Below are 139,453 nucleotides of genomic sequence, written 5' to 3' on the forward strand. Positions count from 1 at the left end.
TAAGAGCATTAAAGGCCATTTTTTCCCTTTTAAAACTATAACCCACGCACCAAATACCTCCCATTAATCAGAAATACAATTTCCAACACATTAAATATTTAGAAGCCATGCCAAAGTAGAGGGACAATACAGAGCAATAACATTTGGGTGAAGTAAAGAGGTCTCGTTTAATTATTCTGCTGCACAAAAGTGGGGCCAGATCCTGGGAACTGCTCCTTGCCCCGGCCCATCCTCAAATCCTGGGAACTGCTCCTGGCCCCGGCCCATCCTTTCAAGCAGCCCCACTGTCTGTGCCCAGCTGGATTTGTGCATCTCCCTGCTCTGTCAGCACCACTTTGCGTGCCAGGAGGAAGAGCTGGGGCTCTGGCCCAAGTCAAGCCCTGAAGCCCAGGGCTGGCTGGCTCTGCCTGGCTCTGGAGCATCCCAGAGGTGTCCCGGTGATCCCGATGATCCTGGTGATCCCAGAGATGTCCCAGTGATCCCTGGGGTGTCCCGGTGATCCTGATGATCTCTGAGGTGACCCAGTGATCCTGGTGATCTCTGAGGTGTCCCGGTAATCCTGTTGATCCCAGAGGTGTCCCGTGATCCTGGAGGTGTTCCAGTGATCCCAGAGGTGCCCCAATGATCCCAATGATCCCAATGATCCCAGTGATCCCAGGAGGTGTCCCGGGGATCCTGGTGATCCTGGAGCTGTCCTGGGGATCCCGGTGATCTCTGAGGTGTCCCAGGGATCCTGGTGATCCCAGTGATCCCAGAGGTGTCCTGGTGATCCCAGAGGTGTCCCAATGATCCCAGTGATCCCGATGATCCTGGTAATCCCTAGGGTGTCCCCCTGATCCCAGTGATTCCAGTGATCACTGAGGTGTCCCAATGATCCCGGTGATCCTGGTGATCCTGGTGATCCCCAGGGTGTCCCGGTGATCCCGGTGATCCAGCTGCAGTGAGAGTGTGACTCAGCCATGCCGAGGAGCAGAGAGGGAGGCAGAGAGTGGATCCTGCGGTGTTAGAGATGGGATCAAACCTCAGCTGCGTCTGGAAGGGGAGAAATGAAAGATGGGAAGACAAAAGCAGCATTCCTGTGGTCAACTCACCCCACAAAGGTTCACAGTGAGCCCTCTTTGCTCACAGGATTCCTCTTGGAACCCAAACCATCCAAACCTGGTGCAGGAAAAACACCTTGCAGATGAGGGGCAACTTCCCCTGGGAAGTTTCCATCTCTGGGTGTTGTTCTGGAGCACAACAACCACAACTCATGAATGTGGAATATTTTCCAAGTGTCTCTAAAAGGCAGTGCAAGCCCTTGGGAAGGCTCCTGGTGCCAGGGAAAGCAGAGTCCTTTGGGGGAAAAGCCTTTCTCCTCACCGTGCTGAACCCAGGGGCTGGGGCACTTCCAGCTGCCCAAGTGCACACACGAGGTTCATATCCCAAAACCACTAATTTGGAGAGTTTTGTGCATGAGAGAAGCATTCAGTGAGAAAACCCCATGATGTATCTGCAAAATCTCTGCTGAGAGGCCATGGGGTCATCACCATTTCTGACCCTTTCCAAGGAATTTCTTCACCTGGGGACCTGGCTGCAGACACCATGCCCAGCCCTGCTCCACGCAGTCATTTAAGGGTGATAAGCAGAAAACAAAGCCATACCAAGGAGCCCTGGCTGAGCAGGCTGCTTTGAACCCACTGCCTGCAGAAAACTGATCCCAGGGGAGCAAGGAGTTTCCTTAATTGGCAAGGGTGAGTACAGCACAGGACCAGGGCAGGGCTTTTCTCAGGATTTTTATTTAGGTGGCAGAGAAATCTGACCGCAACAGAAAGGAGCTGGAAAAACAAACAGGTGTGTCCGGCAGCAAAGGGGCCGTAGCTATGGCAATGGGACAGGCCCTGTTGACAAAAGGCTGCACAAAGGACCTTCTTGAGAGATTAAAAGGGGTTTATGAGCTGGCAGAGTTTCCCGGGAAGGCGCCGGGGCTGGATCACGGCCGTGAAAGGCAATTGTTGAAAAATCAGAGCACTGAGCACAAACCTGCCTCCCGCAGCATCCCCCAGGACCCAGGCTGGGGTTTCTCAGCAGCTCATGGAAATGTGTGGCTGTGCACAGGGCTGCTCCATGCTCCCAGCAGCACTGCAGGGTCCCAGCTGCAGCAGGCACCCAAAGGGTGGTTTATTATCCCTTAGTTATGGGTTATTCTGGGCATCACCCAGCTCTGCTTGTCAGATGCTGCTTTTCCTGTTGCCCTCTGCAGCTGCAGCTGCTGCCCTCTGGGCTGTAGAGGTGTCCAGGGCTGGGGTGAGAGGTGCAGGCGCCCTGCCCAGTGCTTCAGCTGGACACCACCCTCAAGGTTCCTTGCTCCCAAGCTGAAATAAATGGGCAGGAGATCTTTCTCCTTTTTAATGCCTTTATTAAGAAGAATCAGCTCAGGTGGGGAGAAATCGATGGGTCGTGCCCACGCCGCCGTTGCTCCCAGGCGTGGCACGGAGGAGGAGGGTGATGCAGCTTTGTCCACTGGTCTGCAGACAGAGCTGGGGATTCCGCCCTCACGGGAGAGTAGCAGATTCCACCTTTTTGGTCTAACACCCCGGGGTGTCTCTTTAATCAACATCTTTTGAGGTTAGGGTGAGAAGCAAAAAGGATCCAAGCAGGTACAGGACTACGCTGCCATCCTTAGACGTCACTTAGGTCACTCAGTTCTATGTTGGCTCGTAATTTTAGGGTTTTTCCTGGAAAACTGCAAAATTCGGGGCTCAATGCATTTCTCATCTGCATACCAGCTCTGATGTCACTCCCGTTCTCCTGGTACCTGGAGGGGTCTCGGTGTCCCTCCCTGGCAAGCATCAGGGGGACAATGGTTAATCACCAACCATCAACAGGTAATTGAAGAAGAACTCTTAACAATGAAACTAACTTAACAGCATTGGTTTGACTTGTTTTTAACTCTGCAACCTAAAAAAATAGATAACTTTTTATTCATAACACCATGCCAGGCACCCTCAGTGGGACAGGTGAAATGCTGCTGCTGGGTTCTGCAGCTGTTGCAAGAGCCCTGCTGGCAGCACCTAAAGCAAAACCATGAACAACAGCAGGTCAGCCCAACAGCCATCACAGAGCGTCTGGGGGTTCAGCACCCTTAAACAGCCCCAGGCTCCTGTCTTGCCTTGTTTCTTCTGCAGCCCCTGTAGAAAGTGAGGCTCTGGTGCAGCAAAACCCTCCTGGGAGATCTAGAAGAGGATGTCTGAGGCAGGAGTTTGGCTGTGCCACCAAAGAGAAGCTTGGAGGGTCAAACTGCAGAGCCAGGCTTGGGAGCCAGGGGCTGTTGGGGATGACTGGTGGGACACCACCAGCAGCCTTTGCCCAGAGAGATCCACACTCAGGCTGAGTTCTGCCACAGACAGGGCGGCCTGAATGCCCAAGTGAACCAACTGCTCACTGGCTGGGGCTGAACGGCATTTTAATTTTTTTTCTGGTTTAATTTATCTTTCCAAAGGACTAGTTTGCAATTAAAGCCAAGGATCAGTTGCACTGACAACTGTGTGATCTCATGTACAGCCACTCCACAGCAAGGAGAAAAAGTCTTAAAAGGAAAAAGCCAGAGATTGCCTTGGGCAGATGATGGACACTGGCACTGCCCATGGTGGCATCTCTGCTGTGCCCATCGGGGTTACAAAGGGCTGATGGGTCACTTGTGTGCCAGGAGCCACTTTCTGAGGAGGGAACAAACTGGACACAGACCAGGGAGGTCGGGGCTGCCACACAGAGTTGGTCCAGGTGTAAGGTGAGGGACAGGGTGCTGCTTTCTGTGGGAAATCCAGAATTCCCCGAGGGCATGCAAACTCCTTTCTCGCAGGAGCCCAGGAATGGAACCCGTGCTGCAAAAGGCAGAGCCGGGCCCGCAGTGTCACACACGGGGCTTGCAGCTCGGAGGAGCCTCAGAGCTGCTGTCTGCCAGGGAAGCTCATGCATCTGCAGCTGCCCCGGCCCGCAGAGCCCGGCAGAGCCCGACAGAGACCCCAGAGCCCAGGAGAGCCCAGGAGAGCCCGGGAGAGCCCGGGAGAGCCCCTCAGAGCCCGGGAGAGCCCCTCAGAGCCCAGGAGAGCCCCACAGAGCCCGGGAGAGCCCCTCAGAGCCCGGGAGAGCCCGGGAGAGCCCAGGAGAGCCCCACAGAGCCCGGGAGAACCCGGGAGAGCCCGGGAGAGCCTGGCAGAGCCCGACAGAGACCCCAGAGCCCGGGAGAGCCCAGGAGAGCCCGGGAGAGCACGGGAGAGCCCAGGAGAGCCCCTCAGAGCCCGGGAGAGCCCCTCAGAGCCCAGGAGAGCTCCGCAGAGCCCCACAGAGCCCGGCAGAGTCCCACAGAGCCCAGGAGAGCCCGGCAGCAGCTGCGGGGCCGTGTGTGGCTGTGGCTGTCCCTGTACGAAACAGGCAATGCCGGGTCCGACAACCCCGAGCTCTGTGTGTGGCTGTGGCTGCACAGAACAGGTAATGTGGGCCGGGCAGCCACGGGCCGTGTCCGGCTGTCCCTGTACAGAACAGGCATTCCCAGTCCCAGTCCCGGCCTGGCTGTGGCTGTCCCTGCCCGGAGCAGGCTCCCCCGGCCCCGCTCGCCTCTCGCCGTTCCCCGCTGGCGAAGCTCCGAGCTCGGCTGCCTGGCGAGGGCTCGGGGTGCGCTTGAGGCAACGAGAAGGGAGGAAACGCGATTTTAACGCAGGAAAAACTGTCTAAGAGCAGCAGCTACTCAGCCTGGAGAGCCCCCGCACCACGGCTGCCCTGAGCTTCGCTGCACCCCACAAAGAGGCATCGAGCATTGGAAAAATGCAGGGAAAAACCCAAGGATCTGGAGGGATCTTCCTTGTGCCCGTCTAACACTGGTTTTGGAGGTGAGGAAGCCTCGTGGAGCAGAGGAACTGCTACAGAGCAGGGAAGGCACAAGCACAGGGCACAGGCAGGCAGTGGACATCAGGCCTTGGTCCTCATCCATGGATATTCCCCCTCAATTCTGTGCTGGTTTAATTAAAGACAAGCTATCACTGCCCAGCAGCAGCTCTGCTAGTGCTAAGCAAAGTGAGGCTTTGAGAGAGGTTTGAGTTTCTGGTAAATAAAGCAATTCTTTTCAGCCCCCCAGGTCCTACCACCACAGGATTGCCTTCCTCCACCTAAGGACAGGAGGAGCCAGAGCAGCGAGCACTGAGCACACCCTCCCAGTGCCATCACCTCCGAAGGGGCTGAGCCATCTTCTGCAGAAAAATAAGGTGGCAAAAGATCAAATGCATCACGGCGTATTTTGACACTGGAAATTGAGTGGGGGGAAAAAATGATGTCGTTTAAAATCCAGCAGTGTATCCAACACTGACCCCACAGAGGATGAAATGTTCCTTTTAAATACTAAACCACAGTAGGAAGGAACAAAACCAAAAACCAAAACAAGCAAACAAACAACCTCCTCCTTCACTCCCCCACCAAGAAAAAAACATTGGTGGGGAGAAAAGAGCCCAACCTGCTGCTCAGGGGAATAAAAACCCCAAGGTGGGAGCGGGGAGATCTCTGGGAAACCATTGACGTTTTTGATGAATGAGCTTTCTGTGGGTGGTTGATGTAGAGGAGAAGGGTAAGAAACACAGACATGATTTATTCTCGAGCGAAATGATGAGACTAAAGGTCTCCTGACTCAACACTTCTCCTGACTCAAGAATTCATCTTTTTGTTTTCTGCCTTTGCAGATTGTGCTGGATGCCAGGGAAAGCCACGCGATTTGCGCACTTCCCATCAACAGCACGGTCTGTTTAGGCTCCAAGGCAACAAACCCAATTTAAAGCCTACCTTTAAAAGCTGAACTAGATGTGCTTAAGATTACACCTTAATTCCATATTTAACTTGATCCAAGATAAGCACAGTGATGAACTGGAGCCCCAGTAAATGTCTACCTACATACGCACATGGAAGCGTTATCATAGATGACTTATTGGAGAGGAAAATCTGCACAGGATGCTTTTGCTGATTAGAAAGTATAAAATCCTAAGGGGGAGCATTTCCTGTGATTCCTCAGGTGTTTTGTTGGTTCTTAGTGGTTGAGGAAGTCAAAACCTTTGGGTGTCTGAAAGGGAGTAAGGTCAGAGGTCCTGCCCACAACACAAAGGTGTGTAAAAGATCAGAGAACCATGGAATAGGATTGGAAAGGACCTTAAAGCCCATCCCACCCCTTGCCATGGGCAGGACACCTTCCACTATCCCAGGTTGCTCCAAGCCGTGTCCAGCCTGGCCTCGGGCACTGCCAGGGATGGGGCAGCCACAGCTGCTCTGGGCACCCTGTGCCAGTGTAAGGGGAATGACTCATTACACAGAGCTAAAAGAATTTAGTGTGGCCTTACCAACACCTACTGGGTGTGATGACCCAGCTGTGAGGAGATGCCAACAAAGTGTTTTGGAAATGAGGCTGCAAGAGAAGCTACCAGTGACAAACATTTGCAGGCACTTCACATTTCCTTAGGTTTGATAAAACTGACTTTTTCCATGCAATGCAAGTTTAAATATTTGTTATTTGCACTGCAAATGTTAAGAAAAAAACTCCAAAATGCAATAAGATTTATGCAGTAAGATTATGGAAAGTCAGACAGTAAAGTGGGGAATGGAAAGAAGAAACCAGCTGAAAAAAAAATAAATTCATTGCTGTTGTCAGAAAAGGATTAGAAGGAAAAACTCCCCAGCCAACTTGTAAGGAAAGACCCCATCCTTGACACAGACCAGTTATCTCTTCTCCCCTTCTTTCTCATGCTCCCTAAATCCAAACATTGATTCTTTTTACACTCAAGGAATGGGAATTTCTAAATGCTAAGGGTCACTACAAAACTGCCCAAGATTTCCATCTATTTATCAGGAATGCTTATGGATGTTTCCAGCTGGAGGATAAAAGAGTTTGGGTTTTTTTCCCCAAGTGTTTATTGCTGCATACCCACGTGTGAGGCCCACTGCAGTCTGGGCTGGAGCTGGGTACCAGCTTTTTATTATTTGTTCTTTCTTAGGGAAAAATCAGGAAAGATTTTACTGCAGAATAGACTTGATTACATTAGCCCTGACTATCATGGAAAGAATGAGCTTTAATCTCACTTCCTTCATCTCTTACTTATTCACAGTGGATTTCTCTCTTATTCACTTGAATCAGGGCTGACTGCTTTAAAAGCAGAGGTGAGGTGGGCCAGACTTCAGCTTCCCCCTACAAAACCCTGCTTTTTTCCTGTTTTTCCAGGCAATGTTACCAACAGATATTCTTTGTTCCAGCTTTTATCCAGCTTGGCCTCCTGGTCCAGTGCTGAAAACCAACCTCTTTACATATCCTAATGTGTTTTCCAACATTCTAGAGCTTTCCCTGAAGGCCAGGTCATGCTTTTCAAGGCTCCCACCGTTGTGGTTTTGTCCCCTGGAAACAGGAATGATGCTTGTCCTGGTGCCTCCCCAGCACAATTCACTTCAGGGGGATTCACCACTGAAAAGGGGAAGGAGTAAATCAGATTACTGGGACTTTTTCTGCCCCAGTGTGCCCAGATTTTATAGCAGGGTATTCCAGGGAGTTGCAGACAGCCATTCCAGGTTTAAAATGGAATCAACAGGCAGCTGTTGCCCTCGTGTTTGTGAAGGTAAAAACCCATGGAAACACCAGACCTGAGCTGGGCTGTGAAAACACAGGGATTGGGCCAGGTCTGCTTTCAACACTGCTCTGCTTGCTCCTAAAAGTAGATTTTTAAAAAGTCACCCACCTCTAAGCTAACTTGCAGCCTACTTTTGATCTCTTGGAAGAAAAACAGTCTCAATGAACTCGACCTGAAAAGCAGATCCAAGGTGCTATGGATGTGCCCTGTTACATTCCAGTGCCTGGCCCCACACTACATCTCACAGCAATTACACTGAGTTTTTTCAGGTTTATCAGCTGAAACCTCAAACCTCAGGGAACAATCCTCACTCTCCCACACCCTCACAATCCTATTATTTATTTGTGTTTAATAAAATTACCTAATTAGCCCATTCTCCAAGGAAACAACTTGCTGCTTTAGGCAAATACAGGAAGATGTTGACTTGACACAGCCCTTTCCTCGAGCCAAACCCAAGGCAAACAACCTTTTCAATTAAACCCACTGGAGCAGGTAGGCACAAGCACCTCTGCTGATAAACATCACTAATTACAATCAACACCTACTCATACAAATCTCAGCTTTACAGGAGACATCTGAGGCCTCCAGACGTGTGTTTCAGGTCTCAAAGTAAATATACACAGGCACTGAAACCAATGGATATCCAAGGGAAAACTGGAAAACTGATTTTTTTTAGGGTAAGGCCACTGGAATGTAAACAGCAGGGCTGGAATTTAAGAGATGACTCCAGAAGTCTGGTTCCTGCATAGCTCAATGTAATATCAGATATTTACCAACCACATGAGGACAAGCAGGTTTGCTTACAGGCATGGAAAATGAGGATTCCTAAGAAAAACCCTGGATCTCACTACAAACTCCAGCATTAAACATTCAGTGAGGAGAGGAGAAAAAACAAACAAAAAACAGACACCGTGTTGTACTTTTTTTGATTTTATAGAATTTTTACAATATATTTCTCTTCATTTGCATATTTTACCCACATCTGTAGCTTTCTTTTTACATGTTGAACTGAACTGGAATAAATCTAAAGGTCTGATATATTTTAAACAACTGATAAAAATTGCAAAGTAGTAAACCCGTAAGAAAAGAAATTATAAAACTCTCATTTTTAAGTGTTTAATGAAAGCAAGTCAAATGTATCATTAGGAACAATATGATTTGTTTTAAACACATCATAGGTGATTCAGGCAGGACAACTTTTTTAGTTTTTCTTATATTAGGCACATTTTTTTCAGCATACCTGTTTTCCAGACAGTTTTATACAATTCAATAGCATCATTCACATCCACTTGGAACTTCTGCATAATTTTTAAAATGTGATTGATCATGAATATTCATTATTGGTATTCTATTCCTCTTTCTTTAGAGCTACCAGAAGGAAAAAAAAAATAATCAGTGTTTCTTGTCTGTTAAAAAATCCATAATTAATGATTTGAGTTATAAGGCAGCAACAGATTCAGTGTCAACTCAGGTCACAGTCCTTCAGTTCCATCTAGTGGGTAGAAATTATATTTAGTGGACACTGTTCCGTGACAGTTCCTTCAGGGCAAGACGACTGACTCAGGAGGCCAGTCACTGCTGGTAGAGTAAGTTGAGTGGTAATGCCTAGCAAGGAGTTCTGGCCACTCCTGTGTCATCCTTGCAGCCTCATGTCTTCATCCAGAAAGCAAAAGGACAGTCCAACAGAAAAAAAGTGACTGTGACAGAGCTGTGACAGGTTCTATGAATGGTTTATTTACAGTCTTCAATCCCTGATGTGAGAAAAGAAAAATCCTTCTTTGAGTGACGGGGCAATGTCAGCACAGCAGATCCATGATTCCTCAGCCATGGGTGCCCACAGAGGCAGTGAAGAGGAAGTTCCTCCTGCTCCAGAGAAGCAATTTCCAAGTGCTCACCTGCCCCATCCACGTGACTCCCTACCATCAGTTTAGGAGCATCTCCCCTGCCAGGATCTGTTCCAGCAATGACAAGTGTGAAGCAGTTGGTTCCCAGGATCTCTGACAGCCCTGCAGGGAGGCTGCAAACTCAAACACCTTGTGTGGGAACAGAATGATCTCTGCATTAAAGGTACACCACAATCTTGATAATTCCCTTCCCATCCTGATGTCTTTGAGGAAATCAACTCATGATGCTCAAGGAGGGCTTTCAGAGCAGCATCTCTCTGCTTCCTTTCAGTCTTTCACAAATATTACACTTTTCCTGAATCCTGGCATTCTCATGTGCTAAGAGAGCCACTCCATTCCTGAAAGCATGCTGCTTCTTGGACTTCAGTTTTAAGCCTTTCAAGCAGAATAATCCCATTCTAAATCAGCACTTGCTGTGCATTCACTTGGCTGAACAGAAGTCAAAACAAAACTCTACAGCACAAGAGGCCATCAAAAAAAAAAAACCCAAGGGATGTATTACTGCATGTTTCCCTCTCAGAGGGAGATTGGGCCACCCTTAAACTCCAGCCCCAGCTGAGAAGATCATCAGTTCAGAGGATACTCCCCAAAGCAGGGCGCCTGTGCACTGGTATTTGGGCACCACTCAAATTTTGGACAAGCAGGGTCAATAAATACATTTCCTTCTGACAGAGCCACTGCTTCACACAACTTGCATTAATTTACTATTAGAGCTTTTGGCTGCCTTTTTTTTTTTCCCATTCTCCAGTGTTGGGGTAAAGAAGAAAAGAAGAAAATATTTAGCATTAAAAGTAATCTGAATTTATATTTGACAAGACCAGCTCTACAAACTGTGCAATGGTACACAAAATACACCCCCAAATATTTCTGTGTACTTTTTAACTCTTTGGAAAGGGAATAACCAATATAGGTGTGATAGGTGTGCAGGAAGAAAGCCAATTTATTGCAGCATAGAAGGTCTGCAATTCACTCCATGTTCACTAAGAGAAATGTGGTTATTGCTCTGTAAGATAAGAGTGGATTGATCATTAACCCCACCCTGAGTGCTGGGAGTCTGGGTTCCCAACATTGCCAAGAAGGACCTCCTAAGCCACTAATATCAGAATAACTGAAGGAAAAAAATGTCTTCTCATAATTTCTTGTAAAGATGTGATTTTTCAGAATCATGTAAGTTCTTCAGGCCTTCATATCACCACTGCCTTGTGACTGAAGGCCAGCCTCTGCTCTCTGCACTACAATAATGGGCTATTTGGAATAATACACTGGAGATAAAGCAAGGTAAGAACAGGTGACCCAAAGCACAGGAGAAACATAAAGCTCTTGCACAAGGATGCTGTGAAACTGGAATCCTTCAACTACTTTGCAAATCAACCACAATTTGTTTTACAACCTGTAGTTTAGTAAGAATTGAAATCCTTTTCCTTGGGAAGCAGCCTCCAAAGCAAAAATGACAGGATCCAAGCATGGACCATTGCTGGAGCAGCCACCAGACTCTGGTTTGCCTGTTCCACTCTGCAGATGTACAGCAGACACTGCTGATGGCAGCACCCCAAGTTCAGCACTATTTTCTGAAGCTGACATCTTTCATGGATCAAGTTTCCTCAGGAGCAGATGATACAAACGTGGGGGCCTTCCATTCTCATACTTCAGCTACCTTCTTTCCTTTACTTCCTCTGAATAAAAAACAATATTGTTCTGTTTACTCTAACATGCTACAATATGTGCATACATAACTGTAGGCGACGCATGAGTTACTTCAGGATGTGCTTTTTCATTGAAGTGAGCTGTTACTTTTACAAATTCTACATCAAGGTGGAAGGAAGGAAGGCTGCAGAGTGCTCATACACTGAAGCTGAAGGAACTTCTCCTGAATGGAGTTAAGATGTTTGTTCCCATGTCCTATGGACAAACTACTCTATCCCATGCACTCCGGCCTGAGCCAGTATTAAACATTCCAGAAACTTGTTGATTTGTTTGGATAGTTAATGGCAAGGCTGATAGCAGCAATGTTTTTCAGGGCCTAGAAGAGAAAAGGAAAAACAAAGTCACACCAAATATTCTCCTCAAGGCCAAAGCGTAAAGAAATCATATGAAACTAAACAGAAATAGAAACCTAGAATCATGGACTGGTTTGGGTTCAGAGGGACATTAAAGATCATTTCATTCCACCCCCTGCCATGGTAGGGACACCTTCCATTATCCCATCTCCAAACCCTGTCCAACCTGGCCTTGGACACTGCCAGGGATGGGGCAGCCACAGCTGCTTTGGGAACCCTGTGCCAGGGCCTGCCCACCCTCATGGGAAGAATTTCTTCCCAATATCCTAGAAAAGCATTTGTGCAGAGTTCACTCACAACTTTCAGAGGCCTGGCAAGGTACTGTAATGACCAAGCACATTAATATCTCTTTTATAAACTCCACTGGGCAATGGGAAATGATCCAGTGTCTGCCACAAAGACCCCAGACCCTCCCAGCCCCGGGGCTGTGCAATCCTACCTGTGCTGTGCAGCGATGAAGATGATCTTCAGTATTTAAGGCAAGCAAATACTCCTGTAGAGATCCAAGCTCCTGCAGCCAGAAAACATGCAATGAACACCAATGTTTCTACCAAAGGTGATATTCTACTAATTAACATCAAAATGCTGATCACTAGAGTCCCCAGGAACCAAAGGTCTCAGAACTGCACTCCAGACTCTCCCAAACTAGAGCACAGTTTTGTGATCACAGAAATGAGCTCAAGACATTATTCATATTTAAAGTTCAAAACCAACTCTATGAAAACCACATGCAAATACCTTTAAATTAATTATTAAACCAGAATTGCTCTCAGAATAAACATGACTATCACTTAAAGTCCAGTGATGGATAAGGTAACAGAATTCCCCTCTAATTAGAATTTGTTGCCACACTCTGTAAGTGAAAGTTGTTAATGTTTCTGTAGCTCTGAGGGATAAAGGACAAGTGAATTTAGTGTAAAACTCTGTCATTCCCAGCACTGAGGAAAGGAGGGATAGAAACACAGGAGCTGCTTACAGTAACTCTGTTTTCTGTCACAAAGAAGAGTTCTGCCAGTGCACGATGCAGAGGAAGGAGGATACCAGGCTTGGCCGAGTCGTGACACGAGTTGTTTTCCATGTGGGTGAAGAGCTGCCAAAGTGGCTTCAGTAAGGTGAGGTCACAGTCCCTGAGAAAAAAAAGTAATTTTAATGAAATTGTGATGCAATAGTGAGTAACCACCATGCCCATTTCTGGAAATGGGGAGAGGAAAGCAAACCAAATCAAATTTAAGAGAACAAAACCATACATTTGTGACAGTTAACAATAAAAAATAACCACTTTGCTAAATGTTCTTGCATCTAGAAATACTCATGCCATATATACATAAGCTTAGGGACACATATCTCTTCTAAAACTCAATTACAGGCTTAGTGGTACAACTAAAAAAAATAATTTGGAAGCTATTTACTTTACAGAGAATCAGATCATCACTTTACCAGGTTATTATTTCATCCTTACCTTAATTCTGCAGTATAACTAATACAAAGAAAATAAATTTATTGATAATTAATTGAGATCTACCTTTGTTCTGATTTGTGATGATTTTTTTTTCTTTGCAATAGCATTTGAATTAATTAGATTTCTTTAAAGGCCAAGAAAGAAGAGAGAGTAAAACATTTCTGCTATCAAAGCAGAAATGGATCTCAAAGCTATCAAGCACTGTAAATTGCATCGAAAGACAAATTAAAACCTGCTTCAAATCACAGGGTTTTTTTGGTTAAAACAGTATCAGCTTAGTGCCTTTTTGTCGCCCTGGCCTTGCCACAGTGCAGGGTGTGGAGCAGGGCACTCACCCCTGGCTGCTGCACTGCACGATCTTCAGCAGCAGGTGGATGGCCTTGAGGCGCTGGTGGCCGGTCTGGCGACACGCCACTCCCACCTGCCACTCCCAGATCCTGGCCAGAGGGAGGTGAGGAATTACCCTTTCCTCAGACAGCATCTGCTTCAGAATTTCAAACCCTGGGGCAAAGAAAAAAGGAAATTTAAACAGCTGTTCAGTTTTGTAGGGATGCATTCTGTTCATATAGTCAAGTACTGCAAGCCAGAAATATTGAATTTAAATGCCAAACAAAACTCTGAGATAAATCTAGATTACATCCTGACGTGGCAACTTTTTCCTGAGGTAAAACTTACATAAAAATTGGAAAGAATCATATGCAAAATTAAATTTTTGCCCAAATAAGGCAAACAAAACATGCAGTATATGACATGCAGTAGAGTTTTGCTGATAGCATATAATCCATCAGCCTCAATTTCATTAAAAATATTTAAACTCTGAAATAAACTAACAGAACCTCTTATGCCAAAAATTAGACCCAGAGCCATCCTATTTTAATGGATAACCACTTTGGAAAAATGAAATTACCATTATTTCTGTTTCCAGTTATGGCATCCTGGAGTGTTTACTAAATACTCTGTGTAATTACTACAATATAATGAGATTTTGCATGCAAATTACATCATTTTAATGGCAATCTCCAAGTCTCTGTGAAGATTTTGTGTTTCTACCCCAAAATCACAGGAAATAAGATGCATCAGCTGAGTTTCAATTTGAACAAAACTGATCATATTATTTCTAAGACACTGAATGCAAATTCTAAGTCAAGGAAAAGGGATAACCACAGGTCTCTCAAAGCTCAGCAAAATGACTAAAAAAGGCCCTTTTCAATAGATTCTGAGCATCTCTTACCTGTCTGAAACCTGCCCAGATGACCTGCTGTCACTGTAAACTTATAACCCCACTCAGTGTTGCTCATGTCAGAAGTGAATCGGTAGTAGAGTGTGTCTCCTGTGTGCAGGGAAGGAAGAAAGCCCACATTATTTTCTGAGTTAGTTTTGCCATCTCAAATACAATTTAAATGAAAAGTTAATTAAAAGTAATTAATTAATCCTAGATGTCTTCATTTAAGAGAGGTGGTCTTTTGGTTTTTGGTAACTATGAAACACAAAGAACAGGAGACAAAGAGGAGGCTGAAGCAATACTCACAATAGTTTCCCCTGTCTAAAGATACTGGATAGGAAGGATAATGTCTTTTACAATTTTGATAATTAAATATAGGAAATTAAAGAAATTCCATGTTCTGCACATGTAACTTCACTTTTCCCATTGTGTTACTGGATCAGTTATGATTTATGAAACAAGAACCCTGGTACAGGCAGCCAAGTTTTTTACAACAACACTTGAATTCACTGGACAAAAGGTTTAAAATATTTGAAAGTAAAATTACTACATCTCAGAAAATTAAATTGAATATTTTTACTCCAAGGAAGAAAACAAACTTAATCACTTAAAATAGAAGGACTATCAAAAACATTTGACCACTAACAATCAGGCAAAAAACATTTCAGAGGTTTTTGCCATTGTGGCATCTACACCTTCAGAGATAAATCCTGGTAGTTAGATGTAACACTACACAAAGCATCTTCTGATCTATTGTGTTCTATAATACTACTGCTGTTAAAACTTAAAATAACCTTCTGCCCCATGGAAAAGCCTGTCACCCTGGGACAAGCAGGCTAGATTTCACTGGGAAGCAGAATTTTCAGTTTCATGAACAAGAAAAATTTTGAAAACATTTTTTAGGATTTAAAATGAAATATCTATAAAAGAATTTGCCTTTTTATCATTAAATGGAGCCAGTGTTCTCTCCTACTCTTAGGAGAAAGCACTTCAATCAAATGAAAAGCCAGAAGCCTTCAAAGGTCTGGTTTCAGCTAAAACCTGCTGGAATCAAGAGCCTTAATCCAGACAGCCTTGGTTGGAAATGAATTTCCACAAGGTGAAACTCAAGTTTCACAGCCAAGGCTGCTCTAAACAATGAGCTTCAAAGTTCAGCTCCTTGGCAGACCTTGGCAACTTATTAGGGATGAAAAAGAAGACAGATAGAAGTTCACAAAAATCTAAAATATTTCTACAGAACACACATCTGCTTTTAACCAGCACCTTGTAACCCAAAACCAGCACCTTGTAACCCAAAACCAGCACCTTGTAACCCAAACTGGTTTGCTAAGAAAGTTCCTAAATCTCTTTACAGGTGCTGACAATCCTTGAAGTCAAGAGCTTCCTGCAGTGCCCCAGTGCTCAGTGGGTTCAGCCAGGTTAAAGTCAGAAGCAGGGGACTGTGCAGTCCTGGAGCTCTCTGGCATTTGCTCCTCACTGTGCTCTCACAAATGTGCCTAGAGAATCCTGCTGCAGCTGGCAGCAGGCAGAAAAAACCCTGGGTTTTTTCCAGCTGTGGCACCAGCTGGAGCCGAGGTGCTGGCACTGGCTCTCTTTGCTCAGAGCAGCAGCAGAGCACGGAGACAGAGATAAGCATATCTTTTCTTTTTTTAAATAAAAAAACGTGCTTCCTGTGGAAAGTAAGACAAGGCATAAACAATGTAAGTGAATATCGTGCAGAACAAGGACTGTGCTGGAACAGAACCAAGATCAAATTTGTTTCCAGTAGCTGAGTGCATGCTTTGACTGAGTGGTGGAAAGAAAAGGTCACAGCACAACAACAGATAAGCCACTTTGCAGAAACAAATGCGAGAGCAGCACGTCAGAGCAAACTCAGTGGGACAAGGAAAGGACTGGCTTTTCCCCTACACATCTCAGGAACATCCACATTTAACTCATGAGGAGTTTCTCCCAGGAGTCCCAGCAGTATCCTGCACACCCTTGAGCAGTCCTGCTCACCTGGAAGCTCGAAGTCAGTCCATTTCTGTGGAGACCCACTGAAGCTGTGCCGATCCTGCTGGAAGTCGCTGCTGCTGGACATGAGCAGCTCATCACAGCCCTCCTCTGTGTTACACTGCGAGTCAAACTTGATGGAGAGGTAGATAGCACCAGGAATGTGAACTTTATCCTGAGAAATAAACACAGCAGCTTTGTGTCCTGTCACACTGTACTGCCCATAGCCCACTTAACTTTCACCATACGAACAAGGGAGATATAAAATATATTACAGCATCTCTGTGAGTTTTTCACTTTGATATTTTTACCCTGAGCTAATTTAACAAATGTAAAGCATGGCTTATTGTTCACATTAGCTGTTAAGCATGTAAAATGAATTGCCAGCAATGCTTTCCTTTTTTAAAAGCAGTAATTGTTGCTGATATTGATCTCGCTGCCAGAACCTAAGGCTTATATGCATTTTAAAAATGAAAATCAGAGGAGTCAGAGCAGCAGGGAAATTAAAAATCCCAAGACTGCCCAGAGGCAACAATTACTTCCCAAACTATATCAGAAAAATGCTATCAAACAGTATCAAGAGAAGAAAATCAGAAACTGTTTGTGTCAGGGAAAGAGTCTAAAATGAGAAATACAAGAAAAAAGACACCACTCCTACTTTCACCTAACAGCACAAGGACCAACTGGAATAGGCCAACTGAAACAAATCTTTGGAAGGAAGGGTAGAAACATTTGATCATTAAGGCCTTGAAACCATTTACAAATCTGATCTACTTCAAATACATGCACAGTAAAACCATATAAGTTATGCACTTTTCATATGATTGAATTAGAATTACATTAAAGTGCCTGATTGAACATATTTCTTTGCAGGGCAAGGCCTGAGCTATCAGATTCAGCCTTTTCCAAGGAAAACTGAGCAGATTTCACAGGTGCTTCAAGCACAGAATTCAGTCCCACAGATACCCATGTGGAACTCTGAGAGGCTTCTGCTCCAACCCCTGGGTGATTCCAGCTTCAAGCCATGCCTGCCCTACCTCAAAGTTGGTATTGTTGTTGTAAGGATGCTGAGACTCCCTCATCTGCACAGCCATCCCTGGCTCCTCCATGAACTGACAGGCTGTCAGGGCCATGGTCCCCAGCATGCTCTCCTTGCACCCATGCAGCACTTTCTGCAGAATCTGGGGAGGAGAAATGTCATGGAAATATAATTTGCTGTCAAAAGAACATTTACAATTGTACATTCTGATGGCTGACATGAGTCATGTTAGCCACACAGTATTTTGGAAGAGGGAACCAAGGAACCAGCAAGAAGCAAAATAAATTCAGAAATTATGCCTGCAAGTGTCATCTCCATAAGCACAAAAGATTTCACTCTGTTTTCTGTTCTAGACCTTTCATTCTTTTTTTGACAAAATTATGACAGATATTGGCCATGTCTCTTCACACACTGCTAGAATCAAGGCTAATCCATAAAGTAATTAACAGGAAAATAAAGCTGTAATTAAGTGAGATAAACAACTTTGTTAACATACTAAACAGGCTCCTTTATCTTCTATATCCACAGGTTTTGATTTGAACAGAATATGTCATATATTTCAGCCTTCAAAAACAAAAAAAAAAGTACAACACTGTGCATAAGAAGAAATTATATAGTATCAATGAGATGGCTGAAGATTTGAAAGCAGCAGATGCAAGTCCTGTGTGTTTAAAACTACCCAAAAATGCCCTTTAATCTATCAGGGCAGACTAAAAATAATTCACAACCACCCGAGTCACCCTTTTTCTTATTTTTATAACAGTACAGAAAAGCCCTGAATCCAGGAATTCTGTTACTTGAGGCCCCTCCATGTCAGAGTAACTCATTAAGGCCATGTCTTCACCTACCATCTCCTAACTCCTCCTACAAAATGTCAAACATCAGCTCAGGCCTGCAGGTTCATCTCCAAATCCTGATTTCTTGGGAAAAGGAGTTTAAAAACCTCCTTTTTTAAAGACAGCATGTTCCCTGAATGCACTCTTTGCCCTGCACTTGCAGAACAACCTAAGACAAAGGCTAGTTATTTGCATTTAATATGCCTTAATAGATTTTATTCTATCAGTTCATCCTGCCCTTTTCTGAACCCATTAAAACACCCTGGGGCAACAATTTCCATGACTTACTGTCAAGAGCCTGTTCTTTTGGTTTGTTTTGGACCTGCCACTTATTACCTTAATCTGACACTCCTTTGTTTTCTTACTGGGAGGGCCAGTGAATAATACTTGCTCTTAAGTTTTGCATGCTATTTACTGCTTTAAACCTACAGAGAAAGAGGAACAGACTTTTCCATTACTCCTTCTCCCTCAGTGCCTCACAGGGGAAAGATCCAGAATGAAAAAAACCAGTTGGTTTCTCATACTGAAGTTATTCCATAGCTGTAATAATCCCTGCCATTCTTCTTTAGGCCTCTTCCAGTTGCACTGCACCTTATTTTTATTTTTTAATGGGATGAGGGCAGTCACTGCAGTCCAAAAGAGTGCATAGTATTGGTTCAGTGGCATATCAATGCCTTCTACTTTATTTTTCATTCCCTTTTTGAAGATTCCCAGCACTTGATTTGCTTTGACTGCTGTGAAGCCTTGAGCTGACACTTTCATTACAACATTCTATTGTAATTCCAAGATCACTTCCACCACCAGCTCATCAGTGGAGGAGCAGGTATTACAATACAGACATTGAGATCTAAGAAAAAGCAGCTTTTAAAAGGCACTGCCAATTTTACCAATTTCTCTATATTACCATCTATATTGTCTATTTTCAAACCAGACTGCCTATTTTACCAGTTTCTCTTTCATAACTGAAAGAGTTCTCTCTACACTGCTACTTTTTCCATTTTCTGTTAACAAGATCAGCACATCAAGACACTGACAGCTTCCAACTGTTTTTTCAGAACTAATTTAAATTTTGGAGTTTCAATTTAGTTGAAAAAAGGAACTGCAAGTACTTCTGTTAGTCAGAGTCTCGTGGCATATGGGCACAGGTTTTGTTCACATGTCTAAGTGAAATCCACTTACTTTTTCCCACAGCTGCTTCTCCTCTAGCTGCATCAGCATGTCCAGGATGTATGTCATATGGGCTGGGCCACTGAGATCGAGGATTTCCTCATTTATTGCCACATCATCAGGCCACTCAGCTAACAAGGATGCCAGCACGTGCCTGGCATACAGAACTGCAATGGCCTCATTGACACGATACAGGTAGTCCCTCACAGCCTTTTTGCTCCTGGAGTCCAGCTCCTTGTGCAGGAGAATGGAGCTCTTGGTGCGGCGCTGCTTGGCATAGCTGAGCTGCAGGTCACTCTCTGTATTGGTGATGAGTTTCTGGGCAACAGGATTGGTTTCTTCTGTTGCTTTATCACAGAGTACAGGCTTTGACTGCAAGAAGAGAAATGCAAGTTTGAAAACAGGCTGTCAGTAATTTACTGCCTTATGTTTGGATATCTGACTGGTCAAACTGCAAGCTGAATTTACAAATGAATTTGTCAAAAACCCCACAAAAGTAGGATCTCTCACATAGCTGTAGATTTCCTGAGAAACACTGTTTATGTCTACACACCTCACTATACACTGATGCATTTGTGGAAACAGCAGTCAGAATTCCAACCAGAAGTGTTAACTGAAGCTCACCTACAGAGGTAGCGCTACCAAGTGCCCTGAAATGAGGCAAGCTGGGAGGGTCTTTTGGAGATCACTTACTCCAAATTTGACTCAAGGCTGAGATAACTTCAAAATCAGGGCTTTGTCCAGTTAAGTTTGGACAATTTCCAGGCGTGGGTATTTCACAGCCTCTGTATAAGCTGTTGAAAGGCCTATCTTTTTCTTATAATTTTGTGAAACTGCTTCAGGAAGCTCCTTCTCCTTTGCAATGCAACTGATAAACAGCTGTGCTGACACCCCACGACCAGGAGTGAGCCCTCAAAATAAAGCAGAGCTGTGGGACCCTGCAATTGAATGCAAAACCCAAAGCTTGCAAGTGTAGTGTCTACTTTACAAGATCATTTCATTGCTTCCTTGTTCTGCTGAATGTACTGTAAGATAACAATGATATGCTAAAACAGTAGTAGAGCATAAGCTTACAGCAGTGAGATACAATCTCTTGTGTAAGGGGAGGAAATTACAGCCTGCAATCACAATTTGTTCTCCTGATATGGAAATCAAGTTCTTTCACTTCCTTAAGGAAGGAATAACAAGGAAGAAATACTTGCTTCTTGTACCTGCTCATTCACTCATTCATTTTGACATAAAACATTGATAACAGATTATTTCAGATGTATAAAAAAAAATTCTCAGGCATGAATGCCAAAATTGATTATTTTCCAACTGTTGCTTTTTGTAGAGGTGTCCATACCAAGCAGGGCAAGATGATCATGTCTGTATCCACTGCCTTGGAGCTCTGCTCCTCCAGCCTCAGGCGTTTGCTGGGCTGCCACTTCTGAGCCAGCGTCCGGATCCTCTCGTCCGTTGTGATCACATCCCCATCAAACCTTCACAGAAAATCAAAAATACACAAATGTGTTTCCAAAGTAATGCAAACTCAATTAGGGCAATTAAATGCAAATTAAATCTTCCCACCTTCTGTTTTGGAAAGATTAAGCTATGCCTATTTTTGTCATGTTAACTGTTCCAGTGTTTTAACAAGCCAAAGGATTTTAATGTTACAAAATCACTTATTTCTGTGAGAACATGGTGTCTCTGTGAGATGCTTTGAGTACCAGAAGCCACATGTGAGCTCTTGACTCAGTTCACAGAATTCAGAGCCATAGTGGATCTTCATATGGGAGCTACCACATAGAAAAGAGCATGTGATGTGTTTCAGAAGATGGTGACTTGCTTCCATAAATACAACTTTGCAGGAGTTTATTTCCTTACTTTTTCACACATGAAAACCAAATCTTATCCTTGGAAGAATTTCTATCCAGCACTGAGAGGATTTTAGATTTTCACCCACCACTTTCTCTGCTGGACCCAGAATTTCACATACCTCTTTTGAACTTCCAGGAAAAAAGATTCTGTTCTTTTCATCTGCAGCTCATACATGGCTCGAAGAATGTGGAGAGGTGCATTAAGTGCATCATGTGTCATCTGAGCAAGGAGCAAAAAGAAATTAAAAACCCTCAAAAACACATCAGAGGGGGAAAGGAAAGATTGAATTTCTTTAAGGATGATCTAAGCAATATTTCCCACTTTGTAGGTAGAGAATTAATGAACTTAGTATCTGGATTAATAATAATGAGAAGAATTTAGCAAAACACTGTATAATGATTTTGTAGCATTCATTACTGTAGTTCTATTTTGTTTTCTTTAAAGAATGATGCATTTCAATCATAGACCCATACTCTATAAATTTAGAAGGAAAACAACCATATGAATTACCAAATGTTTTATACAACTAGCAAATGCACATTTACCCAAAAGGAGGTAAACTGATTTAAATACCAAGAAGCATATTTTGGTGGCTTCATCCAGGCCCTCCAGAGGATCAAGTTTGTTCTGCTCTGAGTCAACAGGACCAACAACTGGCTGCTCCACATCCTGATCTTGTTCCCTGTCTTCCAGCTCAGTATCCTCCTGTTCAGCCAGGGAACTGATATCTTGCTTTGAGGAATACAGCATTATTGACAAAATCTACACAGAAAAAAGGTAGCATATGGTGTGACAGCTGTAGGTATTAGTAGATTATTTGCAATCAGCATCTTAGAGGAACATTATCAGACCTGGACAGTGCTTAACATGTTATTTTACAAAGAAGCACACCTAAAAATAAAAAACAACCCCAAAACACAAACAAAAACCATTTCCCACATCACTAATGAGTTACACCTTCCATGCTGCTGCAAAGACAACTTCAGTGATTAGCTGAAAGTGCAAAGGAAGTTGAGAAAGTAATTATTTAACCATTTCAGTACATCAAAGATTTGTAGTTTCCAAGACAAAAACAAAGCAAAGGTGACTATCCCCAGAATGCCAGTGATGCCCCTACACACACTGCTCCCTTGAAAACAGCCCTTTGGCTTCATCACAGTCCTAAAGATGAATTAACACAACTCCTGCTTAAGACAAAACATAAGTAACAGTTGAACCACACTTATCTTTCAGCAATTAACAACCACTGTGAAAGAATATGCCCACGTGTGCATTGATCTCCCCACCTGCACTGCAGCAAAACCTTGTGCAAGTCATGCCTTTCTTTGAGGTTATTTTCTAAATTGAAGAATGGAATTCTCAAGAACAGTCTAAATAAAATCCATAAAACAATCTGAGTAGGTGAGTGATGTCTCACCCTGCAAATTGTTTTCCAAATAAAATCAGATTAGTGAAAATCAGCTCCTGCTTTAAAGAATTTAGTCTATTGTCCACTGGATTATGATGGACAGAAGGAGAGATTCAGGGATACAATTAAGTGACCATTTTTTTTAGAGACTAATTAGAGATAATCTTGAGTCCCCAGGAGGGCAGTGTACTGCCATAACCTTTCATGCCACTGTGTGAAGCCTAACTTTTTACAAAATGTCACTTTTCTTACCTCCAAGTCTCGGAGAAGCCAAGTCTTACTGAAGCCAGTTCCTTTGCTACACTTCTTCACTAGAAGTTTGAGTAAACCAGACTGAAGAAAGGCAGACTGGATCTCCTTAAAGCCATGAATCTGCACACACAGACACACACACACAAATAAATAACTAAAAAAGGAACAATGCACCACAGTGCTTGTGAGGTCTTGTCACACAGCTTTGGGTGAATTTCCTGCCCAGATGAACTACACTGGGAATCTTTTCCTTTCATTTCCCTAAAATAAAAATCCTCACTTCAGATCCTTAAAGATATCATCTATGATGTGCACAGAGTAGTAACTGAGAATCTGTTTTGATCTGACACTCAAAAAAAAATTTAAAAAAAATCCTGTTCAAATACTTCAGGAGTGAGAAAAATGAGCTTCACTCCATAAAATGTTACCTCTAGGAATTTCTTCCTGAGGTCTCCTGAATGGCTGGCCCCCACAGAGGAGAAGCAAAACAACTCTGCAGCTCAACAAAAGCTATTTAAAGCCCAGCAACATTTCCAACCCCCCAGAGAGTGGGAATAAAGGGATCCAGCTGTGACAGAAATGCCCTTGTGGCAATTCCCCAGTGGGCTCAGTCAATACCCTGCAGCACAGGGTAGAACATGAATTTTTATTTCTCTATCATATTCTGTGGCAGGTACCTTCAGAGTTCTGTACAGCCCCTTCAGAGCCAGGGACAAGACCCAGGTTGTTTCCACTGCCTCAGCATAGCTGCTGTCCATGCTGGTCTGCAGGAGGTGGGTGGAGATGAGGACAAAGTGCTGCAGGTACTGCCTCAGCTGGGTCTGGGAATCACTGCCTTCCTGCTCACACTTCTGAATCAACTGATAGTCTTTCACTACAAGAGAGAAAAAACACAATTCACTTGGATCACATCAAAATGTTGTAGAGTCATGTCTTAGTAGATATGAGTAGGCTGAGATATGAGACATCCTTACATCAATCATGTTCTAATAAAGGTCTTATACAGAAATTATCTCAGATTCCCTGAACAGTCAAGAAAGTATTTAATTTTTCAGTACAAGTTCAAAATCCCCAGGTCACTCCTGGCAACAGCACATATTTGCACATTAGCAGTACAGTGTGCAAAGTAGCTCGTGTTGTATTTTACAGTTAAAATGGGGAAAATTCTGACCTGCAATTGATATAATGAAATAAATACTGCTGATCTTACTGTTTAAAATGTCAACAGTTAAACAAAAAGAAAAGCTTTTCTATTCAAATCTTCATTGAATATCAAAAAGTGGTTTAGTCTGTTGATTTTTCCAAATGTCTTTTACACAAATTCAGTAGTCAAATCTTAGGACAACCTTTGCTTTATTAACTTCACTATATGAGGTCATACAAAGAGAAAAGCCCTTGCTTCTAAAAACCCAACTGACTTGCTATATATTAAATATTTCACTTGGTCTCAAATTGTAGGAATATCCAAACTGTTTTTAAATTAGCGATTTTTCTAAAACATTAAGCACAAGTTAGTAAAGGATAAGACACAAGCACTACACAAATCTGAAACAGAAACAACTACTTCATCTTCATCAAAAGCCTGTTTCTGAGATTTTTCAATCAACAGAATGGTCTCAACAGCTTTCTAAATCCTTCTCTTAATAAAAATAATTGAAGTAATTACGGCAGAAGCTTCACAATTTTGCAGTGACCTGCAAGCAGGATCTGGTAACCTATGAGCAGAAAGTCAGAAAACTTACTAACAATGGAATTCAAACTCTGCAGAGCTGCACAGTGGTCTAGTTAACATTTGCTTTTAACAAACTGTAAGGAAATACTCTGTGATTCTCTGATAAAACAAAAATGTTACAGAACCTGTTTTTCTCTTTCGGGTTTTGATGTCTACAACCACTGCCCTGTTTTTCTCAGTGAAGTGCTTCAGGATGATCACATTATGAGGCTCATTAGCATTGTCCATGTACACAGAACGAGTGCCCATACACAGCACCTGGAATGGCAGCACAACTTCAGTTAGGATTTGGAACACTTATTTACAAATACACAGCCATGTCTTATATTGGTTACATTTGCTTATTCTTGCCATTGTATTTTTTAGCTGAACCACTGTTTGATGCCTGGTATTTGCTGGTTTTTAGAAAACAGAAGTTGAATTCTATAAAAGAAATGTCTACAACAACCAACTCAATGTTCCATAGGCAATGTATCAGCTATGAACATCAAGATGGAGAATGGATTGTTTTGCTTGTACAAAAGTCCTTTTAGATACTGAAACAAATAAAGCTGGTTTGCTTGTAGCAGTTATAAGCAACATCCAAAAAAATGCCAGGCAAAACCAGCTCATTATTCTTCATTAGATAAATGTTAATTGTGCACAAGTGGAAAGATGTCAACTCTGACACACATCAGATTTTGAGAGTTTAGAAAGGCTGTCTCCCATTGCTGGAATCTGTAGCATTTAGAAAGGGATACTTAAAAGCTTTTGTTTCCAGTTTTGTTTCTTTTAGGACTGACAGGCTACTTACCTCAGGAAAGCCAACCAGCACCAACAGAGTGAAGATGTTGGTGTGCTTTAGCTGGAAGGGCAGCTGCTTTATGCAGTGGTCAGTGAAAGCAGCAATGACATGGTGCCACTGTGCAGAGGAGTTCAGAGCCCGCAGGATGTCTGCCATGGAGCTCGCCCAGTCCAGCCCCACGCGGCTGCAAAGCAAGAGCAGGCTGCTTTAGGAGGGCTGACTGCACACTGTCCTGAAGCTATTCCTCCTCAAGACAGCAAATCACTGATCATCTGTCACAGCTGCAGCTTTCAAATTGTTACAGAACTGTTTTTGCAAGTACTTGAAACTTTAATCCCAGCTGACACATGAATTCTGCTTTGTTTTCCACAGAGCATAAATACTATTCTGCTTTCTGAAAGGGTCTACTGTCCCAAATCAAAGTGTGCCTGAACATTGCCACTGTTAACTCTGAATTTTAGTTTAGAACTCAGAAGAGGTTTACATCCCATGTACGTGACCACCTGCTCACTCTCTAGATCACACAAATAACCTACAGGGACTGGTCTCCAACACTAAAGTTAGTTTTTGAGAAAATCCTTTCCCTCAGCTTATGCTTTGGATATTCTCAAATTTTGTATGCTTTTCATAAATTTTAAAATAATTAAAACAATTCCATATGCTTTCCTATTTGTTTATGAACTCTCCCAGTAAAACACATCTACAATAAAAAATAAATCACATTTAACAGGCATGACATTAATCTCAGAATGCTTGAGAACTTTCTCAAGATCTTCCAAATCTGTTGTTGTTTATAGTGAAATTGTTGTTTCCAGTGCAATTTCACAATAAAAAACCTCTCTCTCAAGTACTCTTACATAGTAGGGCCAGATCCAGAAGTCAGCACTGGTGATAGTTATGTGACACACCCTCCTCCTTTCCCAAGTTACACAAGGGATTTGTAACAATGTGAGAGAATGAATGGCACACAAAAAGTAAAGGACTGTATTTTTGGCTTTCCTCATAGTTTCCAAACCTCAATTCCTCCTCCATGACATGCTGTGTAGGTAAGCACAGGAAATTAGGCCATTCCTCAGCAGCCAGCCTTCTGGAAGGAAATCAGGATTCCCACTGCAATAAAGGCTGCAGGTGCTAAGCCCCTTCCATGGCCAGGTACATTAATTACCTTTCTATTAAAAAGCCTCTATGTACAAGGCATACATGAAAAAAAAAAATACTGTTCAGCAGAGATTAATTGATTGGGTTAAGGTAAGAAGCACCTGTCTAAACACACAGCTCCCAGACTGAACAGAAGATGAGTTGTCTTCCATCCTTCTGGCACTGTAGATCCATCTCCTGGTACAAACAAATTATGTTTGGCTGAAAGGATTTTAGTCACAGCAGCATCCACTTCTGCAGGCATAAGCCTGAGGATTAACTGGCCCAGGAGTCCCAAGGTTAAATGATAAGTTTCATTCAGGTGGCCAGCATTTGAGATTACAACATGAAACATCAGTGGAAGTATTTGTTCCAGGTTGATCAGAGACATTGTGGAGCCCTGTGGAGAGAGAAAAATCTCAGTGAGGCAGGGAAAGAAAACAAGATTTTTAGTCAAAGTCAGCATATGCAAAAGCTTCTATTCTGAAGGTCTTTCAAATGGACAGAAGTAATGAGAAACTATATTCCTACTTTGGTTATTGGCCCTGGCATGTGAAGCTAAACTGAAGACTTAAACTCTGCTAAACAGTTAAGACTCTACTTCACAGATACATTAAAATTCCCTTCCCTCTCCCTTCACCCAGGAACAAGCCCTTACATTCCTTAGTGATGTCAGTGTCTGAAGACATTCTAATTCACATTTCATAACATGTAAACAACATGGGTCCATATCCCACATTTAATTCCTGTGAATTTTATTCATGTTATTTGAGCACATAGAAAAAAAACCACATGGAAGGAAAAAGAACTAACTGATTTGAAAGGTGGTAACATAGCTGCCAGCAACCCCAAAATCCTCTTCTGAGAGCATTCAGCAAAAACTTGTTCCTGGCTAGGTATTAAAACCTTCTCTGTTGGTTTTGGGGTTGAATCCTCTGAGACAGAGTCACCTGCTTTGTAAATAAAAACAAAATAAGAAAATCCCCTAAGTGACATTAAAAATAAATAAGTGATAGCTTAATTTTTATAATCCAAATCTAAAAATAAATAGAAATTATAAAAAAGAATTATTACAATTTAAAAATAAAATCTTTTTAGAAGTGTATAGAAACAGAAGGTAATGAAATTTATACCATCTAGTAAAACATATAAAGGACAGTGCTAGACAGAACCATTTAACTTTCAAAATTCTTACAATCCCAGATTTAATTTTAACAGGATAAGACACTTATTTTCTGGTTCCAAGTGCATCAGAACACACAAGTGTTGTGTTAGACCAACAGTGACTATTATCTCCATACATGGATAAATACTTGTGGAAATCTACTCTGATTTCCAGACTCCTTTAAACAGACTGCAAGGCATTTGTTCAAAGCAATGTCTGGCAGGTTTTCACAAAGCAGACACAGACATTAGAAAATACGCAAAACTGAATTAGGAATAAAAAAGACAGCTGTTTGCAGATGAGTGGATGTTTCTGTGACAGGGAAAATAAGAAATTATGTTTTACCTGTTGCAGGAACATTCCCATCCACAGACAAGTCTGACTCATGTCTCACAACAGCTTTCTTTGCAGAGACAGGTTTGATTTCAATTTCTTGTTTTCCTACTTTATCTTCTGCAGGAGACTGGATTTCCTTGTGAGTATCTCCTTTCCCCTAAAAATAAAACAGAAGTATTAAAAGATTAAAACAAAATGGAATACCTGCAGGAACAAGCATGGAAAGAATTCAGTCATCTGCACTTTACCAACATTTTTCTTTGAGTATCAAAACCTTCCAGTAAAGAATTTGTTGATGTATTCATGTCTTAAGTTTCTATACAACTAAATTATGTTATTTTATTTTGCTCATATCTCCCTGCATAAAACTATTACACTATAATAGTTTTAAAAACTGTATAAAACTGTAAGAAACTCATAATAATACTCAAGAGTGCTAACAACCAGGGACATAACAGCCCTTTCACAAAGAACAAGACATGCCCCTCTCCTGTAACACTTTTGTGAAAATTCAGAACTTTGTTCAGTTCAGAACAAAAGTTTTTGATCAGCCAGATCTAATGAAAAAAACAACTGTCCCCTTTCCCCCCAGCTTTTACCTACAAATGAAATCATTACTATCCCTTATTTCAGTCCCACATTCAGAATAGGGTGTTTAAGCACCTGAAGATGTTTATTATCAGATCACATGTCTGATATCAGGGGTTCTGGAGATAACAGCTACTTACACTACGATGCACCAAGGAGCCTGTGCTGCGTTTCTCATCTCTTCCCTTCCCTGCTCTATCACCAGGATGACTTTTTGGAGCACTGTCTGTGGGAGGACTGCCTGCAACAGTGTCATTCTCTGAGATGGTCTCATCTTCTGGTAACATGCAGAGGAGAGCTAAATTTTTCAGTCCTGGGAGCAAAAAAGTTATGAAAGTTATTTAGCTGTTGAGTGGCAAGACAGACAAAAAGCAGAACTGAAACACTTTAAAAGAGAACTCCAAACTACTTACAGAATTCTTTTGAACATTAACTTAATCAAAAACATATTTTCTATCAAGCTCATATAATTATGTAGTGTCATTAAATACTAGTGATGGACAGATGGTGACATCTTCCACCTCAAAGATGCCATTAGATAGAGGTCTTAATTTAAGAAAACAGTAGAGTGTAAATTAGGAATAGCAAATGACATATGTCTTATTTTTCAATTTTCTGACCACCTGCACAACAGAACTGTATACTGTAAACAGATTAATTAATGAGTATGTGTAAGTATTTGGTGGTGGTGGTATTTCAGTTGTATTAGAGCTGCTCACAAAAACTACCAGCACCTTATTTGAATTTTAGTCTAGAATTTTTGATACATTCAAAATAGGTCCCTACTGTATAACCCTACTTTCTGTAGTAGGTCTTTGTTCACAGAAACCCCCATTTCCAGACAAATCAACACCACTGCCAGAAATTTATACCACAAACACAGTTTAAAATCTCTTCCCATGAGATGCAGAACAAAAAACTTTTTCCACTAAGTTATTTGCTGTCCTTCAGCTGTCAGTGATACATTACAAAAAGAACATGAAGCTGTATTGACTGATCCCTTTACAACAGCTAAGATGGAAAAAAAAACAACCAGAGACTTGCCAAGTTGTGTCCAATGTTTATGTAAGCATAAAATTAGTTTTCTCAAGCACTCTATTTTCCATGTTCCAACGACCCTGAACGACACTTGTTCTACATTTGCTTTCTACATAAACAGTTATTCTCAGTGAAGTACACAGTAGCTTCCCCTTTCCTTTGGAAACTTTCAAGTCAGTAACCACAGACATTTCTGACACTTGTAGAAGGCATTGTTCAGAGCAGGAGGAGCTGACTCACCTTTTCCGTGCTGTGCTTTCATCAGGCAGTCCCCAATGAGCTGAATGCACTGATGCTGCAGAACTCTGGCATGGCTGAGGATCTGGGGATCCAGCTGCTCTCCTTCTACTTCCTCCCCATTTGCCAGATCTGCACTGTAGAGGGTGAGGGCAGCAAAGAGCAGCCAGGAGTAGTTGTGGACGTAGGGCTGGATGAGGCGCTGGCGGTCACTGATGCGGATGGTCACCATGGGGTACACTGTGATGCTGTGGGTGGGCAGGTGGCTGCAAGGACAAGGGACAGTTTTAGGAATGCAGCTTTTGGTTTTCTGCTAACCAACATAGTCGGTCAACACAAACTATCTTCAGAGGAAACTACTTGAAACCCAACACATTCCAGAGGTTCAAACTGCTGACCAGGGTTTTATGACCTCTGGTGTCAAGCACTGAAAACTGTTTCCACAGTAGGGATTGTCTCTTCTCTCCTGTCATACAGGACTGGTAACTCCTTCTGCAGCTTTCCTAGCCACATCCAGAAAACAATTGCTACCAAGTGACTTCAGAGGCTGAGGCAGCTTTCCAGACATTTTTGCCAAACTGGTCCTTTGTTTCCCCAAAGGACACCAAGGAGATGTCAGACACAGCTTTATAGGAAACACAATGAGAATGACTGATTTTATTTAGGTACTAAATACTGTCTTTCTGCCACATGGGGGAAAGCAAATCACATTTTTAATACCTGTCAGAGTATTTCTTTGCATGATAGCAACCATAGCAAAGGTCAAAGTCATCACAAACATTGCAGTTCATTCTCCGACCTATGATAACTCCTTGGCAGTGATCACAGGCATATTCCATGTTCACCATTTCATGGTCATCCTCATGTCCTTCAGGTTTAACTCCACCTGTAAAGAAAGACTTCCCTGTAAATCTTTTTGACAAAGGACCTTTCCTAACTTCAAGTTCACATTCATACTAGGGAAAGAACACTTAAACATGTCTAAAAAACCCAAGAGAAAAGTGTTTGACTTTATTTTGTGTATAACTGTCCTGGGTTTCAAGATGTGAGTAGGAGTGTGTATTCTATTCCATCTGTTAGAGGTAGGACAGTTATCTTCTGTTCACTGGGCCACCTGTTAAAACCAGGTGGGGCAGTTTTCTTTATCTCTCCCACAGCCAATCCTCCCTCCAGGAGATCTCTGCTCTTCATGGCCACTGAGTGTCCCTGCAGGGCTGATCAAATTCCAGCATCCCATGGGGAGATGCTCCGCCCAGGGCAGGAGCCAAGCATTCCTACCTGGATCCAATCTGAGCCTGGAACAGCACAGCAGCCTTTGCCCACTGCATTCCCAGAGGAGCAGCTTTCTTCTGCCCTGCATTCCCAGAGGGAGAGCAGGCCCATCTCCAGCAGCCCTGGAGCTTCAGAGGAAAACTCCCCCCTTGTGCAGGATCCCTGCTCCAGCAGAAGCACAGCTGGCACTGCAGGAGGGCTGAGCCCCCATGGGATGGGACTGTGCCACCACCCTGACCCACAGGGCTCAGCTCCTGCTCTGACTCTGGCAGTGTTGTTTTGTGTTAGTGCATTTTTCTATTTTTATTTTCTTCCCTAATAAAGAACTGTTATTCCTACTCCCATATCTTTGCCTGAGAGCCCCTTAATTTCAGAATTACAATAATTCAGAGGGAAGGGGTTTGCATTTTCCATTTCAGGGGAGGCTCCTGCCTTCCTTAGCAGACACCTGTCTTTTCAAACCAAGACAATAATTTCCAAGATACTGTTTTGGTTTCAAATACAAGGTTTTGAGGGGTTATTTAGTGGTTCTTACCAAGGAAACAGGTTTTACACAGATCCATGTCATTGCACTGCAGACAGCGGTAGCGATGCCACGGCGCGATTTCGTCACAGCCATCACAGGAGATGTCCACGTTTAACAGGTCACAGTAACGAGCCACAAACATGTGCATCTGCAGCAATAAACCACCACAATTTACTTGAGTGTTATTTCTGACTTTGACAAAGCTTCAGACACGAAGCAGAACATTTCCCCTGCCAAAAATGAATTGGGATATTTTAATCATTTTAGACTCTTGAAAGTCTACAGAGATCCAGCTAATAAAAATTAACAATAAACCAGACTCCTTTCTGCCCTTTAGGCTTTTAAAGGTCTCTTATTTACCCCTTCTGCAGGTAAACATACAAAACATGAGGTCACCTTTCTCTGCTTCTCTGGGTCAGCTTGAGCTATCTTTTCATACCACGTCTCAAACATTACATCCTGACATTCATCCATCCATTCACAGTTTTGCTTGTAGTCTGCAATTTCATCTTCTTCACTCCACTGACTAAAAGAAAAGCAAGCTTAAAATTAAGTTTGAATGCTATCAGGCTTCCCCTTAATAAAGCTTTACTTTTTAATGAAGAACAAAGTGCTATAACATGCTAATAAAAACAGAATTGTGAGAAATCCCATTCACTCAGCTAATAAATGACCATACAGACACCTGGTTCTTGATTCTGTGACATATTCTTAAATACCTGTGGGGACCATAATGCAAAAATTAGGAAAATCTACTCTTACAAAACAGCTTTTGGAATGCTGGCAGATCAGATCAAAAGTTTCAAGTTTTTTTGGCCTTCACATTTGCTCATGTGCAAGTACAACTACTATAAAATTGCCATATGAAGGCGTTAAAAACATTTGACATTAATCAAGGCAATAAACAGTATTATATACCTCCTGCTACACTGCTAAACAAGCAAAGTGTTCCAGTAGCAATCAGGTTAAACATTAAATTCCAATAGTTTTGCAAAAACTATTGAAATACTGAAATTTCGATATTAAAATATTGAAATTTTTTTGCTGAATACAGCAAAAAAAAAATGAAATACTTCAGATAAGCCCTTGGATACTGACCAGAATTATGCCATACTTGTTAATAGTACCCTTACTGCTTGTTCCAGCACGAAGTTCAGGAACCCTCCTGGGTAAAATGGAATCAGTATTTAGCAGCATGTGAAAGCTGCATTCCTCCTGACTCACCAAATGACACTGTCATGGATACTGATGTTCTCCTGTGATGTTGTCATGAGGAGATGTGGCAGCTGGATCTCAACAAAGAAGGAAAGATCACTGGGCTCCCAGCTCATGTCCAAGAGGTGCAGGAGAGCTGTCTGCACACAGGATAAGGCAGGAAGCAACGACCTAAATAAAAACAAAAGACATTAAAACACGACAGCTCTAAAGCTGACCTAAAGTTGACAGACCTAGAGTTGTGTGTGAAGAGGAAGGGTAGAAAAACCCCTACACACTGATTTTCAGGCTTTACTATGCATTAAAGTAACTCTGTGGCAGGAACTCAGGTTTATCAAAGTATTCAACTTACACAATTTATCAAGTACACATTATAGAATTTGAAAGAAAAACAGTTTTCCTTCTGGATTCAGTTAAGATCAAGATAATGTTGTTGTCTGAGCATTAGAAGGAGGGTTTGTCTCTTCTCTACAGTACAGCATTTTCTTGGTATTTGGCAGAATTTATTCTGTTTGAAACCTTTTTGTCATTTTCAATTGAATCTGAACAAAGGACTTGAAAGTTATTGTCAGAGAGACTGCCATTATAGCCATAAAATTCTCATTTCTCTAGGACACCTGGCTATAAATACTCCAAATTCTAACCAGAATGTTGCCAAAACATGAGTTTTAACATTAAAGCATGGCTGCAGAATTGCCATGTTTTTTGTGGCATTACTCTTGACCAAATATTCCATGATAAATTTACTATTTCTAGTATTTTGCTACTAAGTTCAGAGACACACTGCAGAATTGTAACTACAAAATGCAGTAAGTCAAGTTTTTAACACTGATAACTTTTTGTGCTTTTCTTTATTCCTTTAGTAATAAAAAGCCAACTTGGCATTTTTGATCACAAGATCAAGGCTCCTCATTTAGTTCTGTAAAGAATAGAAAGTACAGACAAATCTAATGAAGACATTAAATGACAAATAAAAAATTACAAAGAGGAGGTGCGGAGGAATGCAAAAAATAAAAAAAAATCACATAAATAAAGCAAACAAGGTACTGTACCTGTCATTAATTGTACTAAATCCCTTCACAGAATTTACCAGGAACAAAACAAGCTTATAGTAGGACTCTCGAATCTCCTTGTGTAGCTCAGCCCCACAGCCTTCCAAGTTTCCAAAGTAGCTGCAAATTAAAGAGTTATTTTAGTAGCCTAGTATTCATTGTGATATTTTAGGTAGCATGATGTGTGCAAATTTTACAAACAGGCCCTTTTTAACCCCTCTCCACAAGTGTGAAGGATGTTAGTTTTATTTAAAAATGCAGTCTAGAAGTTTCAAACAAAAATGAAAGAATCCTGTACCAGGAATCAGAAGTGAAGAAATGGAACAGGCAAAGAGAATATTCTCATAGCACTAAGAAGAGAACATTCCTTTAAATTAAAAAGGAATTAAAAGTTGCTTTATGAAAATCTAATCAAGATCTTAAAGGAAGTCAGTGCATTGCAAGGTGACCACAGAAAGCTCCTGACAATTGAGAAGCCAAGAGACAGAGCTGTGACAGCACTGGCCAGACACAACATAGAAATCAGAGCTAAACATGTTCATGGCATGAACAGCTGTGCAGTTAAGTCCCACTTGAAAATAATTATTAATTTCTGGGGGGTTTTTTTAATGAAGAACACAAGATATGCCTAATAGCCTGAAAACTAACCTCAAGTCATATTTTTATTATCCACATGGATTAAAAATCAGAACTTTCTACTCTTGTCAATATACATACTGGAGTAACACAAGAACTAAGACAGTAAATCACATGGCTGAGATTTGCCTAAATAATTACTTACTTTGTAAAATCTTTCTGACAGGCCAGAAGTTCAAGGAGAAAAAGCACACAGGGTGGGTGAAAGCAGTGTGGCTGCCCAAGTGAGTCCAGGCACTGGCGGATGGTCTTGAGCACTTCCAAAATACTCTGCCCTTGGGATTTTCTCAAAGCAAGAACCTTTAAAACACTGAAAGAAAAAAAAATCAGTGAAAACTTCAAAACACTGTGCTTAAAACAACACAAAGAACAATTCAAGAAGTGTTTGACTAGTTACACTATTGCTTTGTATTAGCTGGAGTGAGTAATAAAGCTTCGAACAGAATCCAGCTCTTCCTGCACCACTCCAAAACAGGCAAGCTCAGAATTGGAAATCTCTCTTTTGATTTGTTTTCAGAACACCAGGTAATTTAATAAGAGATGCAACTTGTCTCTATTTGGTACCAAGGATTGGTAATAGTAATACACTATATCCCTGCTTTTGTAGACAAAAAGCAAAACGCCTCTGCAAACACATCTGAGGAAACAAGACAATAAATTGCCAAGTGACTGTTTTTTACATTCTGCTCTATGTGACAGAAGCAAATGAAATGAAATAGTACTGAGTCCTTACATCCCTGTGAATAACTGAAGTTTGATACATAAGCCTGACAACTGTTTGTATACAAAATATTCTGCCATATTATGTTGCTGCTAAAATATTTTATTCCACCTGAAGAGGTGTGAACACAAGCTTCTGTATAACTGACAACATTCTCAATTTTCTTACCTTTCATGTGAAAGTGATTGATCCTTAATAAAGTCTAATATGCTCTTCAAAATAGGATATTTTTCCTTCACAGTGGGCACAGGTCTTGGCTCTTCCATGGACCTGAAGGACAGCAGCCTCAGTCTCCCATGGCCCAGCTGAGACTTGCGGGTAGGAGTGGAAGGAGGTGATGACACATCTTCTTGCTGTGAAACTGTACTTTCAACAGGCTTACTATGAAATGCAGATGCAGCTTCTGCTTGGTGGAGGTCTGGAATTTGTTTAACTTTCAGATCAGACTGTGATGCCTGACCCCCCTCTTTTGAAACAGGGTGAATTCCTGCACTGGACGACACTGATGGGGCTGCCTGGAAGTCCATGTCCACAGCTGACCCTTGTCTTTGGCATTGATCACTCACATACTGCTGGGGATCATCCATGTCTTGGCCTTCCAAACTCTCTGAGGCAGAATCTTTTCTCTTTGCTCTTACGGGCAAAAAATTCAGTAACAAAAGGCTCTTCTGCACACAGAGTTTTGCTGCAGCATAAAAATTGGAAGAGTTAAAATCAAGACAACAGAACAACAAATTTGCTGTCTTATGCTTAGGAAGAAAGTGATTTATCTTATTTCTTATTTGAGACAGCTAGAAAATACTGTTTTTTCTTGTTATATTGATCATGATGGTACCAGTTGCTGAAGTTCAGATTTCCAAATGCTAATTCTGAATAATGACACTGAACCATATGAAGTACAGAGAAGTCAGTGAGAACACATTTTGTTCTAATAACAATCAGCTACTGTTCTAACATCAGTTAAATGGGGTAAGGAGTATCTACAAAAACAGATGAACATAAATTCAAAAGCAGGTGACCCAAGTGAAAGGTCACTCCCTGCAGAATTTTCCTACTGTTTTCTGCAGAGTCTGACAGAACACAATCCCAGACAATTAATCCAATGTACACTAGGTTATCTCTTAAGGTACAAAAAACTAAACCCAGTTGCTAACTTACCTTTCACAGCAAAAATAATGCCTTCAGGTTTACAATGCCTTCCTAAGCTACCTGGAATGCTCAAACATACAAGGCAACACTCACCGAGAGTTTCTGGGTTCACCTCACTTGCTTCTGTGTTCTGCTTCTCTTCAGCATCATTTCCCCTCCCCATCAGAGATTTCTGCTTCATTTCCAACTGCAGACAGGATGTTAATATAGTTAAAATATGATTCTCTCTGTGCCTCTATACAGCAAGGCAGGATGAAGACTGTAATGATTGAAAGGAATTTAATCTCAGGAATAGAAGACTGTAGTTACTATTCCCAGCTTTGCAGAGCAAACCACCCAGGAGCCTAAAGGAGCAGCACCTGAACTGTCAGAGCAGTACCAGCCTCACCCTGAGCTGCTTCAGCTTTGTAGGCTGAGGCCATTCCCTGTCTTGTGAATTGATGTGCACCAGTCCTCCAAGGAAAAGAAGGTTTCTCATTTACCCTCAGCATTTAGGAAAATGTAGACATCTAGTTGTGAGATAAAGTCCTCCAAAAAGATGTCACCCCCCTAGCAAGCTCTGTCAGATGCAAACATCACCTGTCATGCAATGGGTAAAGGCAATTACTCATCTTAACATGCATCTGCACCCACTGTAACTCTAGTACACCAACCTGCCAGGAATTCTGAGGCAGAAAAGAGGAGGGAGAAAGTCACAAGACAATGGATTGATGTCTAAGACACACTTCTTTCTATGTTATACCTCAAAAGAACTCCTACTGCAATGTAAGAATCTTCCTAATTTACAACATAAGGTCTTGCTAAAATATAACACAAATTTAATTGACTTTCAGTCAAATTCAGTCCTAACTACCCATGATGACACATCCGGGGCTGAAGAAAGGAGAGGAGTGTAAGGATGCAATTAAACATTTAAGTCCAAAGTTTCAAAGTTAACATATATTCTTTCCAAGTGAAAATAGTTGATGTAGAATAATTGAAGAAAAAACTGTTCCACCCCACTCCTTAACATTGCATTGTAAAGTACTAAAGTAAATGACATTAATAGAGATCCTCCTGAGTGTTCTTACCATCCATATTCTAATGGAATCAGCCAGGGAATATACTTGTGCAAACTCATCACTCAAAGGCACCTTGCCTCCACTGTTGACTGGAAATGAGAGAAAGAAGAGAGTCCTGTTTATTTACAGCTCCATTTTTATACAACTGCTTAACTAAAATTATACTACAGCCTTCCCTTCATCTCTTAGTCAATACTTGGAATTATACCTGTAAGAAAAATAGAGAATAAACATGCCAACTTTCATATGTCCTAAATACACAAACTACACCTTGACTGATTTATTTACAAAGTTAATTTACGAGTATCTTTCTCTTCTCTTCCCAAAATTGATGCCTGAAGCCATGGAAAATAAAACCCTCCCCTATGCATGCAATAACACTGATGTAAACTTATCACAAAAATCAACAAATGCTTAGCAGGAACTTAAAGCTCTATAGATGTATTGGTTTTCTCTACTGTTTTATACTATGAATTTCTAGAATGGACTTTCAAAATCAATTTGCAAAAATTGAAAACCTGACAAATCAGTTTCTATTCAAACTGCCCTGACAATGACTATGGACAAAGACATTCAGTCTCTCTTTCATTCTCCCTTTCTAATTTTTCTCCTGTATTCTTTTCAGCATCCCTTCTCCAAACTTCCCACAGCACAGGTGAACACAGGTCCTGAAATTAGTCTGCCCCAGCAGGTCCAGCAGATGAAGATACTGACAGAACAGAGGGATGGATTTCTCAAAGACTCATTAATATTTGTCCAGTTCTCAATGTCACTCAGAAAATTAGCTCAATTGTCAGACATAGACAAAATGACTAAAGGCAGTAACCACATTAGTCATCAGATCAGTCTTTGTGTCAGTCATTTTTACTCATAACTTCACAGCTCAAAAAATAGCTCAATCATTCTATGAAAATGTAAAATGTTTAGTCTCAAAATTATGACAAAAAGTGAAAACCTAAAATGAAATCCTTCAAAACCAAGTAACATCTTATTATCCAATACTTCATACATATCAATAAACTTAATGGAAGGATGCTCTAAGTCAAAAAGTTGTTCATTTTACCTACTGAAAAATACATAAATTGCAATACAATGGCCAGTAAAGTTAAAATCAAAACATTATTTTCTATTGAAAAAAAAAATTCTGAGGCTTGCAGGGCTGATTTCCACACAATGGTATTTTGGGAGATAATTCACACCTCCTCCAGCCCCAACAGTTAATAACAGAAGTTGCTGGTGGCTTTTTAGAAAAGGTACAATGTAGAAAATGATCCAAGAACCTCTAATAACTGGAGCCACACTGTTCTGAATTAAAGCCCCAGAGGACATCACGATTCTCTTTAGGTATAGCTTTACAGAATTAGAACTTCTGATGATTATGATTTTGCCAGTGCTCTGAAGACAAAAACATATGTTACTAAAAAAGAAACACTCTACAGAGAAAGCTTACCTAGTCTGCCTAAATGATAACTTTCAACACATCTTCTTTAAATTGCCCCACTGAACTGATTTTTAAATGTTATAAAGTCAGCTGTAAGAGAGCCTTTCACAAACTGTAAGTCTTCATTATTAAGATAATCTAATAATATTAGAGTTACCATATTTTTGAAGCTTCTCAAATAAATCTGGAGTGAGATACACCAAAGCAGCAAATGTTGAGTTCACAGCTTGATCAACAGTAGGACCAGCAACTATATCTGTCTTTGGGGTCTGTTTTTTACATGCCTGTATGAGTCCTTTGAAAAGTTCAGATTTTTGCCCACTGAAGTCCTGGGCAGGATCTGATTTTGCAAAGTCGATAAGAAAGTTACGGCAGACGTCGTGGGGAGAGCTCCGAGCCTGCAGGAAGGGAACAACACAGAACTGCAGTGCTGCCTGAGAGAAAACCATGAGTGCAATCCTAAATCAGCCTGCAGTTTATCCCTGCAGCTGAGCAAAGTGAACAATAAAAGACATCCCTGCACCAGGTGGGGAGTGAATGAGATGATCTTTGAAAGTCTCTCCAAACCATCTCACGATTCCATGAAAATGGAAATTAATAAAGGGCACAGAACAAGAGTTTCTTTCCCCCTTGGTATTTGAATCCAACAGCACAAATGACTCAAGTTCAGCACAGCAGTGTGCTTAAGGACATTCCAGCTCCATAAAGCCAATGAACCTGTGTGATGCACAGGGATTCCATGCCAAGGGGACACAAGCAGTGAGTGGGTACCTCGTTTTTGTCTTGGTGCTTGGCACTGTTTTGCCTGGCTCCCGGGAGTGCCTCAGGACACAGCTGATGCCTGAAGACAGGTTTCCACAGAGGAGAATTAAGAACCGAGGTTACTTTCAAAGGAGGCAAGTCTGCTTCACTACCTAATTCTGCAAGAAATTCAGAACAGACCCTTCAGTTACTAAATAATTTTCTTCATTTTTACAGATTAGTGAAAACAATAAATGTTAACAAACACTAGAGAAAAAAAAAACAAAACTACAACAAAAGTTAATGCAAATAGACTGAGAAAGTAATTTACCAATGTTCTCTATTTTTCTAACATGGTACAGAAAACTGATGTACCCTGTCATTAATGGCAGCATCAATATCTTATAGTGACAATCAGTATCTTATAGTGAAGGACTTTGAATCAAACATTTTCACTATATAACTACAGCAATCTTCTGATTTAAAAGCGTTTTAAAGCTATCTCTCCTACTAAGAATCTAATTTGTTATATCCAAGCATGCATATATTAAAAAAGGAAGAAAATATTCTCAAATACTTCAATTAGTTCCCTGAATTCACACATAAATAGCTGTCTAATTTTCCAAGGTAAATATGGACCACCTGACTGGAGCAAGAACTCTTCAGCCTTATTTAATTTCTCCTAAGTGGTGGATGGATTCAGATTTAGGAAGTTAGAGAGAAGTGTTATTGCTTTCAAATTAAACAATAAATATTTTTTAAAATTATTTATTAAAATTTCATGTACTTATGTTCAAGGTCAAAATCCTAACTGTACTTAACTACTATAATTAACCAAACTTAATTTGTGACTTCAAATTTCATTCAATACCAAATGCTCATGTGAAACTTAGAATCCTTTGTGTCCTAAGCCCTGTAATTTTTTTAGTTTGTTGGCTCCATATTCACACTCCCAGTGTGGGGTGGATGACAGCACCAGGGAACAATTTTAAATGGAAAAAGAAAAAAAAAGAACATACTATTTTATAAATGTAATTTGCTTAGTAGGATTACTTCCACATGTCCATGTCTTCCACGGACTAGCAACACAGCAATGTGGTAATCACATATCCTCTGAACAGAGACATAGCTGTCCCAGGATTTTCCTGGGAAGCTGTGACAAAGCTCAGAGAAAGAATTAAAACAATTATAATCTCAATCTCTGCACCTTCCAGGCAATCTCTGTTTGTCAAAGATGTCTACAAGAAGGAGTTGTCCCTTCTTGACCAATAGGTGAGAAAAGATTCCTAAAGGACAATTAGGTCTTAGGTCCACCATTGTTTCTGTAAAAACTGTGGATTTCTAATAATAAAATGCTTTTCATGCCTTATGATGATGGAGTCTCTGTATCACCTTTGTCTGTCCCTGATACCCCTTCAGTGACACACCGAGCCTTCCATGGGCTTGGAGCACGCCAAGCCTTCCGCGGGCTTGGAGCACGCCAAGCCTTCCGTGGGCTTGGAGCACGCCAAGGCTTCCGCGGGCTTGGAGCACGCCAAGCCTTCCGCGGGCTTGGAACACGCCAAGGCTTCCGCGGGCTTGGAACACGCCAAGGCTTCCGCGGGCTTGGAGCACGCCAAGCCTTCCGCGGGCTTGGAGCACGCCAAGGCTTCCACGTTCACGTGCGCGAAATACAAAAGGAACCCCATTTTCACAGGGGATCCTCAACACCAAGCCCCTGCAGCTCCTCTCTGCGGGGATGGAGCAGTGGAGCACTCACCTCGCAGGGATTTGAGGGCCATGCTCCGGGAAGCCAAGCGCCCCATCAGCCTGGAGACAAGCAGCTGTAAATCCAAGCCCCAAGACACGGCAACGTCTGGGAGGCCGTAAGCAGTGACGGAAAACTTGTAGCCCCACTCATTATTACTGCTGTCAGAGTGAAAGAGAAACTGCAGCCGTGGGCCAGCCTTAAAGGTCACTTTCTACAGAGCAACAAAACAGTCATTTTGCCAAATGTACATGACAGGAAAACGTTTCAGGGTAATGAATTCCCTTCAGCAACTCTGGGGTTTCAGTATTATATCCTGGCCATAACAGATCTAATTTCCCCCACCATCTCAATGAGAAACCCACAATGCTAAGCAGGTAAAATTTCTATGCAAGAGCTTAATGAGCAATTTTATATTAAAAGTCAGAGCCACAAAAACAGAAGAGCAGAATCCCATTTGAGGACAGAGCACAGCCTCAGGAAGGACCACACTTGTCCTGTGATATAAAAACTTGCAAGGGCAGAGCAAGTTTTACCCATCTATTACTGGCAGTTAAACATGATTATTCCTTTTCACTTTGATTGTTCTTTTGATAACAGGAGTAAAGAGGGATTCTTTAGTCATTCACTCCTTTTATTTGCAACATTTTAGACTTTCTTCCCCATCTCCTGCCCCCCACCTAAGAAACCTACTAAACACACCCATGAACAAAAGTACACATCCTTTTACATAATAGCTTTCCACAGGAATCATAGAGACTTCCCAAGACTGGGTAAATAATTTGGTTCATAATTTTAAAGGTGCTCACCTTAGGCCACTTGTCAGTGCCAACCTTTGTATCGTAACGAGTTTTTGCCCCTCTGGCATCAGTAAACTCCAGGTAATCATACCTGTGAAATTCATACACATACAATTCATTACTTCCAAATTTACTTTTTTAAGTTTTGGGGGAGAATGGTTTTGCTTCTGGACTTTCACAAGTGCTGTATCTAAGTGCATCTTGTCACTTCTTTCTGAACCACACCTTCATGTGACTGCTAAGAAATTTATTTCATGTTTCAATGAAGAAGTTTCAGCAAACACAGATCTGTCACCCTGCAGAACTTTGGAACTGATAATGGATGCCAAATCTAACATCTGGCAAATGCTTTAACTAAGCAGTAGCATGATGTGTTACCAAGAGAATGAGGGCAAAATAAATACCACAAGCACAAATTGTGCTGTTCACAGCATTACTGTCAAACAGATCAAGGCCAAAGGAAGCAAAATTCATATGAACAGCATGTCTGTTAATTTGCCAGGAGAGGTAGCTTTCAGCACAAGGTCATTCAAAAATACACATTGTGTACTGCTCTGGACAATGAAGAAATTTAAATGGCACATGTGGAGTGAACACTGAAACATGAATTGCCCCCTCTGAAAAAAGGCACTGGAATTTAACACAGCACAAGATTAAATTACCTCCTTTCAGTTTCACATTTTTCATCAAATTCCACCTCAAAGTAAGTTGCCCCATGACACAGGAAGACTGAGACCTCATGGCAATTATTTTCATAGTTATGAGGTGATTCCATTGTCCAGGTTCTCAATACTACAGGCTGCTCCTGCTGCCAGCTTTCCATGTCTGTCTGTACAACAAAAATGTATTCTTAGATACAAAGCTAAGAAAAACATAAATTACCACACTAGATTCTTGTGTCTATACTTTTAAGTTGCCAGATGTACATACAAATGGCATTTAAAAGCTACAGCATTGATTTACACAGAAATTAGCTCTGAAGACAGCCTTGGTAATCAAAATAAGGAAGCACTTCCAAAGCAAAACCCAGCCAGTCCACTGGAGGAGGAGACCAGGGGAGACTGTCTCACCCACAAGTGACTCCAAGTCTCCAGTCATGACAAAGAGACACTGGGTGACTAATGCACATTTAAACATCTATGCCACAGACATACAGATTTAATTGCATCACCACAAGCAGTGAAGCTAAAAATGTTAAGCTTATACTATTTTTAATTTATTTTCCTCTTCACCCACAGAATCCTCTCCTTCCTATCTACCTTCCAGGCTGCTCATTCCAGTTGCACTTTCTGACCACTCTGCCATATCAGTAGATATATTTCTCATTCTCCACTCAACATTTCATTACACATCCTACACCTTTAGGAGCTTTCTAGCTCTTTTCCAATGCCCACCAACAGAATCACCTGAGTTTTCTGCCTTTCTTGCAATTTTGTTTTTGTTTCAGAATGTTTAATAGTGCCTGTGTCCTTAGTTACCTTATGAGGTTCACTACAAAGGCTTTTCAGTGGTTCTATCAAAGTGCTGAATCCCTGTAGCAGAGTACAGTAGGGAATGTCTAAAGTGCAAAAATCCAACAAGAAGATGACCTAGGAGCAAACACAGGTGTCATGAAATGCAGACTCACAGCCATGCCTCCCAGAGCAGGATAAACCCCACAGGTCACTTACCAGCTGACGAGTTGCCATAGCAAAGACAGAGCTACTTATTTTTTCAACTATTGTTTTGCCACTATATTGAGATAAGAGTGACTGCAAAATTGTTCTGATATTTGACAGGAACTGGCCCACATCTAAAGAGAAAAAAGAAAAAAAAGAATCCTTAATAGCTACCTTAAGGATTTGCTCCCACAATTCACTTTATCAAACATTTAGGTACATGGCGATGTGCACAAGGACAAATACAGCAGGAAAGGATCTGCTGCCCCAAGGCTGCAACATCCAACACTTCAGAGAAGTTTTCTGTGATATTTCTATTGTGGAAACAAGCCATGCTTATCAACAATATCACTGAACAAATGGGGGATGAGCAATTTCATCAAACTCTCCAAGATTGTTCCAACAAGCTCCATGTACTCAGGAGTCTCCATACACTGCTAAGAAATGCAGCTGAAGTGACAAGTGAGGGTAGGAATTTTTAACTACAGCCTTACTCCATTTTTAAATGTAATCCAGGAACACAGCAAATTTATTTATCTACAAATAACATAAATATGATGTAATTTTACATAAAATTATACCTTTGTTAACTATTTGGCCCAATTAACTCAAAGCTGAGCTGCTGCATTATAAAAACCTAACAAACCCCCCACAAAAAAAAATTTAAAAAAAACCCAACAAAACCCCTTAGATGTACCCAGCTTCTTAGCTAACTTCTTGCTATTACAAATATCCAAGAAAGCACATATCACCACCCAGGGGTTTACCAAAATATGGGATGCTATGAAATTAAAATGTTCAAATGAAAGCCTGTAACTATTTGTTGTTTGTTTGGGGTTTTTTTTCAGTGTTTGGCCCCCAAAAGTTCTGAAATGCTTTCTGAAGATTCTCCCAACGTAAGATTATCAGTACAGCTAAAACTCCAAGTTGCTTAATATGCCTACTAATTATTTCCCAGAGAGATTAAAAATGCTATGACAGTTCTGAGTATGCCTCAGGCAACCTTTGGTGATCCTTAATTATACTGCAATTTGCAAAATCACATTTTAAAGTCCTGTATTGCCCCATATTTAATTCTGTATTCAATCCCAGCACTTACAATTTTTAAGTATTTCTACTGCAAGATCCTTGGCTGCATTATCAGTGCCTTTAAGCTGCAGATAGCACCAGGAAAGGAGGCTGCCCTGAACAGACCAGAATAAGGAAGACAAGACTGTGCCACTCTCTTGCTGTGCAACATCCAGCATCATCATTTCACACTGAAAAATAAGGAACATTCATGAATATAATGGAGCATGACACACAGTATGCACCAAGTAAACTGGGATGGACACAATCATCCCACTCACCCCAGAAAAAGATGAAATGCAAATGACAAGCAGCATGTAACACCCTGTAGCAAGTGATGGGCTTTGTTTTGATATATCTCAACTTTAAATAGGAACAGCTACATATGAGTCACTTGATGTTCCCAGCACAGTTTTTCTGCATATGTAAATAACCCTCCTCCATTTCCAGCTCCCTTAGTGACATGCCCAATCCCAGCCTCTCAAAATGGAATGATTCCTTCTGTATCCCAGTGTCTCTCCATAGAGTCTTTTCAATGCCATGGAAAAACACCACATCTTACATATTTCATACTGGAAAAATATTATTCATTTCCTTCTCTACTGTCATGAAATGTCAATGCTTAAAGGAAAACACAACTGATTGGCAAAGCTAATCCTACTGACTTGCACAGCCATGAACAGGGGTATCCAGGACAGGGAAGCTGTTCCACAGTATCCATGGAAGCAGCTTGTGTTTGAGTGCCTACAAAACTCACGGCAAAGAAGCAGGAGCAAAGCCAGTTACCTCTCTTGCTGCCACAAGCAGAAGGGTGTCCATGACTGATAATACTTCACTTATGTCAAAATTTGCAGAAACTCCTTTCTCTGGTAATAATAAGAGTCCACCTGGATCTTGATCACTACAAAAGAAAGATATTCTTACTAACCAACAACAAGGAGTTCCAAACAGTTCTAAAACAGAAATTTCCCATTTTTGTATCAAATCTGTAGAAATCCTACTGTGTAATTACAATGAAAATCAAAAGTTTGTGTTCTGATGACACCAGACTAATTAAATCAATAGCAACCATCAGCACTGACAAACAATTACTTAAAAATTGGAAGACAGCCTAGGAGAAGCCTAAGAACAATATATTGTGATTTCAGCACCAACCTTGGCCAGTGTTTTATAGAGCTATTCAGTTAATTAAAATATTGATTAGTAGCATGTCCTTTCTAAACAACATTAGTTGATTACTTCAGTGAATTATTGTTCAGGGGAATAACATTTCTAAAAAGGATTAAATACAAACTTATTAACAAATGTGGGGTATCACACAAATATTTTCAACTTCAGGACCCCTTACCTGAAGTGGGTACACAAGGATCTAAAGGCAAGATGTACAGATTGCTTATGTTCTTGCTCTGTGATGTTTTTCTAGAAAAGGAAAAACATTTATTTTTATTATACATTCTGTTTTCCTCCTCTGTGACAAAGAATTCTAATTTCTGTGTTCTATTATTCATTTTTAGTAAGAAAGGCAGGGTTAGCTCCTCTTTCTTTGGATAAGCTGCAGAGAGAAAAGGGGCAGGGTAAAAAGAGGCAAAGAAAAAAAATAAGGCTTTTACTTGAATGGGACAAAGTATGTATTATTTGAGAATAACAAGTCAGATTTGTCCTCTTTTCTGCATAAAGAAAGCAGGCACTAAACAAACAATTTCTCATTCAATGTTTACCATCATGGTGAAGAGCTGGTGTCGCCTGGTCTGTCTATCTGGGAAAAAAACTGCTGCTCCACTGAGTAAGGTGTTCTTAACTTCCTCTTTCAGCATTTTCATTGGCATGAAGTTACTGTCCCCCATATCCACTACTGCTCATACAAAAAGGAAACAAAATTACAAGTTCTAATTAATACCTCATCTAATAAGTTAGAGGCATGACTGAATTAAATGTTAGTCTACACAACTTCAAGCCCTTGCAATCCCATGACACACATAGAAAATGAGGGAAAACTTTTTAACTTACAGCAAGAAAGATTTATATTAAGAAAGAATATATCTATTCACCCAGTAAATGAATTCTAGAAAGATTATAACTTGACACCCATCAAAGTTAATACAATTTTCAAGATGTGACAGATTCTATATGAAGTGTTTTCCCTCTAGCTTGCTTCTGCAGAAGAGTCTTCAAATTACACTTGAATAGAGAGCATGCCACCCTACTTCCAATGAAACCTAATGTGTAATTCCCATTCTCTTCACTGGCTCCAGAATCTTCCCTGTGTCCCTGTAAACCTCACAGTCTACTCATGAACTCATACTGATATGCAATATCAGAAATAAATAAACCCCAGTAATGCTGTAGTCAAAGGGTCACATTCCCTGGTGCTACAAGCAGGTGACACATTCAAAAGGAGTTTTCTATTTCAGCTGTTTCCAGACCACATTGTCAGAAAGTCTGACAAAACCATTTCTTTGGGCCAAGGAAAGTTTCTAGTCATAGACTAATTAGCACACACTGACCTGAAGGAGAAACAAAGGAACAGGAGCTGACTTGGCCTCTAGGAATGAGTATCTTTTCCCAAAATTTAACAGACAAAACAGTCAATATATATTGAATAAAAATTACCTTCACACAAATGTCTATAAAGCTCTTCTGCAGCTTCTGTGTGACCAGCTGTTTTGCTCTGAGGAGTTTCTTGAGGTTTAGCAGTTTTATTATCTCCAGTAAGCACAGAGAAGCAGCTCTGGAGAAGCTGCAACAGCAGTGTTTGAGCAAAGATACATTCTTCCCTTGGACTGTAAAAAGATATATAATAAATAAAAGCAAAACTAAAAGCAGCTCTTTTGCACCAAATAAGTATTGCTTTCAAAGTCACCATTTCAGATAGATAAAAACCACTGAGTGGAGAGAAACAGCCAAAGTAAGTGTAGCTACCAGCTCAACTAATCTACAGCTCAAGCTTCTACATAACTTCATAGTTAGAAGTCCATATGGTAGCAGTAGGGAAATGTTATTTATGTAAATGATGTAGTTTAAGAAGAACAAACTGCAGTAACTAAACAAAGCACATTTTATTTATACACACATACACTGATTAGTGCTTCAGCAGACACTAAAAGAAGAAACTTACTTTTGGTGCAGTTTATTGTAAAAATTCCAGAACAGCTGCAAATCAAGGCCTGTGAAATCTAAAAATGACTTGTATTTTAATCCACTCTCCTTCTGCTGAACCTTAAAAAGGCAAAGAAAATGCAGGATTGGAAAGTTAAATCTATACAGAACACACTTATAAAACATAAATCTCTGAGTACTGGGCTTAAAGGAAAGTACAGCCATCTTTCCTATAAATTTGCAGCTAACATGAATTCCAGTTTAAGTTTTTCATGGACATTCTGGTGCCTAAATGTGACAGACCATGCTGAAACCTTCTTATTCACAGAATTCTCCCCCTTTTCTGGATTTCTAGGATCCCATCCCTTTTCTCCACCACCAGAACACTTTATAACCTCTACCTCTCAGTCTAATTTAATTGGAAGTAATAAACCTTCATCAAACACACACAGAATTCTATTTTTCATAAATAATTTTTTCCACAACTTTGTTAAGAGTACCCCAACTCTTCTTTGCCCATTCACAACTGCTGTTCGCACAGCCTTATTCCTTTTAGCCTGACAAACAGAAGCTTAAAAAAACCTTAAGAAGTAAAAATACCAGGTCCTGTGCCAGCTGCTGGATGAAGTGAAGTGTCTTCAGGAGCAGAGTTGTGCCACAAACCGTGTCCTCCTCAGTCCTCCTGCACTGCAGGCAGCTCATGGTCCTGCAGGGCTCGTCGCGCAGGGGCCGCAGATAGCCCAGGACGCTCAGCCCCTGGACCCCGAGCCGCTCTGCTGACTCTTGTCTTGTGCACAAGAACTTTATCATCAAGTACTGGATGGATGGAAAAATAGCACAAGATTTGGGTTTAAAAGCTTGTACAAATTGGGCTTTTAAAAGGATGGAGTGCACATAGGTGAGGATTGAAGAGGGAAGCCTTAGTCCCTTGTCTAACACCTACAGAGGTTTAAAATACTGAGCCTCAGAGTCAGGTTAAGTTCTCCCTGATCTCTCCCTGCTTCCAAAAAGTCACAGGGATGGTTCTATGACCTCTACAGGTGCCTGCAAAGTTTGCTAATTCATTCCCAGCTCCTTCATTCACACTGCTCCTCACTGCCACAGCTGCAGTATTCTTGCAGGTTAAAGAATCATTAGCTGCATTTAAAAGCAAGCAGAGGATCAATATGTAATATTTAGAACATACTTTGATCAGTCTGTTCTCAGTGAGGTACAGAGCACAAAACTGAAGGAACAGCAAGTCCTGCCATCCACATGTACTGGTTACTCTGCAGCAGTCAGAAAAAATCCCAGCTGACACAACAATGTCACCAATTCTCTTAATTCCCACAGTGCAGATGGACTGGGGAACTACAACAGCTGATTCCAGAACCATCTTAAATGCAACATTCCCTATAAATGCACCAAGCACTTAAAATCAAAATCATCTTCTGCCATTCTCAAAATGAAAGAGTCTCCATTCCCCAGGGACAGCAGCCTAACTGATGGAAATGCTTCATAATTGTTTGCCCACTGAAACAAGGATTGAAGAACCTGGCTCTGGAAGAATAAATGCTATGACTACACAGTAGTTAAATGGTCTAGATACTAGAATAAAGCAACAATCATGTTAAACCAGTAATCTGCACATTATCATATAGCTTTGCATTAAATTTGATCATGAAGCACTACTTAACTACATGTGTATATATATATATATATGTATGTGTGTGTGTGCATACAGAGAAAAATAAACTATTTCAGAGGACAAAAGTTCAATTATTCATTTATCTAGAAGCCTATTCATTTTTTTCTCTATACAGCAGAATTCTACCTCACAAAACAGAATATGTTTATTTCAGTTGACACAGAAAGGAGCCCCTGTTCATTGTGACTGGGCCAAGGGGTTTTTGTGGGCTCTTACTTGGGAAACTCTGCATTGCTGCATTTTGACATCAACTTCATCCCATTCTTCTTCTACTTCAAACCAGCCAATAGGATCATCTTCTCCCAAATCATCACATGAACAACTGCTTCTGTGTATAAAAGAATGTAACACACTTTGTAAAGAGAACGTTCAGAGACATTGCAAAGCTGTTCATACCCTACCAAAATACTTAGAGCATATTATGGCTATAAAGATGAAGAAAGACAGCAGAAAGTTTCACAAACCCAAAACTATCAATCACATGCTTAAAAAAAAATCAAGAAAATAATTTTTGGCACAGCCCCTTAACCTCTCCTTACTCCTGAGCAACAGTTCTGAAAACTGATTTAATAAAACTTAATAAAAAAATTTCTGTTATCATTGATTTGCATCCCAAGTAGAAGATTTGTTTTGCTATATCGCTTTTATAACAGGTGTTTAAATCAAGTGGCTGAAAACAACATCTATACACATATTACATTCAACATATCAAATGGAGGCTCATTCAAATCAAACACCTATTAAATGATGCCCCATTTTTAAGTCACCTGGAACAACTCTCAGTAGTTCAAGCAGCATTGCAAAATGATCAAATATAACAGTCACTTTCCATGTATGCATTGCAAAAATCCATTCATACCTGGTTTTTAAAAACTGTTTGAATTCCCTCAGCTTCCACTTGTCGTAGCTCTCGAACCTTTTGAAGTGTTCCTCAGCGTGGAACCTTCCTGAGGCAGCATTGTAGGCAAACACCAGCCCGCACTGCGCCCCGATGGCACCGCGCCGGACCTGAGGGCAAACCAGTGCAGCAAGGAAAGGAAAGAACTATGGAGAGCAACCCCATCCTGACTGTCCTGCTCTCTGGAACTGCACAGGAGCATGAAACACATTTAGAGAAATGTTATGAAAACTTCTGTAACCCCCTGAATTGAGATCATATACACGGTTGTTATTTACTGTATTCATCACCCTGCCAGCATCCTTACATTAACTAGAATTCCACATATTAATTAGATACATTATAGTTCCACATATTAATTCCCATTTTGTTTTCCTTTTACATTTAAAAAAATCAACAAAACTAAAATCATGTTTCCCTATTAATATCATACACTGCAAATCAACTCAGCTGCCTCTCCAGCTCCAGTTAAAATTTACTTGCCAGAAGTCTATTCATGTTTAAATGTCTTTGACATAGAAATATGTATTGTTGCTCTGGGAATTAAATAATATTATTGCTTTGCCTTAAGTAAATAAGTCATTCAGCTGCAGAAACCTCACTGAAGTTTTGTCTTGGCCATGCGATTTAATCACAAGATCTTCCTCTGAAATCAGATAACAGTCACACCAAATTCAAATTACACTGGTGTCTCTAAACAGAACTTGAAATACCTCAATTTAATCTGAACTCACATGCTTTGTATCTTGACACCTGCTATTCACAGAGTCAAAAAATTATTTTAAACATAAGATCAAAGACCTTGCATACAAACCACACACTTCAGAGAGAAACCATAAACCAAAGAGTCTCTGGCTTGAGATATATATTGCAAGATATAGATAAAATCAATATAAAATAAATGTCTTAACTACATGCTTGTGGCTCCCTGGGAAAATTTAAGACCTCCTTTTCCTGAAGTTCCCTGACTTACACTGAAGAAAAACTATAAAATAACAGTATTTCATAATGAATTTAAATTTCAGTTCATATAAAAAATATACAAATTCAATTCCACCACTAGGGGAAAAACGTAAATCCTCTACTTCAAAAGCTCCCAGCAACTACATACCTTTATTCTAATTTGTGTCACTTGAAATGAAGATTCAGTTCCAGTAGAAAGAATGATACTTGCTCTGGTTTTCCCAGTTTCAGTAAGAAAACCTAAAGCAGCAGTGGGAACAGAATGAGTCTGAATCAGTGCCAGTGCAAGGGGTTAGAAAGAAAATACTGGGATTGTGGGCTGAAGGGGGGAAACAAAACCACAAAGCTTTTCCAGTGAAATACTCATTAGCAAACGTTTCCAAATAAAAGGGACTACTTAAAAGATTGCATTTTACACAGCACTCTCCAGGCAGTATCTCTCTGGGCACTGCAATATCTGCAGCAGTTGCAAGAATATTTTCTTATTAAAGTTTATTAATGATTCCCAAATATTGCTTTGGCTTGTGGCTCTATTCACTGAACTCAGTGAACAGTCCCCCAAACTGTGACCCACAAAACAACAGCAGACAAGCCACAAAATAACTAAAGAATAAACTCAAATAATGCACATGAACTAAGAGAGGTGTAAAAGAAGCATTTAGAAAGTGCCTGATTTTCTGCCACAATGGCTTTCATTTACCAGTAGTGCTGCACAAGACAATAAACTATTAAAAAAAAAAAGATTAGGTGGCATTTCACTTAAAAAGGAGGTCAAGAAGCACCAATCTCTTTGTTTAGGTTGTATCCAGTGCATAAAAGCACTGCATTAACAAAGAGAGGTTTCAAGAGAGAATTAGTAGGTATGTGCAGTGAGAATTTCAATGATTTCTACAAACTCTCTCCTATCAATATTTGGGAAACTAACAGTGATTCATGACTTCAACCCACAAAGTGTGCTCTAGAATATTCCCTGTGGCAGCTCTCTGCTGGCTCCCATGTAGAATATTAATAACTCTCTACAAAATCCAATCTTTTTGTTTGGTTGGCTTGTTTTGACAATAAACTGGTTTACGAGAAATCCACAGTGCTGCAAAATCGAATTTATATATTGGTTTTGTTTGGGTTTTTGTTTGTTAGTTTACCTTTTTTTTAATTAAAAATCTTACATAGCAATAAACTATAAAGAATCAAATATATACAATTAAATATGGAACACCACCATAGCATAGTTAACAATCATTATGTTTGGTGGAATCACCTAACTTAAATGATTTTATGATTCTAATATTAAGGATTTTAAGTCCAGGCTCTTACCATCCCCAGTCCATGGCTCTACAAGGAGGTTTTCAGGCCCTGATTTATCCTCTTTTCCCTTTACATCACACGCTTGCAGAGTCAGTCGTAAAGGCTTTCCTAAGTCAAAAAATCAACAGGTTTATCAAATTCATTTAAAATGGTAAAATATATTTTCCAAAGTTCTTTGCTCAGAAAAACATAGGGAAAAAAATTACAATACTATGAGATTTTTACCTTATTTGTCAGACACAAAAAAGGGGAGGAAAACTGGAATATGAGAGATATATTAATCTAAAGTAGTTGGAGTTTTAGATACAGACAGAAGGACAATGAAATTCATGACAATTAATGTTCCTTCAACTGATGCCACACTTTGGAATTCACAGTCTGTGAAAAACCACTTGTCTTACAAAAGGCATTAGCTACTCTGGGGAAAACAAACCAATTTTCAAAATTTTTGAAAGTAAACATCGATAATTATGAAATAATCCACGTGTTCTTTGGTACAAGACAAGAGTACTGAATAAACAGACTAAAAGGCAAATAAAAGGTCTCCATGAATTCTTCATGAGAGACTAATGAGAATCTCAGAAGATGATACCTGAGAAAATACAGATTTATCAAACAAGTCCAGCAAATACAGTAAAATCACCACCTGATTCCAGACCATGAACAGCTCTACACTCATGACATACTCAGATTATAAAAACTTAATTTTAACTCATCTTATAAAAGTGGAAAAAAAAATAACCATAAAGAGATGCTAATGGCATTACATTTAAAATGCATCTCAACTTTGTACATGTCTGCAGGAGAGAGCACTCACAGAGGCTCACTCACTCAAACAAATGTCTTACTGGAAGAAGAAAAATACTTCCTGCCATTTGCCATTTAAGCAACACAAACACCATCATCACCACGCTGATACAGGGGCCATGACCTACAAAGTTCATCTTTTCTCTCTTGAGAAGATTCTACTTGGTTTAACTCTTTAATCACAGAAAGCTGATCAATCACCAACTTTTTGGGCAGCTCATCTGCTAGGTTGTGATTTCAGTGATAGTTTTTAATTAAGAAAATTTGGATCATTTTAAAACCCACCAAGTGGAACAACTCAAAGCTGTATATTTTCTTAAGCCTGTAAAGGATGCAGGATTGTTCCATTACCATATTTATAGAGCAGGTTCTGTCTGACTGCTGCCATGGAAGAGATAAGGGAGGAAGCCTTGTATGGAGTGTCCAGATGATCAGTGATGGCACAAAGGGAACTCAGCACTTTGGCAACACTCCCCCGGGCTAGGGCAAAGGCCAGGAGTGTCAGCTCCACCTCTGGAGTAGTACAACAACTGGGAGGAAAAACAACAACATTGTGAAAAGAAAATATGGGATGTTCTGTTTTTCAATGAAGACAAACTGCCACAGAATCTCTCAGGCGCTGTTTCTTGATGTATTTGTATTTTTCAAGGTACTTAGAAAAGAGCATGTGAGTAAATTTGTAAAAATTTTATTTGGAGACTCTTCCAAACCACCTCCCACTGCATCAGCCACACAAGCTCACCTTGTTATCCTGATAAGGAAGCTATCTACTTCTTCCAAAACATTTGGTGATAAGAAGCTTGAAAAATCTGTGGAGCCTGGTGTTAGGGATAGAGGTGGCATGTGCTGCAGTGCTTTCCTAGGAAAAAGTGAAATGTTATGTCAGGAAACCAGGCAGAATTGGAGAAAAGAGCCTCCTAATGTGAATTAGAGGCTTGAATCTTCATGCTTTGTGTGGGCAGGTCTCTGAAAATTGCTTCTGAGTGCAAAAATTCTATTCACACAGAGATTCTCTTCAAAAGGGAACAACAGTATTGCATTCTAGGCAGGGAAAGTTCAATGACTGCTGGGTAATCTTGAATCTAGTTTCAATCTCAGATTTAATGAGACAAACATATCAAGGAGTTTTAAATTAAATCTGTGACAGCATTAGAAATAGCTTAGCATCCAAGCACTGCTTCATTTTAAATTGGTCCAGAATTGAGCAAGAGCCTGTGAATAAAGGGAAAATTGATTTGAAATTCCCTCAGAAGAATAAGAGAAACAAAGAGAGACACTTGTTAGCTCAAATCAGAATTATTCTGAATTCCTAAAAATATTGTGAAAATCCCTGAAATTAGGAATTCTCAAGCAGTTTCACCAACGTTATTCTACCCAATGCTAAAGTTTTCAATATTACAGTTATTCCATCCAATTCTAAACTTTGGGGTTTTGCTTTATAATTTTAAACAGTGAATCTAATTCCCGAAAACATGATTTTAGTCAGGATTTCTCCATTATAATTTTTCAATGCTTTATTAACTCAACATTCATGTTACATTTCTAAAAAATATCTAAACTTCACCAAAACTGAAGGCCCTCAGTTTCTGCAAAGCCTGCAACTATGGGCCTAAGGCCTGAGCATGTATGAAGTTATCTAAACTTTGAATTCAGAGATTTCACAGCTGACATAAATTAAAAGATAGGCTTAGTGGACTTTAGCCTACAGGACTCATTAACCTAATGACAGCCCTGCTCTTCAGTGTGGTGACATTGTGCTAACTGAGCTCTGTAAAAGCTCATGTGGGTGTGGAGAGGTTTTATTGGGATTCCAATCCTTCAAGTCATCCAGCAGAAGTGTTTGGCAATCTAACAAGGAAATGTTACACAGAAAATGGTCAATCACCACAAGCAAACATTTGCATGGAGATGGTGCATATACTCAACTATACCCCCACAAAATGCATGACAAGGCATTACATAAGTAGAAATCTGCAGAAAATTAAGCTAAATTAAGCTTGAGTCCTAAGGGGAAGATGTAGATTTTATTGACTATTAATACCAGACAAGAAAAATGAATTAATTTTAGGCTGCTCAAAGTCATTACAAGTAAATGGATCAGTAAAAAATGTATTTTTCAGTGTCCATTAAGTCATGGTTTAACAACTAGATTAGATGAAACAGCCAGGAGGATTACACTTGTTCTAGTATGTGCAAATGGATAGAAGAAAACCATCAAAAATCTGAACGAGACAGAAAAAGCTTTTTAAACACCTGAATGGAGTAGAAACCAGTCACATACAACAGATTGCCTCCTAAAGCCAGAAGTATTTAAAAAAAAAAAAAAAAAAAAAGTAGCTGCTAAAATCACACCCCATGCAAGTTTGGTGCTTACTGAGTATTCTGTAAAATGGTGTGAACAAATGCTGGGTTGGTTTCCATGGAAGCTGTCACCAGAGAGGTCAGCAGGGACCAGTACCAGATGGCCGAGGCGTCGCACACGGACACTCCCACCTTCTTCACGCGCTGGTAGCCCACGGCCCGCAGCCCGTGGATCCTGGTGTCACAGCCATCACTGAGGCAACGCTTGATGTTTATCTGTACATCTGTCAAAACACAAATTGCAATTTTTCTTCCCCCATTTCTTCTGCTAGATTAGTTAGAAGAATCCAGCTAGTCCAAATAATAAATTAGTGTGGGAATTTTTGGAAAAGTAATGGCAGATATGGAACAGCGCTGCCTGATATGGATAACCACACACACTGTGCACCCTCTGATATGAAAAATTTAGCCTTTGCATCAATAGCCTGTGGACCCATTACAGATTCTATGCCTATTTCCTAGAAACTAGGAAAAATTAAAATATCCTCAAAGTGGAAAATAGATTATTTCACTGTACCTTCCTACCTAGATACATAGGAAGTGTCTTGGAAGCAAGTGGTTGTGGAGATAATAGGGAAAAGGAGCAAAGCCCAAAGGCAAAGTTTAAAGTTACATAAAAATTTTCACACAAGTTCTTGACCATTTTGCACAGATGGCATAACTGATTACTTTTGAGGAACAACATCCTTGCTGTCCACTTCTGTGGCACTGAAAGCTCCTCTCAGGGAAAAGCATCTTTTGGAACTGAAGGGACAGAATTCCTGAAGCTGCAGAAACCATCTTAGGAAGGAGCAGCTTTTCTTGATTGATTCCAATATAGCACCCACAGAGCTACCAGACTCAAAAATAACATATTTAAAAGCATAAAACCTGCCTTACATTGGACCAATTTCAGAGTTTCAGTACCAAAAAAAAAAAAAGCAGATTTTTTGCTAGATACTATCAGCCAACATATGCTTTCACTCTGCAAGCAAGGATATTTTGAAGCTGCCCCATGTCTTCACATTGGAAGACTAAAACTGCATCTTTAGTAATTTTTCTCTTCAACCCTTAGCCCACTTTACAGAGACCACAAGAAAGGCTTGGAAGACTCTCTTACAGGCTAGAAATTAAACCAGAATTAAAACAATTTCTCCGACCCAAGAACAAGGCCCAAAGTGTCACCCCTGGTGACTGACACTTCACCACATCTCTCCATGATCTACCCAACCTTTCACCTTGCAAAAAGCAGCAAAGCAGTATCCCAATGGTATCTTTATTGACTCACACATCTGACTAATGTTAGCGTTTTCCAACAGTGTTACGTAGCCAGTGATATTGCTTGGAATGTGAACATCTCGGACCTCCTGGAGACTGCTGGCATTCCTTCCCACTGCCACCGTGACCTGCTGTGGCATGTAACTCTGGTCATTAGCTGCCACTGCAATGGACAGGTGTCTCAAAACCACATCTGGTTTCATCTTTAAACTGCAAAGCAAAGAAGAGAAAACGGTTCTTGCAAAGAGAAGGTAAGTCAAGCACCATGCTTTTATTGTTCTATATCATAACATTACACATGTGTATATATAATAGATATTATGTTATTATTCATTTTCCTCCTCCTCCTTCTTCTTCTTATCATTATTATTAATTTTCCTCCTTATTATTATTCATTTCCTCCTCTACAAACACAAATAAATGCTCTGACATTTACCTAATGCTTCACAGGTGTTTTTAACACCATACCATGGTGAACAAGTTTAAAAAGTTGATTTAGAAAACAGTTGCCTCTGAGAGACTGTAGAATTTTCTATTTATATTTTCAATTGAGAATTCATTCCTCAAGAATAAAAATGCAATGTTAATAATGACCAAAATGAGTTTGGGTTTTTTTTTTTTGCTTTGAAGCACACATTCATAGATCTACCACTAAAAACAGCACTAAACATTTCTGTTTCATTGAGCATTTCTGTTTCATGGAACATCCTGGATAGTGGCAAAGTGTTTCTATTCAAGTACCAACTACTGCATCTGTATTACAGCTTGGAAAGCTTCACTATACAACAAGGCTTTGTGTCACAACAGCAGATACAGGCAGTTTACAGCTGACCTTTTATTTGGCAGTCAGGGTTTTAAATTTTATGCAGAGATCAATGACTTCTGCTTTTGTCTGTATTCACCTGTCACTCATTAATTCCAGCTGTTTTCAATTACACCTGTATTGGGTTTGTGTGACAAGGTTTTAGCAGACAGGGGCTACAGGGTGTGAGAAGTTGCTGGAAGCTGGACCTTTGTCCCCATGGGGAGAGCAGTGTGCACTGGAGGAGGCTTGCTGGCAGGATTTGTGATCCCATGGGGGACCCATGCTGCCTCTTCCTGAAGGACTGATCCCTATGGAGGCCATTCACATAAGATCTGGACTCGACAATCCTTGGGGGTCCCTTCCAACTCAATATTCTGTGATTCTACAACTGCACCCCATGGGAAGGATCCACACTGGAGCAATTGGAGGGAGCTCCACGGAAGGGACCCCACACTGGTGCAGGGAAGCATGTGAAGAGTCCTGCCCCTGAAGAGGAAGGAGTGGCAGAGCCAGCATGTGATGCACTGAGTGCAGCCCACACTCCCCATCCCCCTGCACCTCTGGAGGGGAGGAGATCATTTCCCTTCCGTTTTTCTCTAAGCCTGGGAAGAAGAGGGAGAAGATTTGGTTTTGTTTCTCCTAACCCCACCCTCATTTAATAAACTGAACTAAATTCCCTGAATCAGGTCTGTTTTGTCTGTGATGGCAGTTGGTGACAGAGCTCTCCCTGTCCTTGACCCAAGAGCCTTTTGTCACATTTTCTCTCCCCTGCCCAGCTGAGGAGGGGAGTCCTGGAGCAGCCTCGGGGGGCCCTGGCATCCAGGCAGGATGAATCCAGCACAACCCCCGTGGCTGCCAGCCCAGGGCCCCCAGCCCCAGCCCTGAGCTCACCGTATCCAGTGGGATCGAGCGCTCCCGTCCGACTGCCAGAAGGAGGAAGTTTCTCCGTTTGTCATCTTGTCGATATCGGCGGAATTGGAGGAGGTTTCGATGTGTGTGTAGCACTTTGTGACAGACTTCAGCTTGTCTGACTCCTGATTGCCATTCAGATCACTGGGGTATTCTGCAAAGAAACCACACAGAATATTTTTCTTTGGCTGTTTGGAGTATCGTTATACCTTTGTAAGAACTGTCTCACACAAATGAACTTGCTGGCACAGAACACAGCCCTGAAGGACTGTTTCTGACAGGAACTAGGAGACAGCAAAGTCTCATTTCAGATGAAATTGCAATAATCTCCATCTACCATTCTGAGTATGAAAACATCTCCACTCCCTGGAGTTCAATAGCCTTATCTATCCCTTTCATTACTGGCCTCAATGCTGCTTTATTATTTTTGTACCCAAATACAAACAGATGAAAGGCAAAAGTAAATTACAACAGAGAAAACTGCAATTCATGTATTTTAGGGAAAGGACAAAGCACTCTCTTTCCCATGTAACTTGATCTATTTCAATAGAAGTGCAGAAATCTGAAAATTTCTAGTCAAGCCATAAAGAAAAGGAGCCCTCCCCGCAGGGAACAGGCCAGTCCCATCAGAGATGCAGTATAATATTCATCACCTCCAGTCCAAAATAATAAAGTATCTTTTAATACTGAACAGTCAACTTCATAAAACATCCACCTTCACATGGAAACTAAGTTTCTAGCAACTAATAGAGATATTTGACTGAATACAGAATACCACAAATGAGTAACTATCGATTCTGGAACAGGCCAGGAGAAAGATAAGAACATTTCAGAGTGTTACTCAGATTGCTGGGTAGTTCAGAAAACAATTTATGTGCTTCAAAAAACCAACAAAAATCCCCAGAAGCATGCAGAGTAACTTCATAAAACATGAGGCCTTTTAGAGGTGCCATAGTCAAGAAAGCTTTTCATTTTATCTGCAGTCTCTTTTCCAAAGCCATGGCCACACCCTGAAAAAGAAGGGAAGACATTGCCCACCTCTCTCCTTGAGGAGGAGCCGGTCCAAAGAATCCTTGAGCACGGAGGAGCGCATGGTGCAGATGTTGTTGAAGTACTCCAGCACTGGGTAGGGGATGGCAGTGCTGGAGATGCGGTTCCGGTGCAGGAATCTCAGGATCATCGAGGCGTGGAGGCCCAGGCGCTCTTTGGACTCAGAAAATATATCAATAAACCCTAGAAAGAGACATCATTTCCTTTGGCACCACAATGTGAGAAGGATGTAAAACTATTAGAGGATGTAGCTCATGTCTGCAACCTCTACAGCAGGGAAAAGTGCAGGAAAATATTTTTGCCAGTGATTTGAATGCCTGAAGGAGTTCAAAACAACTACCAAAAATCTTATTTTTATTTTGCTGCCCCAAACCCTTACCTTCAAAATCTAAGTTGTAGATTGTTAACCAAAATCTAGTTGTAGATTGTTAACCAAGTAGCAGTTGCTACTTGGTTAACAATCACTCACTCTGAGCTACACTGAGCTTTTCCCTTTGCAATTGTGGATTATTCCTAATGCTTTCCACCAACTTGGTCAGAAATGTCAGCTCCTGAGCACTGGCACCTGGATCCCAGTGCATTTACATGCAGAGAGCAGTACTCTCCAAGTCCTCTCCTCTGAATGCTCTGCAGCAAATTCTAGTTTCTTTTCTGATCCTTTAAGGCAAATCCCCTTTAGCTACTTATCATCAAATGCTTGGAAGGAAAGCCAGTAACTGACACTTATCCCAGAAATCAAATTCTGAAACTGATACTTTCTGAACTATAAACCATAAAACCTGAATTATGTTTTATCAGGATTTCAGATGCTGAATAACAATATAAATTATGTGACTCATCCCTGGAACAGACTCCATGGAGGATTTATTCCTCCAGTTACCAAGTGCAAGACTGCATTAGCTGGGCACTCACCAAAATTCTGCAAGGTACATTTTCTGTCTGTGAGATGAACCAAACAGGGGGAAGACACTCCCCAGTCACACAGAGAAGGGAACGGTGGTTATTTGTGAAAGGAAGTTCTGCATGCAATTCTGGGAAATGTTTAATTTACAACAACTCCACTTGCCTGACACTAAAGAACCAAGAACCTTCTGGAGAGTGGTTTTGATAAGATTAGGACAAGCAATGCTATTAAAGCAATTTATTGAGGCAGCACCTCCTCTCTGGGGCAGGGCTTGGGAAACCCTTCCTTCCAACACTCTGCTCTCATACCTGGCACCAGTGAACAAGCTTGCAGTTGCCTGATTACATGGCTCAGCTCCCCCTGAAGATTTGCTCCACTAGAATTCTTGAGAGCCTCCAGCATATTCTCCACATCAACAGTGCCATCTCCTTCAGCATCAAACTGTGCAAAGGCCTGAAGAGTAACAAAAAAAAATTCAGCATATTTCCTTAAAGCAAGATATTTCATAGAAACCATAGCAACAAATGTTGTAACACTATTAAAACAAAATCAAAAGAATCCATTCCCCAGAGTATTGGATTCGTGGTAACAGGAAGCAGGCTGGCTGGAAATCTGCAGTGTTTAGCAAGTTTGAAGGTATTTGCACTGCCTTCCCATAAAAGTCAGCTGGAGTCATGCTTAGGTGGAGACAGCCCATCATAAACACCAGTGAATCAGCAGGATCCATCCATGGGTAGCTGGGACTGTGAGGAAGGTGCTTAGCAAAAAGCTCCTCAGCTGAAGGGTGCTCTGGTTCCAAAAACCACACCTTCAATTACTCATCACTGCCCATCCCTCTCTCACTGCATCCACTCAAATTCCTTCAGGGTTTACATATTTTCTTTATTTAAGAAATTGTCCTAAGAACAGTAATATTTTTTCGTTTGATTTTTCCTTCCATAAACTGTCCTCCTACACCAAAAATCAATTTAATACAGTTTGTCTAAGTATTTTTGAAAACAGTGGAGAGAGTAAGAAAAGGGTTGGGATTTTTTTTTTATTGAAGAGAACCACTAGCAGCTTTATTAACTTTGACCTTAACAAAATTTTTAATATAAAAAGTTGTGTTGAGCATGTACAGAAGTAACTCATATTTCACAACTTTGAACTAACAAATGTACAAGGTATTTTTATTCAGCTGAGCCTATAAATCAGAACTAAGCTCATAAATGTAACTTACTTTAACTATCTATTTCAGAGAACTCATGATTCATTGACACTATATTGACTGGCTATATTTTCACAATGAGATTTAATTTTGAAACAAACTTCTGTTTAACTGCTAAAAAATGGAACTTGTTCCAAAAGAGAAATGCAGTATTTCAGGAGCATCCAGCTTTTTCATCTAAACTGGGAATGCACTTCCAAAAGAATGCACTTCTTTACAAGCAAGACTTGAGTCTCCCTGCCCTGAACTTTGTATTCCAAGCTCAGCCACACAAAGCAAGCAAATCTGGTCTCTAAGGACAGGTGATCTCACAGGTGTCTGAGTCAAGGGGTTGCTGCTGCTCAGGAGAAAACTCCTGCTTCCCTCTCTTGGTTTGTTATCAGATTGATGCACCATTAACAGTGCTATCCTAGAGAGTAGCAGCCTGAAATGATTAGCTCAAAATAACCTGCCAATTAACCATGACATAATTACCCCAGTAAAACGAGAGCAAAGTCCTCAGAAGACAACAGAATTGAAACACGGTGTTTCAGCTGACTAAAGCTCTCATGGCACCTCTGTGGCACAGAGCTGGATTTGAGCTTGGAAACTTTATAGTGTCTTATTATACACACAGCTGAACCCAAGCTAATAATGATCACCTTAAAAAAATTAATTTGAGCAGCAAAGCTGGTGCTGAGCACCAGTAGGCACCAGGGCCAGTCCAGCCCAGGCACTGGGCAGGTCCCAAGACAAAAACCCAACACCTTTGCTTGAGGACAACAAGACAGAGGGAATTAATTCTAACAGACATAACTCAGTTGTCAAAACAACTCAATGTACAGTTTCACACCACATCATTCTCACCATTTTTCCTCATATCTGAAGTGAAACTGCACAATTACTGAACTACAAATTGATCCAGTTTTGTGATGTTACTGGTGACAATAAAACACAAGGCAGCAAGGCTGAATCTGCTGACACCTACCTTAAACAAATTTTTTACTCTCACATAAGGAGGGATTACTGCATATATGCTTTTCTGCACAGCTTAATGCAGTAATTTGTTATCTTATTTTTAAACTATTCCTCTGATCTCGGGAGATTGCACCAAATTTAGAAATCTAAAATTATTTTTTGACTGTTCTGTATAACTTAAACTCTGTATTTAACAAAAAACATACAAAATTTCCACTGCTGTCCTGTGTAATTGGGAGGAAAAAAAGTGGCGGGGGGGGAAGAGAGTGTCAGCCTGTACTCAAAGGATTTTTGAGCTGTGTGCAGGACTGGGACATGATACAACTCAGCAGCATCCTATTCCTAAATAAATGCAGGAACTCCAGACAGTTCAACCCTGAACATGAAGAATCATGTGAGAAACATCTTTCATGGGAAATGATGGGTGAGAGGGTTGCTTGGAAATATGGCACATGGAAAAATCAGCCCCTCATCTCACAGCTCAGGAGCTGGATGGCACAACAAGGTATCTCAAAAGTGACCTGGGAGAACTCTGCATTTCACCCTCTGCTCGCAGAAGAATGCAGCATTAATGTTGCCAGCCAAAGCTGGATACATGACATGACAACTGCTGAAGCAGTATCAAGAAGGATTCAGAGGTTCAGTTCATATAGAAAACAGATTTTGCATTTAAACGTTGTTCATAAAACATTTGAAGTCTGTGCTCAAAGCCCTGCACTGAGAACAGAGAAACTGAAAGAGCAGATCAAGCCTGGGCTGTGCCAGACAGGACTCTACAGACATTAAAAAGTGAAACCTATTGATGGCCCCCCCTAAATTGACTTCTCCTCAGAGTGAAAGCTCAAACACCACAGCTCGTGGGCTAGTGCCAGAAATGATGACATCAAGGTTTTCCACAGAGCCCTCAAGATCTCGATTTGCAGGGCAGAGCAGATGTGACGCTGAATCCTGTGACAAGCTTTTTCCCCACTCCCTAGAGCAGGAAATGAAACCAAAACAAATAGATTCCTCATGCAAAGGAGGACGTGAAATACAGACAATCCTCAAAATATTTCTGCAGCCCACAAAGCTCAGCTGTTTGTGCCAACAGGAAGAACCCCACTGGACTCATTTCACCCTTGCTGCTGTTACAGATGAAGATGTGCTTCTTACTGCTCTTCTTGTGAAGGAACTGCAAGTGGAGGCAGCATTTCACCAAGCTACTTAAACCAGTCTGGTAAAAAACACACCTATCTGGCCATGAAAATGAATCTCCTTCCAGTTTCCAGGAGCCTTGCTCACCTGTCAGCACTGACTTGAGGCGTGTGTGTGTGATCTAACAGTTTACACAGTTGTTCTGCTCCAAAACAAAGACAGCAGGAAGTGACTGCTGAGCCTCAGGAACTGCTTGCACTAAGGAATTTAGGCACAGCCACTTTCTCAAGGGAGTGTGGAATTCCCAACAGGGTATTCTGCTGCATTTTGGATTGCTACAGAGCAAAGCTAAAGTGTTCTAGACATTAAATTCTCCATATCCTTTCCCACAGAAGGGGAAAACTGGAAATCCCAGCAGAAAGCAAACTACTCTCTTCTACCATTAAAAGCTGACCATAACATCTTCTAGCTGTGGAAGGGGACCTCTGTTACCACTACTTTCTCACAAGTTTTCCAGAAGTCCTACTTTACAATAAAACAAATGCTTAACAATATCATTGCTGCTTTAAAAAAGCTACAATGAAACCCAGTGTGGTAAACTTTGACTTGCTGATAACGCTAGTAAGTATCTAGAGGAATTACTGAGGCAGGATTTCCTACCCGTGTTCCCACCACACCGGAGCTCTCAGCAGCACCAGCAGCAGCAGAAATATTGCTCTAAACACCCATTTTATAAAGCGGCTGCTGAGCACGATTACAGATAACCGACATGAGTTTTTAAAAAGGGATATCTGGAAGCTGGCAGGCTGTCTATCAACAGCAGCCGCCGCTTTTCCAGCCTTGCAGAACCCTCTGGCCTGGCCCTCCCCGCGTACCAGGACGCGTGTCCGGGCTCTCCGGGGTCGTGTGGACGGCCACGGCGCCGGTGCCAGCGAGGGCTCGGGGACACTCGGGGACACTCAACCACCCCCGGCCCGGACAGCGGATCCCCGCAGGGACCCCCATCCCCGGCAGCGCCCGAGGCCAGGCTGGACTCTGCTGGAAGGGGCTGCAAGGAGAGGATCCCCGCGGTTCCCCCCTGCCCGAGCTGCCCCGGCCCCTGCGGACGCCGCTTCCCGCCGGCCTCACCTCCTCGCTCTCGCCGCGGGAGCCGGCCGCCAGCCGGGACACGCTCTCCAGCACCTCGCAGAACTGCTCCAGGCTCACGGCCTCGTCGCCGCGGCTCAGCCGCTCCTCCAGCCAGCGCACCAGCGCGCTGTGGTGCCGCGACACGAGCGGCTCGGGCAGGGCCGCCTCCCGCAGCCGCGCCGTGGCCTCCCGCAGCCGGGCCTGCTCCAGCAGCACCTCGGCCGGCGGCAGCGCCGGGGCGGCCGCGCCGGCTTGGGGCGCGCCCCCCGCCCCCTCCATGCCCTCTTCGGCGCCCTCCTCCTCCTCCTCGCTGCTGTGGCTCGCCGCCGTCCCCATGAGCCGCTCGGGAGCCCCTCGCAGCCGCCGCCGCCGCTGCCGCCGGTCCCCGCCCGGCCCGGCCCGCCTTAGTCAGCAACTTCCCGCCCGCCGCACCTGTCAGCGCGGGGCCGCCACACCGCCGCAAAGCGCCGCCGCGCCACACCGCCGTAAAGCGGCACGGCGCCGCCAGGCGGCACGGCACTGCCGCAAAGGCCGGGCCGAGCCGTGCCGTGCCGGGACAGGACACAGCCCGGGACACACCGGGAACGGGAACGGGGACAGGGATCCCTTAATTCATACACGTGTCTCCAAGGGTGAAAAATATGTACTTTATGATTGGCTTTTCGCAAGTGTTGAAATAATTATTGTATTATGTTAGTGTGAAAAATGTGTATTTTGTGATTGGCTTTTCGCAATAATTAACTAATTATTATTGAAATAATTATTGCATTATGTTAGTGTGAAAAATGTGTATTTTGTGATTGGCTTTTCGCAAGTATTGAAATAATTGTTGTATTATGCTAGAAAGTTATGCTGTATTAATTTTCTTAAGTAGTGTATTATAGTTTTAGGTTATAACATAATGTTAAAATAGAAACTATGCTATGCAAGGTATTTTTTTAAGAAAGGACTCGCAGCAGATAGCAGCCACAGGGCACCCAAATCTTTCAGAGAAAGAGAATTTATTGCTCCCTTATCAGCAGAAAATTAACTTCTTCCCACCTTGCTCAGACATGAAGACGGCATGAGGAGTAAGAGGAAGAAGTTGACAGTGACCAGACAAATCCTGTGTTTGAATGGAATTTATGCATCATGTCTGAGGTGTATGAGTATGCAACAGGTGATTGTTTTTAAGGGTTAATCCTCTGTTAAGAGGGGTCCTTTTTCAGGCTTGTGTTGCCCAGAAAAAGGTACCTGGATGTCCGTATCTCTTTGTTTTAGTGTCTCATATTGTCCTAACCGCAAATGTTCAAATGTTATTACTCTAATTCTATTACTATTTTTATAACCATTTTATTACTATTAAACTGTTAAAATTCCAAAGCCAAGTGGCTGGCGATTTTCACACCAGGGCCCGTGAGGGGATGAAGAGCAGTGGCCGTGGGCAAAACCAGACAAATTCCAGCTCAGCGTGAGGAAAACTGCTTGACGTGAGTGTGGCAGAGCACATGAAATAAATGGGCAGGAGATCTTTCTCCTTTTTTAATGCCTTTATTAAGAAGAATCAGCTCAGGTGGGGAGAAATCGATGGGTTGCGCCCACACCGCCGTTGCTCCCAGGCATGGCACGAAGAAGGAGGATGATGCAGCTTTGTCCACTGGTCTGCAGACAGAGCTGGGGACTCTGTCCTCACAGGAGAGTCATGGAGTCCTTCACTTGTTTGTTTAAAAACCCAGGGTGTCTCTTTAATCAGTATCTTTTCAGGTTAGGGTGAGAAACAAAAAGGTCCAAGCAGGTATGGGACAATGCTCCCATCCTTAGATGTCACTTAGGTCACTCAGTTCTATGTTGGCTCGTGATTTTAGGGTTTTTCCTGGAAAGCTGCAAAATCTGGTTGCAATGCATTTCTCCTCTGCATACCAGCTCTGATGCCACTCCCGTTCTCCTGGTACCTGCAGGGTCCCTGGCAAGCATCGGGGGGACAATGGTTAATCACCGACCATTGACAGGTAATGGAAGAAGAACTCTTAACACTGAAGTTAAATTAACAGCACTTGTCTAGCTTGTTTTAACTCCGCAACCTTAAAAAATAGGTAAGTTTTTATTCATAACAGGACAGACCGGTGCAGGGAGGGCGCGCAGAAAACAAACCCCCTTGGCCCTCGCTGTGTCACCGGCTGCAGGTGGCGCTGCCCTGGCAGGGCTCACACTGGGCGATCTCCACTAAAAACAAGAGATTCTGTGCCTGTCCTTATGGACAACCTCATACTCAGAGGGCGGTGCGGGCACAGAGCAGCTGTGGCCGGCCCGTTCGAGGCACGGCTGGACGGGTTCCCAGCGGCCCGGGCGGGTGCCAGCGGTGATTTTTCCGCTGCCAGCGGTGATTTTTCCGCTGCCAGCGATGATTTTTCCGGTGCCAGCGATGATTTATTTTCCGCCGCCCTCAGCCCACAGCGCTCCGCGCCCCGCCGCCACGCTGCCGTAAAGCGCGCCCTGGGGCCGGCCGTGCGGCGGCCGTGCGGCGGGGAGAGTGTCGCGCAGGCGGCGCGATGTGGCGGGGCGCGGCCGCGGCGCTGCTGGGCCTGGCCGCCGCCTGCCTGCTGCGCCGCGGGTTCGAGCCCCGCGCCCGCCTGCTCAGCGCCGCCGAGCTGCGCCGCTACCGCGGGGCGCCGGGCGAGCCCGGGCTCTACCTCGCCCTGCTCGGACGGGTCTTCGATGTGGAGCGGGGCCGCAAGCACTATGGGCCCGGCGGCGCGTACAGCGGGTTCGCAGGTACCGGCAATGAGCGGGCAGGGGGCTGGGTGTGGGCCGGGCTGAGGAGGGATAGCCCCCGGCTGGGGAGGGAATAATCACCTGGGGTGCGTGTCACCGGTGTCACCCTGGCCGGGGAATGCACCCCTGGCTGGGAGGAGGGAGAGCTCAGGCCTTGTTTAGCCACCCCGTGGCTGTGCTGTATTCCAGGGCTGGGGTTGCACCCCTGGCTGAGGGGTTCACTCCATGGCTGGGGGATTCTCTCCTTGGCTGGGGGATTCTCTCCTTGGCTGGGGGATTCTCTCCTTGGCTGAGGGGTTCATCCATGGCTGGGGGTCCATGGCTGAGGGGTTCACTCCTTGGCTGAGGGTTCACTCCATGGCTGAGGGATTCTATCCTTGGCTGAGGGATTCTATCCTTGGCTGAGGGGTTCACTCCTTGGCTGAGGGGTTCACTCCTTGGCTGGGGGATTCATCCGTGGCTGAGGGGTTCACTCCATGGCTAAGGGATTCATCTGTGGCTGACGGATTCTCTCCTTGGCCGAGGGGTTCACTCCTTGGCTGAGGGGTTCACTCCTTGGCTGAGGGGTTCACTCCATGGCTGGGGGATTCATCCGTGGCTGGGGGATTCATCCGTGGCTGAGGGGTTCACTCCATGGCTGAGGGGTTCACTCCATGGCTGAGGGGTTCATCCATGGCTGGGGGTCCATGGCTGAGGGGTTCACTCCTTGGCTGGAGTGTTCATCCATGGCTGAGGGATTCATCCTTGGCTGAGGGATTCATCCTTGGCTGAGGGGTTCACTCCATGGCTGAGGGGTTCACTCCTTGGCTGGAGTGTTCATCCATGGCTGAGGGATTCATCCTTGGCTGAGGGATTCATCCTTGGCTGAGGGGTTCACTCCATGGCTGAGGGGTTCATCCATGGCTGGGGCATTCACCCTTGGCTGAGGGGTTCACTCCATAGTTGGGGAGTTCACTCCATGGCCGAGGGGTTCATTCTTTGGCTGAGGGATTCATTCCATGGCTGGGCTCTCCCCGCTGTTGGTCTCTCACTCCCCTGAGCTCTCCCCCCTGTGCTCCCCCTGCCCTCAGGCAGAGATGCCACCCGAGCGTTTGCCAGCGGCGACTTCAGCGCGGCGGGGCTGGTGGACACGGTGTCGGGGCTGTCCCCCGCAGAGCTGCTCTCCATCCACAGCTGGCTGAGCTTCTACAGCAACAACTACGAGCCCGTGGGTACGTGTGGGGCTGGGTGGGCTCACACAGGGGTGGGCTGCAGGTCCCTGTGTGGGACCAGCTGCAGCCAAGCCAGGTCTCCAGGGTCTGCTTCCCTCCAAGGGAAAGCTGAATCGTTTTCCCACCTGAATTCTGTCCTGCTTGGATTGTCTCTGCTGACCACTGAGCATGGAGCCAGCCTGAAATCACCAGGATTCAGGAGAATGTAGGGGCAGCAGTGCAGGGAAACTGTTTTGGGGAATGGCTTCTGGGTTGTGCAGCTGAAACTGGCTTTGGTTTTCAGCTCTGTAATGAGTCTGGGCCTAAGCTTGTCCTGCATGGGTTTATTGAAATGGGTAAATTGCTGTGTGATCCAAGCACTGAAGGGATGTAAGCTCAGTTCAGTTCTAAAATTGGGCCATGGTAACATCTCCTTTTATTTTTGTCTTTAAGTAGCAAATTAAAAATAAAACCCCACCAGAACTATGCATTTTCCTTGCCTGGAAACAGGTCTGTGGTCAGGAAACTGTGGTCCTAATTGATCTCCTCTCCCAGGGAAGCTGGTGGGCAGATTCTATGATGAAAATGGGGCACCGACAGCAGCCCTGAGGGAGGTGGAGGCTGCCATTGAGGAAGCTCTCAAACTGCAAGCAGAAAGTGACCAGAAGAAGCAGCAGTTCCCACCCTGCAACTCTGAATGGAGCTCTGCTAAAGGGACCCGCTTCTGGTGCTCCAGAGAGAGGTAAGCCTGTCCCCTCTGGAGCAGAGGCTTTTTTTGGGTGCCCTGTGCTTTGTTCCTGCCTCTCCTGGCAGGAGGGATGTAGGAAGATGTCCTGGCTCCTGCAGCCACCACACTCCGTGGGTAGCTGAGCTCTGGGACTGGCAGTGGGGCTGGCAGGGCTGGAATAAGCCAGGCATGGGCTCTGTCCCTGCCTGAATTCCCAGGGCTGTTCAGGTGGGAAAAGCCCTGTGAGACCACCCAGTCCAAGCATTCCCCCAGCACTGCCAAGGCCAGCACTGACCTGTGCCCCCAGGTGCCACATCCACACAGCTTTTAAATCCCTGCAGGCATGGGGCCTCCACCACTGCCCTGGCCACCCTTTCCATAAAGAAATTTTCCTCAGTATCCAACCTAAACCTCCCGTGGCACAACTTGAGGCTGTTTCCTCTTACCCTGTCCCTTGTTCCCTGGGAGCAGAGCCTGACCTTCACCTGGCTCCACCCTCCTCTCAGGGAGTTGTAGAGAGTGAGAAGATTCCCCCTGAGCCCCCTTTTCTCCAGGCTGAGTCTCTTCTGTCACACTGGAATCAAAGAATTTACCACATGTGCATGTGGTCACCTGTTCTCAGCAAAACAGGACAGAAATCCCTGCAGGACTGGCATTCAAGCAGGTTCTGTCACCTGTCAGGAATACAAGCATTGACCTGTGTTTTCAGACAGTTTCACAGCCTGGCTCACAAGCTGACACCACAACATTTTCACTTAAACCACATAAAAATGAGGTTAAGCTTTGAATAATCATTTCCTACTTTCCTGTTAGTAGCTATCTCTCAGCTTAGGGACTGTTTTATTTGAAGATGAAATCATTTCACAGACCACACTGCAAAATGCTTGGGCTTCATGTCAGCCCAGCAGCAGCTCTGTGTGCCCCAGGGATCTGCTCCTGTGTGTCACTGAGCTTGGGGACAGCCTTGGGACCAGGTGTGGTGTGGCAGTGGCTTGTGTTAGAGCCTTAACAGCTGCAGTGGTTGGGGAAGAGGCAGGATCTGGCCCATAAAGAGACACTTAGACATGAAGAGACATGATGAATTATCTGGGGAAGTACTTTTTCTTCTGCCCCAGTTCTCAAAATCATTGTTTAGTCAAGGCACAGAAGGCCTGGAAGAGCCTGGTCTCTTGGAAGGTGGCCCTGCCCATAGCAGGGGCTGGACTGGATGATCTTTAATGTCCCTTCCAACCCAAGCCACTGTGGTTCTCTGAAGATGTGTGGTCACCTGTGAGCATTTAGGAACCTCCAGAAAAGGCATTTTGCTGTGCTCCAGAAGGCTGTGATTCCTCTTCCAGCAATGGAAGCACGGAGTGCAGGAGTTGGTCACTCAGGAGGGTAGAGCCTGCAGGAGCAGTGATGAAACCAGGTCCAGGCCACAGATTTCTGAAGCACAGCCAATAAAAAGGCAAAGGCTGTGGGATTGTGGCTGTTTAAACAAAGCCTGCATGTGGCACTGGGTGCCAGGGTTCAGTTGAGGTGGTGTTAGGACATGGGTTGGACTCGACGATCTTTCAGGTCTCTTCCAACCCAGTCATTCTGTGAATTCTGTGGAAGCAAAGCCTACCTCAGTGTTAGTTCTAGTTTCCCCAGATTATCTCAGTTTTTTTCCTAAGGATTCTCTGTTGACTGGAAGCATTTTCCCGGGTGTGAGTTGTAAGTGCTTTTCATTTCCCATTCCCAGCGGGGGCGTGCCCCGAGCCTGGGCCGGGGTCCCGCGGCGGCTGCACCGGCCCGGCTCGCAGGGCTCTCACTGCGTGTGCGTGAGGAGCTCGGGGCCGCCCTGGGGCCAGCCTGCCTCCGCCCAGCACAGCGACAGAGGCGACCTGGATCACCCGCAGCTGCAGCAGTACGAGGGCTGCCATCCCCTGGCCGAGCAGTGTGTCCTCCTCACGGGCTGAGCCAGGGCAGGAGAGCCCTGCAGTGAAACCCTGCACTGTGGGCGGGCAGCTCCAGCTCCATCCCTTCCACCCGTCCATGCAAAGGCAGCAGTAACACTCTCATGGTATTTGTGATGCTTTGTAACATATGGAGATGGAGGAAACACTTCAGCCAGGTTAGTGGCTAAAAAATTAAGTAACAAGATGCTTTCTTTATTTCTGTGGGAAATATTTTTGTATCTGGGAACAAACTGTAAGATGCAGAGCCTGAATTGTGTTTGAGAACTGCTTCTTGTGCACTCAGGAACTGGATGTTAGTGTGCTGTGGTGTAAGGCAGCGAGGTCAGTGAGCACAGGAACTGCTGCAGCCTCACTGCCACAGGTCGTGCAGTCCCCAGGTCCTGCTGAGGTCAGGCACTGCTGATGCTCCTTCCCAGGCACCTGACTCACTCCCCAGAGTTTAAAGGTAGCAGGGAGAACCCTGAATTTCTTCTGCAATTAAGGTCCACAGTATCAGGAACTAAACACAATTTAGTTACACACAAGCTTTATCAAATTCTTGGAGAAGGCAAAGGCCAGAGCTGCATTTCCTCACTCAGTGTTTGCATTAGATACTGTGCCCAGATATGGAAGCCACCGCTGAGGATTGTTTGATATTAACCTCACTGTCCTGGTCTGTGATTCACCACTTTCAAACTGTTCTGATCAGGAAGGAGGAGTTTTAAATAGCTTTCTTTTTGTTGCCTGGGTGGCAACAGAACCATCCTACTGTAATCTGCCTCCTGTTTCCATTCTGGTATAAGACTTCCTTCCCATCTGGTCTGTGCTATCAGACTATAACCTGAGCTAGATGTGCCCTTAAAAGACCCAGCACTCTTAAAATCCATATTTACTGTGTCACAGCTGGCAGAATTCAGCAGTGTGAGTGGCTCCCAGAAATGCAGGGCAGGTCATTACCCTCTCTGGGTGGGGTTAAAAGGGAGGAAACAATACCTGCACTGCAAACCTCAGGCTGCAGTTGCTGGTTTTAGTGGAATCTGCTGTTAAAATCAGTTTTGGTGGAGCTGGGCTTTGAGAGAGACATGCAGATCAGGGTCCAGTGGTAGCACAGGTTGTGGTCAGTTCTCCTTCAGGCAGCTGCTATCTATGTGTAAGCAGCTGGAAAGTGTTTATAAACTGATTTTTACTACCACCACCTCCAAAGAGAGGCCCAAAAGCTAAGTGATGAGTTAGTTAATTAGTAAGTTTACAGGAAGCACCATTCCCTCCCTTGCAGCAGGACACATTACAGCACTTCTCCCTGATAACAGCTCAGAGGATGCTACAGCTGCCAGGGATGGAGCCACACAAACTTCAACATGCACATGCTTCTAACAGGGGTGGGGCACAGGGGCTGTGGTTTTACTTTTGGGGTTTTTTTGTCTGTCATCATCCTGAAGAGTAGCCCTTGCAGGCAGTGCCCTGCTGTGCCAGCTCGTGTCACTCAGGGGGCACCAGGATGTGTGGCAGAGCCAAACCTCAGTCCTGGGCTTGAGCCAGCTCTGGGGGTGGAGTGAGAACTCATTTCACACAGTGCTGAAGATCAGGCTGTGTAAAAGGAGCAGGAAAGAGCTGCAGAGCAGCACTGCACTGCCTCCACAACTGTGGCCTTTGCCACATTTAGACACCACCACTTTAAAAAGAAATTGAATTTAAAGTAGTGAAACCATCCCCCCGCAGTGATTGGCAAGTGCCTTTAAAAGAGCTTTTTAAAGCTATTTAAAAGTTGCAGCAAATTCCAGACTAATAAATGCTGTAAGAAGTAGTTTGTGTGGGCAAACCAGTCGTAGTGAAGGTGGACCAGCTTGAACTTCTAAGCAAGTTTCATCTTGCTGGAACACTCAATCACTATGCAAACAGTGCTGAGGGGATGGCTTTGATTGCAAGAGCTACACAAAAATCAAATAAACTGCTGCAAAAAGGCAGGGCAGGAAGGTGTTGGTTTAAGTTAAAGTTGGTTGAAAACCAGTTCACAGCTTATTCCTCAGTTTAGGCTTTGGAAACACTGGGGAGGAAGTTTGCCTGGCACTAGGAATAAGTCATCTATTAAAGCAAACAAGGAGACACCCTCACTGACCTGAAGTGCTCCAAGACTGTCCTGTGCCTGGATCTCCAACTGAGCAGCTCAGCTGGATTCTCCCAGGGTGGAAAAGGGTGGGAAGAAAACAGTGATAGCCCCAGAGGGCTCAAGTCACCACAGACAGTGCTCTAATAAAGCTCACCATTCATCTGTACTTCAGTAAGTTTTATTAATAAAAGACTAATGCATCACAATCTCACCCAGAAGTCTTGCCTGGGTTTGCTATTGCACTGAAGTTTTCCTTTTCCTGAAGTGAAGCTGCAGCAGCTCTCTGCTCTCCCAGGGGGCTGAGCTGCCTCCAGCACACAGCTGAGTGCACCCAGGGTGAGGAACTGGGAGTGCTGAAATCCAGGAAGCAGCTCTGGCCCGTGGGGAGCTCGGCTTTGTTTCACAAGACTGATTATAGGTAAGTCTAGTATAAGGCATTCAAGATGACTACATGGTACAAACTAGAACACCAGACCTTGACAGCCAAAAGAACAGTTGTAGCAGTTCCACAACATGAAAATGAATACCTGGACTAATTTCAGAACGAAGAATAAAGTTGTTGTGCCCAATTGGGTGTTGTATCCCTGGTTTTCTTCGTGGTTTGTCAGGATGAGCTTGTAGAGGGGCAGCTGTCTCTACAGGAGCAGATACTTCCTTAGCAAGGTCTCACCTCACAATGCATCATCTAGTTCTGCATTTTATTACAAGTAGAATCATTACACAACGAAGTAATGCATATTGGAAAAATACATTTTTACAACAACTCCAGACAAACATTGCAGATAAAATGCCATTGTTCTAAGACTTCCTTTTCTATTTCACAGAGGGTATTAGAAGATTCAGTTATTTCTGTCACTCATACAAGCTTTGATTTTTCTAGAGATGAGTTTGCTGCAGTGACCACCTCTGCTGGTTACAGAAAAAAGAGGACTTGCCTATTAACATTTAATCTACAAAACCATCCAGCCTTGGCCTCCCATACTGTTACATGTTAGTTTATAAGCACTACATGAGCAGTTGGACAAGCTGTTATCTCCAGCACAGGAAGTCATTAAGGCATCTGTCAGCTTTTAGCCAGCAACTTAACTCTGCTCTGTCAGTGCCTTCAACAGCAACATTCTCACTCCACTCAGTGGTGTGAAACAGTGACTGCACCTTTTACAGACAAAATATTTCAGCCAGACCACGGTTTGCTTGTGTAAGAGTGCTGGACCATGGCATTTGCTTGTGTAAGTGCTGGGTGACTGCAACCAAAAGGAATCCAGTCTCAGAACAAAAAGCTACAGCATGAACCACCCGACTTTCCACAACCCTGCTGAAGTGCCTGAAGCCTCGAAGTGTGACAGCACTTCCAGGGACACAAACTGATGTTCCACCTAACCTTTTGTTCAATGCTTGGCAGACTTGAGTTAATACAGACCACTAAAAGCAGGGGTAAGAGGGGTGGGGGGTTTGGTAACAACTGTATTATGCTACAAAAAGGGAAGAGCAGTTGTTTAGAGTTAGAAATGTGTTGACCACCACTACATTACCAAGTGCCTCATTCACATTTGTACCCTGTAGTGGAGCATTGCCAGCAAAACTCCCAAAAAATGTCAGTGGTCTGAGAGCTCAGACCAACACTAGGCAGAGTGTGTGAGGGATTGAGCCCCACCAGTTGTCTGGTGGGGTCAACTCCTCAGCTGAACTAGAAAAGAACTAACGTGGGTTTTGGTTCAAGTTGTGAGCTTTCCCTCTTTAGCTCTGGCAGAAAGCTATTTAGAGTTGGCTGGAAGGAAACTATCTCAAAGGCACTTCAAAAGGATCAAATTTGCTGAATTTAGTTACTTTAACAAACACCTCAGGCTGTACATTTAACAATAACCTACTTTCCTTTCAGACTTCAGTAAGCTGGGACAGTACTGGCTGTAAACAGCAAACCAGGAGCACTACAGATGGTTTCCCAGATCTTTCCCACTGTTTTACAGTTATAATCAATATCCTGTTTTTTAGAAGAGCAACTACCCAGCCTTAATTTGCCATTCAGTTAGGCTGAATTTTCACCAGATCCACATTTTCCATCGGTGAAAAGCTGACTTAATCTGTTAGCACTGAGCTCCCTGCTCCCTTGCCCTTACATCAGAGAAGCCACTGGTAAAGTGATGTTTAAATGCTTTGGCAATTACATGCTGAGCAGTTCTCCCATCAGGCTGAAGCCCATAGGCTGTGGCCTTGGAAAACCCCTCCCCTGCACTGTCTTTCAGCATTCTGAACCCACCCTTACCCTTCCACTTCACTTCAGCTCCAAACCAAGAAGGAAAACAACATGCTGCCATGGGATTACAGCCAAGACTTCTTTCACCAAATGCACTTTCTCTGCATCATTCTTTCACTGCTAGAGATCTGCAATCAGTGGCACCCTGAAGTACCAGTAGTATAAGGTTTTCCATCATCTCTTTCACTCAAAACCCCCAAACTGTAGATTGTAGTTAACTGACACCAACAATTACTGCAGCTAACATTAACTGACACCACTATTTTCCCTCATTCACCTACAATGTTATGCCAGAGGTGCACCATTTGCATTAGGAACTGTGTTAGAGACCAGCTGTGCTACCCAGAGCAATCTGTTGAAACATGTCAGCAGCAGACATCAAACAGTGAGGCAAGTTTGTATTTCATCCATTGTTCCTCCCTAGTGGTACAGGGGTGATTCCAGTTACAATATAGGCATATTGGAAGATCAAAGTGCAGAGCAAGTGAGACTTGATGTGAAATTAATCATACAAATGTCAGCAATTACAGCCTCTCCTACCATCTCCTTGTACAAGCTTGAGAAAAACTGAGAAAGTTTCCTGTAACAGGAGCAGCCTAGTTCATCATCTCATCTTGCTCTTTAAGACCAACAAGTCACTGCTCCAAACAGGGCAACACAGCATCACTGTCCATACTGTTCACTGGAGATAACAGTCATTAAAAAATGCACACCAATTCATGGAGTAAAGATGAGGAATGATGAATTGAGTCTATACTAGCTTTATCTCTTGAAATAAAAACAGCCTTAACATGGCATGTAGTTTTGCTTAACAACCCATTTATTTCTAACTGAAGCCTTTGCCCACCAAATCACAAGCTGTCTACCAGTCAAGTACTTTCCTGTTTACCTAGACTATGTGGTGGTAGGTTTCCACAGATTCAGCATGTTTAAGAGAGTACAACCAGCCCAGATGAAAACACTGCAGCTTACTCCTAATAGGAAGCCTCCACATACACTCCCACTCCCCAGCAATCCTGCTGAAAATGGGCCCAGGTTTAGTGTCTAGAGGTGCAGCACATTCTACACTTGGCAGGGTTACTGACTCTCCCACAGCAGTTACCAGGCCCCTTAAGCACCAGGAAAGTTTCTCTCCCTCCTGGGATTCCTAAAGCACTTCAGCATTTATTGCTGTACTGTGAGTTAGACTCCACCAATTTTAGTGTTTCTCCTTTAGCACATGCTCAGGCCTTTCAGCAAACTCATGGTCATTTATACGAGTGCCATGGACTGGAAGGACCAGCAACATAAATATGAAAGTGCAACAAAGACTGACAGTTCCAGCAGGTATGAGCAAGAGCATTTTCCTAAAGCAATCTTGCACTTCTCTTGAACATGCTAAAGCTAACGAGTCATTTGCTGAGGAGGTATCAAGATGTGGATCTGCCATTCTGACTGCTTTGCATCAGATGTTGTAAAGCTTTCTGTTGTAAGGCCACAATTCTTGAGCTATACTTGAAACTACCCCCAGGTCTGAAGAGTTTCTTGAACAGTGGTTGCAACAGCTCAGTTTAGCTTCACAAAAAGTCTTCTCTGGAGAAGGGGAACGTTTATCTTTAAGACAAAGCAAAGAAAGATACCTGGTTACCCTGAAACTTAATACCACCTCTACTAAGCAGCCTGAAAGCCACAGGACTTAATAGAGTTGCTCAGTGCAAAGCACCATATTGAGGACAGACCTGTTTTATGCCGATTCAATCAGTACAAATTTCAGCTTCCTTACCCACTGCAACTAGAAGAGGGTCTCAATTCTTTTGTCACTTGGTTTCAACAATCCACTCTGATTCCTAGTGAAGTCTATCGCAGCCCGATACATTTACAGTCATACAAAATCATTTATACCAGAGTATATCATAACAGGGTCCTTAATTAGTTCAGTCTATTGCAGAAGACATGTGTAAGCCTCCTCTTCCCTATCCAGAGGGCTTGTAAGCAGAGCTGCTGTCAGGAGCACTGACTGGGAATCCCTTTACTTCCACAGCATACTAGGACACTCCTCCCAGAGTCAGGACATCAAAGCAGATGTTGCAAACTCGAACTGGCTTGTTCAGATCAAATTTTATGATAGGAATCTCCTTTGTTGAGCACTTATGGCAGAGCAGGCGTCCACAGTGTCGGCTGTTGACAGAAAAGGAGTGGGAGAAAAGTGAATTCCCTCCTGTGAACACCAGGATGTTACTGTTTGACTTTCTTTATCAATGATAGCATTGCATGCACACCAGCAGTTGAAAAGCTATGATTATCTTGTCTCTTCTGATATTTGTCTTGTACCTTTCTGATATTTTGGAATAACTAACTAATGCCAACAGGTGCTGGTTCTGTGCCAGTGAGTCACATGGTACAGCTTGAACTGCTACACATGTAGTTTCTCTAGCATACTGAGCTAAGAAAAATCTTAGTTTAACATCTTTCCAACCCAGCATGTTCTGTACAAGTTCAGACTATTTTAAAAAGGCAACTCCTATCTACACAAGAGCAGCTCATGTTCATCTTCAGCCATTTCCACACTGCAAACAGGATCCCAAACCTAAGTTGTCAACACCTGCCCAAACCTGCCACCTCTTTTGGAGGAGGTCATCCTACCACTGTGGTGGTGGTGTGCTCCCTCCTGTCTTTCCTGTGTAAGCCACAGCCCCAGTGCTGCTCTCTCTAAACCTCCTGTGGAGGCTCTCCCTGACCCCAACCTCTATGCAGGAAATAATCAAGTCCTGTTAAACTACTGCCATGTTTATCATTGAACTTCTATTAACTCACTCTCTTAATAAAATATATTGTTGCTCCTCTGTGAAGTGCATCACTCTCTGACAACTGGGTATTTAAATCCTGTTCCACTACTGGAACTTAGACATGATTTCTCGTTTATAACTTATCAGAATATTAAATGCACAAGCTACTTAAAACATTATTTCAGTCAGACTACAAGTTTCTGATCTAAGACAGGATGGAATGTTTCAGCTGGATTAGTGATCATACACCTATGTTAACATGGAGGTTTCCTAAGCTACTAGCAGGAGCAAGCCCAGCTACATTTGGGGAGGAATCCATTTCCTTGTCAGCACAGCAAGGGGGCTCATATTACCAGTGATGCTTTCTTGTCGTGACTCCAAATTTGGCAGCACATTCATAGCAGTTGGAGCCATCACACCAAGGAGGTTCTTTTGTCAGCATATCTGTTAAGAGGTAAAAATGTGAAGGCAAAATGGGCTCAGACACCTTCTGAGTACACTAAACTTGAAGGCTTTTTTCCAGTTCTAGGCTGCATTCCAGTATAATGGATTTAACTACTGTTGCAGGAGCTGGAGTCTCCTTTGTAGATAATCTATAGTTGATTTCCATCACATTGTCCCCAGCAACTGTACATTACATACTGTACAGCACCATTAAAAAGCAGTGTCTGTGTTTTAAGCTACATTGGACTACAAACCAGCCAAGAGTTTCCATGTCTATCCTTCCACAAAAAGTAGTATCTAGCAGTCTGCATTGTACAGCTTTTCAGCTAATCACCAGAAAAACTAGTATTTCTACTCTGCACTGTTAGTAGTATAAAATTCACAAGTTCTGCCTCTCTGGAATTTCTGTCATCTAAGTCAAAAGTCCAGAGATTTTTCCTATGAAGTATCCTGGAAGCATAAGGCAGAAATACTTTCCCACCACAGCAAGTGGTACTTACCCAGCAATCTGAAGAGAAGCTGTTTTGTAGCAACCTGATAGTTGAAGATATTGACTCCTTGGTTATTGTTGACTCCCAGGCGAGCCCCAGCTCTCACTATTGCACGACACAAGTTAGCATTTCCCTTCATGTAAGCCAAGAGGAGCACTGAAAAATAAAAGCCAGACAGTTGCTTGCTAACTGAATGGTAGATTGTGTTACATTCAGTCCAGACAGGATCTTTAGTTTTTAAGTTGCCATGTATTGTGTGCCTCCTACTCTATTTAACATACTACTGCCAATTATTCCAGCTTTAAAAGTGACACACCACGAATACAATTCAAGTACTTTCAAGTTTAGTAGTTGCTGAGTCTCACTTACCTGTGTTTCCTTCAGCATCAGGTTTGTCTAGAGGGTATTCTGGCATACACTCCAAGAAGAGGTCACAGATGGCTGCTGCATTATCTTTCCCATATTGTCCCAAAATATGCATTGGTGACTGGCCTCTGGGGAAAAGAGTTTGTTATCTTGATCAAAGTCTGCTTGCTACTGCAGTTACTCATCCAGCTCTCCTTGCTTCCAAGTTTTGTTCACACTTGAACAATGCCACATCTCAGTACCTCAGTACATCACACACAACTGTCTACTAAACTTTTCTTCTTTGGTGTATACATACAATTTGCACAGAATTTAGACACATCATCATCTGCACACTTCCAAACGTGTTTATAAATAATACAATACAAAGCAAACATATATTTTGAAGCAGCATGTCAGCACATATTTTAAAATACAAAGTGGTTCTTTTAGTCTAAGACTATAAATGATTACCTGATATTAAAGGCCTCTGCATCTACATTGCACTCTGTGAGGAGGACCCGGATGTTGTTCAGACGGCCGTGCATCACTGCCAGATGCAGAGCTGAGCAGTAAAGAAAAACAAAGAAAAAGAGAAAAACAAGGTTCAAGACTCTGAGTACCAGCAATAATTACAGCCTAATAACTAAACAAAACCACCTCCTCCCACTTTCCCAGCCCTCCTTCCCAAACAACTGCTTCCATCTGCTTTGATTTCCTGGACTTTCATTCTTTCACCTTTGCAGTGCAAGGCCATTCACAGTGAGCTCTAGGAGACATCATTAACAGACCTACTGAAGTGTTTTGCATTTACGTGTGTAACTTGAAGTTTACCATTATTTCCATTTTCATCTACAGCTGCAAAGTCTACTCCATTCTCCAGAAGGACTGAACAAATGGTGGACAGGTCTTGCTGGGCTGCTAAGTGAAGAGCAGTCTGCCGGTGCTTGGTCAGTTCATTCACCTGGGCACCTGCAAGCAGCTGTCAGGAGGCAAGAAGGAATATGTTCAAAGATGGCTTCAGGGCTATTTTAGCCAAGTTTATTTCTGTGAATGAAGCACACAAGACTCTACTGTACAGAGATACTTCTAGGCTTCCAGAGTGTATAAAATTATATCATTACTGAGCTGCCACAACTTATGCTTGTGTTCAAATGTGCAGAAAGGGCAAAGAAAGATTCTTTACACAGAACCAAACCTAGTGATTGCTGCAAACCCAACATGCTCGTGTGAAGGCTGCTGTGGCAGCTGAGCTAACAGTCCAAGCTAAGGGGACTGTGTGTTTCAGGAGGAGTGGTGTCGCTTTGCAGTGAGGCTCAGCCTGCAGGAGGGTGCAGCTCACAGAGCAGGGCTGCCCCAGCACGCACCAGGTTGCGCACGATGATCTCGGAGCCAGCCTGCACTGCCAGGTGCAGGGGGGTCAGCTTGGAGGCGTCCTGCACGCGCGAGTTGACGTTGGCCTGCACGCTGATCAGGAACAGCACGCTCTCGATGTCCGAGTTCTGAACGGCCACGTGCAGGAAATTCCGACCCTTGTTGTCAACCTGAGGCACAAAGGGCACCTGGAATTAGTTTGTTGTTCCTGTAGAACAAGGTGGTTTGTGTAGTAGGACGTGTTTTCACTAGCAGACACTTGCTCCCTCTGCTTGAGCTGTAGAATCTTGTTCCTTTCACTGGCTGACATGAGAGACTTATCTGATAGATGTGACTACTGAATAACTGAACTGAGAAATTTTCTGCTGCAACTGCTCAGTCCAGTCTGCCTCACACTATTCTACTTCTATTTTATAACCTTGTCCTTTCTTGACCACACACTGGACAGCATTTTTAGAGAGACAAAAATTTAACAGCTGTTGTGGTGAAGTACTGAGCAGCAGTTAATGATAAACTCAGTTAAATGAAACAAGCTTGAGTCTATCTGGCAGTTAATCCAGGAGAAGGAAGCAACATGAGATCCTGCCACAATGATGCAAAATGTATTCACAGAACCTCAGATTGGTTTGGGTTGGAAGGGACCTTCAAGGTGATCCAGTCCACCCCCTACCATGGGCAGAGACACCTTCCCCTATCCCAGCTTGCTCCAAGCTCTGTCCAACCTGGCCTTGGACACTTCCAGGGATGGGGCAGTCACAGCTGCTCTGGGCAACCTGAGAACTCGTTTTTTTGGCTTAATACCAAGTACATGTTGCTCAACTTTGCCTTGAATCTGATGTTAAAGCATATTTATAACCATGCTTTAGATAGAACACAAGAGCTCGCTAAGCACTCAAATATTTTACTAGTAATTAAACTTACACAGGATAGGAAGAATCTCCTGAACAGCTGCCTGAAGAGTCACTCCAGAAGTCTGAAGATACAGTTGGAGGTTTTATAGTTCAATGGGGCAGAATAGCATCTATTATTCAATTATTTTAGGTCAGGTTTTCTGTTGTGGATAGCTTTAGGAGAGCTGGGTAGCAGATTATTTCTGTACTAGTCCAGCACAAGACAACAGTGTACTTAGCATCTTCTCCTTATACACACATATGCCTGTTTCTCAGTTTAGTATTAACAAGATAAGAAGAATTGACAAGACAATAACCCTTAATGTCCTTACACATATCACATACACACCTACAGTTTCCTAATAAATCCTGCTTAAGAGAACTGGCATCTGGCAAACGGATTGCATGTAAAGCCACAAAAGGATAAAACAGAACTGGCTTGTGGAACAGCTGTTACCACAAACTAGTGCAGTAACAAAACCAGCATGGTTTGAACTCTCCCAGCTTACCTGTTCTGCAGCTCCTGGTTCCCTCTTCAAAATTGCTTCAGCTGCTTTGTTGTTTTTATATGTCATGGCACAAGCAAAGGGAGTCATTCCCTGCCTGTCACGTACATTCAGCTTAATGTCTGGATGTGAAATCATCAACTGAATGATAACATTGTGTTGGTTGCTAATGGCAACATGGATTGGAGTTCTTCCTTCTGCATCCTGGAAGGAAACCAGAAAGTTTGTTATATATAGACTCAGGAGTACATAAATCCTTCCCTAATTCTGAAGTTTAGCAGTTTGTGCTGTGACCTACCCAGCTTCCTTCAGCATGGACACCAAACAGCTGCAGGGCAAGCTCAAACCCCGTGTAAGAAAAGCAAATTAAGATTTGTTTCTCCCAACAGGTTGACCTCAATCCTGTGCTATACAACCTTTTAAATAGCTCACCATAACATCTCCCATTTAGTCAGTCATTTTGGGGGCAGAGATTAGCATTCAAATTTCATAGCAAAGTCAGCTGAGGTGTTTAAACATTTGTTTGCATCAAGCAGCAGTTTACAGCCAAGGCTGCTTTGTGACTGTGATCTGTGATTCATTTGAATGTCACTTTCAACAGCATCAGGACCTAGAAATGTTATCCATTCATTTCTTTTGTTGTTATTTAGAAAGCTTCTGTTTAAGGATTACTGTGTAATCAAAAATGAAGTGTAGCTCATACTTACATCACCTCAGTTTACTCAATAACAGAAGACATTTCCCAAACATACTAACAAAGCAGAGTATTCTGGAGTTTTACACTGTAGCTGGTTTAATGATTAATTGCAGCTGTGCTCCTGCCTTTAATTCACAGCAGGGACAGGAGACACTGTATCCCACTGTCCCACCAGAAAACTAACACTGCAGTAAGTTTTCTGTATCATCTTCCTTCAGCACAGCTTCCTAAATTAACCAGCATATGGGCAGATAAGCACCAGGTGTGGTAAAAAGGGACAGGAGAGAAAGCAGAGCTGCATCCAGTCATTGCACTGGCTCAGCTCTAACAGCAAGATTTTCTTTTCTCTCTCATGCAAAATACACAGATGAGAGTAAAGTTTGTTTTCAGTACGTTGGAGGAAAAGAATTTACTTTTAAAAATTGCATGATTTGTCCACATACCTGAGCATTGACATTGGCACCAAACTCCAGAAGGCACTGGACCACCTCCTCTAGTCCCCAGCAGGCTGCCAAGTGTAGGGGTGTCTGTCCATCATGGGCTTCCTCCTCTCCTTCTCCATTTGGGCCTGGCTTTCTGGGACTATTCACATCACACCCACTACAACAAACACAGTGCAGTCAATTCATTATGTTTAATCCAGATTCAAACTGCTTCAATAAAGGTCACAGAAAAGAAAAGGAGCTGATCCAGCAACTGCTGACACATTCCACAAAAGCACAAGTTCCTGGTTTTGGTTTGACTCTTGTCATCAAGAACATGATGCTATTACAGATAAAAGAATGTGTCTTTAGGATTGGTCAGAAATCCCTAAATGTCACCCAGCCAGCAAAAGCCTAAGGAAGCACACAGTTGTTACTGATTTAAGAGAGCATTCATTAATTTATGCCAGAGCACCCTACATGCATGTTAGAAGGTTTGCATTTGGGAAGGGCTCTGACCTGCGGATCAGGAAGCAAGCAATCTGTTCACTGTTCTCATCAATAGCTCTGTGGAGAAGGGTTTGTGAGCAGCCACTTGGTCCTGACCCCCAACACGTTGCATCACAGCCATGCCTGACCTGCAAAGAGAAGCCCAATGACACAATGAAGGTTTTTTTCCAACAGGCTCCCACTATAGTCCCTGACTAATGTTTCTGGAACATTATCCCCTAGAGGTAAAACTTGAGACTTGAGCTTTAAAACTTGAAACTTGAGCCTTGTCTATTCTTGTGACAGTCACTGAATTTCAGGAAGCTATTTTAAAGTCTTCCAGACCAATACTTTATTAGTTAACTGTGTAATCCTTAATTAGGTGGTATTTATTAACAACTCAAATATTTGTCCATATACTTTGATAGACAGATCTAAAGCAGGTTGGACTAGTTACCTCACTTTCAGCAATGACAAGCACCACAGTAAATCAAGCAGCACCAGCAGATGTTGCCTTTGAATGTCTGGCCCAGTTCCCTGCTTTCTCAGACATTCAGCTAAACAGAGAGAGTTTTTTTCCAGGAACTGTATTGCTAATATTTGTATTCTTCAACTAGAGAACCACATACTTGAGCAATGTGGCACTTAAGACTTGTTCTACTCCACTTGACAAACTACTGACAAGGTTTAAAGATGAGTACTTAAGAGCGTTGACTCCATAAAAAAGTGTTGACCAGCACAATCAAGAGCAGCTACAAAGCACATTTCTCACGTCACTAGCAGAGTTTTTAAACAGTTGTCTCTAGCAGACAGTTGGACAAAGCTTCCAAGTAACTTCCTTATGAAAAAGACACAAGGAGGTCTACTTGTGTCTCCTAGGAAATCTCCTGCTGTATCACCCATGCCTGAAAGTAAACAGTCTTTAAAGTAAATATAAGCCTTTAAAGTCCTTCTTGGCTCAATTTTAAGATGCAATAAAAAGCAGAACATACACTAAAGCATAAAATGAGTATTCAGTTTTATTCAGAAAGCTGATCATTACACAAGTTGTGTATGCTACAGACTGATCTAAGCAGATCCTTACTCCATCCAGATCAAGAATCCAGACAGCAGAATATATATAGAATATATATTTTTATTAAAGTGGCTGCCAGATATTTGGTTATGCAGACTACAGTATTTGTAAAATTCATGCAGTAAAGAGGAATTTCTGGTGAAGAAAAGACCTCCAGAAATTAGTAATACTGGACCAGTCTGTTCTCTTCATGCATTGAGTTCGCTTTTGCTGATGAAGCCTTTTACTGCTAGCAAGATGAACAAGATTGAGACTAAAGCCAACTGACAGTCTTACCAGAGTTGATGCAATGTCTTCCAGGTTGTTCTCCAAGGCCAGCCATAAGGGAGGGTTTCCTTTCTCATCGGGCACAGACATGTCTGCTCCCCTGGTACAGATGGCATCCACCACGAGTGGGAGCTGGTTCTGGATGGCCAGCTGTAGGGCTGTCTGTCCATCCTGGGTCCTGCAGCAGGGACACTTCCAAGAGTTACAGATGCATTATAAAGTTCAGTGACAGCACTTCACTGGCAAAGCCAAGAATTAACTCCTCTCATGTGTATTTTTGCTGTGGTAAGACCTTCACAAACACACCACATATTTCATCACAGCTCTGTAGTCTACCTTTCTTTTCCCAAGTGATTGATTTCTACAGTTGGAAAAACAAGTTAGTGTTCTTAGCTCAGAGACATTCAATTCCTTCAGTGCAGCCATTATTTGAACAGAGTTCTTTCTGAGCCAGCCTGCTGCCACAGAAGCAAACAGCTTTGTCTCCAACATGGCAACACTTCAAGCAACAGTCAAATACCAACTGTTAAAAAGTTGAAGTCAGAACAGCAGCATTAGGCAGTTTGGTTTGTACCCATGACATTCATTACAGTACAGCTTGCCAAATTTAACAGACAGTCTGTCAATCATGTAAGCAGACAAATGTTCTGTTAAGCCTAATGTAAGTTGTCTAGGAGATACTGAGGAGGCAAATTTATCAGACTCCTGTTGCTGGATCTGTATCTAATTCTTTTAGATGGTAGCAAACAGCTTCTAAGAAGATAGCAAATGGATGAGACAATAGAAGTTCAGTGCCTCTAGGCCTGTCTCTAGGAGTTTAGAGGAAGCTGTTTTACCCAGAATTAAGTGGCACCTCCTTCTGCAGCCTCAAGAGAGGTACTGATGAATGGAGCTACACCTAGGCCAAGATAACATATGTAATCCCTCAGCCATCACTAGTGCCACAACACAGTGCCAAACATAAAACTAAGTGTAAATGAGATCTGAAACAAATCTCAAGCCATTACACAAAGGCAGTCAGCACCTGCTCCTAGATACACATACAGGTGAGAGTTGTATCAGTTAGGACCTTACCTGACATTTATATCTGCCTGATGTTCCAGCAGGAAGAGGGCACTCTTACTGTCCTGCCTCTGGATTGCCATGTGCAGGAGTGTCTGTCCATCTGACATGGTGTCATTGATGGATGCCCCAGATCCAAGCAGCTGAGCTGCTATTGTGTGCATGCCTGAACAGATCAAGCTCATTAGCATTTTACTTTCAGTTCTATAAAACAGACAAACTGAGACTAATAGAATGAAGTTAATGTGCACATACATTGTGATCAGTGATCTGACATGAAAACTACCAGGGAGTTCACAGAGGAAGAATTCCACTAAAGTGCAAGTACAGTTCTGGGCAGAAGCCATAGGACTAGAAATCTTTCACTAAGTCATATGTGAACACTAATTTTAAAATATCAAGAACCATCTAAAGCTCTCCTTGACAACTCCTCCCCAGCAGCACAGGCCAGAACATGAACACACAGCAGCTGTTTTATCTTTAGGAAAATCTTGTTCACATTGTAGCTCTACATCCTGAAGGCACATACCTGTCCAAAGAGCCAGTCCCAGCACAGTCTGGTCTCTCGAGTCCTTTAGACTGAAGTCAGGAATAATTTGCAAGTTGTTGGTAGCATGAAGAGCATTAGCTATAAGAAAGCATAAGGAGTTAGGGCATTCTTGTAGTTGACCTGCAGTCACACACTGAAAGCTGCAGCAGCAATGTCACATTTTGTGCTAGGCTGTTCCTTTAGCAGTCAGTCCTAAGATCTGAGCAAAGTACCTTCAGCTTCCCTGATGTGACACTGCCTAGGGTTCACACCATATTGCCACTACTGACTGATCTTAATACAAATACCAAGAAAATAATCAATTTTATAGCTAAGAGGCTTAACCTGTCCCCTTCTAGCTGCAATTCCAAATGGAGTGGCATATACAAAGCCCTGAGAATGAAGAGTGGAGGCTCCACAATATGGTGAAATCTGGGATGGGCAATATTTACCCCAGTTCACCTACTGGGATGGGCAATATTTACCTGGGATGGGCAGTATTTACACCAGTTTGCCTACTTCCTTCTAAATCCCACTTATGGTAGGAGACAAAATTGGCCCTACTTCAGCTGTCAAATTCCCTTCCTGCTGCTAGAAAGAAGCTGAGTAGTAGCTTTTAATGAACTCATCTGCTGGTATTTGAGCACTCAAGTCTCAACTCTATTATAATACCAGCATTGCTCTGTATGAAGTCCTCTTACTCAGGAGGTGAGGGAAGCAGAAGTCTCACCACAGAAAAATGCCTTTATCCAAAATAGATTCCAGCATTCACCTGAAGGAAATGCTTTGAAGCCATCTCAGTTGTAATAAAACCCAAGACTAACTGTTCAAGTCCATTATCTACAGTGGAGAATTTACAAACAGACAAAATAATTTTCTTGTTTTAACAAGCAGATGATTTAAGACTAGTTAGCCAGTCTTATCAATTGCTGTACTTAAACAATGTTTACAGGAAGATCTGCTTTCTTAGTAGTTTGTCAAAACAGCTGGGATGCCATCCTGAATTGATCCTGCAATTCACTGCAGCATCAACACTCAGGGCACCTACCTTTTTGTTCTAGGATGACTGACACCACATCTGGGTGATTGTAAGCAATAGCCATGTGAAGGGGAGTTTGGAGATGAACATTCTCTGCTGGTGGAGGAGCAGGTGCATCCTTCTGCCCAAGCACTGCTTCTGCTGTCTGGATGTTGGGATTGGCTCCTTGCTGCAGGAGTTCTGCTGTCAGGTTTGCTAGGCCATGCCTGCAGGCTGTGTGCAGTGGGGTTTCTCCCTTTAATAAACAAGGTGCTGGGTTAAAAATTTGAGACATGAAGAGAAGCAGCTTTTAAACCATTAAAACTACAAGAGCTGGTGTGAAGTTTCACTCCTAGTAGCTGAAGCTCGTTAGGAGTTCCAAACTACATGAGTTAGCTTCTACTAAGGCTTTTATTACACCAGGCACTGCAGTAAGTGCTAAAAGCATGTTAACTGGTGATTCTGCAAGAACAGTGCCACAAGAATGCAAGTGGTCACTAGTAAACACCTGAAAACATGCAAAGGTTCACAAAGTGCTCCAAGTTGCTTTAAGCTGTGGTTTAGCTATAAGAAATCTCTGCTATCTTATTTTTGAAGAGAAGTAAGGAAACTTTCAGACTAAGTTTCTGCTTTTACCCATTTGTTTTGGTGGTTGACTTTTGCTCCATGAGTTGCTAGGAAGAGAGAAGCTGCCTCATTTCCTGCACCAGCTGCTCTCTGAAGCAAGCAGTTTCCTAAAGAAAAACCATGAACACTGTTATTCCAACCACACTTTGATACTAACACGTGTGCTAACACCTTCCCCACTACCTTAAAACATTACACTTTGAAGCCAACAAGGAAAACCCCTGGGACTAGGGTTACTAGCAGGCCCCTTCCAACTGTCACATGCACTTCCATTTAGTGATTCCACAACTTGAAATTGTGAAGAGGGTATTAGAACCTGGCAATGAGCCCAGATTTTCTGTCACTTCCTGCAAGTCCATCTCAGCTTGTCAGTGCACCAGCTCTGGGTAAAGCAACTACCACCTAGCATTTATCACGGAGCAACTGCTGCTGAAACCTCATGCAGCTCCTCCAAGTGCAGTCAGCATTAAGCAATTAACACACAAGCCTTCCACCTACAAGGAAATACAAACCTCTGGTTTACCTGTTACTGTGTCTGGAGCATCTGTATTGCTGCCTCGCTGGATCAACCTTGCTGCAAAACTGTTCTCATCAAATGAGGTTCCATTCACAACAGGGGCATCTTCAAAAGGGTTCACAGACTGATCAGATGATACAGTGATATACTGGACTGCGAGCCACAGAGCTGTGCTGCCTTCATGATCCTTCAGCTCCAAGTCTAGTCTAAAAATAAGAGTTAGTGTCCCCCAATTTATACCTTAAAAAGTGGTTCCCCAACTCAGCTGAAGTTCCAAGTGGCTGAACAGCTACACTAGTTCATCTCATACCTCTCTGACAACATTTGCTTGCCAAAAAGCCTACTGTAGCTCCAGTTACCTCAGACAATTTGTGAATACTATGAAACAAGCACAGCACCTTTTATTGACTACTAGATTCAAGCTCATTGCTCCTAGGGAAGTGTAGAATCCCTGGCAGATTTGGGCTCCCACTAAGTCCTTACTCCTTGAGTAAGCCATGTACAAGAACTGCAAATTCAGCTGCAATGAAACTGAGTCAAATGAAGTCTTCTGCTTCACCACCCTAAGAAGTCACCTCTAAGCAGAACCCAAGTTGAACTCAAGAATATATTGAGATATTTCAAGAATGTTTTTACTCCTTTTAGCTCCACTACAAATCAACCTTCACATCTGGAATTATTTCAGCCTCTTTGAAAAACACAGAGATGCAGTTTGCTGCTTTTTTATAGTAGGGCAAAAATTTACATGGCTTCTGATATGGTTTTAGCATCCTCACTTAGGCAAAGCCTTTACACTTTTGCATCCCAAGTTCTTACTAGTCTTATTATAAGGCAAAAAGACACAGAAGAGTTGTTAAACCAGTTTTCACATCTTCACTGTACAAGGTAACCTCAGTGCATTTTACATTGATGTGAGACTTACTGCTTGCACTGCAGGAGCTGGCTGAACACAGGCTCATTCCTGACCACAATGGACACATGCAACGGGGTCCTGTAATTGGAGCAGAGAACAGTTACAGCAGGAATGAGTCAGACACTTCAGACTTTGGCCCCAGGCACCAACGTGCCCCTAGAGAACTACAGGCTTTCACCTCTGCTTAAAGGAGAAGGGCACAAGCACATCTTAAAAGAAAGAGGAATCTAAACTTTTAGTGAACATGACTGCAATTAATTTGGTAGTAAGGAACTCATTAATGTAAGAAGTAACCTTAAGGGAAGAAGCACAATAGGTTCACCTAGCAGAATTGTGCAGCTGATACATTCCAAGTCTTCTATATTATTTTATGAACCTGCTTGCCAGCCTAACCTAACCTGTGAAAAAACTTACAGGCCTTACACTTCAGACAAACACACTGCAGAAACTGGCATTTTTTGAGAACACTTTGGTTTCCCTGACAGCTTTAGGTACACTATTTGTCATCTTAGTTAGCTTTTACCATTCAGTGATTCAATAAAGGCAATTTAACTGTGTGCCATGTGTTCTAACATTATCAACTCACCCCAGCTTTCTGCAGCTGGGCTATGTTTAATTTGCCATGGCAAGGTACCACTCAGCCTGCACAGCTATCTACCTTGAGTGCTACCAACAGGTCTCACATTAGGTAAATGAGCTCCTGCTTCCAGCATCAGCTGTAACACAGAACAGGTTCATTTGCTGAAGACCTGAACAGGTTCTTAGAAGGCTGCATCTGATCACCACAGCAGTGTCTGTTACACTGGCAGCACTTCACTTCCCCCAGTATTTACCTGCCTTTGTTGTCTTGCATGTTTGGATTGGCTCCTGCCTGCAGGAGGGACTGTGCAATCTGTGCCATCTCTGCCATGACATCTGGGGAGTGCTTCTTGGGGCTGTAGGATGCCACAAGGTGCAGAGGAGTCTCCTGGTCTCCCAGTGTAGCAGCATTCACACGGGCACCATTTTTAATGAGAAAGTTTGCAGCAAATTTATCTCCTTTTGTGAAACAAAACAAGGTTATTTATGATACATGGAACCTATATATTTTATACTCCAGGAGACAGGTACACATGACTTCACTCCATACCATACACTCATTCCAACACAAGTATCTGCTCCTACAATGCCTCAGCAACGAGCAAATTTAACAGTGCTACATGGCAAAGTCAGGATTAAAATATTTCACAACAAGCCCTTGGAAAAAGTGATTTGCCCACAGGTTACCTGTGACTCAAGTTCTCACACCAGCTTACTGTTATGGAGATAGTGACTTTGCTTGCTCCTCTATCAAGATACATCCATTGTTGCTTTAATAAAACATTGGGCAAACTGTGCTACTAGACACACAAATATTTTTTGAACAAAAGGTACTATTCCAAGGCACTAGTCAAAAGTTTCCAGTTCAAGTCAGTCTGTTGAGTCTTTCTACATAAACAAGTAATAACACTCCCTTTGCTCTTGGGAATTCAGGCCCTCATAGATATACAGGGTAAGGGTTTTAGCAGTGCAGACCCACCATCCACAGTATTCCCAAAAACTCCTTCTTGATTAGACTCATTTCAACACATGAAACCTTGAACTTGAAACACAAATGCAAAGAATAACTCCAGGAAAATACCAGCTCCCCTCGCTTCAAAGGCTACTTTGCAGAGACATATTCACATTTTGCTTGGCCTGAATGCAAGACCAGAGAACAAGAACAGCATTTCAATCTATATTGCTGGATTATCTCTGCCAACAAAAACAAAAGTCCCATTTTCTGATTTGCATATCAGACATTCCCCCACTTTTCAGTGATCATAAGTAGTAAGAATCATGTGGCAAGTGCGGACAATTTGCTTAAGCTCCATTTCCAGAACATGTGATTGTTAACTGTGATTAATTCACTGAAGCTGTGGTTACTGAAAAGCAAGTGTTCATTCTCAGAGCTCTAGCTCAGACTGAAAGCAGACATCAGAACTAGAGACAAATGCCAGTATCAAGAATGAAGAGCAGCCTGCTGGAAATCCAGTGTTTTATAGGGCTGCAGCCATCACACACTGACCTATGCCTACAATGTCTCCTACTCCTGCAGCTGAAGTCTCACGCACAGGATCAGATGCCAGGGATTACCCTGTTCAGACATGTGAGAGATTATTTCAAATTTTGTGAGCTTAAAATACAGCTCCCAACTTCTTCCTTTACTTCTGGGGTCTGAGACAGTTTGGTGCTAGAAATAAACTTTCTGGAACAGAGCTGCCAAAGACATTGCAGAAATAACTAGCAGCACAAGGTGTTTGCTGCAGATTTTTACACTTTGACCACAGGCCAAGATGCTGCTGATCCAAACCCTTCAGAGTGCTGTGGCCATGGCAACCAGAACCTGCTGTGCTCCAGTTCTCATAAGATGCCTTTTCCACTCTAAGGTGGAGAAAAGCTCAACATAATCATGTAGTTGTACTCAGACTCCACTCTGACAACTGCACTGGAGCTTTGAAAATATTTAGGCTGGACAGAGGTACCTCCACTTGCTCCTCATCTTTCAGTCAGATTTTCCTCTTCTGAAACTGCTGTGCAGTAGTAAGGTTAACCACACCTCAAAAAGGCATATGCTGCATTCAACCCAAGTCTAGGAAAAGACTTCATCTTTGTGACCCTTTCATTGTGGTGCTCAATTCAACCATTTGTCAGAAAGAACACTGTCAAATTAGAATATTCCCAGTGTCTCCCTGCATTTCTTCTTTTAGCAGGCAATGTTATACTAGATTGCACCTGGATATCACACAGCATAAGTGTCCCCAGCCAGCAGACTGGTTCTCAGATCTCAAATAATAGTCTGTTTGCTTTTATTAAAAAAAAAAAAGAAAAGAAAAAGAAAACAGAACAAAGTTCATACTTCACTACAATTTTCTAACTGCAATGTCAACTACAACATGACACAGGAATAGACTTTCAAATATGTATTCCACACTGGGAATAACTGGAAGTTAACAAAGCTTCATATCCCACCTACTCACCTCTCTGGATGGCTTTATGGAGCAGACTCCAGCCTCTCTTGTCTGCCCTGTCTACATCAGCCTTGTAGTTGACCAGTGTAGTTGCAATACTCTCCAACCTTTGGGCCAGGGCTAGATCCAGAGCAAGATCTCCATTGTGATCCAATTCATTGAGCTTCCCAGGAAGCTGCAACACAAACACAACCAACTGGCATTAAAAGTATTTGAATAATTATTCCCTGCCCTTTGTTGGGGAACAATTTATTTGCTAGTTGTTTGGAGTTTTCATCCAAGCACAACAAACACCTGTTACTTCAGCTTTCAACAGAAAAGTTGTTCAAGGAAATTATTCTTACTGAACTGCCATGAAGCAGCAAAGTTGTCTATTACAACCACTCAGCTTTAAATGGGCACAGCAATATCAGGTAATGGATTTTATTAGATGTATTCTGTTGCATGCAAGATGTTTTAAGCATTATGAATCACTTCTAAATTATGTCCTCGTGTAGCTACTGCTAGATAGATCTCCATTACAGACACAGAAGTAGCTGTGGCACTGCTAAACATGCAAATAAGAATTAGTGACAAAAGTCACTAACAAGGTTCAGACTGGTACTTAGGAACCAGGTACTTGAAATAGCCAATTCTAGAAGACAGATCAAGTCAGTCTCACTATACCTGAGAATCCATTTCAATAAGATACAAAAAGACTACATCTTCTCTCTCAACTTTAATGGCCTTGTGCAAAGGATATTCTGTCTTTGACTTGAACATTTTATACAATAGCTGAGCACTCATGCTGCTGAAGTCTTCTTTACGCAAGTCATCCTAGGAGCAATTAAAAAAGAGAAGGGTAAGCAACACTCCTGTTTTATTTATGGACAAGGCATTGCACAATGGCATTCTGAAGTTCACAAAACAAGTGCAGTTAAAAGTTCAGTTTTGATAACATTTTGGCAAGAACAATCCCAGATAGTCTTTTAAGATTAGGAAGAAACAATCAGGAAGTTTTAAATCTTGCATTTTAGTTTCAAGATCAGTTAGTGAAATTTTTATTTCTTTTTGTCTACAGAGATGGAAAAGTAGCATTTTAATGCTACTATGGTGTATTTCTTAAGTCTGACAAAAAGTCCTACAACTATTGAAGACTGATTAATAAAATTATGAATAAAAGTAAACAAAAGCTTAGGAATAAAAAGATCTTAGGTCTGAGTTAGTGCTCATTTGACTAAACAGAAGCAACTTCATTTCCAGGTAGAGGTAAGCATCAAAAGTTAGGAATCAATAAGAATGTCAAGAGTTAAAACTGCTGACCCACAGGTTCACATATAATAATCTTTTTTATATATTAACATATCAAAACACTTCCCTCTGCCTTTGAATTAGCCAAGGAAAGAAACGTCCACATCTAGGGTATGCATTTTAGATTCAGAATAACCTAAAGCCCCCCTCAAGTCTATTGCTGACAAGTCTTATTTTAAAGGCTAATTCATTACTCAGGTAATCAAACTTTCTTCAAAAAAAGAGATCAGAGCAAGTGAAATTTCCAAGCTGGTTGCAAGACTGGCTGCTTCTCTCTTCATTACAGAAGATAAATAGCCCTGGCTGCCATGAACTATTTTTAGAAGTAAAAGCAGGCCTGGGATTTGTGATCTGTATAGACAGAGACCAACTATGGATGAACTTATAAACACTTTGAAGCCCAGATTTGATAAACAACCCTCTTGTTTATTAGGAGACAGTCCCTTCTATCTTCTTCATGTTTAGGAAACGGAGACACTTTGTACAGTGAAGTACTTCCACTGAACAGAACAAGTCCTCAGGCAGAAGTGACTCACCCCACCAAGACATTCTCAAGACAATTGACCAACTAACAGAGGTTACAGTGTGGTAAGGCAAGCAAAATTCTGCCACTGAGTTTCTATAATGTGCAAACATTTCTCATCTTGCTTCCTCGTGCCAGGACTCACCCAGTGGCTAGCAATGATCTCAGCACAGTAGTTGAGGAGTGTGCTGGCACTGAGCTCCTCAGCAGTCTGGTAGAAACGGATGCAGTTCCTGACATTAACAAGTGACATCACTCCTTTTTCACATCTGCCAAAAACAGGAAAGCCAGTGGTCAGTAATCAAAAAGCTTTACTTAATTACTGTCCCAAGCTGTAATGGAGTCCTAACACTCTTTTTCATAGATGCTGGTAGAATATGGCATGGACTTGCTTTACTAGAAGGCTGAACTGCATAAACATACTTTCATCAGCAGCGCTAGAAGACACCTCCCCTAAGAGCAGACTTCTACCAGAATCCACCCAGCCAAGGTCCCATGATAATACCACACTTCAGGAGTCTGCAAGTAGAAATCCACCCCAGTTGTCCCAAGGGCACAAACTGCAGCTCATTCACTGCCATGAAGTAGGGAAGATGTACTACAGGGATCACAAGCAGGGGCTGTTGAGGTTGGATATTGGGAAAAATGTCTTCACTGCAAGGGCAGTCAGGCACTGGCACAGGCTGGCAGGGCAGGGGTGGAGTCACCATCCCTGCTGTGTACATGTGGCCCCTGGGGATATGGTCAATGATGGACTTTGGCAGTGCTGGGCTGTTGGCCACTCTATCTCAGTGGTCTTCTCCAGCCTAAACAATTCCATTATTCAGTGATTCTATACCTACATAAACATCTCATAATTATGAATGGCATCCTACACATGGACCTGTCACTGGACTACTGTGACCAGACAACTGCTAAGTTCACAGTACAACACAAGGGCAGCTTTCAGGCTGGTACAAGGCTTGAAGCAGTTTTAGCCATGGCCTTACAGATTTCAACTTCTCTGGTCAGAACATCTGACAGCAATTTAGCTGCTTCACATTGGAGGCACACAAATCACAGCTTATGAATGTCATGTACTGCCACAGACATCCCCTGGGCAAAGGATTATTCTATCAAAGGATACTTTGACTAAATTGAAGGCTTTGAAGTTGTACAAAACTTGACGAGGTTTCAATTTGTACATTCAGGCTTCTCACTAACTCTAAATGGTTTAGAACATACTAAAGAGCTCAAGATTAACAACCTGGCCCCTAGTGCCACAGTGTAATCATAGTGTCAGACTGTGAAAGCATCATACTGTTACACTAACCTTATTTCTGAAGAAAGGTTGCACAAGATGCACAGAAGTTACAAAAATTTCACCTGTGCCACTTTAATACTGCAAACTAATTGCCATTGATTCATCCTAGCATTCTCTAAAAATTCCTTTCTTGCAACTCTCCTGAACCTGATGCTATCCTACTGACCTCCTTTCAACACCAGTTCAGGTTATTAGTTTGGCTGGGAGAAGAACTAAAAAGTAAACATAAAACCTAGGAGAAGTCTGCTACAGTTTAACTCTGGTGCAATGCTTCATTTCCCCTGATAAATTGAATGACATGCTGTTTTATTAAAAGCTCAGGACTTTGAAAAAGCATAATTTTATCCTATTGCCAGCAGCTCTCATCTTATTTCTGCTCAAAGAAGGTTTAAGAGTTGAAGTATATTTACTAAGACTCACCTTTCCCTAAGCAGCTGGAGCTGAAATTTATTAGCTAATTTCATGAGCTCTGTCAAGAAGATATCATCTTCTCTTAGCTCAAGTTCATCTGTGTAGATCCACCGCAGCATTGCCATGGTTACCTCTGGGTCAGCATCTGGTACAGGGAGCAACAGGATTAATAAAACACTTCAAAACAATCACCTATCCTAGCAGTTACTATTCCTTTGACTTCTGAAACTCATAGGTACCATAAAAACGAAAAAATAGTCTTGTTTTGAAACTGTACTTTGTTCAAAATGTCAGAATGGGTGAAATTGGTCAGAAGTTGAAACGAGTAACAGTGCTGGCACCAAGCAGGAAAACCTTCTTACACTGTGACACTGTGCAGAATGCAGGGAGCCCTGTGACATCTACCTGCTACACCAATGTTGCATATTTAGGGGCTCTTATAAAGTCTTTGGTCCCTCACGTATGCCCTAATGCACATCCACCCCTGACAAGAACAAAGCCCCTTTTTAATTTAACAGCCATGGGTTATGAACTGCTGCATTCCAACAAAGGCACTTACACCTTGGTACACTTTGGTAGTAACTACAAAGCACTTCAAACTGCTGGTAGCCATTTCTAGGAGAAGTGCAAAAAAGCCAACTTAAGAAGCTGGTTAGATCTCAGGTCTTTACAAGACTGATCACAAACTGATGTTTTTACACAATGGAAAAACCAGAAAATCACACCATGGGACACTACACAAGCCCAGTGGCCAAGGACCTTTGTCACTCACTCACAATTAAAATGACAATCCATCTTACAAGGATGTAGATAAGAATAACTTCAGAAGATCAGATCAATTACAACAGAAATATCACTCATTTAAAAAACTGACCTTAGTCCTTTGAGTTGTTTTGTTCTTTAAAAAATATTTTGAATTAAAAACCTTAAAGAACCTGAAATACCCATCCTAAAACATCTCCTTTAGATGGAAGGTTGGCCCAGATTATCTGCAGAGTAGTAGAAGGACTTGGCATGCAGACTGCCTCTCGGGAATCACAAGGTTTTAGTAAGACAAGTATTTTTTGCCAAACTCAAAGCAATCAGAAAGCCTACTTGAGATGTACTATCAGCTCTGCCTTGGCAGAAGTAAGAGAGCATTTTCTCCCTCTCAATAAGAGAACATGTGTTCATCTCTTTCTACTCTTTTAAAGATTAGAAAATTCTACAGATTACATGAACTCTAAAAGCGCTCAATCTCAAATGCTGCCTGCATTCTGAAGATAAAATTCAGGCAATCTTAGCCTGCAAATTGTTAAGAGAACCCCTTAAGAAAACAATTTGCAGGGAACAGCTTGTTTCTTGCTCCAGCTACTTCATAAGCTAATCCTTGTGCCATTTATCATTTTTTTTAATCAATAATGCAACTTTACAGTGGAAAGTATCATTTACTAGCAGGTATTTAAGCAGTGTTTGCTTTGTTAAACATGTAAGACTGCAGTTACATTTGAGATTCTCAGAATAGCTTAGATGTGGAGCTAGAAATGCTTTGGACTGCCACTTGTAATGACACTACAATTAACATAAGAGCTTTTTAGTAATAATCTTTGTTAGCACAGCACTCGGTTTCAAAACTCCTTGGCATCTGTTTTCTTGTGGCTGCAGAAAGATCCACCAATCGTGCTGCAAGGAAGCCTGTGATGTCCCATAAAACCAGCTTGCTGTGACTTGCTACTTTCCAGTTTGTCTGCACTTACAATTCACTATAAGATTACGTGCAGAACATGAAGCCAATGCTTAATATTCAACATGCCAGTCAGCAAGCCTGCTTAACTTCATACCTGGTTTTATTGCTCACAAATTAATTGTATAAGGCTCTCCTACACTGTTAAGTACAGAAAAGCCTTTTGAGAGGTTCAATCTGCAGAAGCACTGCCCAGTGTAAGTACATGCAAGAAACAGCTACAAGAGAACAAAACGTTCATGTAGAAGATGGTCTGTTAGAAAACTTCTCTTCCTCACCTGTTTTACAAAGGTATCAAAGTGCCAAAGCAAACAATTTCAATAACACATCAGTACTTGCATTCACTTCCCACACACACTGTGTTAACAAGCAGCAAGGTATTTCCATGACACGCTTCAGAGAAATTATGCACACTACCTCAAAAAGCCCTGTCCTTCCTCAAAAAGGAAGAAGTCAAGCTCCTCCATATAGATTTGTTTTTCATTATGTTTAGTTGACTCTAGAAAAGACAAACAGGCCACCAATCTCAACCCCTGTTTGTTAAAGAGAAAGAAGGCAGGTTATTGATTTAACTACCACTAACACCCAGTTCACAAGCTCACTACCACTCTTCAAAGAGAGCTCAATAATCAACAGGTTAAACACCACTTTTACTGGACAGCAGGAGACTGAAAGGCACTTAAGTAACCATCTCTCAACAGGCCCTTTCACAAGTCACCCTAAAGACAACTGAGGCATCACATTACTCAGCAGTGACTGACCTGACAGATCCAGCTCCTCTGTTGAGGCAAGGTTGGCAAGGCTCCAGGTATCGCTGCGCGCCGCCAAGACAAATTTGTGAGCACGGATGTGCTTGTCCCCAACCTTTATCTTCAGATCACTGAGAGGAGAAAAAAACCACAAATATGTATTATGCTGATTTCTCCTGCACTTAGGTATGTATAGATTCAGCATCTCCACAGTATCTAGGGCTGGGTATCCACATTCAGCTTCAAAGACTTTAAAACACAATTGGTTAAGTAGAACATGTTGTCAAATGACAATTCATATTCTAGGGAGATATGCAATGAGTCATTCATATTTCAAGTACTTGGTTGGGTTTGGTTTTTTAAACCATTTCAGAATAAACAACAAGAGAATTATTGTAGAAGTTAAGAAAATCCAACAATCTTGAGGTTAAATATTTATGTCACAGTGTCCATACTAATACTGTCAGCTGAGCACCAATGCTTTCAGGCAAGACCAGCAAGAGAACAATGCTGTTTGACAGGAGTCTGAGTGCAAGGCAGAATCCCCAGCTCCCAGGAGACCAGCTGTCAAAACACCCATTTCATCCTGACCCTTTACACCAGGTTATCCACTGCAGTTAGAAAATACTTGCCCTGCTCATTTTGAAATCCCATGGCTTGCAAATGCTCTGACTGTGTAGATGTGCTTTCCAGACCATTTTCCAAATCAAAGCACTGCTATAAACTACAGCACACACAGAGAAGTGACTTAATGAAACTTGCACTGGGACCTGCCACCTTTCTCATTCTGTGGTATGGAGGCCCTTTGAGACAACTCTTCAATGCCTTTAAAGCTAAGAACCTGAACAGAAATTATGTGCTCCAACTCTTCTGACATATACTACCTAACAAATCTTTTACCCACCAGGCTACAGGAAGTTCTTGCAGGCACAGGTTCTTTTCTCAGAGAGACTCCTTAAGAGATGCTGGTGCAAGGAAATTTTAACTAACAGATTTTCCCTTACATGACTAAACTCCTTTACTATATTGGCATTGCTGTCAGTAACACCAAAGAAATTGATAAATATTGTACTAGCCTCAGAACTTAATCAGCTCATGGATCTAGAATATGGAAGGGATCCTTAGTGTGCCTATGGAAAAGAAACTATTATTGTTCAAAATTTAAGATTCAAAAATACAGTGTATCACTAAGTCACATATGTGACTAATAGAACCAGACAAGTGAAATTATTCAGACTTCTTCACACACAACAGGAATACAGAACTGAAAATGTTTTAGAACAAAGCTGTTCAAGAAAGGAACAGTTTTTCCAGACACACTGTGTAATTAATACATCAGCTAAGTATGGTTCCATTCAAAACTCCTTCTCCTCAAAGCAAGCTTTGCTGCTGACAGTGACTGTGGTTAGTTTTCTCTGAACTTGTCTGAGATGAATTTCTGCTTAGAACTCTCAGTTCAAGAACTGGATTCAGTATGCCATGACCTCAGCATGCTCTTCCATCTACAACTGCACCTCAGGATTCTATTCGCCCCGGCAGCAAAGCATTTTCCTTGTCTAAGACCAGGACCTAGTGCAGTCAACAAAACCAAAGGTTCTGTAATTCCCCTTTCCCAGAGGGACTCCTTACCTGTACTGCTCCTGCTGGTAGAGTTCAGCTACAATGGCCAGAAGCCGACTGATGAAGGTGTCACTGGCATTGTCCTGGTTGGCCTCCACAGCCAGAACGTTGCACCTCCTTTCTGTATCAACAAGTTTCTTCTGCAGCTTCACATACTCCTGGCGGAGGAGCATCAGGTGCTTCTCCAGCTTGGCCACCTCCTCTGCAAGGCACACAGAGTTACCACAAGGTTGAGAGATGCACACCTCTGTTTGGGATCTGAGAGTAACTTCATCCTCAGACTGCACACGTTGTTTAATTACAACACTCCGAGGAGAGTCTCTCCTCTTCCAAATACCTGAGCATCTCATCCCCAATATTCAAACCTTCTATTTTGTATTTTCATAAATACATTGAAAAATCCTAACACAGTGATAAAATCCACTTACAAACAAAGTTCTGAATTCTGTTTTGTCAAGTATGCCGTAAAGTTCCTAAAGCCATGGAGTCAATTTCTGTGGGAATTATGGTGGGGCAGAGGATGAAGTCTTTGGTTCTTACCCACTTTTTCAGCCTAGTTAAGATGCTGTTTGACTTTTCAGATGATACTTAAACCAAAAGTAAGCATTAGATCAGCTGCTAAAGTACCATATCTACCTCAGAGTATTTAACTGACCTGTTTAGAACTCCTCAACCTGTCAACTCCCCAAAAAACGGCCAGAGTGGAAAACAGATTATCCCCAGAATCTACGTGCTAAATGTCAGTCAAAAGTATATAAAACTACTTTCTGCTGGCACACTCCTCCACTGGAGGCACTCCACTGGTAAAGGATCACAAATGCAGTTAAGTCCACATTGACTATTTCAGTTCAGGATGAGCAAAGCAACAGCACCTGGGAATCTGATCCCTGAACAGGTATTTCCATCCCACTGCAAAAGCCACTTTTCCACCACACTTAACTGGTCACTCCACAACATGCTGGGGTAAATCCACCCAGGCCACCTCTATGAAAAACCTCTACACCTCGCTGCTGGAAGGAAACATCTGCACAGGTATTTAAAACCAATCCAACTTATGAGTGCTTATTTATGGATTAGTTGCAAAAACTGTATGTTTGCTATTAATCACAGTGCTTCACTATCTTCCCCCTATCGTTAAGTTGATTTTTCAAGTAAGGCCAAATCCCAAACCAGTCCTAAAATAAGAGGGGGCAGGGAGGATAAATTCAGACACTAACCAGTGATTTTATGTGGGAAAGTTCCTACAAGATTACTCCCTACTAGCCAGGAATTCATATTTCAAAGACTTTTCCAAAATATTTACTAAACATCACTAGTACAATGAGAAACTGAGCTCTGTTGATCATTGTTTTCTTCTTGCTCCTGTAGTAAAGTTCAACAGTGCAGCTGACCTTGGCCGTGCTCTGACACAGGTCCCCAGGGCAGAGCACCAGTCTGGCTCTGCTGCAGACACAACACCTTGTTCAGTCTGTCCTCTACAGACCCTGCAGCAAATGCTTCTTCAAAACTCTCTTAACAACCATTGTAATGGATAAACAAAAGGCAACATAACCCATTTTATTTTTCAGTTAATACTACATAAGCAGGCTTGGCAGGTACTTCCTTCAACAGCCTTTTTGTTAGCTTCATCCTTCAAATTTCAGAGATACCATCTCCCTTGGGATACCTTTCTTTTTCTACTGAAACACACTCTGATTTCAGAATTGTGCCATCAGCACCACACCAAGTCTCAAGGAGGGTTTGAAATCCTGCTGTGGTCAGTCTTTCTGCGTGAAGATGAATGCAGTTTTGGTGTTCTCAGAACTAGAAGGACATGTCCCTTGAGCAACCACTCCTTCCTCATTTCTCCACAAGGATAGTGTTGGAGGGACACAAAGCAAGTCCTACCATTACAGCAGGAGTCTGACAGGAGCCCAGAGCAAAAGACACTCGAGAACCACACCAAAAATTAGTGTATGAACAGCACCACTGTTTACCCAGTAAGATTTTTAACAAATTTTTAACAGATTTTTTTACAAATTCAAATGCTAGGAATAAGAAGCATAGTGCCTAATGAAGCTCACTGCATGCACCACCCTACAGGAATCCTGCATCTTCCAGCCAAACCAGCAAGGGTGGGAATAAAGAATTTGTACATCATAAATACTGTCATTTTCACTAGCTCCAAATTATCCTGACATCCCTAGGATACAATGCAGAACTACCTTAAACCCCCAACCAGCAGTAGCTGAAGCTTTGTGCATGACCAACAATTCAGCTCATTACTGCTGCTTTCAGGGCAATCCCAGACAATCCCTACTAGCAGTGAAAGTACCTCAGAGAACCAAAGCTTTGAGAACTCTTGCTTTCAGACTCACACCATATGCTTCCTGCAAACTCAGTGAGAAGGGCTGATAGGTATTTGCTTACTGTACCAATTACAAGAACTGTAAAATAAAGAGTTTCTCTTACTCTACATGACAACCTGCACAGATCTTGTGTAGCAGCTAGACTTGAGGCCAGTATCTGATCTCACAGCACACTTCAAATGCACATTCAAGAGTTCTCAAGGTCCAGTTAATCAACATTTACAGCACAAGAGCAAAGGCTCAGTTGTCCCTATAAACTGCTCACTTAAAGAGTGAACAAATAAAAGGCACAATTACTGCAGGCACACACACACTTAATGAAGGTGCTTGCCTCAAGACACTGAAAGGACAGGCTTAGTCAGACACCAGTAAGCCTCTGGCTAAACAGCAATCCCAGTGCTCAGTGAGGAGGATGCCCAGGTGCAGCAGAGTGGAAAATACAAATACTGTGGCTCCTTCTTCTGAGCCACAGTCCAGGTAACTAAGAGGAGTTTTTGTTAACAGCTTTCTGGCAGACTGATCAGCACCTCATGAACTGGCAGAAGTTCATATCCCACATCAAAGGCTTTGAAGAGGGTTTCAGGAAAGGCTACTGTCATTTTCTTTCTTTCTTTTCTTCAGGAGAATGCACAGAAGTACTCGGGAGCAAAGAGGTGAATGCAAATGGGGAGGCAAAAGGCAATGAGGGGATAGATACCACACACCAAAAATTAGAGGGAGGCTCTAGTGGAACCCATCACACAGCCCATTCCACCCAACAAAAGCAGTCCCAGAAGCCATTCAGACAAATTTTGTTTCCTCACCAAGTAGACCTGAGTGAAGTATTTCAGAAAACCAAACTATTTCCTTACCCCCTCCACTGCTCCACACTCAGACCCTTATCTCCCCAAGGATGTACAAGCACTGCTTTCTTGTTCCTCCTCACTTTTGCCTATTTTGATCTTTACCACGCCAAAGCTCTACAGCTACTGCTTCTTTACACTCAAGCATTAATGCAACAATTCTTACCCATGCCTGCATGTAAACCTCCTGTATTAGCAGTACAGAATTCAGAAGTTACACACTAAAATGTTCAATCTGCAGGTAGCAATTGCAATAAATCTGATGCAGGATTTTCCTAGACAGAGGCAACCCTTCCTTATGAGAAAAAGCACTTGGCTTCTGAGCTCATAACCACGATTTGACAAGCTCCCTTCCTTAACAGGCTTTCACTTTTCAGCTGACTCAAGAGCAGCTCTTAACTAGAAAAGGGTGCCTGCAGGTAGGTACCTTGTTGGCAGGGACAAAATGAGCCCCTCTTCCAACACAACCTAGGAACTGAGAAGGGTGACAACTCCAGCTTGTTATTCCTGTGCACACAGGATCATTCATTGGTCATGTGCCTTTTTCAGCCAAAATATCAGAGAATTACTTAAGGCAGGGAAGAATCTCTGAGAAGTACAGATTGTCTGAAACAGGGCTTGTTTGTATCAGCTGCAGGTTAATTCTGCAAAGGAGGACCCTGAGCCAGAGCCTCACATCCTCGAGGGTCTCTTTGGGGAAAGTTTCACCACCTGAAGCCAACCTGGACACCTAAAGCCCTCCAGAAATGGGTCACCAAGGCTTAAACCCAACATAAGAGGCTGGTCAGCTAAATATGCAGCAGTGGTATTTCAGCACACAAGAAGTCAGGCATTCCTCTAAGGACTTAAAGCAGCTTCACTACAGCATCCTCTCAGCTGATGCATCCCAGCCCAGCAGCATCTGCTCCATCTTACTCACTATTCTACAAGTGTTCCTAAAATTCCACCACTGTCCAGGAGCTGCACTTCAAGAGCTGAAGGCTCAACTTCATTTCCTTTATAACTTGGAGCATTTTAGCTCCGTTTGCACACTCCGTTTCCTCCAAGAAAAAGAGGAAGCTTGTCTTGCAGAAACGAGTAGAACTGTAAAAATCCAAGCGAGCTTTTTTTTTTTTTCCAAATTCCTTTAGGTTAAATTAATTTGAATGGTGCAACTGCCAGTCTTCAAGCAAAACAGCAGCACTCCAGGAGCCCTGCAAACCTCACCTGAGCCTGACAAAAGGGCTCCGGCACGAGTGAGCGGGAGGTGCAGCACAGGCAGCCCGCCCAGCTCCAGGGAAAGCCGCGGCCCGCGGGGCCCGGGCAGGGCAGCGGGGACGAGCCCGGGACGAGCCCCGGGATGAGCCCCGGGACGAGCCCGGGATGAGCCCCCCGACACGGGCAGGAGCCTCCCGCGGCCCCGCCTGACCCACCGCCTGCGGGGAGGGCTCTGCGGGGTGTCCCGGCCGGCTCCCACCGCCCACGGCCACCGCAGGCGCCCTCCTGAGAGGCAAAGCCGCCCGCGCCAGGCCGGCCCCGCCTGGGGGTGTCCGCCCGCGGCCCCCGCCATCTCCCGCTCGCCTCGGGGGCGGCCCGCCCCGCCCGCCGCGGGCAGGGCAGAGCCCGCCCCGCACGGGAGAGCGGCGGGAGCCTCACGCCGCGGTGCCCCGGGAGCGGCGGAGGGCCCCGGCTGCCGCGGCCCCGGCCCCGCCCGGCCCCTCACCCGGGCTCCCCCCTCACCTTCCGCCATGTTGGCTCCGGCGCCGCAGCTCTCGCGAGAGCCGCCGCCCGCCCCGGCGCCGGAGCGCGGTGGTCTCGCGAGAGCCGCGCAGTAGCGCCGCCACCGGCCGCGCTGCTGGGACGGTCCCGCCGCTCGCCGTTATCCCGCCCTCTGGAGTTATCCCGCCCTCTGGAGTTATCCCGCCTTCACTGGAGTTATCCCGCCTTCACTGGAGTTATCCCGCCTTCTGTCGAGTTATCCCGCCCTCTCTGGAGTTATCCCGCCCTCTGGAGTTATCCCGCCTTCACTGGAGTTATCCCGCCTTCTGTCGAGTTATCCCGCCCTCTCTGGAGTTGTCCCGCCCTCTGGAGCTATCCCGCCTTCTCCCGAGTTATCCCACCCTCTCCCGAGTTATCCCGCCTTCTCCCGCATTAATGCCTCCTTCTCCCGAGTTATCCCGCCCTCTCCCGAGTTATCCCGCCTTCTCCCGCATTAATGCCTCCTTCTCCCGAGTTATCCCGCCCTCTCCCGAGTTAGTTATCCCGCCTTGTCCCCGTTATCCCGCCTTGTCCCGCTCTCCCATCGGCAGCCCCGCTCCCGCCGGGCGGGGCCGCCCCGGGGTGCGCTCCCCGCTGGAGGAGCCGCCCGGGGATCCCGGCAGGAGCCTGGGCTGCCGGGGAGCGGCGAGGCGGGCACTGGCACGGCCGGAGCGCTGGCGAAGCCGGCCCGCAGCGGGGACGCTGCGCCGGGCATCGCTCCGCTCACGGGCCGAGGGCTGCCCGCACTTCGGGTCCTGCTCTTCTTTCAGTGCTCTGTCTTTCAGCAGTCCTGGACACAATCCGTGCCCCCTGACGCTGGATCGGTGCCCGTGGGTGAGTGGCTGGAGTGGACGGGCAGTGAGCAAGCAGCAGCAGCAGGATCGTTTTCCCAGCCGCGTGTACAGCGCAGCTGCCCCCTCGGCTGCTGCTGTTGTTCATCATCGCTCCTGCTTAGAAGCGACTGAAATGCCAAATACTCGCTGCTGGTCCAACAGCAATTTGTTGCTTGCTTTGAGGAGCAACTTTCAGTTAGATGTTTGAAGACTTTATGCACAGTATTGTTTTACAGACATAATTTTTTTCTGGACTCCACCATGAAGTGACCTTTGAAAAGTTGCGCTGCGTTATATTTAATCTGGTGTTGGATAAAACAGCAAATCCAGAGCTGGGCCCGGGAGGGCCACAGAGTGTAGTTTTCTAGACATACCATGAAAGAACCTGTCTCATTTTGCACAGCTTGGTGACAGCTGTGTATGCCTTTGCTGTACAGCAAATTACCCCACTGCTCATGGTGCTATTGATCCTCTTGAGGAACTGTGAGGAAGCAAGTAATTGCTCCCTGATCAGATTTAGTTTAATTTCACAGTAACAACAGGCATCAGATTTCAAACCACTGCTATGTTTTGCATCAAGGGAGTTGTAATCTCCTCTGGGGATCTGCCTGGGCAGGAAGCTGTCTCTCTAAACCCCAACCAGCTTCTGATTTGGTTTAGAACCACTCGTGTTGCTGCTCTGTGTGCAGTGATGGCACTGCACCAAGAGCAGTGCACCAGATGGTACAGACACAGTGGAGTCCACCCCACATCGGCCTCCCAAAGCCCAAAATACATTTCTAATCACTTCAGAATTCATGTGCTCTGCTTATTGATCATCTAGTTCCAGTAAGTGTTTTCAAGCACTGCAGCAGAAGGAATTTTAGAGTGACAGTTGACAGTCCTTCTGAGTTTTAGGGATCTTCTCTGGTGCAGCAGGGAGAAATAGGAAAAAGGAATTAAGATGGCCACACTAGTTGGACATTCGTTACTGTTTGATGCTTTTTCTTTTCCCCCAGTGATGCAGAGATATCTGGGATGCAGGGCAAATGCCCTGTGTTGGGGCAAAAATCAGCTCACTCTCAGCCAGGAAAACAAACCCCAGGAGAACCCACAGTGATAACTGAGCACCCTGCAGGAACCAAACCAGATAGAAAGTCTTGCTACAAGAAAAACTGGGGAACGCTGGTTTACTTCCTTGTTCACCAGGAATCCTCTTACTACTTGTCAATCCTGCAGCTCCTCAGTCATGTCCCATCTGGTTTTATCACTAACAGCTTTCCACCAGTGACCCTGAGTGTGGGGCAGGAACAAAGAGCTAAATGTGATCACATTTAGAAAAGTGAAACAGGCCCTTTCCTTGCCTGCCAAAGGCTTCCTACAACCTGGACACTTGGCTCCAGACCTGAGCTGCCTCTTTCATTCAGTCACTGGGCATTAGCCATACCCGCAGCCTGCAGGTCTTAGCAGTATCCCACAGCAACACTCCTCCCTGGGGAGTATCTGGGTCAGGTGGGATCACAAACCTTCTGGGTAAGTCAAATATGTATCTGAATTTACAAAGGGGAATGAGCAGTGCTGTGCAATTCCCAGTTCTTCCATACCACTGAAGCAAGACAAACATTTCCTAAAGAACAAACAAGCACAGACATAAAGCTTTGAGGCATTTTGTGGATTTACAGGTGAGTCTGTGAGTACTGTGTGTGGTACTTTGGAAGACAAAACAGAGACCACTCTTGAACTTGAGGAAAGCAGCAAATACCTGGAATTGCCTCAGTTCTAGAAAATACACTGTGGAAATTGAAAAGGAAGGTCAGCCTGTGGGGGAGTAAGTCCATTGGTAGGTTTAATAAGATCAGCTTTTTTCCAGTCTTTTTTTTAATGGAAAGAATGACACCATGCCACTGAAATTCTGCAGTCCCAACTTCAAGTGGAAAAGGGTAGCCAGCTGGTGGGAAAGAAACCTTCTCTGAAGACCTTTTGGACAAGTGCTCCAACAGGAACTCAAATCAGCTCTGGTGTCTGAGGATTAAGTACTGCATGCACCTGCCTGGCTGCAGTAGCAGCCTAACCACCTAAAAGCAAATATAACTAATGATTTCACCCAAAAAACTCATTTCCAAATATGTAAATATAGATATCAAACATACCTCTTTATTTAACCACACACAGCAGGAAGCAGTACCCTTCCCTCTAAGTCTTCTCACATTAAATGCCTTTTTGTCCTCAAGGGCTGCCTTGCCTCTAAAAACTGTCACCCCTTCCACCCAGCCCCCCTCACAGCACCTGCAATATGTGCCTTTCAACATGTGCATGTTGCACAGCAACATAAAATGAAGTCCAGACAGCCAAATAGGCCAGAAGGCTTCTTGAAAGCTGACTCTTTGACATTGGAACTCCTGATTTATTAGTAGGTTCTGCTGTGCTGTGGAAGGAAAAGAGTTGAGTAGTTTCGAGTTCTGCTATAAAGTTTCTTTGGTCAAAGGCTTGAAAACTGTTTTGAGCAGATACTTTGAGATGAGTGTTTGCTCACTAGAGGGCCAGAGATGGTCACAATAGGGATGAAGGTTGTGTTTTGTTTGCTCTTTCATTGTTCAAGATGAAGCACAGCATGTCCAATTGCTCAAGTGTTTGCTAGTGTTGTGTTGTGGGGGATGTTCAGGTAAGTTGTGCTCCAGCTACAACTGTACCCTTCCTACTGTGACACTCAAGACAGCCAGTTTGACACATCATTATTGGAAAAAATTATATTTTGGAAGAACTCACTACAGAAGGTGACAGAATTCCAAAAATCAAATTACATGAAAATATACATCGCCATTTTCTTTGTACATTAGGTGAGGAAAACTCTGAAGTAGAAGGCAAAGCAGATGAAGGGCCACAGAAAAGAGTAAAGGAGGGAAACTATTTTTGATACCAAACCCAGAAGTTAGTCATTTGAAAGCCTACAGATGTGCATGCTTGAACTCAACCTTGAGAAAAAACAAGCCTCCCCCCCACACACCCCACCCCACAAACAGGCAATGAAAAAGGCAAACCAAAAATTTCACCCATAAAAAGCAGCTCATTCCTATCTTGGACTAACTTAGTCAACAACCAAACTTCCAAGTGAAAGCACTCAAGTTCTTGGAAGTTAAAAATCCATCAGGCTGCTCAAGGGTGCTCCATGGCCAGTTTTATTGCTATACCAAATTCAAGAAGGATGAATAATTGGGTTTAAAAAAGGGGTGGGAAGAAAAAAAAGCACCTTTGAGACTACAAAGGTCATCATAAAAGAAGACACAAGTAATTGATAGCAAATCCTTTCAGGGTTTAATTAGGAAAATTGTAAGTTCTGATGGGGAAAATAAAAGGGACCACATTTCAAAAAAAAAAAAAATATACTAAACTTTAATAAGCAAGAAATTTTAATTAAGCCTCAGTGGGTCAAAGGAAAATTAAAGTGGGAGGAAAAAAAACAAAACCAAAAAAAACCAACTTAGTATCCTAATTGGTTTTGACATGCTTCACAAGTTGCTGTTTTTTTTTTTTTTTAACTCAGGAAACAATGAATAGGGAGAGAAAAAACCTGCTAAAATCTTTAGAATTTACACAATTCTATCCCTAACTACAGACAGCATTATTTGGTACAATGTGTATTTGTGGATGTACATGAACAGTATATATATTATCCGGATCATGTTGTGCTATGTACACATCTTTACAATTCTTCCTGAAGGTTAAAGCAGTTCATTAGATTTCAAAATGCGTAATCATCTTGTGTTGGCACTTGTTAGGCTCTTGTCAGCATTGATAACTGGCATGTTTTATTGCAGCCCAGTTCCAGCCAGTGTTTGCCAACTTGTAACAACAGAAGTCCAGCAATAGGTGGGTAGAGTGCAGGAAAAAAAACAGTGCCATGTTTCTCAATTGGAGACCTGCAAAGAAATCACAGGTATTAAAATAAATCCCTCCTCACCCTCAATTATTTTCAAGATGTTAGTTAGCTTTTCAAGCTCACAAAGATTAACTATTACTTGTTCAAGAGCTTCACATACCTCTGAAGAGAAGATGGGTAAATCCAAACTCATCACCTGAGAAAGAGTGCAGTTAGTTCAGCACACTGTGTCCAAGCTCAATTAGCACTTTCTGGCTCCTGTAACTCGTGTTGCTTGTCGAGTGCGCAGCGTGTAAAACTTTGATTATTCACTCACAGGGCTAAACGTGGCAGATTGAGCACTGAAAAGTCTGTGCATTACTTACTGTGAGAGGCAGGGACAAGTGGCACAGCAGTGCTCAGCAAGCACTGACAGCACAGCCCCCAGTCACACTGGGCTGGTCTGAAACCAGCTGTGGCCCCTTCTCATCCAACTCCCTGCCCATCGCTCACTGGGGAGGAGTCACCAGACTTAGAAAAGCTTTTGCCTTCCAGAAAAGCAACACAGCCAATTACTTAAAATATTTGTCAAGAGCATTGTTTCACTATAGCTAAGTTCAACATGGCAACACAGCTGAGGTTAGTTAAGGATACTCTGGAGTGTTACTCACAGTTACTCCCTTTCTCCAAGACAGGAAAAAAAAAAGTCAGCATTAACAATTCTTGCACTCCAGTTACAGGCAGTTGTACAAGACTTTCTGTTCCTTTGCTTAGTCTTTTGATCAATATTAAGCATTTCTTGTGCTTAATCCATACTGGAGAAAAGTTCCTTTCAATCAAAGCATTTCTGCAAAGAGGGACTGCACAACTAATTTGTCACAGATGGAGCCTTCCCCCAACCCCCCCACCATGTTTACAGGAGGGTAAGAAAGGAACTCTCTCCTGTACAACTGTGATTTAAACAAACTACCCAGCCAAAGAATACAGTAAGCTGCTCTGGTTCAGTCTGAACTACACACAGTGGCACATTTCTGTCCCTGTGAATTATGTATGCTGTAGGTAACCAGTAAATATGGATTTGAGGTCTGCCAGCCAAATGGGTCAGAGCAGTTTATTTGCCAAACCAACCATTAAGAAAAGGCAGCTTCAACATGAAGTTCTGTTTTGCTTTGAAAAGCAAGAGTGGGAAATTATTAGCTCATGGAGGAAGTTTTTCCTTGGCATACCCAAGATAAAGTGACCAAAGGCCAGGGATTTAAGGGCCATGCTTTAATATAGAGCTTTCTACAAGAGGTTATTAAAAAAAAAGTCCCATTAAAACTGAGATGGGATTGTGTAAATTAGAGTAAATATCTTGAGTCAGAAGCTCTTTAACAGGGTGGCAAAAAATGCAAATATCACGTCAGCTACTCTCAGGTCAAAACTTGTCCAAGCTCTCAGATATGCCACAGTTCAGTTTCCAAGCAGAACACAGCTGTTTTTATGAAGCTATTCCCAAGCCTTCCTCACTAAAGATGTTTTTTGGGCTGCTGAAGAGAACACCACCTTTCTTGATATTATTGACTGGTAATATCTCCATTTGATGCTTTCTGCTGTGCCAGGAGACTCTGTTAAAACTCCCTTAGATACCTGAAACAAACCCTTCTCAGTGGTTCCTGGCAACCTCACTGAAGTCTCATTTAACTCCTATGTGCAACATGCCACCAACATCTGCAAGATAATCCACAACTCCTGAGATAACAAGATTTAAGATGCTTTTAAGATTCTAATAAGTGTTCTTCACAATAATGAATACCAAGGAATTGTCACCCCCTTCTATTACAGCTCCAGTAACCTCTTAAGTGCCATTAATAAAGCAGGATGAATTCTGATAAAGAGAAGTTCAACTTCTGAACAGCATAAAACACAAGAATACAAGAGAAGTTCCCCAATTTTGGCAGAACAGGCTGTCAAGTGCACTTAAGTTCTTTTAGTCTTTAGTACTGCATACAGGCAAAGAGCTTCACTGAGATCATGCAGCTGAGAAGAAAGGTTTGGGGGTTTCTTTTTGCTTTTGAGGGGGAGAAAAATAGTTCAGCAACACTTAAGCAGGAAATCCTCAACTCAGGTAACTGACTTGTCTTGAGAAGGATACTTACCCTGAAAAAAGTGAAGCTACTAGCTGCTGAATAAGTGTCACTCAAAAGCAGTTTCTTGGCTTTTTCTTACACAGCGGGCAACTTTTCTTTTAAATTCTCCATTTCTGTCTTCTCTCCATTCTTTCTGTAATTGAATAGACAGCTTTCAGATGTCAGTCCTACAACAAGGAGTTGTACAAGCTCTAGGAAGACTCTTGTTGTTTATGTTTTCAGACATTAGCCATCTAGTCAACACCTGAATTTGCTTACAATCATTGAGCTCCTCATTGAAAACCTGTGATATTCAGGACTTTCTGAAGTTTGCTCTGGGTTTCTGTGCCAGCTGCTTACAAGACAGTGAGGATGTAATTTTCCCCTTGGATTTTAGGCACACTCCAAGACTAACCTGGTGGCTTACCAGTATTTCACACTGTCTGTGCTAAAATCTATTTGCTTCAGCCTGCAAAGTAGCAGCAAACTCAACCTGCAGACCTCAAGCTTTTATGTGTTAGAGACAGTGTCTTTAACTGCAGTGGTGAGAAAGCTGTACAGGTACTGTGGAGTTACTCCGAGATTTTTTAAAGACAGTTTCATTTCTCTTCAGTCTAGCCAGGACACTCCAGGACAGAAATACAGAAGTCACAGTATCTAGAAGAGGCACAGCAGTGTCCTTGGAAAGCAAACACCTCCTAGTTAGACATGGCTGTAAGATACTGGCTCTGTGAGAAAGACCTTAGGAGAACACTCAGCTCACCTACAGGGCTGGCCTCTGTGACAGGGATCTGATTTCAGAACTGCAGAGATGAAGAGCCAAGATAAAGATGAGCAGGAAGATAGGTAAGAGGGAAGTCTGAACCCAGAGATGCACACATCAAGGTATCACAAAAACCTACATGAGAAAGTGCAGCCAGGTTTGTTTTGTGCCAGGCTCACAAGGAGCTCAGATGAAAGCACAGGAGCATCAGGTGTGGGTAAGACTGATGTGCTGGGCACTGCCTTCCAGTCAGAAGTGGTGGGGAAAATATAAAGAACCCCTTATTTCATGAAGTTCTAAGTTCTGAGTTTCTGATACAAGCAATATATTGTTACTGCAGGGGTGAGGGAAGAGGTTAAAATCCCCACATTGCATCAGGTGAAACAATCTAGCACACAACACCTCTTCACCCCCACCTGAAGGTTGTAGTAGATTTGAGTGATAAATGGCATAACCTAACATTCATCACACTGAAACAATCAGCACATTGGAGAGACCAGCATATCTTAACTTTCCTATGAAAGCACAAATAAGGCTACTAATTAGTTGTTCTTTTTCAGCAATTCATGCAGCAAACATTTGGTTCCTTGGACTGGGACATAGGACAGCTTACACAAGATGGCTTAAAGCCAAGAAAAGCATTCAATTTGTGCCCTCTGAGCTTCAGAGCTTTAGTTTTTGTTTCTACTTTTTCTATTTGTAGTTCTATGAATTGTTCAGATTTGAATAGCAAGCAAAGTGTCCAATTTGACAGCTGAATCTCCAAAAATGTCATGAACTGTTCTGTTTTTAAAAATATCTATTCAGGTTCCTGATCCTCATTTTTCTCCCACTCCAAGAGACAGTATTCCAACATGTAGTTCTTTTTTCCTGAAGGCAGGTATATCCCCTGCTCCTATAATCCTGTGAATTGCCTGTAACACCTTATTCACTAAACTCACTTAAAACCAGAAGCTACTGACAGCAGACAAAGTATCTTACAGTAACTGCCAAATTTTATTGCTGTACTAAACACAGGAGCTGCTGATTCTTCATTACCCTGAGTATGTTTTTTGCTAATATGAAGAGATCTACAATCCAGCAGGAGAACCAACTGCTCCAGTAGCACTTCAGAAGTTCCTTGAAACATGTAATGCCACAGTCAAAAATAGTTTCTAGCATCCAAAGTGATGCCTCACTACTGTCTTAAAATTTGGATTTTTTGATTCTTTCATGCTGAGCTAGAAAAAGCTGGTTTCATTTTTGACCTTTACCCTAAGGCAAATTCATTTTGTGTCTAACTTTCCTAACGAAAAAACCAAAATATAAAAACCCACTCCTGAAGAAGCTGTCAGAGTGGGGCACAACACAAAAAGTGTGATGTCAGGAACTGAAAAACCATGTGCTTTCTCCAGGGTTAGGCCAGCTACATTCAACACACATGAGTTTGTGAACTGAGGAGTTCTAATTGCACTTTTAGTATTTCATTATTAACTTGTTCCTCCTGGTGCTCTCAGCAGGAAATGTCCATATTTCCTGGGTGTCTGTTTCCACCAGTAACATGACACAAAACAGGACGTCCAACACTTAAAAAGGATAAATGAGGAAATTGTTAATTGCAACTTTTTGTTTTCTGTTTTCTTCCTATTAAATTTGTTTCATACGAGTCTGTTCCCATAATGACTTTTCAGAGAGCTCAAAACCACCTTTGAAAATACTCCTAACATAGCAGATCAAAGGCTCCAGGAAAGTACTAAACTGCCACCCACTTTGGGAAGGCATAGTTTGGCTGACAGAACAGGTTAACATTCCATTACAGAACTCTGCATCTCACAATTCCCATCTCATTCTTCCTCACTCCCACAGTTAAAAGAGCTAGAACTTCTCTTTTGTGAGAAGGCAACACTCACTGCTGAACTGCAATTCAAGAGCATGTCACTTATGTCAGATGAGCAGGGCCTGAAGTCTGCCCTCTATGCCCTTCCAGAAATGAGACTTCTTTCTCTCCCAACCACATTTTTCAGCCTCATTCTTATATTCTGCTCTAAACACAGCTCCTCTAGAGAGCTGATAGCTGTGTTTATACACACAGAGCACAGGCCATGGTCCAGAACACTTTGCTGGATCAAACCCTTCCATCTCACACCTGCAGAATCACCCTGGTTTTTGGCTGTAAACCAGACCATTTTTCCTCACTCCTGAGCCAGTCAGTCTAGTCTGGGACAACCCTCCCTGTTAAGCTGAAGGTCAGATGCCCAGTAAAGCCTTTGAGTACCTTCTCAGAGCACAGACCTACACAGTCAAACCTACTGCTCTAATCCACGGGACAGGAAGGCTGCTCTAGAGAAGTGAAAGCAACTTCCCAAGGCTAATTGGTAGTTTTGTCTGACAACATCACTGCTTTTCCCAGCACAATGGTAGCCTTGCCTTACTGTTTGCTAAACCAGAAACAGAAGTCCATTGCAAGGTTTGTACACTGCAGACAATTGGCAGACCAAGGAACGCCTTACCGCTGCATCAACATTAGCAGGAGAATCACCATTGGGATCTGCCAGCATAGAAATAACACTAATCATTATAGTTTCCACTGTGTGAATGGGAAGCCAGCGTTCCTCAGGTTTTTCATAGCCATATTTGTCTTCTCCAGGCTCATGAAGAATTGAAATGCAGACATCGCCGTTCTTGTCAACTACAAAATAGAACAAGGCATATTTCAGTCATGAACAACATGCTGGCATTTCTTCAGGACAGTCATGAACTGCTCATCTTCATTCCAGCTAGTCTGAAACACTGTTAGTGAAAACACTTTATAAAGAAGGAAAGTAATTAACTATTGCAGAACTTAAAGTGTAGTAAGCAGGGCTTGCTGCAAGTCTGAATGTGCCTGAACTCCTGACAGAGGGCACGTGGGGAGGAAGGACTCAGCCTAACATCACACTGCAGCTCTCAAGATTATTTATTTAGACAGGCTTCCACTACAGCCTTTTCTGTTAAGTTCAGCAAACTCGAGAATGACTTTTTTCCACAGCAACAGCTGGATATTACTGGAACATATTGAAATATGATTTAAACTGCTGGAATTAGAAAGTGCCTGACAAGTGCTCTGGTATTTCCAGAGCTGAAACTGCACAGCATTAAAATATTCCCTGTCCTTTTGATGGGAGCACTGTCTCCTCCCATCTTTCAACATCTACAGTTTCTGAAGTTGAAGGACATTTCTCTTTCCCAGTAAAACCATCTTCTGTTTTATTTTACCTTCCCATCCAATCTCCATCAGTCCATAGGTAAATGAGACATTAGGAAAAGTCTCCTTTAGAGAGGCTATAAGATATCTTTTCATGCTTCACTAGATGAGGACAACCTTGGGCTTTCTACTGAGCTGTCAAGCAGTAACAGCAAGATTAAATAACTGAAAGTATAACAAAAGGCAGCTATAGAAGTCAAGCTTTTCCTCAGACTAGAATTTTGCACTTTAGAAAAAAATCCCTGAACAATTACCAAGAATGCAAGAACCTACTCAGAACAGCTTCTGAAAATACTTTAAGAGTATTTTATGCTCTCAGAGTAGCACTATTAAAAACTCTGCCATTGTTATTACTTCTCTATTAAGTGAGGATGGCAAAGTAAAAGCAGAGTTTCAAATTTCTAACATGAACAGAAATGTATTCTATTTGTCTTCACTTTCTGCATTTTAGTTCTGAACTACAAAAAGAAATTGAAACTTTGACATTTCTTACCATTCGGATGCCAGATTTCTGTGATGAATTTCATTTTTGGCGGCCTCAGTGGGTAGTCTTTTGGAAAAGTAAGATGAGCCTTGAAAACACCACCTTCACTGGGGAATCAAAAATATCTTAGTAGAATTTCTTGTAAGCTTAAACTGAAGATCAGAACTTACTGATGTTCTAAGTTTACACCTCACACAACTTAACATCATGTTGGTAATTAACAGTATCAACACTTCCATATGCAATGTAAAGAGTTTCTACATTCAGAAGATCCTTTCACAAGATACTGCCAGTTCCCCATCATGATCTTTTTTAGAACCAGGAAGATGTTCCAGAGGGGAAAAACCATGGGGGTGGGAGGAGAATCAAAAAAACTGCCAAGGAATTTACCATCTGGAATCACAACTTATATTTTTTTCCTCACAGTACATTTATTACCAGGGGAAAAAAAAAGGTATTGCCAATAACTGCCTTTCTCAAGTCCAGCCCAGCAGACATCCATTTTCCTCTGCTAGAGGCCTCAGTCCTAATTTTGTGGTCTCAGTCTGCAGCAGTGAGCCCCAGTGAAAAAATGGAGAAAGCTCTGGCTGTGTGTAGAGCATTAAATGTTAAAAGACTTCCAATGCCACCTTTTCAAGTGACTCAGGCATGACAGTGAGGTGTTCTGCATTAGTTACCCACTCAACTGGAAAACAATAATAAACAAGAGACATCCAGGTTTTATGTGGAGTTACAGGCCAGGAGTAGTGCCTTTTGAAAAATGTGAAGGTCTGTATTAGATGGAAAGGCTTACAGATGGAATACTTTGCTAATGTCAATAATATTTGTCCTGCTACTGTCATTTCTTCTAACTGAAGGTTGTAACAAGATTTGGAATTGCAAAGGCAGAACAAAAAGTGGAACATAAACCTCCAAAGAAGATGGCATGAGATGCACAGTGTGACAAGCTGCTCCTCAGCAGCCACACAGACAAAAGGAGTGGTGAACAAAAAACTGTTCAGTGCAGATTTTTTCCTGTATTTGTAAAGGAGTAGGAGTCCCTAAAGTGCACTGGCTAATGAGAAAAAGAACATGTTTTACCAGCTTTAACCAAAGGGCTGCAGTTCTAGCAAGTGTCAAAAAAAAACCCAAAAAAACCAACCAAAAAAAACCCAAAGAAAACAAACAAAAAAACAACCCTGAAAAGCATTGCCTTTAAGTAACTTGGCTCTTTGAAGCAGCTGAGGGGATCTGAACCCACAGCATTTATTTTTCACAAGTTTTAGAAATGGCAGGCAGTTTCTAAAGAACCCTTCATCCCAGGAGAGGTAAGGATTCCAGAAACACTATTTTAACATCCATAATGTCAAGACAAAGGAGAGCTAGCTTGCATTTGTTGACAGCCCCAAACCAGTCAAACCCTTTCTTTCCAACTGAAAACGTCCTTCTTTCCCTTTTGAAAGGAGCAGATCCCCTACTAGGCTGTAGGGGATCCCTGCATATAAATACAGGTTTAAAGTGGATATACATTAGGTATCAGTCAATGAAATACAGCTGTCAATTAAGGGAGATCAATGCCATTTTTAGCAATATTCCTTATAAAAGGGTTTCTGTCATAGAGTAATGCACTAAGTCTAAAGTCTTTTCAAGTAAGCTCAGAATAAATAAAGTGGGAATGAGACTGATGTTTGAATATTGTTTAAGTTAAACTATTATATGTGACCATCCTTTTCAAACAGCCCAGGGGAGAAGGGTTCAGTGTAATTCTACCCTGAAAAAAAGCAACCAGGGACTGGAACAGAAGAGAGCTTCTTGCCTAAAAGCCTCAAAAAAAAGTTCAGGATCCTATAAAAATGGAGTTAAAACAACAACTGTTGCAACTTTTAATACCCAAGGTGACAATCAATTAGAAGCACCATTTAATTACTGACAGAATTTATAAAATAGCCATGAGAATATCACATGTTCAGAAAAAGTCAACAGAAGTTGGAGAAACCATCTCATGCAAGACATGAGAACCACAGCACAGTGAGCTTGAGGAAAAGCATTTTGATTACTGGATTTAAATACTTATTCCAAGTCTGCTGACAGACATACAGAACTTCATGCTGCAACCAAAACTGACCTCAAGTAAATGTCACTAGGCTTTTTGTATCAGTAGTTTACCACTGCAACAGCTTAATGAAGAGAACAGAGGTCATCTTCAGGAGCACACTTCAAAGTGGCCTCTCCCGGGCAGAGAGCCTTTTCCCAGAAACTGGAGTAGATGATCACCCCGAGGTACTCCAGGTCACACTTGCAAGTTCTCCCATCTCAATCTGACAGGATTCGAAGCTAATTCTGTGGACTGCTGAGGTTTCCTCCAACTACATCCCACTTGAATTTAATATTTTCCTACCATCACACACATGAAGTTGTAATGGTTCAACACAGCACTATCAGCTGAACTACAGCCTCCCAGCAACAACAGCAAATAGTGGATTTTATCTGCCTTACTTACATGTGAAAGAAAACAGAAGCTGCCTCTACGTGCACCTATTGTCTTTCTTTTCCATACAAGTACAAAGAGATCACTGTTGCATTTTCCCAGGGGAGTAAAGCAGTTTAGAACTTCTACATAGCAAATCCAGCTATTTACAGGTATTCTGCTAGCAACAGAAGAGCATTACCTGATTTAGCACAAGGTTTTGGTTAGCTTCTATTCACTAGGAGCAAACTAGAACGAGTAAATCCGAGTTCATTCATTTCTGTATTAGTATCAGTACTTACTATAGTGTGTCTGGAGGACCAATAATAAGGACTTCCCATCGATAAAGATCATTGTCATCTATTAAGCCTGCAGAAAAGCCTTCCACTGGATTTTTGTTGAGCTCTGTGTAGGAAAAAGAATTTAAGAGTAACTTTAAGTGTCTAGAATACATATTGGCTGGTTTTGTTCCTGTGTACATACACGACCAAAAAACCCCAAAGTGACATTTGGCACTTTCTCGTGGCCTGAGTGAGTGCCCTCAGCTCCCCCACCACAAACATTTGCCAGACCTGGGACCATGCCTGACCCTAAATTCTGTGAGTGTAACATGAGCAGAAGGGCCAGAACAACACACAACTATGGGACATGGTCTCCTAAACTAGATACCACCGAGTGTTTAAGTGAGGAAACAGGATTTCTAATAATACAAGAGCTTTACAAGACCCCCAAGGAGCCAGCTTAACTGAAGTCTGTCTTTAACTCTAGAAAATGTTGACAGAAGACCAAAGTCACGTTATATTTTTATATAAAAGCAACATTCTATTTTGTTCAAATGATTTTTCTTTCAGACTCTGAAAGCATTTGAGGCCTGTGCCAGTGAATTCTGGAGATAATGATTTACTATATTTTGAACTAGTACAAGAGAACATGGAAGATAAGCTGCTATGCTGCTCAGATATGGAGTTGTGTGTTTTTATTTCTTCCTTTTGCTTCACAGTTTTTTCCATCAGTGATAAGCTATAGAGCATTTTAAGTGTATAGGCTACCTCATACAGTTATTGCCAGATAGGAGCTTCTCTGCAAATAGCTACACACAAGTGAAGTCACAGCTAGGTCTAGACTCCACTGAACTTGTGTTTTCAGCCTGCTCCAGGAAAAAAAACCAAACCTGTAAGACCTGGAATGAAACATTTCAAATGAGTTTTGCCTACAATCCAGTGGTAGGGGTAGGAAGGTGAGAACATCTATTAACTGACAGCTTCAAGTCAGAAATTATATTAAATGCCATATTTATACCAAATTCAAATTCTTCATCCAGCATTTCTAACAGTACATACGAAGTCCTGACAGATCTTGGGTACTTAGGATACAGGAAGGGGGAAAGAAGTCATTCCTTCAAATGGTCAGTAATTTCCAGATTAAATTAAGAATGGTAGTTATTGTGGAAAAAGAAAAAAAAACCCACACACAAAAAACAACCAACCATACTTATTTTAAAACCCGTCAGACTCTATGCAGTCCTCAGTCTGCTCCACAGAACAGTTTGTCTACATATTCCTATTCTGTAAACCTAAAAGCCATAAGACTTAAGTTCAGAGGACCTTATAATGCCCTCAGGCACATTTAGAGGAACTTGAAGTGAGAACCTTGTACCTTTCTGGAGAAAAAGCTGCCATTAAGTCCAAACTGATTTGCCCATAAGCTTGCAATCACTGGTGGCCAGTTAAACTGAACTACTTAAAGTGTGGCTGAAAAAGGCAAGAATAATCAATTCAAGCTCTACAAAGAGGAGACTAAGTCCACACTGGAAAAACAAAGTGCTCAGCTCACGTGAAGGACACCAAGGTCCTGAAGAGGGAGACAGCAGGAATATCAACTTTAGTCATTACTAATTTAGTCAAACTTACCCACAAAGATGCCTCAATTCTAAAATCTCAAGGGACATATTGAAAGGAGTTTTCCTAGGAGGGGCTCAGAAGGGTGTAATCAGGAGAGAAGGTCAGCCATCAGTGCACCCAAGGTGCAAGACAAAGATTTGGGTACTGAGCCCAACCACGTTTTTTCCTGACAATGCCTGAAAGAAAAGGCAACGTCGCAGTCTCTCTAACCACGATGCAAACCTCAAACCCAAAAGCTACAGCACGGCCAGGCCTCCTCTAAGCAAATCAGTTTTCAGACTCTGGTATCTATGAAACTTTGTGGAAACAGCTGCACAAGCCTGAATAACCATTTAATCTTAGCTGAAAGGGCAGACAGCCTAGGTGAGTATTTCACATTTAAAGAGAGTTTTACCAGTCTCTTACTACCTCCTTAATACAAACATTTCTTCAGCATGGTCTATTAAAACTTCCACCACCTCAGTAGTCGAATATAACCTGCTTTTTCAGGCAGGATTTCATTTCAAAAATTGACTATTGCTTGTAAAAAAAGCCATCTCTGCTCAGGACCTTTACATCATCCTTTCAAATATTATTAATACTGTAATACAGAATACCCACTGTAGTAACTACAGAAGTAAGAATTCAAATAATAGGTTTTACTATCTCACCTAAGACTTTCAAACTTGAATTTAAGCCTGTGTAACACAAGTGCCATCATTTCTGCATTTCCACAGAGAAAAAAGGATTTGTGCAGAGTTCTGTGTGAACTGCTGTAACTCAAACTCCTCACATTTAGGTTCTTCATTGTTTGCAAGTTATCACTGCACACTGACAAGACTTTAAAGACTGCCAGAACTTAAGACTGGAAAATTCAGAATGTTTCTCTCTATTTAAATATGCCACAATATTTCCAAAGCCAATATACACATTTTCTTCTTTTTCTCAATGTGTGCTATTTCAATTTCTTTCTACATCTGTCTCAGCCTCAAACTACTTTATCCCTAAGTAGTTCAGAACATTTCTTGTGTATTTATTCCCAAAGAGAGACAGTTCTTACACTCTGACTCTCACCTAGGACCATGTAGCACTACATTGCAAGAGAGCTTGGGAAAAGGAATAAGATTCCTGGATGCCAACTCCTTTAATGTAGAACATCTGTAAACTGTATGAAAGGGACAATCATTAACAAAAATCTTCAGTTAAAGAAGATTGCTCCGTGGTGTTGCCTATAAAGCAAATGAGCACATCACTTCTTTCACAGGAGGTGCCATCAGTCTCAGCTTGTAAAAAGGTTATTTTCCTTCCATGACAGCAGTATTGAAGCACAGCTCAAACAGCTGCTGATTGCAGAAACACTCTTAGGAAAAACAATGAATAAAAGCTCATACACCTTCTCCATGAGAAGTATGCAGAATTACCAACAGCAATTTAAAAATGAGCTTTTCCATCCAGATTATTTATGTTAAACTAAACAACATGGCTGGCAGGCAGACAAAAAAGGAAGTCTCAGGAAAGTTCTGCACTGAGACATGAAAAGCATCAACCTTGGCTGCTTTACCATGCCAGTAGCTGCTACTCATTAAAACCTGCAAACACCAAGGGCCCAAGGTTTGTTTGGCTTTGTTTTTTTTCCCTGGATATAGTGAGTGTTGTGTACCAGAAAAGTTAACCAGCAGTACCACCTGTCCCCTGCCTCTCTCTGCACTAGTTGAGCCTCACACGGGAGTGAAATCCATGCACCAAAACCCCACAGGAACAGCGATGCAGGCAGGGCACAAAAGGTGCACACACGGCTCAGTGACAGGGCTGCTGCCAGGCCGGTGTCACTGACACTGCACCCGGGGCAGGGGGACAGCCAGGGCCAGGGGGACAGCCAGGGCCAGGGGGACAGCCAGGGCCAGGGGGACAGCCAGGGCCAGGGGGACAGCCAGGGCCAGGGGGACAGCCGCCCCCTGCGCCTGCAGCCCCCACCGAGCACAGCCTTAGCTGCTTGCAGCCTGAACAGGAGCTCCCCTAGACAAACGTGGGAAGAGCAAAGGATTCAGCTCCCTTCTCCAGGCAGGGAGAAGGGAACAAGCTCTTAGTGTAGTCCTCTACAAAGCCCTGCTGAAGAATTGCCCTAGAAGTCCTGGAAAAGGAGAGAAGCCAGATACCTATGAAGAACTGGATCCTTACACATTATTTTTCCAATAGCTTTACTTTGGGATTTCTTTTTCAGCTAAAGCTATGCTGTACTTTTTAAACATGAATGAGTGCATTAACATATTTCCATCATGTCCATGCCTAACTAAATGCCATTTACTTGCAACCACTATATATTAGTCTGTAGTTTAGCATTTCTGACAGTATTTTTTGCATTTCTGATTTAATAGGCATTTTTCTACCCAGCAGAAGAAAACAAAAATCCAGAACATGCACTCGCTCTAGAAGCGGTTTCAGGTACAGCCCTTTGCAGACCAAGCAGCAGCTGACAGCCAAAGCAGCACACACCTGGACAGCTGCCAAGCAGCAACATACTTGGAACAGAATCCAGTGTCTGCTTATAAATTAGACATTCAGTTCCTTTAATCCCAGTCCTGAACCTGGGATTAAATCCAATACCTGATTTGGGAGGTGAGGAAGACTAAAGGCCCATAATCCAACAGAATTGTTTAAATCCAGAACAGATTTTAAAGCTCCATGGCTCCCTTTCCACATGATCTGCCACACAACACACTCAGTTCTGCTTTAATAAGGGCTAAAAGAACAGACAAAGTTACCACTGCCTTAAACCTGAGCCAACACGGTACCATGGGCTGCACTTCCAGTTTCAGTGTTTAGTTTACATCAAGCTAAAGTTGTTCCCACACTCACTGAAACTGCCTCGATATAAGCCAAGAGACTTCACCAATCCCAGAGCAAAACAGCATCAACAGAAATGACTAAGCACAACGAGGCCCACAGCTCCCTAGAAGAGCTATGTGCGGCATCCAAACTTTTCAGCTGACGTCTCACCCAGACAGCCACAGCATATCAACTCTTCCAGTATTTTAAGCTACATTACAGTACAAAGCTTTCAAAAATATGAGCTCCTATAGGTTTTTAATTGCAGCCTCTTTAGTAAATTACACAGTGTTTGAGTTTTGTGCAGCCAGCGAAGAGTACAACACAAAACCAGTCTAGGGAGCCCAAGTCCTGGCTGAGGCCTCAGGATAAACCATCCAGCTGGCTTACACAGCTCTCAGAGCAAGCAGGCCATACCAGCACTTTATATCTGCTGCACCTTAGCCTTGTGTTGTCTCAGCACCAGGTCACACTGAAAATCCTCATTCTAGACTCTTCTTCTCCATATCCCACACTGTGACTTCCATATAGTCCTATCACTTCACTGAGGTCAGTTATGATTCCCAAAACTTTCCTCCATGCAGGACCCAGCTGTACATCTCAGATTTTAGAGAACTAGGGCTGAGATTACGATAAAGTAACATGATCTTTCTGTGGAGATGTATTCCCCAAGCTCTCCATTTCATCTTTCATCATGTTCTGTCTTGCTCCACAAGCTCATCCAAGAAGTTCAGACAAAACATAGCACCAAACATGCACACACTCCTGAAAGCCACCGGGGGAGTGACAAACAGACAACACTTAAAACTGATTAAGTCTCTGAAGGACATCAAAATTATTTTGAAGGGAGACTAAAGTAATAAAGACAAACCCATCTTTAGCAGTGATTCTACCAATCATTTAAGTAGAAGCTTTAGGTTTGACTTTAGCCTGGCCTAACTAATTTCCAGCACTCCACACATTACTCCTCCTTAATAAGGGCAGCACTTCAGACATTAACAAATCAAATTTTCTGAGCTCAGACAATTTGTAAGAAGGGTTGCACAGTAACAGGCAAGCTGCATCTCAGTGCAGTGCTGCACATCTTTGTGTACTGCTTCACTTGCCATCTCCTCAGCTATACCTGTGAAGACTTCCTTAGGGAAGCAGATTTTGAAAGGACAGAGGACAAGGCTGGAGGTTTCTTGTTTGATTTTTGGTTTATTCCCAAATTCCTAGCCATGGCTATAGTTCAGCTTTGCAAACAAGTGGAGAGCAGCACTAGCCCAAATTCCTTAAAATTGCCACTAGTATGAGAATTAAGGTACCAGAGAAACTTGAGTAAATAGTTTATTTTACGAGTAACGTCATCACATTATTCTAGAATTAAGGTAGAAATTGAGCTCCTTGATTCTGTATATTCTGTATCTGCACGGTCATAGGAGGCATGGCATATCTGGAGACAGACAACTGGAAGCTCAGATTAGTTATTTAGTAGAAAATTGAGTCTTAACACACCAACCAACCAGAAACTTGCAGGTCTTTGGTATTGCCTTGGTTCTTAAGGAGCTCCCCACAATCCCTTAAGCCCATGGAGATGCACATCATTAGACACTATCAATGCTCCTTTAGATTTCTCTCTCACAGGTCCCAAAACCAGCTCTTAGACAGTCTCAACGAGACTACAGATACCCAGCAACTGATCTAACCTGGCAACCCAGTTTACCCAGCCCACGGTCTGTTCCCGTGCACCATTTCACCTGAGAGTCCTAAAGACAGGCACCAACAGTCACAACCTATTCTGAGGCATTTCCTCCTGCAGCACCCTTCACACGTGGACCCTTCTGTGTACACACACTGAAACCAGTCCTTTTCCAACATCCCACGCTACAGAAGGAAGGTCTGCTTCCCCCTCCTTCAATGCATTTACCATTAATATCTAAACTTAAGTTACTGTGGACCACATTGTGCCTACTAAACCCACAAATCTTTTCTTTCAAAGCAAATGTGGTGTTCAAATTACTTTCCTGTCCAAATCACTGGAATTACAAAACATACTCATTTGATGAAAACCTTTGAATGCCAGTGTTGCTTGAAGTTTTGGAAATTATGCTTCCAGAATTAAGGTTCTCAGCAGTAAATTCAGAATATGTGCTCAAATTACCATCAGCCACATAATTTTGGTAGAAATCAAGGTAAAATGTCTCCTGAATAGCCTTCTTTGACTAGACTGCTAGAAGCATGCTGTGTATCACATCAGACCAGAATCCAGCACAGTTACACTACCCAGGCTAAAATGGAGGCTGAATAAGATCTGTTAAAAGACCACAACAAAGCCATTCCCAGTAAGTTCTGAATTTTGAGAAGAAGAGTTCTAAGGAAGGGAAAAACAAGGATAGTAAAAAGAACTGGAAGAACCCTGATTGGGAAACCCACATGTAAAAGGAAGCAATTATGTCACCAGGGAATAATCAGTGCTTTGCCCATAGTCAACTGCAGCACAGAGCCACATTCATCTGTCACCCAGTGTAACAGAAATGCCACCTCCACTTTGTCCTCCACGTTTGATGCCTCTTTCCACCCTTAAGAGTTAGACAAGTATTCAGTGGGTACCTGCATCTGTGTGCATTTGAGTTGGTCACCCTCAGCAGCATACAAGAGATCTTATCAGTTTCTGAGACACCATTGATTATCCCATCCCAAAGCAGGTGTCAAAAACAGGTCAGATGAATCACACTCTACACACACTTATTTCTCTCACCTGCAAAGAGACTTCAAGTTTTAGATGCCTACTGTACACAACTGCTGGAATTTGAAAGACAGGTGTCATCCTAAGTGCTATTAATGTAGCTGAATTTACAGGACAAGTTGATTAACTTCTTAAAAGCTAATTACCATTAGACTAAAGCTAAGAAAAAGAAATCCATCCAAGTATCTTCTGAGCAGTCACATACACATTTATCATGAAACAGCACTGCTGCACAGAGCCAAGGGTTCCAGGATGGGTTTGGTTCATAGACAAAAACAGAACATTAGAAATCCACTGAAAAGGCACTACGCCACAGGGAGATATTAACATCTGAGGGAGATGCTAACATCTAAGTTGCTGTGCAAGTCAAGAACAATTGTCCAGCTTGTTTTCTCTCCTGCTTATAATATGAATAACAGGTTTGCATATCCTAACTTGAGCTACATTGTTATTTAGAATTGTTTTAAGACATTCCTTTAAATGACTCCTGACAGCACCATCTTCTAGATCAACAGCAAATGCCAGCCAGCTAAAAAAACAGCCAGCTTGACCTATGAGGTGTATGATGACAGCACAGAAATACACTTCCCTTAACTATCCACACACACAGAGACTGTTTCTGAAAACCTTTACAGAGAGTTTCTATCAAAAAGTCTTTATTATTACTCTAAACCTGTGCAAAAGCTGCTAACACTTCTGTCCAGGAGAGCAGGTATTTTTATGGAACCCCATTTAAATTAGATTGCTATACTTAGTGTTCTTACAAGGTCTGGATATCTGATCTCTGCTCCAGCTGATATGCCTTGGACTCGAGAGTAGGAAAGAAAAGCAAGCATGAACACATTTTCACTTTAAGGATGGCCTAAAGCTCAAGCCTACTAGAGACTGTAAGTAAAAGATCTCATCAAGACCAGACACTGAAAGATAGGCACACACCACTGAAAACTGAAGCACAGTGCAGCTGGGTGAGAGCAAAGGCCTGCATGTGAAGTGCTGCCCTGATTCCATTCCCATACACTGGAACAAAAAGTGGACAGAGTTTCAGGAGTCCCACGCCCTCCTTCTCACACAAGCCACCTGCTCTCCTTTTTCCAGGTACCCAAGTCTGCACACATTTCAGAATTTGGTTGGTGCTTGCTTTCAGAAGAGCAGCCACCCTTCAGATCAGTTCCACTTCACTAGAACCCCATCTCTGCTAGAAACAAACTGTTACACTTTACATCAAAACAGAAGTTAATTAAACACACTACAGGAAGAAAATTGAGCAGAATGTCTAATTGAGGCAAGCAAGTTTCACCTACAGAGGTCACTTATTTTCAAATTGTGTAACACAAGGCTTTGGGGGAAACTAAAAACCAACTTGTACCAACCACAGAAGGGACAAGTAATCCTACATTAATTGAATGTGCAGGTATTGTTCCAAGTCTCTCTCTTGCACTAAAAAAGAAATGTCAACAATATACAGAAAAGTCAAGGCAGGATCAGCTATAATTACATGTGGCTTCATCTGAAGACCATTCACTCTACTTGATTTATCCCTATCAGTTTCTCTTAAATACATATATATAGCAAATCAATAAATCCTTAGTTTGCAGTTCTGCAGCAAATAACTACAATACTGAAGCTGGAATCAGTATCAATCACACAAGTCAAGACATTTTAGTTGGTTTTTGCATGATTTAATGTCTCCAAATGAAGCTCTTACCAACAAAGCAGAAATTCTGATTAAAGCATTTTCTCAAATGGTATTAATTTTGCTTCTTACTTCAGAGGATCTCCAACAACATCCTCCCATTGCACTACTCTCAAACCAAACACAAATAAATCACTGTACTGCCAGATCCAGATATGCCCTTACTTTGGTATAACTTACAATGCCTTGTTTGGGGGGAGCAGAGAGGAAAGAACTCAGAGCTAATGGTAAGTTTGGTTCTTTCCCTGAAAGATTAGTAAGCTGACCTAGGCAGAGCCAAGGCAGTGACTCCTTGACGAGGCAGGTTATTGCTTCATCCTGTTTAAGCAAGTGGTTGAGTCATCAAGCCTTTCCATTCTGTAGTTTAGCTAAACCTCACTTTCCAAAACTGCCAGCACCCCTGAAATTTTGCTGTTATAAATATTCTCTCCTTTGAAGATGCAAAGTTCAGATTATTCCTACAAGAGAAGCATTTGGAAAACTAACACGTAGCAGGCAAAGTTCGCCATTAGTCACATTTATCATGTTATTTACAGTGCAACAGAAATTCAGGCTCCTGTGCTGTTGTAGTGATTGGAGTCTGAGCAAGGCCTGTGTTTTAGCAATCATGTTGTCTATAAAGTCAGCTTGAGAAAGGCAGCTTTGATAATTCTGTCAGCACAGCCTCACAGAAACAGGATTATCTCATCTGCTGTAACAGGGCCCTGTGCTGCCAGGGGGTTAAGGTGACTGCTACACACATGCTGTACCTCAGTACCCCAAAAAGCATTAGACCAAAAAAACTGATGGTCATCTAAAAACATGAAAGAGTCTTCTGAAAACAGTATGTAGCAGTGTCTATAATTTCAGAACCAATTAAAATGCTGTGTTTTACATGTGCAGGACCTTGGAGTCCTAATTCTTTGGGATAATACAGAGTATTACTGTCCACATGAACAGACCTTCACAAAGGAGATACCAGGCAATCTAGTACCAAATTAATACTTCACATCAGAGCCACTCAAATGACTGTCTTACAGACAAACTTTCTGTAAGCCAGTGCTTAACTGTAAACAAAGGTGTCTTATACTTACACAAAGGTGTCTACAGCCACCCCAGAAACACACATCTCAGCTTTGATGTATAAAGCGATCTTCACTCTGCAATTTCCTCTCCATTCACTATTGAAATAGATTTTTTAAAAAGTCCTACCTAACTGCCAAAAATTCAACTGGTTCAACATTACCCAGTATATACTTCCGCAGAAGAAAGTAAAAATTGTTCAACTGTCACATTAAGTATTTAATACAGTGTTCCAACTTGCTGATTTTTAATTAGACATTTCTGCTTTGAAATAGAAGCTGTATACACTTCAAACTGAAATAATGCCATGTTTCTCATGATTAAGAAAAGCATTGGAGTGTCTTTTTCTGTATCCTAAGTTGGAGGTTATTTACAACCCAGCTCAACTTCAGCCAATGCTCCGTGTTTATGTTACAGAGAACTCGCACTTCTAGTTCCACTGTGTGCTACTGATTTAACCGCGTCCTCCCTAGGTGATTTTGCTGGTTGAACTAGACAAGTCTGCCTACTCTAAAGTCTCTGTGTCAGCAAGAATTTGGCAGAAAGATGAAATAAAAGTATTCAGAGATATACCTCAGTCTGTAAAACCTTTGGGCTTGACAGCAGTGGAGACTGGAAGAGGAGCTTTACACCCTGTTGTCTGCATTTCTTTTTAAAGAACATGAAGTTTTGGGGCTGTAAAAAGAAGTTTACCCTCCACCAGCTCCCCTGAGGGGTGAATTCTGCTTACCCAGCGCTACACTAATCTACACTTAAGTTCAGGGGCACTTGTTTTCTTTTAGGCTTTCCAGCACTCTGCCTGGAACAAATGGACAGGTCATGGCTTCTATTTCAAATTATTATCAAGCCACAAAGTACCCCCCTCCTCCAAAAAAAACCCACCCAAACCCCCCAAAACACCCAAACACTCCCAAAATCAAAAATAACCCCCCCAAAATAAACAAACAAAAAAATACCCACCAAAAAAACCAAACAGCGCCAAACAAAAATGTAAGAACAAATATGTTTGAATTTTAAGATATTTCCAGAAGCTGCTACAGCTTACAATTAAGTTGATTTGAGAGGGAACTGCATTTAATTTGACAGATATCCACAGATATCTGATCCTCCAGCTCTAGTTAGACCACCCTTTTTAAATGGTTTTGATATTAAGAGATCCCAAATCATCACTTCCTTAAAACTTAAAACACAAAAAACCCAAATCCATAAAAACTACTCAAAGTTCTTACTACTTTGAATTGTTCTTGTGCCTAAATGGGGGCAAGCACATGTCAATATAAAAACAGCTACTACACTTAGTCCCTGGGGGATCCAGCTCAGTATTTCATTAGCAAAGGCACTGTGAAGCCACACAGAATTTGGGAGATTAAAAAATAACCCACATGTAACTTGAAGTTATATTTTGTGACTGTCATTGAATGTCCCTTCTCTCTGAGCATTATCAGCATCCAGAACATGCCACTGAAGCACACAAGCATGTTGTACATGGTGCTGTGGTACCAGCTCACTGCTCAAGTTACAAGCCAGCTTGCTTTCAAAAAAAAAAAAAAATAGAAGTCTGTCTATATACACTCACTGGAGCAACTTCAGCTTGTGTTGTCAAGTTTTGCTCTGTTTAGTAAGGCCCACTGTTTTGCATCTCACTGACAACCAGCAGCCTCATCAGTTGACCTATACTTTGACAAAGAACTCAGGAATTAACACAGCTCATTAAAGTGCTCCGTGCCAGACACCTTCTTTCCCCATAATTAAGAACCAAAGCATACGGGGACCAAACAGGTAGCCACTCTGAGAACTACTGTTTAACATTTCTCCCTTCTCCTACACTGTTTTTTCTTCTAGGCATTAAAAAGAAATATCCAGGGTCTCACCATTAAAGAATTTTTATACTCGTCTACTGCTCCACCATTGGATAGGTTTCGGATTCCAACTTCAGCCTCCCTTCATTTCTAGATGTCTTGCTTCAACTTCAGATCTGTCCTTATCAAAGCACAACTGAATGATCTACAGCAATTTAAACTAGCTTAGAGCACATAACTCATCAACTGTCCATTTACTGTTCTCCAAAACCCAACCACCAGCTACAACTCCATGACTCACCACACCTGATACAGACAAAAGCTGCATGGAGCAGAGAGACTGAATATCAGTCCCACAGGGGCAAATACCACCAGAGTGGTGGCTTTTGGTTTGAGGTAGAAGAAACAATGTGGGTATTAACAAAGGGACACGTTGGAGCAGGTGAGACTTGGAAGACAGTCAGCAGTAGGGAAGGAAAAGCACGAAGCTCAGCCTCTAAGACTTCAAGCAGCCTGACACCAGAAAAACCAGTGCCAGTCCAGTGCCAGCTGAGTTCAGATGTCACATAGAAAATAGTTTCTCCCATACATGGTAACTTTCTCAGGTCAGTTATTCCACATAAGACTTTTGAAGAGTTCAAGACTCTTCTTCAACGCTCACCACACTTCATGCACACTCGAAGTCACTTTTAATATGGTTTCAATTTCTTTTAGTACATGTAAAGAGATACTAAAGGTATTGATATTATTTAAAACAAAACCCCCAGAATAGCTGCATGATGCAAGAAAATGGCTGCAGTAAGTACAGCTGAATCAGTAATAGGGGCAACTAGAAAAGCTCCCCAGTTTTTACTAGTACACATAAAGCCTTCAGATAAGAGTGAGCAGAAAGTTAAACAGAAGTTAACTCCTAGATCTAGTAGTCCACAAATGTACTTACATATTCAACCGCTCTGTGCTTACACAAGGCCTTAAGACCTCACAAGACAAAAAAAAAAAAAAAAACAAAAAAAAAAAACCCCACAACCAAACAAAAAACCACCAAACCACCCCAAAAAAAACCCCAAAACACCATGACAGAAGCTGCATACTTACTATTAAGAGACTTCAACCAAATGTCCAACTTTCCTTTGTGGAGCACAATTACTAGATTAAAAGAGAAATTCCAGACAGCTGAACAACTACTCTAGGTTACCAAATGCTTTTTATTACCAAGTTAGAAAGCAACTGTCGTACACTGTTTCCCTTTAGGGCTCATATACAGGGAGAGAGAAGCTTCACATCACACCCAGTCTGGAGCTCCTGCAGTAAGCCCATACCGAGGCATTATTAGCTTATCTGAACGTGCAGACACTTCACCGAGTGTCACTAATAACTTCAGCAGTTACCAGGGCATTAACAGGTGCATGCTGATGTTCAGGACTAAGGCCACAGTATTCGATTTTCAGTCACAGTACAAGATTTGTTGGGGTTTTTTTAAGACCTCTACCTTAAAGGGGTAAAACGTTCTGTGCCAGTACTTAACGATATTGAAGTTTCTCAAACTGATCACCATCCAAATCCAGAAAACAGAGCTGGAGATGCACAAACACATCATCCAGCTCGCTATACTCGGTTATGCAACCTCATCTCCTTACTGCTAACAATGCTGCTTTCCACCCTACGGCTTCCAACGACATTAACTGAAGTTTCGGGCCAAAATCCACCTCCGGGAACTCCTGTGCCACCCAGTGACCCTGTCCCTTTGTATGGCTACTCGGCCAACTCCAGCCAGCGCTGTAATTGCCCGAGTTTAGGTACACCTGGCACACATTTCCTTAACCGGGCACAAAGCAGTTTTTACGTAAGAGCCGAAAAAGGCCACCCGATTCTCGCAAGGTACGGCGCAGACCCGTGCCTTCCTCGAGTGGATCGCCGTACCCCGGCCCAGCAGGCAGAGGATGCGGCGAACATGTGCAAGTGGGGGAGGGAGGAAGGGAGCGCTGCCGGCGCGTTTCCCTTTAAGTGTGGCAGCGCACACATGGAGCCGCATTGTGCGGCCCCGCGCATGCGGGGCCCCTCGGCGGGGCCGGGCCGGGCCAGCTCGGCCGCCCGCCCGGGGACAAAGGGAGGGGGCGCGGCGACACCGAGCCCGTCCGACACCCCGATGACACCCCGCCGGCCCGGCCGCAGCACCCCGGCCGTGTCCGTCCCCCAGCCCGCTCCCCAACTCCTCCTCCCCCGCGCCCGTCCCGCCCTCTCGCCCCCGGCGGACCCCCCCGCCCCTCCCCGCGGGTCCCCCCGCAGCCGTCCCGCCCGCTCCCCCGCCCGCAGCCGCTGCTGCCCGGTCGTGTCCCCCCCGCCGGTGCCTGCGGAGCCCCCGCCGCTTCTCCTGACAACAAAGGGGCCAGCGGCCTCCCCCTCCCGGGCACGGGAGGTGAGGGAGAGCCGGCGAGGGGAGGCGGGACGAGGGCACCGCAGGTCCCCTCGGGAAGGGGTGCGAGTGCGGAGAGTCAGCCTGGGCCCGGAGTGCCTCGTTCCGGGGGACGGGGAACGATCCTTCTTCCTCCCCTTCTTTCCGACGCCTCAGAAACACCCCCAAACATCATCCCGCACGCATCCCCCGCGCTGCGGGACGAGCTCCGGCTCGGTTCTCCCCCCGCCCCGGGGAGACGGGACCGCAAGGGGAGGGGACGAGGAGTCCTCCACGCTTGGTACCGGGGGGCTGGGGGTGCCCACAAGCGCGGCCGGCGCCGCCCCGCGCTCCCCCGGCGGGACGGGGACAGCCGAGGGGACGCTCCGCCACCGTGCCGGCCCCGCTCCCCTCCCCCGGCTCCCCTGGCAGCAATCGCCGGCCGGGCTCCCCCTCCCCCGCTCGGCCTAGTTCCCTCGGCTCCCGGCTGGGCACAGCACGGCGAGGGGGGGCCGTAATCTCCCCTTCCCCCTCACACACACACGCACTCCCGCCCGCCCCCTCCCCGAGCCGGCGCCCCTTCCTTCCCCCGCTACGGGCCGCGGCCCCTCCGAGGCCGCCCGGCCGCGGCTCCCCCGCGGCGGATCACCCGCCGCCCTCCCTTCCTTCCTCCGCCGCCGGCCCAGGTACCTGCTAGTTGTCTCCGCAGTAGCAAGGCGGACTGGAGCTCCGTCATTCTCCCCCGCTCTGCCCGGGGAGGGAGTCCCAGCGGCGGCGGGGACGGCGCGGCTCCTGGCGCTGCGAGAGGTGGCGGCGAGCGTCCCTCAGCCCGTCCGCTCCGTGCCCGCCGGGGGTCTGGCTCGGCGCCGGCCGCCACAGCACGCAGGGTCCCGGGCAGGGCAGCGCGGCCGTGGCTCCGAGCCGCCCTCCGCCTCCTGCTCCGAGCCCTCAGCGCCGCCACCTCCCGCTCCCCCCGCCAGGAATTTCACCGCACTCGGGCCCGCGCAGGCGCACTCGGGCCGGCCGCCGGGCTTCCGCGCCGCCATCTTGAGAGCGGCTGAGGGGCGGGGAGCCGTGCTGGGCCGCCATGTTGGGAAGGTCCCTGCCTGCCCTTCCCGAGACAAGGCTGAATGTGCGGGGGGAAGGGAGAGCGCTCCGTGAGGGGACTCTCCTCACGAAGAACATTTAGGGACATAAACTAAAGCACAGCAAGTTCCACCTCAACTCGAGGAAGAACTTATTTATGTGAGCGTGGTAGAGCACTGGGACAGACTTGTGCAGGGAGGGCGTGGAGTCTGCCTCTGTGGAGAAACGCCAAACTCACCTCGACCTTCCTGTGTCACCTGGCCCAGGTGACCCTGCCTTGGTGATCTCCAGAGAGCACTAACAACCCTAACGATTCTGGGATCTGCAAAGGCCCTCATGAGCGACATTATTAGGAAGGAATGTGGTGCCCTGCCACAAGTTGCCCAGAGCAGCTGTGGCTCCTCCTGGATCCCTGGAAGTGTCCAAGACCAAGCTGGACAGAGTTTGGAGCAAACTGGGACAGTGAAAAGTGTCCCTGCCTATGGCACGGTGTGGAATGAGATTCTGCTGAGGTACAGCAGCCCTTGAGACACGTCTGCCCTCATCACCAGCTGCACAGGACCGTCAGAACAGGAGAAAGTAACAGCAGTGTCTGTGCTCAGAGCCCTGCTGGCCCTCAGGCTGCTGCCATCTTCCACCCCACTACATACAGGAGGTTTTGAGGGGCAGCTAACCAGAACAGGTTACCAGCTTGCTCACTCAGGATTGCTGCAAAATATACATTTTTGTCTCTGTGTGTGTGATGGGGATGCTTTGGAGCACTGTGCCACTGCACTGAGGATCTGCCCAGGGAAGAACAGAGATAAAAGGCCTAAATCAGCTCTTGCTCTTAGGAGGCAAAGGGGCGTTCCTGCATTAGTGTATCCCTGAAGGGCAACCTAGGCTTGGGTTTGGATGTCCGGCAAAAACCTTTAGAAAAAAGGCTTTTGAAGGATGACTACAAGTCTGAGGACAGGCACTGCAGAGGGAAAAAGCTAAAAATTAAGATAAGTTTAAGATTAATTAAGTTTATCCCAAGGAACTAAGTAAATTGCTAGGAAAAGCCTGACAAAAATACAAATGGTCTGTAGGCTCACATGTTGATTGTGAAACAGATAATGTGATAAATAGGTGTGTATAATTCTAAAATAAAACATATGGGCTGCTCTGCTCCTCTGGCTTCAAGCATTTCATTGGATTCCCTAATTTTACATTTCGGTTTTCAAGTATATGCAGTTTCTGGCTAATTGGATGAAGCATTATTACCAGTGATAGAAAGCAGGAAACTCCCTGCTCTATTGCAGAAAGAAATTACTACAAATGGATTTAGCCTGTATCAGTATGCCAAAATGTTCAAATCCTTTATTAAAAGGAAATTTTTAAATGTATTTGTTCTACTACAAGGGCTTTATTTTCTGAACACCAAAATTGGCTTGCAACAAAAGGAAAGAGAATGACCAATGGTAACGTCATTTCCTGTGCTCCAGTTTGGAAGGCCCAGTATAGTCTGAGAGTTTCATTACCGTGCTAGTGCAATTAATCAGAATATATTCCCAGATATTCTTCCAGTTCTGATTAAATCTGTGTCTTTTTCAATGATTAAACTGGGATGACAGAGGACATCCCATAGTGTATGATACCATTACTGAAATTCATCTCATAAGGGTGTCCTTAGCCAAAAAGAAAGTCTTTGTGAAAGCCTTTCTCCTTTGTTGGTTGACTCTAATTCCTAAATGTATTTTGTGTTTGTATTTTGTATTGCTTCAGTCAGGTTCATTCAATCTTAAAAACAATCTTTCCATAGGAGGCTATCATGTGCAAGTGCATTTTGTAAACTTATTATGCTAAGAGACAGTTACCCAGATTGGAATTCAGGCGTGTTGATGGGAAGTGACACTATTGTGGATGGTATTTCTCTTTCAGGAATAAAAAGTAGGCTTTGTTCACAATGTCAGCTAAGCCAGCACTAGATTCACTCACTCAACTTTCTGTACCTGATGTCAGTTCAGGCATGAGCACACTTTCTGACAGTTCTATTAATAGAGGACCTAACTACAGCACTGAAGACTGAAAGGTTATATGAAACAACTCTATTTCTATTACATTCTGTTAATCAAAATCATTCTCTATTGTTCACCTCTAGGTCACTCAGTGGCAATTACCTGACTTAAGAAAGAAAGTTTTCTGTGGTCTCCTGTACTTTGTGTATGATTTTCCTTGTAAAGAACATAGGAGACTGTAGGTTGGAAAAGAAAGGATTTGGTGTGTGCTGTCACAAATGACCTGGATTCCTTTATTCTGGCAACAAATTCAACCCAGGTTTATAAAAGCAGTATGTGTCATTATGGGAAACATGGGCAGTTTGAAGTGCTCTAACACTGCTCTGTGCAATCACCTTGTGTGCAGCTGCAAAATGTCCAACATGGGCACGGTGGTGAGGGCAGGTGTGTGACCAAGGCTTAAACTAGTTTAATGTTTCCTTGCAGCAGTAAAGACTCTGTGGAATCCCACCATGAAAATGGAGCTGTCAGGCCACAGCAGAGGGGAGCTCTGCTGGCTTGCATCTCATGTTGCCTGTCCTTAAACACACCAGGCTGTCTGAAAGAGGGAGAAGCCTTTCCCTGCTAGATGGAGTGATCTTTTATTCTGTTTATATCTACTTTCTGTACTGCCTGTGCACAAACACCTTGTCCTACTGTTTGTTGAGGCAACATGCACCACATTTGAGGAAAAGATCTTGAGATAGGTGAGATTGGTTTTTTGAATTTGTTTTACTGTCCCTGGCGTGCAGCCTCTCTGCAGCCATTTCTCCCATCTCTGCATTGAGTGGAAGGGCAATAAGAATTTAGATTACTTTCTCTTTCCTGAGACCATTTCTGGTATAATGGCTGTTCAGCTCTGACAGCCATTTGCTGTGGTCCTTACTGCATTAATCTTTCCCTTGGCAAGGGTATATTATCATAATAATTCATCTCATGATTAGATAGGAAATCCTGGACTTTTTCTGTCACCTTAAAAAGGATCAAAGCTTCACATTTCAGCATTTTACTTTTCTTGAATATAATGTCTCTTGTTTGACTTTCTCCCCAGCTCCTCCTTCACAACACAAATCACAGAAACTGGTAGATAGTTTCTGTTCTGTAGAGTCTTCCAGGTGGATTCACACTGTTAAAATCATCTGCTCCCTTTCTTCAGCTTCTTGGCAAACTCAAAAAGCTGATGGTAAGATAGACACAGCTCCCTGTAACAAGGCTCCTCTAATTTTACAAGCTAGAGTCAATGAGGAGACATTTTAAATGGTAGCATTGTGAAGTATCATTTTTTAGGCTTAAAAACAGTTCCTGTTAGGCAAAAAAAGGACCATTTATATGTCCTTTGAAACATTTGCAGGCTTGAGTTTCTTGCAGTTTATATCTAGCAAACAGTAAAGGCTAAGTGTTTTAAAGGCTTTCCAGATCCAAGTTGTCACCAGGAAATAATACCAGTTTGCTGAGCAGTTCTGTGCTCCTGTCTGTCCCCTAGCACTTGATTTTGCTGTGCTTTTATTGATATATAAGTCGTTTTCTCTAAGGAATCTTTTTTGAATAAGCCTTGACTGAGTTTACTTGTGAGTAGTAAAATCTAAATTATTTCTTCATGTATTGTATGTAGAGGTAAAAGTTGGCCATTACCATGGATATGCATCATAAAAGAAAAATGCTCTGAAAACTCCTTGTGAATAGAGAAATTGGGGAAAAGGAGGTAGCAATTAATTGTATTTTTTGTTTGATTCATAGCTCCTTGCTGGCTTGAATAAGAGCATAACAAAGACTAAAAGCTGTTTTGTTCCCACTCTGGTGTGACCTATAAATAAAGTGGGGACTAAACTTGGACTGAACACATCAGTCTGGGCTCAAGTATTTGTGCTGAGTTCAAGGCTACTCCTACAGAACAGGTTCAAAAGTTTAACTGTTACTCAAGTGT

At 42.9% G+C, this 139,453-nt stretch overlaps 4 protein-coding genes and 1 long non-coding RNA gene across 8 annotated transcripts; 2 read left to right on the forward strand and 3 right to left on the reverse strand.

Annotated features, from left to right (window-relative positions):
- Positions 1-8,545: 8,545 nt before the first annotated feature.
- On the reverse strand, positions 8,546-65,845 carry ZZEF1 (zinc finger ZZ-type and EF-hand domain containing 1). Of its 2 annotated transcripts, none has more exons than XM_064394648.1 (55): positions 65,400-65,845; positions 61,282-61,426; positions 60,058-60,252; positions 59,002-59,173; positions 57,316-57,515; positions 56,062-56,272; positions 54,430-54,546; positions 54,039-54,217; positions 52,890-52,988; positions 51,724-51,815; positions 50,574-50,722; positions 49,931-50,042; positions 48,628-48,843; positions 48,047-48,147; positions 47,542-47,711; positions 46,650-46,783; positions 46,280-46,350; positions 45,718-45,832; positions 44,963-45,122; positions 43,876-43,997; positions 43,684-43,794; positions 42,868-43,034; positions 42,215-42,296; positions 41,418-41,619; positions 39,689-39,837; positions 39,075-39,315; positions 37,486-37,565; positions 36,509-36,602; positions 35,435-35,951; positions 34,691-34,855; positions 33,910-34,029; positions 32,867-33,028; positions 32,039-32,168; positions 31,652-31,790; positions 30,565-30,730; positions 29,848-30,110; positions 28,710-28,882; positions 27,991-28,138; positions 27,294-27,430; positions 26,603-26,880; positions 25,353-25,527; positions 24,685-24,817; positions 23,505-23,701; positions 22,828-22,947; positions 21,741-21,929; positions 21,286-21,386; positions 20,653-20,788; positions 19,320-19,679; positions 17,303-17,446; positions 16,272-16,440; positions 14,283-14,381; positions 13,387-13,552; positions 12,569-12,719; positions 12,032-12,103; positions 8,546-11,555 (listed from the first exon to the last, which is right to left on the reverse strand). In XM_064394648.1, exons 1-55 carry the CDS (start codon positions 65,733-65,735, stop codon positions 11,481-11,483), a joined length of 8,907 nt encoding a protein of 2,968 aa, XP_064250718.1. In that variant the 5' UTR covers positions 65,736-65,845; the 3' UTR covers positions 8,546-11,480. The 2 variants fall into 2 exon arrangements, with proteins under 2 accessions (XP_064250718.1, XP_064250716.1); XM_064394646.1 differs by having other exon boundaries at positions 27,294-27,433; positions 65,400-65,844.
- A 2,021-nt stretch (positions 65,846-67,866) lies between these two features.
- On the forward strand, positions 67,867-76,530 carry LOC135283643 (neuferricin). Its single transcript, XM_064394650.1, has 4 exons — positions 67,867-68,150; positions 69,221-69,361; positions 69,896-70,082; positions 71,791-76,530. Exons 1-4 carry the CDS (start codon positions 67,928-67,930, stop codon positions 72,005-72,007), a joined length of 768 nt encoding a protein of 255 aa, XP_064250720.1. The 5' UTR covers positions 67,867-67,927; the 3' UTR covers positions 72,008-76,530.
- Positions 74,778-106,481, reverse strand: ANKFY1 (ankyrin repeat and FYVE domain containing 1). The gene is made up of 25 exons (XM_064394649.1): positions 106,336-106,481; positions 101,436-101,628; positions 99,819-99,937; positions 97,344-97,479; positions 95,766-95,889; positions 94,474-94,623; positions 93,817-93,982; positions 91,612-91,816; positions 90,788-90,856; positions 89,872-90,071; positions 89,358-89,455; positions 88,752-88,977; positions 87,704-87,802; positions 87,187-87,340; positions 86,122-86,290; positions 84,801-84,919; positions 84,303-84,459; positions 83,166-83,366; positions 81,760-81,936; positions 81,227-81,374; positions 80,867-80,957; positions 80,417-80,541; positions 80,057-80,203; positions 79,466-79,556; positions 74,778-78,504 (listed from the first exon to the last, which is right to left on the reverse strand). Exons 1-25 carry the CDS (start codon positions 106,343-106,345, stop codon positions 78,372-78,374), a joined length of 3,507 nt encoding a protein of 1,168 aa, XP_064250719.1. The 5' UTR covers positions 106,346-106,481; the 3' UTR covers positions 74,778-78,371.
- A 3,416-nt stretch (positions 106,482-109,897) lies between these two features.
- UBE2G1 (ubiquitin conjugating enzyme E2 G1) lies at positions 109,898-135,421 on the reverse strand. Of its 3 annotated transcripts, XR_010349388.1 has the most exons (8): positions 133,954-134,149; positions 133,129-133,179; positions 120,348-120,450; positions 117,609-117,706; positions 116,382-116,560; positions 113,160-113,283; positions 111,203-111,238; positions 109,898-111,082 (listed from the first exon to the last, which is right to left on the reverse strand). XR_010349388.1 is itself a non-coding variant. In XM_064394818.1 (7 exons), the coding sequence occupies exons 1-6, from the start codon at positions 134,063-134,065 to the stop codon at positions 113,197-113,199; spliced, it is 630 nt and encodes a 209-aa protein (XP_064250888.1). In that variant the 5' UTR covers positions 134,066-134,132; the 3' UTR covers positions 109,898-111,082; positions 113,160-113,196. The 3 variants fall into 3 exon arrangements, 2 of the variants coding, with proteins under 2 accessions (XP_064250888.1, XP_064250889.1); XM_064394818.1 differs by lacking the exon at positions 111,203-111,238 and having other exon boundaries at positions 133,954-134,132; XM_064394819.1 differs by lacking the exons at positions 111,203-111,238; positions 133,129-133,179; positions 133,954-134,149 and adding an exon at positions 135,116-135,421.
- Positions 133,469-136,661, forward strand: LOC135283748 (uncharacterized). Its single transcript, XR_010349389.1, has 2 exons — positions 133,469-133,911; positions 135,778-136,661. It is a non-coding gene; the product is annotated as an uncharacterized LOC135283748 (long non-coding RNA).
- The last annotated feature ends 2,792 nt before the right edge of the window (positions 136,662-139,453 follow it).

This window comes from Passer domesticus, chromosome 19, assembly GCF_036417665.1.
Source record: "Passer domesticus isolate bPasDom1 chromosome 19, bPasDom1.hap1, whole genome shotgun sequence".
In the NCBI taxonomy this organism is placed as follows: Eukaryota; Metazoa; Chordata; class Aves; order Passeriformes; family Passeridae; genus Passer; species Passer domesticus.

Coding starts and splice junctions, on each gene's coding strand:
- UBE2G1 (XM_064394818.1), bottom strand. CDS start 134,065: ATGCGGCTCCATGTGTGCGCTGCCACACTTAAAGGGAAACGCGCCGGC. Junction 120,451..133,128: donor TTGGTTGAAGTCTCTTAATA/GTAAGTATGCAG, acceptor TTTCCTACACAG/AGCTCAACAAAAATCCAGTG. Junction 116,561..117,608: donor AGAAATCTGGCATCCGAATG/GTAAGAAATGTC, acceptor TCTATTTTGTAG/TTGACAAGAACGGCGATGTC.
- ANKFY1 (XM_064394649.1), bottom strand. Junction 94,624..95,765: donor AGATCATTGCTAGCCACTGG/GTGAGTCCTGGC, acceptor AATTGCTCCTAG/GATGACTTGCGTAAAGAAGA. Junction 84,460..84,800: donor GCTTGCTTCCTGATCCGCAG/GTCAGAGCCCTT, acceptor TGTTTGTTGTAG/TGGGTGTGATGTGAATAGTC.
- LOC135283643 (XM_064394650.1), top strand. CDS start 67,928: ATGTGGCGGGGCGCGGCCGCGGCGCTGCTGGGCCTGGCCGCCGCCTGC. Junction 68,151..69,220: donor CGCGTACAGCGGGTTCGCAG/GTACCGGCAATG, acceptor CCCTGCCCTCAG/GCAGAGATGCCACCCGAGCG. Junction 70,083..71,790: donor TTCTGGTGCTCCAGAGAGAG/GTAAGCCTGTCC, acceptor TCCCATTCCCAG/CGGGGGCGTGCCCCGAGCCT.
- ZZEF1 (XM_064394646.1), bottom strand. CDS start 65,735: ATGGGGACGGCGGCGAGCCACAGCAGCGAGGAGGAGGAGGAGGGCGCC. Junction 61,427..65,399: donor CCCGCGGCGAGAGCGAGGAG/GTGAGGCCGGCG, acceptor GTTACTCTTCAG/GCCTTTGCACAGTTTGATGC. Junction 50,723..51,723: donor TGACACAAATTAGAATAAAG/GTATGTAGTTGC, acceptor GTTTGCCCTCAG/GTCCGGCGCGGTGCCATCGG.